Source organism: Notolepis coatsorum (assembly GCF_963971535.1).
Source record: "Notolepis coatsorum genome assembly, chromosome: 1".
Lineage (NCBI taxonomy): Eukaryota > Metazoa > Chordata > Actinopteri > Aulopiformes > Paralepididae > Notolepis > Notolepis coatsorum.
In genome coordinates this window covers 249,821,767-249,965,945 of record NC_140165.1, presented here as the reverse complement: position 1 = coordinate 249,965,945, position 144,179 = coordinate 249,821,767, and the positions used below count along the sequence as shown (strand labels likewise).

Sequence of the window (144,179 nt, the reverse complement as noted above, 5' to 3'; positions counted from 1 at the left end):
CCTGGTCTGACTGGTCTGACTGGCCCCCACTCTGACTGGCCCCTGGTCTGACTGGCTCCTGGTCTGACAGGCCCCCGGAACAGTCAGTTTGGCTAAATTGGCGTGTGGTGACCTACGTTGTCTGAGCAGGATCTGGACATTCTTAAGCCTCTAGTGATTATGTTGGACTTACTGAAACTAAATACACTTTGCTAAACAGGATTAGCCCTAGAAGATCGTTTGACTTGCTGGAACTTCAATGTTAGTGAACATTCTACCAGGGAGCACTGGGGGGGAATGGTTGGAGCCTTGACTATTTCCTCTCAAAACAGGAAGAAGACAACCCACAAGGTTTCGGGGAATGCAGTGACAGGAAACCTAAGCTTTCTCTTTAATCGGTGCCCTAAATCAGCAAGTATTTAGGTACAAGATAATGGAGAAAATAAATTAGAGCACTGAACAAGTCCCCACAGGGAAACCAAACTTAAATGTGCTGTAAGTGGTGTTTTTTTTGTTAAAGTAAGTATTAAATAGCTCTACATTCCAACAGTCATCACTGATAGAGTGTTTTGTCAGTAACACATGTCTCCCAGTCCCTCCGCTCTGCAGTAAACCACATTATCCAATCAGGAGAGAGAACGATAGGTTATGTATATAACCTAGTTATATGAGTACTGGCTGAGCGTCCCGCTCTTAAAGCCTATCGAGATACCCCTTATCTCCTGTACCTATTGTACTCCATCACGAAAACAACTTGTACACCCACATCTGACCGGGTCCCGCCTCTATGGAGGCGTAGCCTATAAGACCATGACCATGGTCACCAACACACCCTTCCTCGCCAAAATCCCGTTCCAGTAAAAGATCCCTCAAAGGGGAACTCAGGGCTGCTTAAGAGCCAGTACTCATATAACTAGGTTATATACATAACCTATCGTTATATATTCATATCTGGCTTATCGCGTCCCGCTCTTAAAGCCAATCGAGATATGGGTTAGAGCGGACGCGAGGCCCGACAGATGTACCCCCTGAGGACCCGTAAGCCCACATCAAGGGGTTCGGGGAGCCCTGTCACCCCATCTTTCCTAATGAAGGGGGGGCGCAGTCAACTCCACCTGAGTGCGAGCAAGAGGGAACTAGAACCCCTTGAACACACAGCACAGGCGGAACCACGTGTGACCTAACACACTGTGGCCCATACCCACACACTCCTGCTACCCTACCAAAGGACGGGAAGCAGGAAAGGCCACAGACCCCAGAACCGCCTGGGAGACAGAACCCCCGGTCATGTCCATGAGGTAAAACCTTACACAGGGGCCCGGGGAGGACCATGAAGCTGCAGCACAGATGGCCTCCACCGAGGCCCCACCCAGGAGAGCGGCAGAGGCACCACCCCACGAGTGGAGTGCGCCCTGACGCCCCCAACGGGGATCCTGCCCAACCAACGTGTAGCAGAGGGCAATGCCCTCGCACAACCAATGGGACAGGCGCTGTTTCGACAGTGCCTTACCGGTACGAGAACCACCGTGACAGACAAAAGCTGAACGGTGACCCTGAGGTCCTGAGTACGGCTGAGGTAAATTGCACCGGCTTAACGCGTCGAGCGCCAAGCAGGAAACGCTTCACAAGAGGGTGGCTGAACAAGACATCCCCTCAAATCCCTCATGATAGGAGGATATAGCTGCTGCATATACCCTCACCGTCGAAACCGACAGTCTATCAAGGAGAGACTGGAGGTAACTAAGGACAGCATCCAGGGGGCAGGAGACTGGGTCCCGGCCCCCCGCCTTACACCACACTTGGAACATACGTCATCTGCCCGCGTAAAGCGCGACAGTGGAGGGAGCATGCGCATCCCGGATGGTATTTTGGAAACGTATGTTATGTCAGTCTTTTCATACGGAGCAGAAGCATGGATGCTGAATGAAGAGGCAAAGAGGATGATAGACTCTTTTGAAATGTGGACACTGAGGAAGATGCTGAAGATAACATGGAAGGATAAGATCAAGAATGAGGAGGTACTGAGAAGAGCGGATATGCAAGGGGGACAGCTGCTGGAGAGGTTGAAAAAGAGAAAGATGGAGTTGTGCGGGCATGTTCTGAGAGGATCCAGCGGGGAGATGTTCAAGAAGGTGGTGATGGGGAAGGTGGATGGAAAGAGAGGAAGTGGAAGACCAAGAAGAGGCTGGGTAGACGATGTCTGTGATTGGAGTGGAGTGAGAGGCGGAGTCACGGAGTTGGAGAGAAGAAGTGGGGACAGAATGGGTTGGAGAGTGATAGGCAACCTTCGGAACGAAGAAGCCACCTAATGATGATGATGATGATCAAGAACCTGCGGCCCTCAACGTACCCGTCCCAACAACTGACCTAACAGATGTATGGGGAAGAATCCCAGGCGGCACGGCATTGGTCCCAGACCTGCCTGGCTATGTCCGGAAGTAATCCCCACCCGTCAGGATGAGGACCGCCCTGCGACAGTACACCTGTACCCACAGTCACCCTGCCGGGGATGTGGGGAGCCCTCAGGCCGCGCAGATGGAGGACGCCCATAGCCAGCCGCCCGCCGCCTGGTGCAGACAGGGGGAGCGTACTCCTCCCTGTCTGTCGATATACGACACTGACGTCGTAATGTCCGTCCTGATCAACACCGTGTGAGGACCAGAAGGACTGCTTTCAACACCAACACATTGAACGTAGCGCAGACCGGGCAGCATGGTTTGCCAGCTGCCCCCTACTGCCTTGGCCCGACGCGTCACCAGCGAGGGAGGCGTCGGTGAAAAACGTGACGTGAGACAGTCGTAACGGTCCTAGGACGGAACCTCCCGAGCGTGACAACACACTCTGAGAGGGATGCCCATAGCCCTCCAACCGTTGACTGGGAAGAGGAGTACTCTACTTCCAGTCTACAGCAAACCCCAGGCTGGTAGGGACCTGCCTGGTACAAGACCTGCCGATCCACCTTGACCGCGAAGGACCAGAACGTCGTCAGGGCAGAATACCCTCCGTAACCCCTGACGACGCAGAGGCCCCATTGCGGCCTCCACGCACTTGGTGAAGATGCGGGGAGCCAGAGAAAAACCGAACGGCAGCCTCTGGTACTCATACGCTAACCCTGCAAAGGAAGCGTAGGTAAGCCCTAGGATGGAAGATCGGAAATGCGCATACGCATCCTACAGGTCTATGGAGGAGAACCAGACCCAGTTCAACAGGTAGGAGACGATCCAAAAAATGCTGAACCTTCCCATGGGACAGGTCCAGCCTGGGTCTGACACCCCCCCTCCCGATTTCTCAGGCACCAGAGAACACCGGGAGGAGAACGCCACGACGATGGCTTGCTTCGTCCACAGAGATTGGATCTCGTTGATCAGAGCTGTCACTGCTGGAGACCCTGACAATAGGGTCTGTACCAAACCCGAAAACGGGTGGGGTTGTGTAAACACCATTCCCCGCCTCAGCGTTCTCTCCATCCACCTCGACATATGGTACTGCCGTAGACATATGTGATGACACTCCCAACGCACCCGCCGCCATGTGGCGCAGGTCCGCCAGGAACTGTAGATAGTTGGCCCGGTCCCACCCGTTGTGCGTAGCCAACCCTGGACCCGCGCGAGCAGAGCGTTCCGTGTCGGGACATCTGACCCTGACACTACCCACGAGGCAATCGCACCCAAGGGGGGACCCCGACAGAAAGGGCCGGTTTGATACGGGGGGCTTTCTAAGTGAAAAAAGCCCCCCCACTGAACACCCCTCCAGAACATGCTGAGGAGTTGTTCTGCAGCCGGACATGCAAGGTGTGAGGACCCCATGGGTTCCTACACACCGTAGCCCTGCAGTGATATTACTACCACCCAAATCACGCGTGCCTGCGAGACCACTGCCAATCTTTCAGGAGTGGGAGGCACCAACATGATACCTGGCCTGGCGAAGGCGAGGCCGGGGAAGCCCGCACTGTGTGCCTCAAAAGGTTTCGAGCCCCCCTGCTGACAATACTTATAGTTGACAGACGTAACACCAGGCTCAACCAACACAGCTTATGGTGTGGGAGCCGCTTGACAGCACAACATTCTCACGGACAGACCCAGGCTCAGCCATCAACTGGGTGTCAGCCCCTGTCCCCATGAGAAGCGAAAAGTGGGGCCGCCCGCGCTTCAACGAAGGCACGCGGCCCACAGCCAAAGGAAACAATCAGAGCCCACTTTTTCCGCTGGTGTTGGGGGAGGGAGTGATCGGAGAGCGGGCTGCTCGCGGCAGGACGGTGACGGCTTGTTGTTCAAGCCGAACCCATCCAACATGGCCGATCCCTCGGCCGCCAAGGCTGTCGGCCTTGTGGACACCTGTCGATTCAACGCCCAGGATACCTCTGGCGGGGGAAAAACATGGCCGCCTGTCGAGGGCCTCGTCATCGCCGCTGACGAGGCCGTGCTCTCTCTTCTTCTGGCTGCGCGGTGTGAGGCGGTGTGGGGCCTAGGACAATACCGCCCGCGCTCCAGCAGAAGACCAAAATCCCCTGCGGAGAGGGGATCCCTGAGCTTGCGGCTAGGTCAAAGCTAATAACGTCAACAACCTCGCGCGATGTGTCGACGTCGGCTGGCCCTCAAGGCCCCGCCACCAGACACCATTTTTTTGATAGAAAAAACAGCAATTCTAACACAGTTCTAATCGCTGCCAATTCCATACCATGGCGGTACAGGCTGTAGCAGCCCACCAGCCACCCACCCATGACGTCGGCCGGGCGGGGCACTGTTTCCATATGTCAAAAGCAAAGGACTGATGTTAACACGGAGCACCATTGGTGGTTGCAACCTCCACTGTGGTGTGCACCATGAAGGGGTTAAATGAATAAAATAACTAAACCACAAAATACTGTAGAATGAGCAAGCCCATATACACAACGTTAAGGGGAGGCGGACCAGAGCGAACTAGTCCTGCATTCATTCAAATATTCACAACAGCACACCAGCCCTAGCTTAGCCCATTTACCAAAAAAGGTAAACAAAGCCCCCCCCCGCATACTCCCCCAATAGACACCGATTGACCGTCAGCATGAAATGGTTGAGAGGAGAGAAAGCTGTAGCATAGACAGACCTTCTCATAGCAGAGTGACAGAACAAAACAGTAGCCCACTACACTACTATAGCCTAGCGTGAGGCGATGTGGGACCCAGATCAACAACCGCCTGCGCACAAACACGCACCATGTTTACAATGTCGGCTGGACCCATAGCCCCACTATCCGACGCCAATGTGGATAGGAACTAGCCAGCTGAGCTATAACCCGCCGTTAAGTCCCATCCTGCAGTAGTATAGCTCTACTGCTACACCGCCGAGCTCACGCATCGGCTCCCAGATGGGGACACCGTTCAACAGACCCCGCCGGAACACAAAGGCAACGTACCTGGCTAGGCTACCTAGCCACGGCCTACCCTGTTGTCAACCCATTTACCCGTAAAAAGGTAAATAGGACTCAGCAAAACCCCCACAACAGCTACCGACTGACCTTCATTGATGAACCGGGCAAGAGGAGGGAGAAGTGACAACATCTCACGGCGGAGACATTAGAACAGCGTAGCAGTAGTGTTTAGCATGTAGCATTAGTATTAGCATGTAGCTAGCATTAGTTGTTTAACAGCACGCTTGCAGGACCGTTTAGAACCCGTTCACCGCAGTGAACGTTCACCAAACCATCCTCCCCTGGCGCCGATACACAACATGGTTGTGTAACAACAACCCAGCATTACTAACACTAATACCCGTGCCTGATGACACAGGGCTCACCGTTGTACAAGCTGGCCCGATAGCCAAACCATGTACGCTGCCCCTCGATCTGCTGTCGTCAGATGAGGAAACATCAACATAGGCCCGTCGTGTCGCTGAAACCTGCTTCGAAGATGCCAGGGGCACGCAACCCTCCGGTAAGCTTTCAACATTACGCAATTCCTCCAATCTTTTTCATACTACTATAGTTACATAAGGTGCACTGCATCCAATATGATGGAACGAAAATAGAGGAAGGGTGTGTTGGTGACCATGGTCATGGTCTTATAGGCTACGCCTCCATAGAGGCGGGACCCGGTCAGGTGTGGGTGTACAAGTTGTTTTCGTGATGGAGTACAATAGGTACAGGAGATAAGGGGTATCTCGATAGGCTTTAAGAGCGGGACGCGATAAGCCAGATACGAATATATAACCCTAGATATTTACTCGAGAAATATAGACTGAGTCTGTAACCAGTGTAGACAGGGGGCATTAAATCACCACTACGCACCGACGATGCACGCACGGAACATGATTCATATGCCAAAGGTGCCTGGTGCTATTTTTCTAAAAACTGTAGCCAGTCTGCCAGTGAACGAGTACGTCTCCTTCCAGACATCCGCCACCTCCCCTGTGTCCTTTTACCAATAATGTACACGTTCGGAGCAGGCGACAGATGACACCTGTACAGTAAAGACGTATGTGAATAAATAAATAAATAAATGTACAGTTGGATCCGAGCTGTGGTACCGACGCCCCCTTTGATCCACGGAAAGGCGGATTAGGGCCGGGGACGAGGGGACGCGAGGAAGGAGAGTGTTGTTCCGGAAGGGAACGCGGCCCACATCTTTGGGCGTCGGGGCTCTTGGATCAGCTGACAGCGGGCTGTGATCAAGGAACTATAAAAGAAGGAAGGGCCACTTATTTTAAATGTAATTATAACAATATGCACAATTGTTAAAGGTGCTGTAAGTGGTATTTGTTTTGGTTAAAGAAAGTGTGGATGGATAAAGTGGGAAGGGATACTATAAAATATTTGTTTGTGTTTACTGCAGAGTGGAGGGACTGGGAGACCCATGTTACTGACCAGACACTATATACTGTAAGTGATGGCTGTCGGAATGTAGAGCTATTTCATATAAATAACACTTATTTATACAAAAGAAATGTATACAAAAAATACCACTTACAGCACCTTTAGCCTAAATGTATTTTTTTTATTTGCTAAATGTCATAAGCTACATTTCTTTCTTCAACTCCATTTTTAAAGTTGTTTCTAATTGAAATGTTGTTATTTTGAGTCTCTTAAATGTGTAACAAACAAGAAATGCACGTCAGTAGTTAAATGTATTCAGAATTGTTTGTCTGAAGAAGTCTATCATCAAAACAACATTGTTTTTTGTTTGTTTGCTTGTTTCTTGTTATAGATAGTTTGTATTTTTTTAATAAAAAAGAAAAAGAAGGAAGGGTCATGACGTCCGAATACCAGCGTTCTATGCTCTGCTTGGTGTCAGACTTTGGTGTCAGTTCTATTGATTGATTGATTGATTGATTGATTGAACATTTTATTAACAGATTGCAGAATGGGTACAATACAGTACGGCTCAATACACACAATTGTTAAGGGGATGCAGACCAGAGAAAGACTTTCGTCTTGTTTACATCAGGGTCCCCCATTTTCAATTCATAATGACATTTATGACATACACAACATACAGATATATATCATGACATTTACAACATACATGACATACAGATATACAGTACTGTTACATTTATGACATACAAGATATACAAATATACAGTACTATTTACTAGAGATCCTAACAGAAACTATATACATTTGAGGGGGAAGAAACTGTACATTAGGAGGGGGTTGGGTGGGTGGGTAAAAACGAAGGTTCGAACGTCCGTTCGAAAAACCCTGACGAAGTTTGAATCACTTTATTCAAATTGAGGATTTAGTTTGAGGATATATAAAAATAAATGTATAATTTTTTTATTTTTTATTTTACGTTTTTAATTAAAAACGAAGGTTCGAACGTCCTTTCGAAGAACCCTGACGAAGTTTGAATCCCAAAAACAGGCTTCGGGGACAGCCATACCAAGTTCAAGTTCAAGTTCTTTAATAGTTGTCATACAGAAGTACAGAATACTTTCATACAAAATGCTTCTTACTGTTACGCTCCAGAGACTGTGCTAGACAAGATAGTATCAAATAACATAATAACATAATATAGCATGAATTTAGAAGAAGAAAATGAGGTCACAGTGTTCGGTATAGACATATGTACAATGTTCTGAGTTACCATATAATATACAATACACAATACTATGCAGTGTACTAATGTACAGTACTATCTAGTGCAAAGCAGAAATGGGATGAGGTACAATTTTAGGTACAATTTACAGTAAGGTGTACGAGTTGTAGTGCAATCCTTCATCCATAAATATAAAGTGTGGGGAGTGGGTGCTACAGTGTGTTTGTTTAAAGTGGGTGTGTGCTATAAGTGTGTGGAGTGGGTGCTACAGTGTGTTTGTTTAAAGTGAGTGTGTGCGTGTGGATGTGTGTGCTATGTGCGTTTGGTGGTTGTTGTTGTGTAGTGTTCATTCATTGTTCGTTTAGCAGCCTGATGGCCTGGGGATAGAAGCTTCTTCTGAGTCTTTCTGTGCTCGCCTTGAGACTCCTGTATCGCTTGCCTGACCGCAGCAGTTCAAAGAGGCAGTTGTTCGGGTGACTGGAGTCTTTAATGATTCTCTTAGCCTTGCCCTTGCAACGCTTGTAGTAAATGTTCTGGAGGGTGGGGAGCCCCCCTCCAATTGTGCGTTCGGCTGAACGTGTCACTCTTTGTAGTGTGCTTTGGTCTTGTGCAGTGCTATTCCCAAACCAGGAGGTGATGTTGCCGGTCAAGATGCTCTCTATTGTACATGAGTAGAAGTTCTTAAGGATCTTCTGGCTGACTTGGAAAACCAAACATTACCAAACATTATTTATATTATTCATTAATCTAAGGGTCAGTCCCCGACCAGGTGAGATCAGGGTAGGTTGAAGGAGAGCGCCCCTGACGAGGGCAGGTAATTTGTTCCACAGGTAGGGAGCGCGGTAGACAAAGGCTCTGTGGCCGGCGGATTTCTTTTTAACCCTATAGGAATCGATAGAAGCCCCGCATTTTGTGAGCGCAGAGCACGAGCGGGCGAGTATCGAGAGATGAGATCGGATAGATAGAGCGGTGCAAGCCCATTTAAAATTTTGTAGGTGAGGAGTAGCACTTTAAAGTGAGATCGGGCTTGAATAGGAAGCCAGTGTAGGGTGGACAAACCGATAGGTTATGACAATAACCAAGTTCTGTTAATTAGGGGTGACGCTCGGCATCACTCATGCACTCCCTCGCGTACGTGCACGCGTACTGAATAAATTCCACAAATGTACCTTTAATACCAGTATTAGTCTGACCACACCCCTCATCAGCTTACCTTCATAAGCAGGTGTGTGGTCACCTGCTCTCCTTCTTCCCAAGCATTCATCACAAGGTGAGGTCAAGGGCTGCAGCGGCGTCGGATGCCGAGCGTCACCCCTAATTAACAGAACTTGGTTATAGTCATAACCTATCGTTCTGTTTCATTAGGGGATCCGCTCGGCATCACTCATGCACATAGGGAGGCCGAGCGGAGCCACCGGCCGACAAATACACCCCGCTGAAGGCCCCCCACAACCAACAGAACAGGGAGGGCCGAGCCCCCCCGACCCCCCCTAATGGAGGGCACCCCCCCTATTAGAGGTTTCCCGGGAGGGCGACGGACCCGACCGTGCGAAGAGGCACTCAAGCAACTCAACGCACAGGGTGAGCAGACCGTGGCTTGACCCCACGACTACACACACGCACAACCCGCATGCCACCCGGGAACGAACGGAGGGAACAACCTCGTTACTGCCCCCAGAATCACGGGGTCAAGGGCAAACCTAACCCCATGGCAAGGCCGTAGCAGCGGAGCGCGAAGGAAGACCCAGACCCACCAAAGGGACTGGACCCCCTGGAACGGGGGCCCGGAGAAGTCCATGATGCCAGCATCAAGACCCCACCAGGTGGGCACTTAGTGACCCCGCCCCCCACATCGCCAGCGTATTCGGACAAAGGCCCCTCAGCCGAGCGGGCCCTGTCCTCCCCAACAGTACACCGCCTGGCACACTGACCCTGCAGAACAGGCAGTCAGCATGGCCGTAAGCACACAAAAAAGGTTAACCAACGGAAGCAGGCAGCGCACCGGGGAAAACCAGGCAACAGGCTGTTAACCCTAGCCTGGAGACTGCGGACGAGACAGGCGCCAGAAAGGACAGCTGAACACAGCCGCCCCGGCGGAAGGGGCGTATGCTGGCGTTGTTGCATGACCAAGCCTCCATTTAAAAACCCCCACCCAGAGGGGTCGAGGCAGAGAAGGCTGACACGATTGGCAGACGTCATGAACGTGCAGGGGCACCCTCAACCGGTTAACCCGGGAGTTGACACTGCAGCAACACACCAGAGAACCAACCACCCAGGTGTTACCTTATGCGGTGGTTGGTCCCATAACCCCTCAGGAAAAAACCCCAAAACACACCTGCGGCACTGCCGCAGCCCGTGTTCCAGTTTCCAACAGGGTTATCCCGGGCCTACGGGTCAACGAAAACATTACTTCGGACCGGGCCTGGTGATACGGGGAGCACAGGGTCCCCCGAGGAGGTCAAGACCACCCCAACAGGCCCCTCTTCGCCATGCGTAAGAGAAGAGCGTAAGAATGGAAAACCAGCCCCAGCACCCCGTACTTGGTATTCCCAGGAGGTCACCCAACCAAGTACTAACCAAGACCAACCTGCGTGGCGGCCGAGATCAGACGAGATCGGGCGCGTACAGGTTGGCACGGCCGTAAGCCATTATGACAGTGTAGAATACAATGTACCCAACAAGGGTTCCATAGCGCTTAACCCTGTGACACCCGGACCGACCTAGCATTTTTCCCCCTGAAAAAAGCCCAAGTCCCTCAGGGTACCAGAACAGCAGATCTACATCCCCGGCGGACAACGGGTTTAACTGATCCGGACCAGCACGACCAGAACCAGTCCCGTGCCCTAACCACGCCGACATGCCAACTCCAGGAGAAGGGACAGATATGCGTGTTGATCTTAAACATAAAAAGAAGGCGCCACTCAGACGTTTCGGTGCGAACCGCGCCCGGCGGCCCACCCCCAGGGCGTGAGACCCTTCCACACATGTTCAGATCCATTCCGTTATCATCCCCTGATATGAACGAGAACCCGTCGACAACCACACAGGTCGTCGGAAGAGGAAAACCCCCATCCCAATTGCTTTATAAAAACGCTGTTTTAACCCCAAGCAACCAAGGCGCGCCAGTCAGTTACCTAATGTCCAACAGAACATCCTGAGCTAGCACTATGTGTGCGTTGGGCATATCCACATCAATAATAGGCTATTTAGACCATCTTATTGAATCCCCAAGACGCCCAGGGGAACGACAAGAGGGGCGGGATGCAACCAACTCCATGAATGAATGAATGAAAACTTTAACCAACAGATTGCAGAAAGGGTACAACACAGTACGGCTCAATACACACAATCGGTAAGGGGAGGCAGACCTGAGAAAGACGTTAGTCTTGTTTCCATCAGGGACCCCCATTTCCAATTCATATAGACACATCCAACTCTTTATAATAATAAAGAAGAAGCATCACCCGTATGAACCCAACTGCACAGCTGGGAGTAAAAAACCCGTTTTCACATGATTTTACATCCAGTCACTCTTTTTAATCAGAGAGTAAAGACTAGACCCTCCCAGAAACCTTCCCACACGAGTTGTAGTCATGAGAAACACATGCCAACTGTGAGTCACGTGACCAACTGACTCAAGTTACACATAAATCGAGCGTAGCAGACCCGTGAGCCCTACGCTCTAACTCGACACCTTAACACTCTGTAACTCATGGAAGGCGTCGCCATAGCAACACCGCTACGACGGGGGGAAACCCTGCACACGGCTCCTGTTTGTAATAGGAGTCGGCAGGATAACCCTCCCCCCCCCCCCCCCCCCCCCTGCCAAGACGTCCTAACGGCTCGGCCCTGACTGGCTCAGCAGAAGAGATAAAATCTCCTAAACCAATCAAGTGGGAAGGAGGGGTTTATTCGACACTCCCTCACAAAAAACCCTTCTTTCCCTACACACAAAAAACAACTGTAGCCATTTTGAAAACCTCTGGTAGAAATGCTAATGTATAGCGTAAGCTAATACAATGCCCGCTACCCACAAAATGTGAACAGGATTTACAACAAAAACAAGTCGTATGTGTGTGAATCCTACACCCGTTGACTATGTCGTACATAGCAAAAACGCTGACCGAGAGTAACGGCTAGGCCGTGGAACGTGTGTGTACGAGTATTACTGCAACTAACACAACAGCATTGTGAGACACATATACTTAGTTTAAGCAACGGAATAACACCAGTTTCTACCTGCATGTGGAGCGTCAGGCTAATAGAACCCCCTATGACTGAGTGTATGTTGCAGACCTTGCTTAATCTCGTAACACAACACGACTCATCTCACAACGTAAAAGTGCAGATTCATATTTACACAACCCCACCATATGATTTGTTGAAGAAACACACAGTTCGTTTGGCCAAAAAACATAGTCCCCCTTATGTCGGGGAACTTTTTATTGTCATAAGTTTTAAGTTGGCACAAAAACACAATCATAAAGGGGCCGGGGAGGGTGTAAAGGAGAGGGGACACAGAGGGGAAAAGTCACTCTCAGCGGCGTCTGCCACCTCGCGCCGCTCGAGTCTTGCCACCCCGAGGAGCCCCGGAGGGACGGTAGGTTACTGTCTGCTGGTCTCGACGTTACCTACCGTCTCCTCCAGTCGTGGATGGGCCGGCGGCAGCAGAAACGCCGTCTCTTCTCCTGGCCCTCTTGGAAGGGCCAGCAGCGGCGGTAGAGGCAGTGGTAGGGACGACGGAGACAGCTCGACGTCGTGGAAGCCTTCTGACTCCACCGGCAAGGACGGGAGGCGGAAAATGGGGTTGAAGGATGGATCTCTCCTCTTCCATCTCTCTGCATGTTGAGGTCATCAACCGCAGGGCCTTCCCGAACAGACCAGCGTCGGAGAGGGCGGCCGTCAGAAGAGGGGCTCTCTTCCGTTCCGGCACACGGGCCTGCTCCAGCCAAAGATGACGCTGGCCCAGGGTGGCCAGGGCGCGCACTTTCCCCATGGCTATGGCCAGCACCTGGGTAAGGTGCAGGACAGCTCCTGACGCCTGGGTGATCTGATCGCATTTTACCTCGGTCAGATCCGTGCCGCCCGTCATAATCCCTGATACAAATCTAGCTAGGTGGGCGATGTTAGACGCCGCAGCCAGCGATTGTGTACCAGCGATGAATGACTGGTCACCCCAATATGCCAATCGCCTAGCCGATCTACCCTGGAGGACCGGCTTGCATAAGGGTTCCCACACCATATCCGGACAGAGGAGAGCGGCCATCGGACTATCAAGCCGAGGCACGCCCTGCCTCATACCTTTGACTAACCCCGACACCCGCGTAACTGGTACGTAGGTGGGGGTAAGTCCCATGATGTGAGACACCGCCTGACCCTGACGAACATAGGTCCCCATTGAGGGGAAAAATGGGTAGACAACGTCCACCCCTCTCACCGGGCGACGCTGCCAGAGATGACCTATGAGATCATCAGGGACAGGAGCAGGCAATGGCAGCGGCAGCGGCACGCCGTTTGCGGCGGCGGTTACCACCATGAGCTCAAGAAACAAAGCCTGCAGTTCCCCCTGCGGACCTTCCTCCACTGAACCCGCATCCCTCACATGCAGCAGGCTGCAACTGGTCAAGGAGCCACAGTCTGATGTGGCCGATAGTAGGGCATCCTGCTGAAGAGGCCAAGGTGGTTCCTCGACATCTTCGAACAAGGCGTCCCACGGAGCCATTTCTCCCCCCTCCGGTGTTTCCTGGATAGGAGGGATACTCTCCTCCACGGGACCATCAAACAAGAATCCGTCCGACTCTTCCATGAAGTCCTCAGTTTCCATCGGAAATCCAGAGCCGGACGCATCCTCGCTGGTCTCCAGCAGTTCCCCAAAACCAGGCCGTTCGCGCCTGCATGCCACCATCTTGCGACGTGAACGGGCAGACGCGAAAAGTTTGCGTCGCAAATCCTCCGGCTCCAAGACAACCCCCCGTTCACCAACGGACGATTCCCTGGAACCAGAGGAACCAGAGTCGAGATCAGGCCACCGCCGGAGCGACGGCACCGACTCCTCGGCTCTTCGGAGAGGCAAACTATCCATCGGCTGCCTCCTGGGCTGGGTCGGCAACCACGAAAGTGGCAGCAGCCCAGCACCAAAACGCACGACGGAGGCGGGAATGGAGAACCGCTGGTGAAGAGTAGGTCTAGCGGGTCTACTCTCCGAAGAATACATTATGACCCAAACTTTTTCTTTACAACAGATATGAGAGAAGAAAAAATTAAGCACAATGTAGACACGTCACAACTCTTTTCAACTAACAACACGTCAAGTGGGGTACTACCGAGGCACTTCCTTGTGGTGAAAGCGAGAAGGAGGAGAGCAGGTGACCACACACCTGCTTATGAAGGTAAGCTGATGAGGGGTGTGGTCAGACTAATACTGGTATTAAAGGTACATTTGTGGAATTTATTCAGTGCGCGTGCACGTACGCGAGGGAGTGCATGAGTGATGCTGAGCGGATCCCCTAATGAAACAGAACTGGTGTGATGTGATCAAATGTTCTAGTTTTAGTTAGTATCCGTGCAGCCGCATTTTGCACGAGTTGAAGATTTTTGATGCTTGAATTAGGTAGGCCTGAAAAAAGTGCATTACAGTAGTCTAGAATAGACGTGATGAGACAAAAGCATGAATTAGGGTTTCAGCATCAGCCAGAGTTAAAATGGGGCGAATTTTTGCGATATTACGAATATAAAAGAAGGCAATTTTGGTGAAATTTTTAATATGTGCATTAAATGAGAGGGAGGAATAAAAAATTACTCAGAGATTTTTTATGGTGGAGCTCTGGGATACATGACAAGTATCAAAGTTGAGGGAGATGTCCTGAAACAGGCCTCTGTGGTTTGGGGGGCCAACAATTAACATCTCAGTTTTATCTGCATTAACACTTTCAGTGCCCAGCAGGGGGCGCACGATTTAGTGCTTGAATGCCCATGCATCCACTTCAATGTTAGCGTTAATATCGCTTAATCTATGTTTTAAATTATGCCTATGTGTCTAATCTGCCTGTCGCTTATCAATGACTCATTTTCCAGTCAACATTGTCGAAGCGGATTGTTTTTTTATCGGTTCATTTCCGTTTTATAGCATCTTGAAAAGCCCTCGTTTTCAAGGAAAATATAAATATTCCATAATAAACGGAATATTCTATCTAGAATACACAAAAAACGTTCAAATTTTTCGGCCTATTTATGAATAGTTTTCAAATAAACGCTAGATTATCGATAGTATATGTGTACGTATGCACGCTGGGGCCGCAATCTGATATCTGATCTGATATATTTCCTGATCGCTCGCACAGCCAAAGAGCCATATCAAACATAGGGGAAAAGCTTATATCTCCGTGAAAACAGGTCTGATTATCCTAAGACTGGTCAAATAGATTCCTTACCTGAGATCAGATGGTATCCAAAAAGATTATTCCAATTCCTGATCGCCATTCCAAAAATCGATCCTTTTATTGATCCAACGCTGTATACTGTAAAGACATATTACACGCTGTTCTGAGGTTCCACAATGACTGGGATCATCTCCGGTTACATGCGTGAGAAGTAAAAATGTGGATTCCGGATTTTTGTTTTCTCATCCATTTTCATTGAGTCCATTCCAAAAGGGTGCATTACCATCTGGGAGACGATAGGGGGCGCTTTTTTCACATCTGAGCTCCTGGTGGGGCTGGTTTCCCAACAGTAGACTCGGTTGATGAAATATGAATTCAGATCGCTAATAAAAAAAAAATCACGCTAATTATCGTGCTCATCATTATAGACCACGCAGTGTGTTCTATCAGTTAAAAGTAGTGGTTTAATAATAATAAAATAATAATAATAGAACATTCTAGAACATTTGTGATGTCACAGTATGATGTCATAATACAACATTCTAGAACACTAAATGTTCTAGAATTGTTGAATATATATAGAACACAAATGTTGTGTTCTATATATATTCAACAATTCTCTCAAGATTTTGAGAGGTGCGCAGAGTGGCGGCGTCTGCGTCCGCCGGAACGGTGCAACGAAGACATGTGCAGGGGTAGTGGTCGGTGGTGGGAGGCGAGCGGAGTAGATATGGAGGATCGGAAACAGGGAAGACCTCGCGATTGGTGGCCCCGGCCTGTGAGCGGCTGTCCAGGGTATTGGGAGGATGGTGATGGAAGTAAATGGTGTGATGGAAGTAAATGGTGTGAGAAGGGCGAGGAAGATAGCGATGACGGAATGGAGATGGAGAAGGAGGTGTGGGAAACGGTGGGGAAGAAGAGGAAGAAGCAGACGGAGAGGGACGACAGTGATGGGGATAGCCAGGGCAAGGGTAAGGGGTCGGGTGAGAGTAGGGGGGAGGAGAGTGGGGGAGAAGGGGGGAAGAGGAAGAAAGTGGGGGACGATAGCTCAAGTGGGCCGGGAGACGAGGGTGCTGGAAAAGATGTGGCAAAAGCGGAAGTGATCCATATAGTGGTCAGGCTTGAGGGGGAGAGGGGTGAGAGGAAAGTAGGTAGGCTCGAGTGGCCCAAACTCATTGCCGAGCAATTAGGGGAGGTAAAGTACGCGAGAGTTTTGTGGGATGGGAATCTGGCCGTAGGGTGTGGTAGTGAGGGGCAGGTGGAGGTGGCTAGGAAGATGCGGAGCATTGGGGGGGTGTGTATAAGTAAGGTGGCGAGAGTAGGGGAGAAGAGGGGGGGGGGATGTAAGGGGGTGATAGTTGGGGTACCGGTCGAGGTTACAGTAGAGCAGCTGGTGGAAGAGCTAAAGGAGGACAGGCGTAATGGCATAGTTAAGAGTGCAGCAAGGATGAAGAGGGGAGCGGAGAGGGCAGTGACGGGGACGGTAGTGATTACGTTTGAGGGTGGGGTTGTTCCTAGGGAGGTATTAGTAGGGCGTAGGATGTATAGGGTTAGGGAATTTGTTCATAATCCTCTTAGGTGCTATAGGTGCCAGGGGTTTGGCCATATAGCTACCACGTGTATGAAGGGGATGAGGTGCGCTAGGTGTGGCGGGGAACATGAATATGGGAAATGTGGAGAGGGAGTGAAGCCGAGGTGCTGTAGTTGTGGTGGGGAGCATAGTGTAGCGTTTCGGGGGTGCGAGGTGATGATGAAGCAGGTCGCGGATCGGAGAGAGAGAAGGGAGGGTAAGTTGACGTATGCTGGGGCGGTTAGCAGGGCAGGACAGGGGAGCCAAGAAAGGGTGCAGGGGGTTGAAGGAGGGCATTTGGCAGTGAGGGTAGAGCAGGTGGAAAGAGACAGGGGAAGGGAGGAGAAATTAGGTATTGTGGCCTTCGTGGCAGGGGTAGTTACTGGTATGGCAGAGGTTACGGGTAGAACAGAGATGGTGAAGATGATTGTTAGGATAGCGGTTCAACATCTGGGATTGGAAGGTCTGGACTGGAGGGAGGTGTGTGAAGAGTTGGCTGAGGGGGCTGCGAGGGACAGGGCTGCGAGGGACAAAGCGGCCCAGGATAAGATAGCAGGGGGCAAGGAGGGTCCCGCGGAGGGGGGCTCAGACAGGAAGTAGCAGCAGTAGCTGCACTCCAATGGACAATGTAGTTGATGACGGGGTCCAGTAGAAGAAGAAAAAGAAGGTGAAGAAGGAGAAGAAGGAGAAGAAGAAGAGCCCATAAAAAGAATTGCGGAGGGCAGTAATACGCCTCGATGCGTCTACTCTGCCGGAAATTCAAATAAGAAGAAGAAGAAGATATGAAGGATGGAGGGAGAGTATAGGCCTACGGAGAGGACGAGGTCTCCCCTGGGAGAGTATAGGCCTACGGAGAGGACGAGGTCTCCCCTGGGAGAGTACGTTTGCTGTGGAACGGTGGCCAAGCCTTGCCCACCGTCTTGCTGTGGCAAAGGGAAGGAGTCGGATGGTGTAAAGAAGAAGAATAAGGAAGAGGAAGAACGGCAAATGGAGCTACGAATTTCCAGAACGACCGATATTCGCGATCAGTGGAAGGGCGAGGGGTCGGAGTACAGTGGGGAGGAGAGTGAGAAAGAAGAGAGGATGGAGGAGGGGTGGGAAACGGTGGGGAAGAAGAGGAAGAAGCGGACGGAGAGGAACGACAGCGATGGGGATAGCCAGGGCAAGGGTGAGAGTAGGGGGGAGGAGAGGGGGGGAGAAGGGGGGAAGAGGAAGAAAGTGGGGGACGATAGCTCAAGTGGGCCGGGAGACGAGGGTGCTGGAAAAGATGTGGCAAAAGAGGAAGTGATCCATATAGTGGTCAGGCTTGAGGGGGAGAGGGGTGAGGGGAAGGTAGGTAGGCTCGAGTGGCCCAAACTCATTGCCGCGCGACTAGGAGAGGTAAAGTACGTGAACGTTTTGTGGGATGGGAATCTGGCCGTAGGGTGTGGTAGTGAGGGGCAGGTGGAGGTGGCTAGGACGATGCGGGGCATTGGGGGGGTGGGTATAAGTAAGGTGGCGAGAGTAGGGGAGAAGAGGGGGGGGGATGTAAGGGGGTGATAGCTGGGGTACCGGTCGAGGTTACAGTAGAGCAGCTGGTGGAAGAGCTAATGGAGGACGGGCGTAATGGCATAGTTAAGAGTGCAGAAAGGATGAAGAGGGGAGCGGAGAGGGCAGTGACGGGGACGGTAGTGATTACGTTTGAGGGTGGGGTTGTTCCTAGGGAGGTGTTTGTGGGGCATAGGATGTATAGGGTTAGGGAATTTGTTCATGATCCTCTTAGGTGCTATAGGTGCCAGGAGTTTGGCCATATAGCTACCACGTGTAGGAAGGGGCTGAGGTGCGCTAGGTGTGGCGGGGAACATGAATATGGGGAGTGTGGAGAGGGAGTGAAGCCGAAGTGCTGTAGTTGTGGTGGGGAGCATAGTGTAGCGTTTAGGGGGTGCGAGGTGATGATGAAGGAGGTCGCGGATCGGAGAGAGAGAAGGGAGGGTAAGTTGACGTATGCTGGGGCGGTTAGCAGGGCAGGACAGGGTAGCCGAGAAAGGGTGCAGGGGGTTGAAGGAGGGCAATTGGCAGTGAGGGTAGAGCAGGTGGAAAGAGAGAGGGGAAGGGAGGAGAAATTAGGTATTGTGGCCTTTGTGGCAGGGGTAGTTACTGGTATGGCAGAGGCTAAGGGTAAAACAGAGATGGTGAAGATGATTGTTAGGATAGCGGTTCAACATCTGGGATTGGAAGGTCTGAACTGGGAGCAGGTGGTTAGGGAATTGGCTGAGGGGGCTGCGAGGGACAAGGCTGCGAGGGACAAAGCAGCCCAGGATAAGATAGCAGGGGGCAAGGTGGGTCCCGCGGAGGGGGGCTCAGACAGGAAGTAGCAGCAGTAGCTGCACTCCAATGGTCAATGTAGTTGATGACGGGGTCCAGTAGAAGAAGAAAAGGAAGGTGAAGAAGGAGAAGAAGAAGAGCCCATAAAAAGAATTGAGGAGGGCAGTAATACGCCACGATGTGTCTACTCTGCCGGAAATTCAAATAAGAAGAAGAAGAAGAAGAAGAAGATCGAAAGCTGGATATGCTTCAGAGCAAGGCTCTGAGAATCTGCTGTGGAGCTTTTAAGACCACCCCAGCTTCAGCACTATTGGTGGAAATGGGGGAGTTGCCCCTAAACCTGAGGAGAGTAAAGTTAGGGCTACAGTACTGGGCAAAATTTAGTGGGACAAGTCTGTCCTTCCCAGCTAGGTGTTTACTTTCAGGAGATGGGGATAAGTATAAGCCTTTTTTGGCCAGTATTGATCAGTGGGCCAGGAAGTTGAGCTTGCATCAGGGGGGGGTGGCGGAGCACACTCGGTGGCTATCAGTGCCATTTTGGCTAGTGCCTGATCGAGTCATTGAACTTAGGTTCTTGAAGGAGGATGATAAGGGCGAGATTGTGGAAGAAATAGAGATGTTCCTTCTGGACTCAGGGTCTCTGGAGGTGTACACTGATGGCTCTGTGGATCCTGAAAGTGGGAGGGCAGGCTTTGGGTGGTGGGTGCCTCGGTTAGGGATCGGTAAGGGACAAAGAATATCCGATGGCAGCTCTGTATTTGTGACAGAGTTGCTTGCCATCCTCTGGGCATTGTGGTGGGTGGAGGAAGTGGGACCAAGCCAGGTGATTATATGCTCTGACTCGGCTGCTGCACTGATGGCTCTGAGTGCAGGTGGGTCTAAAGCTCGCCCTGATCTCATTCAGGAAATAATGTTGGTTTTATATAGGATTGCGAAGGCAGGCTGGTCAGTGGAGTTTTGTTGGGTCCCGGGGCACGCTGGGATTGCGGGAAATGAGATGGCTGACTCCCTTGCCAAACAGAGCCTGGGAAGGGAGGAAGAGATAGGCATTTCAATGGGAAGAGTAGAACTCAGAGAGAAGATAAAGAAAGGAGTTGAGGCTGAGTGGCAGGCTGAGTGGGAAAGGGGGACCAAGGGAAGGCACTATTTCTCTCTGCAGCCTCGGGTCAAAATCAAGGTGGATGGATATGGGTCAAGGAGTGATAGGGTGAAGATGTGTAGACTGAGGCTGGGACACTGTGGGTTGAACAGTACCTTGTGCATTGTGGGCAAACATCCAGATGGGGGGTGTGAATGTGGAGAGACTGAAACTGTCGGGCATGTCTTCCTAAAATGTGAAAGGTATAGGAAAGAGAGGGAAATCTTTTATAAAAGTCTGGTAGAGTTGGGAGTCTCTTCCTTCTCTCTTAAATCTTTCTTTGGCATGGATAATGAGAACCATCAGCTGATCACAGAGGCAGTGCTGACATTTCTGCATGCTTCAGAGTTGTACCAGAGGATATAGCGTTAGTGTATTTATTAGTATTGGACAGGCAAGAGGAGCAGAGAAGAAGGAGAAAGTGTGTGTTGAAGATGAGAAGAAGAAGAGGGTAAACAATCAAAAGATGGTTTACCAGAGGCCTAAATATGGCACACCACTAGTGTAGTATAAGAACTGAGGAGGGAAGTAATACGCCTGCGGGAGATTCAAAAGAAGAATCATCAAAAGAATTGCGGAGGGCAGTAATCAGGGGTGCAGTGCTGGGCAAACGCGGTCAAACGGCGTTTGGCCTTCGTCACTGAGGCCGAAGTGTGCGCATCCTATTATTATGCAAAGTCTAGGTGATAAAATGACTCGTCACGCCACTTATCACCCAGACTTTGCATAATAATAGGATACCGACAACCAAATACAAGCCCTGTAGGTGTGGTGGGGGGTTGCTTGATCTCCCGACTTCACTGGAAGGATGAGACAAGGTGTATCATCTGTTTTGTGCGCAACAGAGGGAACATGTATGCGGGAGCGCGCTTGCGCGGGCATTTGGCCTTCGCCCATATTCCGACTGCACCCCTGGCAGTAATACGCCACGATTCGTCTACACTGCCGGAAATTCTAAAGAAGAAGAAGAAGAAGAAGAAGATCTCATTGTGCATCTTGAGACAGGATAGATAGACTGTCTATCCTACAACACATAGACTGAAACCTGCATTTCTCAACCAAGGTGCCTTGCCTACCGTTTTGCTGTGGAAAGACCATATTGAATACTGAATGTTAATTCAGGTTGACAGTTGACATCATTTGACAGTTGACAGGGGGCTGGAAAGTTGATTTAAAGGGTACATGCATTATAAATGCCTTTTTTCTGTGTTTAGCAGTTTTATAGTAATACAGGTTAGTATCAATGGGTCTGTGTCTCTAATTACCATATTGACTCATCAGTCTAGTCTCGAGTTCACGAGATCTTCCCTCACTCAACTAAACTGTTCTGATTTGACGGTTTCTGTGACGTCGACATAGCATTTATCTACAGTAACGCCCCCTCTATGGTTGTAGTGCAGTGTAACCCGACACTTCCTCAAACGGGTTTTCACAGGCAGAGAACGAGCGAGAGGGAGAGAGAGAGATAGAGAGGTTTTCACAGGCAGAGAACGAGCGAGAGGGAGAGAGAGAGATAGAGAGAGATAGAGAGAGAGAGGGACGGCGGGAGGGACTGCAGAAGTGTGTGTAATGTGTGTGCGCCATCTCTCTCCCTCGTCGGGGACACACACATACACAAACTTGACTGCGTGTGTGTCGGGGACGTAGGCATAGTGTAACCCGACACTTCCTCAAACGGGGTTTGACAGGCAGAGAACTAGCGAGGAGAGGGAGGGAGAGGGAGAGAGATAGATAGAGAGAGAGGGACGGCGGGAGGGACTGCAGAAGTGTGTAATGTCACGCAAATGTGAGTCTCTCTCTCCCTCTCTATCTCTCTCTCTCTCCCTCTCTTTCTCTCCCTCTCTCTCTCTCTCGAACGCAGTGAGCGCTCCGTAATATGATCATGATCATTATGATCGACTGGAATAAAAAAAATAAAAATAGGTTTACTACTTACATACTGTAGTTGTCTCCTTAATACTATAGTTGTTCATTAATGTTACCTAAATGTCATAAGTGAATTATATAGAAAAACTCACCAAAATTGATTGAACTGATTTGACAACAAAAAAAAACCCGCCCCTGCACCCTCCCTTGCCTGACCATGGCATTTAGTGAAATTATGCTACTGCTCTAGGGGCTGAGCCCCCATAAAGGTCTGATGCTAGAACCGCCCCTGCGTTCCACATTGTTTTGGCATAATTGCAAAACGTGTTTAGTCCCTTGTTTGTGCCGAATCTGGGTTGAACATGATTTGTGGAACTCCCTCTGGTGTTGTGGTCGTGGAATTCACTGACCTTTGGGAAGTATTTCGACATGTACATGGGTATCTTAGTGGTGTAGTGTATCTTGTAGACCAGGCCCATTGCAAGCTGCTGTACTCTGTCGTCTACTCTAAGCCATCCTAGGATGTCAAAGTGGGCAGGGGTGAGGTGGGTTCTAGGAGTAAGGTCAAGCAGTAGTCTGACCAGTTTGTTTTGTGATGTTTGTGGTGCAAGCATAGTCGTAGTACCCTTGAATGAGTGCTCCTGCCAGAGTCTTCAGGGTATTCTTGTTTACCAGAGAGGAGATCCGGTACAAGAATCTTGTTCGTTGGTTGACTTTTTTTATTACATTGGTTGCCATTTTGTCACATGAAAGATTTGCCTCTATGGAGCCTATGTAATTTCATCTTTCCTTGTGACAATATTGTCACCCATCACTGTAACAGAGAAGCTGTTGGCCTTGCTGAGTTTGTCATTTGAAGCAAAGAGAATGGACTCTGTTTTACTCAGGTAGTGATATTTTGTTATCAGTGAGCCAGGTGCAGATTCTGCCGAGTTCTGAGCTGAGGGTTTGTTCAACCTGTAACTTCTTCTTGTCAGAGACCAGCAGGGCTGAGTCATCCGCAAACAGGAACAAGTTGCAGTCACAAGCTGATGACATGTCATTTGCATAAATTAGGAACAGTATACGGTCCTAGTATGCTTCCTTGTGGAACACTGCAGCTCACTGAGAGGGGGGGGGGGGGAGATAGTGTACCGTTTACCTCCACCATCTGTTCTCTCCCCTCCAGGTATAGGATTGCATCCAGCTCACTGATGAACTATCAAAACCAATTGCTTTTAGCTTGTCAATCAGAATGGAGTGATTGACAGTGTCGAAAGCCTTTTGGAGGTCCAGCATGACCATGCCTTGTTTGATGTGGTCGTTCAAATGGCATGTGTCAGTGGAGTGGGATGTTCTGAAGCCAGATTGGAATTCGTAGATAACCTTTTTTTTCTCCGCGAGGTGCTTTTCGACCTGTTCGTAGACAATTTGTTCCATGACTTTCGAGATGGAGGTAAGAATATAATTGAATTTACATTGTATTGAATATACCAGCTATCTAGCTATCTGAGGAAATATACATCAACCATTATATCAAACGTTAGCTAGTTAACAACACAACACATTGCAGATGATTCTGACACCTGAGGTAATAATAACCTGTTTAAATTACAGGTCATACATGATCCCATTCAATTCAACTGAACGTTTTCCATACTTGGCGCCGATGTGCGTTATATATCATCTGGCTTCGTGTCTTGCTCTGCCTACTGAGATATATCATTATCTCCAGCACCTAGTGTGCCCGGGGAAACAAAACAAATGCACCCACTTGCATGTGACCACGCCACTCCCATGCGTGCCTCTATATTAGGCAGGAAGTGGTCACGCCTCACCCTTCCTCATTCTTTTCCAAACGCGGATGCAGCTCACATGCACTTTCAAACAGGAACTTTATTATGAAACATAGGGAGAAATTACGCAATGTTGGGCTTTTGCCAGAAGTACGTCAGCCCCCGGATTTTCTGTCAAAGATGGTGTCGGTGGTGGGGCCTTAGGGCCAGCCGACGTCAAAACCATCGCGCAAGGTTTTGAGGTTATTCAGCTTTTGACCCAGCCGCAAGCTATAACCGCAGGGAGGGCTAGGATGCTGTCAACGGTTGTTCACAGGCATCTTGGTTGGAGCAATCTCCCCTTGAGGAGGGGAAGGGTCTCCTCCTCAGGGCTCCCCTCTCTCCTTGGTCTGTCCACGGAGGCGTGGGCGGTATTTGACCTGGGCTCCACGCCGCCCCACACGCGCAGCCAGAGATGAGAGCACGGCCTCGCCAGCGTCTGCGGCGAGGCCCCCGGCCATGTTTCCCCCGCCTGAGATACCTTGGACACAAAGAAAACAGGTGATCACAAGGCCGACAGCCTCTGCGGTCCGAGGGATCGGCTATATTAGATGGGCACGCCCTAAAAAAACGTTGCCATCTAGCTGTGTCTAGCACGCTCTCCGGTTACTCCCCCCCCACTATGCTACGGGACTCAGGGCTCTGATTTGTCCCCTTTGGCTGCGTGCCGCGTTCTTCCATCGAAGCGCAAGCGGCCCCACATTTCGCTTCTCATGGAGACAGGGGCTGACACCCAGTTGCTAGCTAGGCCTGGGTCTGTCTATGAGAATGCTGTGCTGAGAGGGCGGCTAGGTGGCGCAGTGGGCAAGGCGCTCGCCAGCAACGCAGGAGACGCTGGGTTCGAGCCCAGCTCTCCGCGTTGCTACCAGCTTGGCTGGTCGTTCATACTAATACAATTGGCAGTATTAGGGGGTGGGAAGCTGGTGGGTGGGGATCGGATGTTGTGGACAGCGACTCCTACAGGTCGGTTGGTGCGCCTGCGCAGTAGAATCAGGAAGCGACGAGGGCGCCGTGTCCCTCCCACGCAGACCCTCGCCGCTGAGAGATTGCGCTGTGCAGGTGAAAAGATGCGACAGCTGCCTCCTCGAGTACTGGAGGGGGCACGTGATGCAAGGCTTCGTCCACATTGCAGCCGGCTTGTGGGAGGCATGGCCAACAGCGTTCGAGACAGGGGAGGGTAGAATTGAACAATACGAAATTGGGGAAGGGAGAAAAAATTGAAAAATGGGGAGAAAAAGTAGATAAAAAAAAGAATGCTGTGCTGTCAAGCGGCTCCCACACCACACGTCCTGCGTCTGTGTTTGGTGAGCCTGGTGTTGTATCTGTCGACGGAGCAGGGTTCCCTGTATCTAAAAATGTTTGTCAGAGGGGGAACTCTAGGCCCAGGAGGTTGCAGCATGGGTTCCCCCCAGTCCCGCCCTCGCCAGGCCGGGTATAACGTTAGTGCACAGGAAAAACTGGGGAGTCATTTTCCCAGAGTAATTATTACGGAGTTATTATTTTCCTCTCAAGTAGTCATATTTACTCCATTTGGGGCATAATCATTGCCTGTGGCCAATAGAGTGAGAGTAAAGTTCCAGAAGAGTTTCTATTGGAGTAATACAGCATTGGTCACGCCTACTATCCATATAATTCCCAAAGGTGCCGACGCCATCTTTCTCTCTCGCCAAGTCCTCGCTTCAAGCTCAGGTGCAGCAAGAGCGCAATACAGCGATATTTTCCTTCTCTTGGATGCCAAATACAAGGTAAGATTATTATTATTATTTGTTAATTTATTAAACAGCAATGTGTGTAACTAATTTGCAACATTACAGCTAAGCCACAGAGCCATCTATCACGATGTTCGCATGTTAGCTGCTATACGTTTGCACGCACGCTATTAAATAAACGTTTTACAGTTGTATGGACAAGTATTCAATTATCAACAGTATTGCTATCAGGGACAGTGCACATTAATCAACATGTCGGTTTTCATGTAAAATGTATATGAGCTAGTGTATAGCCAGAAGCTAATTTCCACCTGTATAGGCCTGAGACCATACCTGTAGACCATGCCTGTAGGCTGTTGTTAAAAGTAGTGATATAACTATATCCATACAAAAACTGACTTATTAAGAACATACAAGACAAGTAGACATAGTACAGGAGATGGAACAATTATATGTTACATGTTGGCGGTTTTTGCTGAAACGGTGGCAGAGACAACGTGTGTTTTACTCTAAATAGAGTCACCGTACATTACAGCTAAGCCACAGAGCCATCTATCACGATGTTAGCATGTTAGCTGCTAGCACGCACGCTATTAAATAAACGTTTTACAGTTTTATGGACAATAACTTAAGAACAGGTACGTCGGTGCAACACGAGTATTCAATTATCAACAGTATTGCTATCAGGGACAGTGCACATTAATCAACATGTCGGTTTTCATGTAAAATGTATATGAGCTAGTGTTAGCCAGAAGCTAATTTTCACCTGCATGCGGCTATACCTGTATAGGCCTGAGACCATACCTGTAGACCATGCCTGTAGGCTGTTGTTAAAAGTAGTGATATAACTATATCCATACAAAAACTGACGTATTAAGAACATACAAGACAAGTAGACATAGTACAGGAGATGGAACAATTATATGTTACATGTTGGCGGATTTTGCTGAAGAGACAACGTGTGTTTTACTCTAAATAGAGTCACGTAAATTTGCCGCAATGTGCTGTAGGTTGACTGTTTTACTAGTGGTAAATGGACATAACAAGTTAATTTGACGCACTGTTCGGTTCAACAAGTGTTTATTTGAACCATTGTACTGGGTTGACTAATTTGTGTGTTCTGCCTCCATGTATAATATAATGGAAACTTGTGGAACTATCCTCACAGTAAATTTCACAGAGTAAATTTTACTCAAACTGAGTCAATTTGAGCCCAAGACGTGAGTAAAGTTTTACTCAGTTTGAGTAAAATGTACTCAGCGAAATTTACTGTATGGTGCTTTTGTAATATTTTCTAATTGTAACACTCCTCATAATGCATGAGTTGTTGTGCCCTATATGTATCATCTTAGTAACTGTTATTATTTATTTGCCATCAGATGCAGGCTGTACGTGTTAAACACGTTGACCGGCAGAAATTCATCTGTTTTGAGGGCCAATTGACCTTCACAACTTTTTTGGAGTGTGGTGAGTGAAACATTTTGCACAGCGTGCCGTTGGTTCTCAAAATGGCGTCCGCCTTGATAGTTAGGAACCAAATGGACCCTTATTGGTCTGTAACTCTGACTGTGTACAAATGGACCCCAACGTCCATTGTACACCGTCAAGAGTTAAATTAACATTGATTTTACAATATAAATTGGGGTCCCAAAGATACAAATGCCATTAAATGGGTGCCCTTGGAATTAAAATGGTTGAGAATCACTGCTAGAGCCGTACAAATATTGTCTTATGGGGGTCCATGGCACATCTTTTCAAATGGGGGGTCTGTGGGCTAATTGTCAATTTGGGGGGTCCTTGACATGAAATGTTTGAGAACCACTGCCCTATGCAACAACATACTGGGTATCAGTTTAGGCTTTCCCTGCATGTTAATTTAAGCTGTAGGCCTACAGTACAAAGCACAATCCATTTTATTTAGGATAGAGTGAACCAATCAATGTCTTACACCCCTTCCTGACAGGCAGTGACGCGAGCGAGCGTGATTGCGAAAATGATTAAAATGTATTCGTTTCAATCAGACTATCCTGACCTGCCGCGAGCGACAGCAAACTGAGCGGCGATGTCGTTCCCCCCTCAAATATTCGCTCGCTGTGTCTCTAGTTGAGCGATTACGCGGCCGAGTCACGCCCCTAAACACTTTTTATTGGTCAAGAATCGCAGGCTGCTTTGCCCCTGTGTGCTTCCAGGTAACACACACACAGACACACCCGGACACGCGCCGCCTCATATCAGGACAGTGTCGCGCACGATTTCGTCTCCAGTTCGCACGCTCGCTGCCTGTCAGGAACCGGTGTTAAGTATGTCAATTAAGGCTGTCAATCTTCCTCATATGATCACATTTTCAGTGGCTATTTTAATATCCCATTTTATGACATTTTAATTAATACAAATTAAATAAATTGCACAACAGATTTATCAATAAGCTTGTGCAATCTTGTTTTGTCTATAGTTGCCAAGAAATTTGAAATTCCTAGTACCTTGGACTTAAAGGTCTATGATGACTCAAACACTGAAGTCGACGACGAGGCGTTTCAATTTCTTCTAAAAAAACCAGACCTGGGTGTGTTGGAGATTTGTTCACCCCAAGACTCAAATCCTGAAGGTGAGTTGCTAACATGGAGCCTTATAGCCTCATCCATACAGTCCTGGCTGCTTGAAGCCTTTTTACAACATTTCCGGGTTCCCGTTTTTTTCGCTCTGATTGGCCAGGTTATGTGACATGAGCGGCAATCGTGGGACGGCAAGTTTCTACACTGGTTAAGGGCACTCTTCGAAGTTGGTTAAGGTTAGAGTTTGTCTTAGAGCATGGCGATAGAACGCCAGGTAGTTTGCAGGCTGTTCGACGCGGAAATGGGCAAACACGCTATTGGGCGCACATGTCACATGACCTGGCCAATCAGAGCGCCGGAAACGCGGATGCGTTGTAAAAAGGCTACACGTGTCCTGGCTAACCTAAAATGTCACACAGGTACTGTGTATTTTTGTACTTTGAAATGATCTTTGTATATATGCCCAATGTAACGTGTGGATCCTTCCTAATCTAATGTGGTCTTTTTACATTACACTTGTCACAAACATTCCTATCTAATCACACTTATATGTCTACATGATTGTTAGATTCAGTGAGGACCTCTGCAAGCAACTCCAGCAGCCAAAGCTCCGTTCTCAGCTCTGGTGCAGACAATGAGGGGGAGTCTGATGACACCATCATTTTGCAGTCTAGTCCTGCTCCAAGAAACGGTGCTGACCTGACTCGTATCACTCTGGTAAGCTTTGCATATGACTGTTTGAAATGGAGATGGTGACTCTGATAAAGGGGTAGCATGGGCATTGGGGATGGCCAAGTACAATTGGGGAGAAAATGGGGGTGGGGGGGGGGTCATGGTTTACATTTGTCACCTTAACCCTTTCACTGCCGCACAACAGCAGGTTAACCCTTTCACTGCCGCACTACAGAAGGTTAACCCTTTCACTGCCGCACTACAGAAGGTTAACCCTTTACTATCACATACTGTACCACATACTGTATACCACATACTGTATACCACATACTGGTACTAGTGTGGCAGTGAAAGGGTTAAATATACTTGGCCACCAAATGACTGTCTATCCATGTGTGTCCTCCCCCCCCCCCCCTTTTTACTCCCGCTTAGATGACTGAAAAGATTCTGAGGGACACAGCTGGAGGAGAGAGGATCATTGCCGATTATGCTCGGACGAAAACCCTAACGGATACCAGAAGACGCGACATGGTGAAGATATTGGTTGCGCACATGGCAAAAGAGCATGGGTAATTATGTTATCTAAACATTACGCACCCAATACACATTTTTGGTTTTTACTAAGATCCTCCTTTTTGCAGAATTGGTAAATGATAAATGGTTATCCAAAGCGCTTTACATAGATTGTGCAGAAGGCATTGGCACAGCAATACTTTTGTTTGGATCTCATACTTGTGTATGTGTGCACTGTAGGACGAGTCCTTCAAGGCGTGTTAAAGAAGACTACGCAAAGGGCATCACTGCCTTATTCCCATACCTGGCCGATCCCCAGGGCAATTTGGGATATGTAAGTACATCAGGGAAAAGTGCAGAGAGACATTTCATCGGCGACTCAGTGCATGTGTGTTCCTGTGGGTCGCCCATCTTGCGTGTGTGTTAAAACTGCATGACAAATAAAGACTTCTAGTCTAACAATTATTATGTTTATAGGTCATTCTTGTTATATAATTTCTAGGGATGTTCGATATTGGCTTTTTTTTACCGATATCCGATATACCGATATTGTCCAACTCTTTAATTTCCAATACCGATATCAACCGATACCGATATATGCAGGGTTTCTCCCCCCCCCCCCCCAAAAGGAATAATTTCAGGTAATTAACATTAGGCTACATATCTCTTGTCGTGGAATTAACACAACATTATGCATAACATTATCCAATCACATGCATGGTACATAAAACACCAACCCCATTACTCCTCACTTCTCTGGAATTGCTTAAAAGGGCTGTGCGGAGTACGATTTCAACTAAATATTTGTTAACATTTCTGTATGCTGACCATTTCTCCTAACCTCAACAATTTAAGAACCACAGATGTCCTACCTGTTGACCTTGATTTTAGCAATTCTTCAGAGAAGGGCATGTGTTAAGTTTTAAGGAGAGAAATAAACACATTTACACATGCCCATTTAAACCAAATAACTTTTTTTTTTTCCTCTTTACTTCTTGTGTTTTAGGAGCAGTATTACAATCCAGTAGATGGGAGTGGGTTTCTGGCATGGAGGGTGAAATCACTTCAAAAGATAGCATCAGAGGGACAAAAGAAGAGCCGTAATGTTCAGCCACTGATCGGTATGTAATTTTGATTGTCCCAGTCCACTGTTTATCTAGCAACTGTGAAGATGGATCATTATAGTAAATGCATATCACTGGAAAGTATTGCAGCAGTATGTGTGGTTTCTACACTGTTACAGGTGGTCCAAGTTCTGGCGACAGAGCCCCCTTCTCTGAGGAAAACCAGCTAACCACAGACACCCAGTTTCGTGAGGCCAGTGCACTGATGAAGCATACAACTGATGAAGCAATCATCAAGGAGAAGATGAAACAGACCTTCACCCATCGCCAAGAAATGATGCATGACCCAATCAAGTCCTCTGAAATATTCACCACCTTTCCACGATTCCTAGACATCACAGGAATGGTATGTGGCTTGCATTAAAGTCTAACTGAAATAAAAAATGACCTTTTTAAACAATTTAGATCACATCCCTGGTCATAGGGTGAACCTATTTAATAGGGCTGTCCCTGACTAAGGATTTGGATGGTCGACTAGGATTGTTAAAAAAAAAAAAAAAACGTTTTTTTTTTTTTTTTTTTATCATTCCATTTGGGCTGTGGGGGGTGCTTAATGTCTGAAGGAGTCAACTGAAGGCTTCTTGTCCTCTGCAAAAGCATACAATTGGTCCACTGATGAAATCCTCTTTCAGTGCCTCTGTGCCTGTTTTCGTAGGCAGTTAGCCTCTGGTATGCCTGCCATTAGCGTTAGCCACGCTTCTATGCCTCTTTTCTTTTGAAAAAAATTATAATATATATATATATATATATATATTTTTTTTTTATAATATTATATTCGACTAAGAGGTTGGCCAGTCGACTACGGCCCCTTTCGACCGATTAGTCGACTAATCGATTAATAGGGGTCAGCCCTACTATTTAACAATGTATGACAAAAAAATTTCAACCATGTTTTATTCCATCTTGTCTGCAGATTGAGCAGGATTTCAGTCTGATGTTTGGTGATGACATCTCTGCAAAGTTCCTGGAGAAGTGGCCTACTTTCTGCAGGCAGAAAGTCCTTGAACAAAGCCGTGGCCTCACCCAGACCGGCGACCTTCAAGACCTGCTTCAGAATGCTGAATCCACAACAGACACAATAGAACTGAACAATGGTATGCTTGAATTAAAGGAATATAATAATGGAAGGGTGAATTGTTTTTTAAACAAATGGAAACACAGCTTTTAGTCAAATGTATTTCTGATTTTTTTTATTTAATTTTTTGTATTTTTAGCATGGGACAGTGAAATGTCCTCCCTCTTGCTTCTTGTCCACCTCCTGCCACCATCACCTCAGGGACGCAACAAGAGACAGGGAAAGCTCTCAGCCAGAGAAGCCATTGACTCCCTTGTGAAGTTCATAAAGGTAAGGTTACAGTTGCCTATATTATCGGCCGATATTGGCATTCAAATGTGATATAGGAAAATATCGGTAAAAAAAAAATGAATTATTCTTTTTACATTTCTATAACCAACTTTTATTTACCCAGGCAAGTAAGAACAAATTCTGATTTTATTTATTGTCAAAAGTATGCATAATGTTATGTTAATTCCACAACAAGACATATGTAATGTTAATTACCTGAAATTATTCAGTTTTTTGGGGGGGAAACCCTGCATATATCGGTATCGGTTGATATTGGTATTGGAAATTAAGAGTTGGACAATATCGGTATATCGGTAAAAAAGCCAATATCAAGCATCCCTAGTTACAGTTGAATTAAAGTATAAGAAGGATCACTGTTCTGTCTAGGGGTGCACGATATTGATTTGTTGACCCCGATATCGATACCAATAACTTTCTGCTCCTCAAGGTCGATACCGATAACCGATATATATATTTATTGTACTATAATTATAAATTTTTTTATGTATATTCCTGTAGTTTTGACCTAACCAGATTTATCATGACATGAGCGTTACTATATGAACAAAACAAAGCCAAGAGAACAGTTTTGACTCTTCAAATAAAGTGACTATTTATTTTTCCAAATAAATATAATTTGAGTCGATCACAAAATTCACAATCCGTCAATGTCATTAACAATGTGTTTCCCTGAACAACTAAAAACCAACAGGTATTGTGCTTTGTCAGTAGGGATGCTGTTCACATTTGAACCGATACGGTACCGGTACCTGTGAATCGATACCGGTACCCAACGGTACCTTTTTCGGTACTTTAGTCTCTAAAAATGTAATCTACCTACCTCAGTTGTGAGAAGAAAAAAATCCAAACTTCAAATAACCACATTTTCGACCGTTTTTGGCTTGCCTTTGCCCCGACTGCTTTGTTGTTGAATCAAGTCAAATCCTAAATAAGCATATATAGTGCGTGTGAATGTTGACATGAAAAGAAAAAAGTAAAAAAAATATATATATTTTTTTTATTATCAGAGCTGTCAATACTTTTATCGGGATGACGTTATAATTGCTGATATCGGCCTGATAATTATCGTGCATCCCTGATATTGACCTGCATGATTGAAATCATGCAAAGACCACGGTTTGCAAACCGTGACTAATTTTAATAGCAAGACTAATGAAGTTCTCTTGTCACAGACTGGGACCAGTATCCAGGGGCATTTGGACAGCATCACGGAGAGCCTTCAACCCTATCTGCTTGCTGTGGGGACCCAGAGGAGTGTGATTCACAAGTACTTCATTGTGATTGACAAACATGCAATCCCTTGTAAGTCACCAGACTCTCTTGCCTCTTTTGATGAGCTTTTCAAAGCTCATTTTGTCTTTGGTACCTCATACAACCGGGATCTGGCCAATATGTACAACTTCTTGCAAACCGCCATTTACAAGATCGATGCTGCTACAACTAATGTCAACCCCAGGGTTAAAGAGATGAGGGCTCGGATGCTGCACTGATTTCTTTTTTATACTGAGAGGATATTTTATCTCGGGCCTCTGATGCTGCACAGACTTTTGATACTGAGAAGATATTTTATCTTGAGGCCTCTGATGCTGCACAGACTTTTGATACTGAGAAGATATTTTATCTTGAGGCCTCTGATGCTCCAGTGTTTTTTGATAAGATGTTGTGTTTCATTTGCAAAAACTCTCAGGCAAATGCCAATTCACTGATGAGGCACTTAAGGATGATCCACGGACTTTGTTCAGGAAGGACACTTCGTCTTAAATGTGGTCAGCCTGGTTGTTTACATGTCTTTTGCACTTTTTCTGGGTTTCGAAAGCATCTTAAAGCACGTCATCAACCATGTGATGATCCTGGTGAAGGCCGCTCTACAGCTGAACATTTAGCTGAAAGTTATGTTGATGACTTTCCATCAGGCAGTGCCCCTTCTGACCCAGTCCTTCCAGTCCTTCTTAATAATAGTCTTGTAGACAGCTGTGCTGCAACAGTAGCTGAACTTAAAGTGGCAGGTGTAGGTGAAACAATAATCAACTCTTTGGTAACTTCAATGGAAGTGATTGTTGATGATATCCATAATCAAGCAAAACAATATGTGAAGCAGTGTCTATCTTTACAGGAACCTATCAAAAGTGAGGTTGAGTGTAAAATTGATCAGTGTTATGAAGAAATTGAAAATCCCTTTTGTATCTTAAATTCTGAAACTAAGAGAAGGCAATATTTTACAGAGAAGTGGGGAAGGGTAGACCCAGTTGAATATGTCCTTGGTACAAGATTTGATACCCTGCGCAATCGGACTACTGGAACTTATGATCAGGCTGTTGTTACTGATAAATGTGTTTATATCCCAATTTTGAAAACATTAGACTTTATTTACAAACACCCTAATATAAAAGAGATGATGCAGAGTGATTCCAGTTTAAGAGAAGATCTTCTTAATGACTTGTGTGATGGAGAGTATTTCAAGAGTCATCCTCTATTTTCAAAACAGAAGCATGCAATTCAGGTGCAGCTTTTCTATGATGATTTTGAATGCGCGAATCCGTTGGGGAGTAAAAAGGGAATACATAAATTAGGAGCAATCTATTTCACCTTGCGTAATTTTTCTCCAAAGTACAACTCAATTCTGCTTAATATTCATTTGGTCGCTTTATTCCATGCCCAAGACATTAAAACACATGGCTTTTCTAAAATACTTGCTCCACTTGTGGAAGATATTAAAATACTGGAGAAGGATGGAATTAAGGTCCCATTGTATGATCAGCCAGTGTATGGAACTATTGTCCAAGTTACAGGTGACAACCTTGGTATTCACGGTTTGTTTGGTTTCGTAGAATCATTCAGTGCCAGATATTGTTGCCGCTTTTGTCTTGCTGAGAAAGAGGACTTTCAGACGGAATTCAAAGAAGATTCACCCAAGATAGTTATGCGAACTCGAGCACTTCATGCAGAACACTGCCACACAATGGAGACTACTATTGGTCTTCCCTATGTGATGGGAGTTAAACGTTCTTGCATTCTAAATTCCTTGCAGTACTTCAATACATGTGACAATTTCTCTGTCGATATTATGCATGATATCTTGGAGGGCGTGGCACAATATGAAATGAAACTGCTAATACTACACTTGATTAAAAACTACACAACATCAAAGGAAATAGACTTGAGAATTAAGAGCTTTAACTATGGTTACCTGGAACAAAACAACAAGCCACCTGCATTGAAGTTAGTAGAGACCTCAAATGACTTGGGGTTAAATGCAATCCAATCTTGGTGTTTACTTCGCAATCTACCACTTATCTTTGGAGACTTGGTTTGTCCAAATGATCAACACTGGTATTTGCTTCTGCTGTTGCTTCAAATAGCAGATATTGTATTTTCTCCCAGGTTATCAACTGGCATTACTATTTATTTAAAACACTTGATTGCAGAGCACCACGGGTTATTCAAGCATTTGTTTCCCAACAGGAGGCTACTACCAAAGCATCATTTTATGGTGCACTATCCTACATGTATTCGTAAAATTGGACCACTTTTGCATGTCTGGTGCATGCGCTATGAAGCGAAGCATAATTTCTTTAAAAAACAACTAAAAAGCTTCAAAAATATAACTAAAACGTTGGCAAAGAAACACCAAAGTCAAGTAGCATACAATTGGCAGACATTTGATCCCAACAGACTGGTGCTTGGTCCAAGTAAAATGGTAGCATTAAATGTGATGGACAGAGGCTGTGAGATAGCGGAGACTCTTCAGGTACCAAGTGACACCAAGGTGTTAAATGTTAGATGGGCCAAACACCATGGAAATATGTATCGTCCAGGTTTAGTTGTTTGCCTTAAAGTTCTTAGTGAGGTTCCAGTTTTTCACAAAATCCACCGTGTTGTTCTTAAAGATGAGAGGTTACTGTTGTTTACATTTGCACTACAAACCGTGTCTCTGGATGACCATTTTTATGCATTTAAAGTTGTGTGTACTACAGATGGACCTCATGTAGTTGATGTCAAAGAGCTTTTGTTTTACAAAGCATTCGATATACAGATGTCATACAGTGATGACGATTCAAGCTCATTTATTGTTCCATACTGTTTCCTGTGATTTAAAAAAGGAAAAGAGAAAATCACTAAGCTCTTGAACTATTGCACTGGGGATGAACACTATTAGTTTTCTTTTATTTCTTTGGGGTGAACAGATGCTGCTGTCACTTTATATAGAGGCCAAAATGTAATTGATCGATTACTCTCCCCATGAAGCCTTAATTGAAGTCATGGTGATTTCTTTTTGTTGCATTCCTGAGCCAATAATTTGATGACTGGCTTGAATTATTGGCTCAGGAATGCGACAAACAAACAAATCTCCATGAATTCAAGGATTCATGGGGTGTGTAATTGGTAGATTTCTTTTTTTGGGTGAGCTATCCCTTTTTAAAAGGGTGTACAGATGCTGCTGTCACTTTACAGAGGCCAAAATGTAATTGATCGATTACTCTCCCCATGAAGCCTTAATTGAAGTCATGGTGATTTCTTTTTGTTGCATTCCTGAGCCAATAATTTGATGACTGGCTTGAATTATTGGCTCAGGAATGCGACAAACAAACAAATCTCCATGAATTCAAGGATTCATGGGGTGTGTAATTGGTAGATTTCTTTTTTTGGGTGAGCTATCCCTTTTTAAAAGGGTGTACAGATGCTGCTGTCACTTTACAGAGGCCAAAATGTAATTGATCGATTACTCTCCCCATGAAGCCTTAATTGAAGTCATGGTGATTTCTTTTTGTTGCATTCCTGAGCCAATAATTTGATGACTGGCTTGAATTATTGGCTCAGGAATGCGACAAACAAACAAATCTCCATGAATTCAAGGATTCATGGGGTGTGTAATTGGTAGATTTCTTTTTTTGGGTGAGCTATCCCTTTTTAAAAGGGTGCAGATGCTGCTGTCACTTTACAGAGGCCAAAATGTAATTGTCTTTTATTTATGACCTTTTTTCTATCGATTACTCTCCCCATGAAGCCTTGAAGTCATGGTGATTTTTGTATATAATGGAGTTGTTTGCAGAGGGGCTCACTGAATCTAACAATCACGTAGACATATACCAAGTGTGATTAGCAAGAGAGGAATGTTTGACAAGTGTAATGTAAAAAGATTAGGAAGGATCCACACCAAGCAAGTTCTTCCTCAGACGTGTTTTTTTTTTTTTTTTACTATGTTACATTACATTGGGCGTATAGAAACAAAGATCATTTCAAAGTACAAACATATACAGTACCTGTGTGACATTTTGGATGAGGCTAGGCTCCATGTTAATAAGCAACTTGGGGTGAACAAATCTCCAACACACCCATGTCTGGTTTCTTTAACTGAAACGCCTCCTTGTCGACTTCAGTGTTTTAAGTCATCATAGACCTTTAAGTCCAAGGTACTAGGAATTTCAAATTTCTTGGCAACTGAAAACAAAGATTGCACAAGCTTATTGATGAATCTTATTTTATTAATGACCTTTTTTTCTTTCTATCGATCGCCCCTTGAAGTCATGATTCTCACACGCTGTTGTAAAACTGTTTGCATCCCAACTGAAACGCCTCCTTGTCGACTTCAGTGTTTTAAGTCATCATAGACCTTTAAGTCCAAGGTACTAGGAATTTCAAATTTCTTGGCAACTGAAAACAAAGATTGCACAAGCTTATTGATGAATCTTATTTTATTAATTTTTTTTTCTATCGATTGCCCCTTGAAGTCATGATTCTCACACGCTGTTGTAAAACTGTTTGCATCCCAAAGGATATGCCTGCATGTTGCAAATAAAAGTGCATTGTTAAATACTGATTTCTGCTTTGCCCCCGTTTATTTTAAATGTATTATTCCAGAGTAAATTATTATTTAATTCTATATTGAGTGAAATATGATATTCTATATCGAGTGAAATCTATTCTATATTGAGTGAACTACAACTCCATATTGAGGGAATTACAACTCTATATTGATTAAAATACCACTCTATATTGAGTGAAATATGATATTCTATATCGAGTGAAATCTATTCTATATTGAGTGAACTACAACTCCATATTGAGGGAATTACAACTCTATATTGATTAAAATACCACTCTATATTGAGTGAAATATAACTTTAAGTATCTCTATATTGAGTGAAATATAACTTAAAATATCTCTATATTGAGTGAAATATAACTCTATTGAGTGAAAATATAACTCTATATTGATTAAAATACCACTCTATATTGAGTGAAATATAACTTAAAATATCTCTATATTGAGTGAAAAATAACTCTATAGATGTTAGAGTTGTTTTTACTTTATGCTAAATGGAGTAAGTTGGTATTTTGTAGAGTTAAATGTTAACACTAAATGGAGTAGAAATAACTCTGAAGATTTAACTCTGTGACAAGAGTCATTTTCACTCTATCTGGAGTCGGAGCCAATACTGTCTTTTTGGGAGTAAAATTTTACTCAATTTGAGTAAATTTGACTCTGCGAATTTTCCTGTGTACCTCCCCCGTCTGGACTTCCGATCCCGCGGTGGTCAGCAGGCACGCGTAATTTGGGTGGTAGTAATATCACTACAGGGCTACGGTGTGTAGAGACCCAGCCTATCGGGCAGTGTGAAGACCACACACCATGCATGTCCAGCTGCAGAGCAGGCTGTCCTCAGCAAGCTAAGCCGGGAAGATGCTCAGCGGGGGAGCCTATGTCACCAGGGGTGATGGCCGCTCCCCCGTATCGGACTGCCCCTTCTGTCGGGGTCCCCCCCTTGGGTGCGATTGCCTCGTTGGTAGAATCAGGGTGCGATATCCCGGCTCCGCGGGACACCCTGCTCGCGCGGTTGGCGAGACCAGGGTTGACAACGCACAGCGGGAGGGACCGGGCCACCTATCTATCTATCAGTAGTAGCCATATGTCGGTGTGGATGGAGAGAACTCTGAGGGCGGCGCTTGTGTTTCAGTTTACACAACCCCGCCCTCCGTTTTTGGGTTTGGTACAGACTCTATTATCAGAGTCCACGGCAGTGACAGCCCTGGCCGAGGAGATTCGTTCTCTGGCGGCGAAGCAGGCCGTCGTCGTGGTCCCATGGGAGGACGCGATGAGCGGCGTTTCCTCCCGATATTCTCTGGTGCCCAAGAAATCGGGGGGGGGGGGGGGGGGGGGGGTCCAGATGGAAGGTTCAGAATGTTGACCGCCACCCACCTGTTAAGCGCTGTCAGGTGGGGGACTGATTCACCTCCATAGACCTGAAGGATGCGTATTCCTGATCTTCCCTCCTAGGACATACCTACGCTTCCTTTTTCAGAGCTTAGCGTACGAGTACCAGAGGCTGCCGTTCGGCTACTCTCTGGCTCCTCGCATCTTCACGGTCAGAGAAGATCGCCAGGTCTCATACCAGGCAGGTGGTGGAAATCCTCACTAGCCTGGGTTTTGCTGTAGACTGGAACAAGAGTGCTCCTCTTCCCAGTCAATGGGTGGAGTACTTGGGCTTATTTCTAAGCTCAAGGTCTATGTGGGCATCCCTCTCAGAGTGGCGGCGAGAGGATATTCTCGGCGCGCTCGGGAGGTTCCGTCCTAGGACGGTTACGGCGCTGACCATGATACACCTGCGCGGTATTATGGCATCTGCTCAAGCTGTGGTCCCTCTTGGCCTCCTCTTCATGAGAAAATAGACCCTGTGAGAGTCAAGTGGAAGCTGCTGAAGGTTCCCATGTCAGTACTGGGGGACCTCGCCTTTTTGGGGGGGGGGGCCTGGGGCCCTCACCAGCGGGGTCCCCATGGGCAGCAGGCTGTCACACATCACGGTCTTCACCAATGCCTCCCTCACGGGATGGGGGGGACGTGTCGGACCGACGCAGTAGGGGGCAGCTGGCAAGGACCATGCTGCCCGGTCTGCACTACATATCAATGTGTTGGAATTGAAGGCAGTGATTCTAGTCCTCGGACGGCTCGGCCATCATGTGATGGGCGAGCATGTTCTGATCAGGACGGACAGCACGACGTCGGCGTCGTATGTCATCAGACAGGGAGGAGTATGCTCCCCCCGTCTCCACCGGGCGGCGGCCGATTCGGTCCGTGGCCACCCGGGATTCTGTACGCATTCCCCCCCATACACCTGATAGCTCAGCTGTTGGGGAGGGTCAGGTCGCGCCAGGCTGTGTGGTTCCCGGCCCTGATTCAGCTCTTGGTGGCCCCGCCCTCTCTCAGGCACGAGGAACTCTGTTCTGCCTCCTGTTCTGGGGCATCCCCTGATGGCTTGGCTGCTGAAAGGGTGAATCTGGTGGGGATGCGTCTTAACTCTTCTGTGGTTAACGGCATCCGGAACGCTCGCGCTCCGTCCACTACCGCGGCTTACGCAGGGAAGTGGCGTATGGTTCGAGAGTAGTGTGAGGTTGGGGGCTTGGACCCGGTGTCATGCCCCCTGGACTCGGTTCTGTCCTTCTCCAGTCTATCCTGGATGGGCGGTCGGCCTCGACAGTGAAGGTATATGCCGCAGCTATATCTTCTTGTCATGTGGGCTTTGAGGGCAGAACACTGTTCAGCCACCCTCTCGTTGGACGTTCTTGCTTGGCACACGGCGTCTCAAGCCTGTGGAACGTTCTCTGTCTCCGAGTCGGGACCTCCAACTGTTCTGGAAAGGCTGTTGGGGGCCCCGTTTGAGCGTCTGTCTTACGACCACGTTCCTTTTTTGGGCCATAACCTCCGCTAAATGCGTGGGTGATCCATGTGCTCTCTCGGTGCGGTCGGAGTACCTGTCTATTCGGGCCGATAGCAGGCGACTCTGTGGCCTGATCTGGCCTTCGTGCCAATGAATATCCGGAGCTCTTGTCGCTCCTGGGATATTGTGCTTCAGGCGTTTCGCCCTCCTCCTCACGCTAGTGGGTTGGAGATGAGCCTTCACCTGTCGTGTCCTGTCCGTGCACTGAAGGTTTACCTTAGTCGCACGCGGGATCTCAGGGCTTCCGATCAACTGTTTGTTTGTTACGGTGGCCCTCGCATGGGTAAGGCGCTGTCCAAGCAGCGCCTGTCACATTGGTTGTGCGAGGGCATTGCCCTTTGCTACACGTTGGCTGGACAGGTTCCCCCCGGGGGCGTCAGGGCGCACTCCACTCGTGGTGTGGCGGCCTCTGCTGCCCTGTTGGGGGGGGGGGGCCTCGTGGAGGACGTCTGTGCTGCGGCCTCCTGGTCCTTTCATTAGGTTTTGCCTAATGGACATGACTGGGGGTTCTGTATCCCAGGCAGTCCTGGGGTCCTGGACCTCTCCTGCATCCCGCCATCAGGTGGGCTAGCAGGAGTGTGTGGGTGTGGACCGCGGAGTGCTGTGTCACACGTGGTCCCGCTTGCGCTGTGCGTTCGGGGGTGCCTGGTTCCCCTTTTTTCGCACTTGGTTGTAGTTGACTGCCTCCCCCCCTTCGTTAGGACGGGCGGGTGGACGGGACTCCCCTTCTCCCTGGCAGGGGCTTACGGGCCCTCAGGGGGTGCATTTGACGTGGCCACGCGTCCGCTCTTCCCTTTATCTCAGTAGGCAGAGCGAGACGCGAAGCCAGATGATATATAACGTAAGGTTATCCTATAACCCTAGTTATATGAATACTGGCTGAGCGTCTCGCTCTTCAGCGCCCTGAGGTCCCTTGGATGTTTTCTGCGTATGGAATTCGAACTTGGAAGGGTGAGGCGTGACCACTTCCTGCCTAATATAGAGGCATGCATGGGAGTGGCATGGTCACGTGCAAGTGGGTGCATTTGTTTTGTTTCCCCGGGCACACTAGGTGCTGCTGGAGATAATGATAATATCTCAGTAGGCAGAGCGAGACGCTCAGCCAGTTTTCATATAACTAGGGTTATAGGATAACCTTAGGTACGCGGGCTGCTTCTATACTTTAGGCAAGTGGCTTGTCCTTCCGCGTTCCCGTTTTGCGCTCTGATTGGCCACGCGTGTTTCTGGTCATGTGACATGTGCGCCAATCGTGGGACGGCAAGTTTTTGCACGGTTAAGCTTAGGCACTCTTTCGAAGTTGGTTAAGGTTAGAGTTTGTCTTAGAACGCCAGGTAGTTTGCAGGCTGTTCGACGCGGAAATGGGCAAAGACACAGCTCGTCACGCTATTGGGCGCACATGTTTTGTACCTTCATAAAAGTCAGACAAAGCTTTCCAAAAGCTCAAACAGTGAACTCCAAGCCCACGTGGTTGAACTAAAAATTCAAAGAAACAGACTAAGAAATGACGTAAACACCATGATCAAAACCGCAAAAAGAAATTTCATCAACGACAAAACTGAGGAAAACAAAAACAACCCCTGCGAACTTTGGAAATTACTCAATAATCAACTAGGCTGCAGTAAAAAACTTAAAACCAGATTCTCAAACATAAACATAAAGACGGACAACACGCTCATCACAGACAAGCTGGATGTAGCCAACTACTTAAACATCTTTGTAACTGTGGCCATTATATGGTTTCATCATTTATGTTATTTCAGTTTGTAAGTGTAATATTTGAGAATGTATTTATGTTTCATTTCTTATTTTCTTTATTATTTAATTTGCTACAATTTATAATATATTCATTTTGACGTCTGGTCATATGTGGTGTCCCGTTAGGCTGCTGTTGTGTTGTTACATTTGGGTCTGATTAAGACACCTGCGAGCAAGCGGCAGGGATGTTGGGAGACTGGGACTCATTAAGACACCTGCAGCGGCAGGAATGGTGAGACGAGTTGTACAGGCTCTCTAGATTCGAAGAGTGTACGACTATGTGTAGTGTACCACTAAGACTGTTACCAAGAACAGAAGAACAAGACCCCTTTTTTATGTAGCATGCAGCCAACGAGGTAATTAATGTTTATTTGTATTTTGCTTTTCTGATGTATTGTTTTCATATCGTGTATATTATTGTTTGTGTTGACCTGACGCAACGTATATGTTTCTGTTTAAGTTTTCACGGTGGAGTGGAGGACCAAGCCTTTAATAAACCCGTCGAAAGGAAACCACTTGTGTCTGCAGTGCTTGAAGGAGTTACAGTGAAAACTCGACTGTTCATCGATGCAAGTGGGCGATGAAGCAAGTCCAAGTTTAAGGCCGGCGTCCAGCGGATCTTCCCCGACAATTGTTTGCTGCGCTGCCGGCGCGCCGACATCAAAGGACAGATGAGTCACAAACAATACGCACTACACGCATAACCGCAAAGAAGTAAGAAGATGCACACAGTATAATGAGCAGCGTTTCAAGATAAAGCCATAAAGGACTTGGACATTATAAGTTAAGAGTGGTCAGGTCAAGAAGAGTGCTTTGTAAACGTTTCTATAATATATTTTACTGTGAATTCTAATTACTGTGGTGTGCGTGCTAAAAACGTTTTGACTTATTTGCCTATATAATTTAACTGAAGCTAACCATTTGTACACATTAAGGTGTCAACGTTAAAGTATAAATATTTTCTGATTGAATTAATTTCTAATTTAAAGTGTGTTTTGGAAATTATAACCTATAAAAGGCACGTATAATTTATAGGTGAAGGCTATTATTGGCATCTAATATTTATGTTCCTAAGCGTTCTGAAGCGCTTAATATATATGTGGAGGTTATTTTGAAAGCCAATTGAATTAAGCAATTTGATTTGCTCGGAGAGTACTGCATTTAATTCAAATTTGAGTACAAAACAGGCTAAAGGTTTAAAGGTGTATTTACTATTTTTTCTTTACAAATTTTGGTAAATTTAAAGTAGTGATTTACAATGACAGAGCCAATTAGGCCTGCAATTGAAGTAGGGGACAGTGTTAGGGATAGTGCAAATTCCCAAGACCGACCTGAAGAAGGTCAGGAAGAAGGTGCTGAAGCTCAGCAAGAGGTACCAAAACGATCTCAAAGAACCAGAACTCTAACAGAGAAGGGTAAAGCAATGCAGGAGGATAAGATCAAAGCGCTTCAACAAAGATTTAATTACATTTACAATAAATGGAGGACACAAGTTAAATCTTCTAAAGGTCCGTTATCACAATCAACAGAACATTTGTCTAATGAGCTGCTTACTGATATCATTACAGATGTCACAGGTCTTTCTAATGATGTGCAGCATATTTATGATCAACTACGTGACATCTCAACTCCAGACCAGGACACGCGTCTAAGAGTGGATCTGTGTGCAGGGATTTCTGAGATAATTGTGTCCAGAGCCACATTTAGACTGGGGGGAAGTGTGTTAGAAGAAGGAGAGAAAGAGTGGCCAGAAGCAGGCTCTCTCTTTGACTCAAGCACCTATAAATCTGGTTCTGCCACTTCTTCCAGGAAAAGTGCTTATAAATCTGGTTCTGCCACTTCTTCCAGAAAAGGCACCTCAGTGCATTCAAGCAGTTCTTCTGTAAAGCGACGAGATGCTGTCGCTGATGCTGCTGCAAGCCAAGCTGTTCTGGAAGTGTTAAAAGAACAAGAAAAAGAACAATTGGAAATGCAGTGCCTAGAAGCAGAAGCTAAAAAGAAGATAGCTGAGCAAGAGGCAGCAGGCATAAAGCGTCGTTTAGAACGAGAAGCAGAACGTTTAGAAAGAGAAACAGAAGAGGTTGAACGAAGAATAAAGAGAGAGGAAGAGGAAGCTAAAATTAAAGCTCAACTGGAAGAAGAACATGGAGCTATACAAAGGACTCTGGAGGAAAAGCGGAGAAAGATACAGCATTTGGAGGCAGTGAAAGGTCTTAATGCAGCACGAGCAAGAATTCTTGTGTACGATCAAGTGGAGGCCACAGAAGAGCGGAAAGACGTACTAGAACATGAGAGGGTAGCAGACAACAAAGTGCCTGCTCCCACAAGTCCTCTGTCCCTGTATACGTCTCCCGTACCACAAGTTGTGACCACCTCCTCAAATGACAGTACAGCAGAGCTTGTTAAGATGCTGGCAGGTGCTTTGAGTGTCAACAGAATTCCAATTCCTGAACCTTCATCATTCAGTGGGGACCCATTGAAATACAATGACTGGAAACTTTCCTTTGAAATACTGATTGATCAGAAGAGCATTGAAGACAAGGAGAAGATATACTACCTCCGTAGGTATGTAAGTGGACAAGCTAAGAAAGCACTTGATGGCTATTTCTTACTCGGAACCAAATCTGCCTATGTTGCAGCATGGAAGACTTTGGAGGAGAGATATGGTAATCCATTTACAATAGCAAAAGCATACAGAGACAAGCTCCAAGCATGGCCCAAGATGGGATCTAAGGACAGCTTTGAGCTCAGAGAGTTTGCAGACTTTCTCAGGAGTTGTGAGGCTGCCATGGTCAACATCAAGGCATTGGACATTTTAAATGACTGTAATGAAAACAGGAAAATTCTTTTAAAGTTGCCTGATTGGCTAACAGCGAGATGGAACAGGATGGTTATCCAAGAAGAAGAAGAGCGTAACCAATTCCCCTCCTTCAGCCAATTTGTAAAGTTTCTGACAAGAGAAGCGAAAATTGCCTGCAACCCTGTTACATCACTACAGTCACTAAAACAAGGTGAGACTGAAAAACCAAAATGCCCAAGATATCAAAGCTTTGAAGCAAAGGCACTGACCACATGTTCCAATGAAAAGACTGTCATAACATGTATTTTCTGTGAGAAGTCAGGGCATACTTTGCATAAATGCAGGACGTTCATGGAGAAAACTGTTTCAGACAGAGTCAAGTTTGTTCAAGCTGGAAAGCTATGCTTTGGTTGTCTCAAGTCTGGTCACTACTCAAAGAGCTGCAACAGTAGGAATGTGTGCGACGTGTGCCACAAGCAACATCCTACATGTCTGCATGAGGAGCGAGCCAAAGAAGGACAAAGACCACCACAAGCCAAGCTAAAGCTAAATGAAGAAAAGCCAAGTACAAGTCAACAATGGTACAAAGAAAGACCTCAATCGACACAATGCAAAGAAACAACCACAAACTCTACTTCACATAGAGTAATACTTCATGAAGCTAACACACAAACGACTGCAATAATTCCTGTCTGGCTTTCATCCACAGATCAACCAACACAAGAAGTCCTTGTTTACGCTCTGTTGGATTCTCAAAGCGACACAACCTTTGTTATAAGGGAAGTAGCAGAAGCGTTGGAAGCAACCAAAGTCAAGGTCAAAGTCAAGCTCTCTACTATGACCTCAAGAACGACAGTAGTAAGCTCTGAAAGAATAGACAACTTACAAATCCGTGGCTTTTACTCTGGTAAGAAGATATTGTTACCACCAGTCTATACTCGGGATTTCATTCCAGCCAACAGAACACACATATCAACAGATGGAACTGCAAAAGCGTGGTCCCATCTAGAGCACCTCCAAGGAAAGATTGCACCTATGCAGGACTGTAAAGTAGGTCTGCTCATTGGGTACGACTGCTCACAAGCCCTGCTTCCAAGGGAAGTTGTGTCTGGCGAAGAAAGTCAGCCTTATGCACAGCGTACAGACCTTGGATGGAGTATTGTTGGCCATGGGAATCCCTGTGTAGACATCGGAATCAGCCATCGCATAGTATTGAGACGAGTAACAGCAGGTGTGAAACGTTCTGTTAATCTCAAAACTGAAGTACACTGTGTGAGCCGAACCCAAGTAAAAGAAATGACTCCCTCAGACATAAGAGTTCTTGAACCAGACTTCTCAGAAAGAACTGGAGAACATGACCCTGTGTCTCAAGAACATATCAAGTGCCTGTCGAAGTTGAGAGAGACCATCACGCAAAAGAACAATGGTCACTACGACATGCCGTTACCATTCAAAGAAAAGGAAAAGAAAAGAAAAGGAAAAAGAAAAAAGAAGAAAAAACGACCTGTCAGAGAACTCAAGGTGGGAGAAATTAAGGAAGATGATCCTGAACTCCACAAGGCTTTTGTGTGCAACACTAAAGCAAAGGAAAACAGATCATCATTGGATCGCCTACAGAGATTCTCGGAATGTGTCAAGTGTAGAAAGTACAGAAGATGTACTGAAGGACAAAGAGGGGGTGACTTACCACAAGATCGGAAGCAACTCCACCCTTCACTTACGCTGGCATAGACTGCTTGGCATAGACTGCTTTGATCCGATCTATGTGGAAGGAAGGAAGGATCTCAAAATATATGATCTCTTACTTACCTGGCTATGTTTAAGGGCCATACACGGGGTCAGATGGTAGGGTGAGAAAATTGAAATTGCGGGTGAGTGACACCACCTTAAAAGGTAAACCTATAACTAAAAGTGTTCCTTGATACCTGTACAGAAGGTTATAACGCTACTCGAAGCAGACTAATTTAATGTTTTGCCTAAAACTTATGTTAATGATGATATTTACATTTAGTCATTTAGCTGACTCTTTTATACAGGGCGACTTACAAGTTCTGTACAGGTCCCCAGGAGGGGCACAACTAGCGGCTGAATGACCACAAGAAATATTTAATTTAGAAGATAACCAAATTATGTTCAGAGAAATCCCACGTGTGTGCGATTTGGTGGGAGTGTAACTGTGGCCATTATATGGTTTCATCATTTATGTTATTTCAGTTTGTAAGTGTAATATTTGAGAATGTATTTATGTTTCATTTCTTATTTTCTTTATTATTTAATTTGCTACAATTTATAATATATTCATTTTGACGTCTGGTCATATGTGGTGTCCCGTTAGGCTGCTGTTGTGTTGTTACATTTGGGTCTGATTAAGACACCTGCGAGCAAGCGGCAGGGATGTTGGGAGACTGGGACTCATTAAGACACCTGCAGCGGCAGGAATGGTGAGACGAGTTGTACAGGCTCTCTAGATTCGAAGAGTGTACGACTATGTGTAGTGTACCACTAAGACTGTTACCAAGAACAGAAGAACAAGACCCCTTTTTTATGTAGCATGCAGCCAACGAGGTAATTAATGTTTATTTGTATTTTGCTTTTCTGATGTATTGTTTTCATATCGTGTATATTATTGTTTGTGTTGACCTGACGCAACGTATATGTTTCTGTTTAAGTTTTCACGGTGGATTGGAGGACCAAGCCTTTAATAAACCCGTCGAAAGGAAACCACTTGTGTCTGCAGTGCTTGAAGGAGTTACAATCTTCTTCACAAACATAGCCACAACACTGGTAAACAAACTACCCTCCCACTCAGGGCATTATGGGGTAGAACACATAGTAGCATACTACAAAAACCTAGGGGTCCACAAAGACGACTTCAAACTAACAACCGATGAGGTACTCAAAAAATTGAGCGCCCTCCAACCTAACAAGGCCACTGGCCATGACAACATCCCCTCCAAATTCCTCAGAGACGCAGCAGCCGCCATCACCCCAGTCATCACTCACATAATAAACCTCTCTATAAAACAGGGACACGTCCCCAAGGACTTCAAAATTGCGAGAGTGACCCCTCTGCACAAAAAGGGCAGCAAATTAGACCCAGGCAACTACCGCCCTGTTTCTATTCTTACCTCCATCTCGAAAGTCATGGAGAAAATAGTCTTCGAACAGGTCGAAAAGTACCTGGCGGAAAAAAATCTAATCTACGAATTCCAATCTGGCTTCAGAACGTCCCACTCCACTGACACATGCCTCCTCTATTTGAACGACCACATCAAACAAAAGGTGGACGCGGGCAAATACTGCGGCATGGTCATGCTGGACCTACAAAAGGCCTTCGACACTGTCAATCACTCCATTCTGATTGACAAGCTAAAAGCAATTGGTTTTGATAGCTTATCAGTGAGCTGGATGCAATCCTACCTGGAGGGGAGAGAACAGATGGTAGAGGTAAACGGTACTCTATCCCCCCCCCCTCACAGTGAGCTGTGGTGTTCCACAAGGAAGCATACTAGGACCGCTACTCTTCCTAATTTATGCAAATGACATGTCGTCAGCCTGTGACTGCAACTTGTTCCTGTTTGCGGACGCCTCAGCCCTGCTGGTCTCTGACAAGAACAAGTTGCAGGTTGAAAAAACCCTCAGCTCGGAACTAGGCAAAATCTGCATATGGCTCGCTGATAACAAACTATCATTACACATGGGCAAAACAGAGTCCATTCTCTTCGGTTCAAATAACAAACTCAGCAAGACCGACGGCTTCTCAGTTGCAGTGGGTGACAATATTGTCACAAGGAAAGACGAAATTACCTACCTGGGTTCCATCCTAGAGGCAAATCTTTCCTGTGACAAAATGGCATCCAATGTAATAAAAAAAAGTCAACCAACGAACTAGATTCTTGTCCCGGATCTCCTCTCTGGTAAACAAGAATACCCTGAAGACTCTGGCAGGAGCACTCATTCAAGGGTACTACGACTATGCGTGCACCTCATGGTACCAAATCACCTCAAAGGCGCTTAAAACAAAATTACAAACATCACAAAACAAACTGGTCAGACTACTACTTGACCTTACCCCCAGAACCCACCTCACCCCTGCCCACTTTGACAACCTAGGATGGCTTAGAGTAGACGACAGAGTACAGCAACTTGCAATGGGCCTGGTCTACAAGATACACTATACGACTAAGGTACCCATGTACATGTCAAAATACTTCCCAAAGGTCAGTGAATACCACAACCACTACACCAGAGGAAGCTCAACAAATCATGTTAAACCCAGATTCGGCTCAAACAAGGGACTAAATACGTTTCGCAATTATGCCACATCAATGTGGAACGCCCTACCTAAAGCTGTAAAAGAATGTGAATCCCTACCCACATTCAAAACCGCTCTTAAAGAGCACCTACGGGAGGCTGCAATTCGAAACTGGCCACCGTTAAAATGCCCAAAACCCCCACCACCTCCTAATAGACAGTCTCCTCCCCACCGCATGTATATATTCCCTCCCCGCCGTATGTATATCTCTCTCCCACCCACCCACCCCCTCCTAATGTACAGTCCCTTCCCCATCATATGTATATACTCTGTCAGGATCTAGGGGTAACAGTACTGTATATTTGAATACCGTTTATGTCACAAATGTATCAGTACTAAATACCTATATGTCCCTATGCCATAAATGTCATGTATGTTGTGTATGTCATAAATGTCTATATGAATTGAAAATGGGGGACCCTGATGGAAACAAGACAAACGTCTTTCTCAGGTCTGCATCCCCTTAACAATTGTGTGTATTGAGCCGTACTGTATTGTACCCATTCTGCAATCTGTTAAATAAAGTTTTCATTCATTCATTCATTCATTCATTCATTCATTCATTCATTCATTCACATGTCACATGACCAGAAACGTGCGTGGCCAATCAGAGCGCAAAACGGGAACGCGGAAGGACAAGCTACTTGCCTAAAGCATAGACGCCGCTCACGCGCTACACGGTGACGTGACGACCCTTCCTTCTCTTATAGTCTCCCAGACAGACAGCAGGCTGAGCTCGAGCCGCCGTCGACATCTTGGTTAGTTAGGAGCCTGGAGGAGGAACACGAAGAAAGTGAGTGTCGTCGTGTTTTTCACGTTTCAAAACGTTCCTTTCTCTTTACACGTCGAGTGTCCGTGTGGATCTGTTCACAACACGGCGGGCAAGGAGGGATAGTTTATCTCGCTGACAGACAGAGGAGGGTGTTGTTTTATCGGTGAGACGAGAGGAAACAACAACAACAGTCTGCAATGCAGTAAAGTGGGATCTGACCGCGACAGACAGAACGTCCCTCTTCTTTTTGACAGTTGGTAACTAGCTAGCGATTTGAATGTAGTCGTTTTCTCACGTTTTATTTATTTGACAACGCGGACGTATTACTAGTACAACGTTAGCATTTCCCGTTTTTGAAAATCTATTTTTATAATTCCTGTCAGAGGAACCGAGCAAACGTGTCGTGTAGTTATTAGTCACACACTGACACATCAAGCGACTATAATAATTGGCTAATCACCAGCTAGCACCGTTAGCTAAGCTACACAGCTAGCTAGCCCCCTGTAGATTAGATCAATGCAAATGAATGGGCACGGTTTCCTGTCAGCCCCGTGGCTACACTCGGGTCAACCTTTTGCATTTGTTCATTTTGATACTAGCTATTATTACGTTAGCTACGTTATAAAAATGTGACATGTGTTTCTGATTGACTGATTACCAGAGAGGGAGAGAGTTAAACACCACAACATGGATAGATGGATACTGCTGACTCACGCAATCAGGACCCCCCCCCCCCCAAGTGTTCAAATGTTTTGACTGACATTTTGTCAGACCACTGGATTTGATTGATTGAAAATGTTATTAACAGATTGCAGAATGGGTACAATACAGTACAGCTCAATACATACAATTGTTAAGGGGATGCAGACCAGATAAAGACGTTTGTCTTGTTTACATCAGGGTCCCCCATGAAGGATGACCTCATTGGTCATTATTGACAGTTGGTGTTTGTATACACACTAACATTAGTGTTGAGTGGACTAGGAATTAATTTGGGTTCTTCAAGGTGTTTGTCATTCTTATTTCCCCCCAGGATTTGTATTTGTTGGACCTCCACTTCTCATTCCATTCTGATGCAGACCCCCCCCCCCCCCCCCATAGTGTAATTGTGTTCAGATCATCGTGTTCATTTGTTATATTTGGAATGGACTACATATTCTCCCTGTCCATGTTGTTGTTGTTTGTTTTGCTACACACAAGCAGCACCCTGCACCCATTATTGTCTTGTGTTTTTTGGACATTTGTGATGAAGGACTGGGAAGCGTGTTTTCTCCCCTTCACAACCCCGTCGCCAGTGTTTTCTAAATGTACTTCTCATTATTAGCCTGTATCTCTGCTTGATCTTCCACCTTGGCCTGTTTCACATTCTCCTTTCCCTTGCAGGCAGGTCTTTTATAATGGGCAGGGCTGACTGAGAGGTGTCCATCATGATTGGAGGACTGTTCATCTACAACCACAAGGGGGAGGTGTTGATCTCCAGGGTGTACCGCGATGACATAGGGTGAGTTCCCCTGAAGAAGTGATGGCTTCAGTGGCCTGTTCGCGTGGAACCTTTTTCCAACGTTTCCGGGTTCCCGTTTTGCGCTCCGATTGGCCGCTGACCTACGCTAGTATGCCCCCCTCGCTATGAGCGTAGCAGGACCGACGCTGAAATCGAACAGCTGTTTCCGCGAGTACGCCCCCCTCGCTATGAGTGTAGCAGGACGCTCCGTGTTCATAGCCATTCATTCATCTCTAAAGTTAAACCACTATTTGTAAAAGCCACAACCACGTTACCATATTTGTAATAATGTAAATCATTGTGTCGTTGTACATATTGTGTATACAACGTGAGTAGCTAACGTAGCTTAACTTAGGTTTCGAGAACGGCGGCTATCAAGCTAACAATGCCCGATCTAAAATGGTTCTCTCCTCTTTGTATACCTTTGTCCTCACAAGTATTCTGCCAGGGAACTTATGGACTCCTCTTCTCAGACCTGTGGGGCAAAGCACTGCACACGCATCATGTTGATACGATAGCCCCTTTAGCTGCACTAACGCTGTTGTTGTTAGCTTACATGCTAACGTGAATGGGATTGACCATAGCATTGCGGCTAGGCTAGCTACCTAGTACTGCTAGTTGAATGGATAAACGTTATTTAACATTGCAGAATGTTATTACTTATTACTATTGTCGTTGTGTCCATAAGTTCCCTGGCAGAATACTTGTGAGGACAAAGGTATACAAAGAGGAGAGAACCATTTTAGATCGGGCATTGTTAGGTTTCGAGAACGGCGGCTATCAAGCTAAGCTACGTTAGCTACTCACGTTGTATACACAATATGTACAACAACACAATGATTTACATTATTACAAATATGGTAACGTGGTTGTGGCTTTTACAAATAGTGGTTTAACTTTAGAGATGAATGGCTATGAACACGGAGCGTCCTGCTACACTCATAGCGAGGGGGGCGTACTCGCGGAAACAGCTGTTCGATTTCAGCGTCCGTCCTGCTACGCTCATAGCGAGGGGGGCGTACTAGCGTAGGTCAGCGGCCAATCGGAGCGCAAAACGGGAACCCGGAAACGCGGACGCGTTGGAAAAAGGCTACACGCGGCCTGTTCAGTTCCATTCCATTCATGGTGTCTGTAGTGGCTTCGTTTTTGTCAAGGGAATTTCCACTTTCAATTGCCATATTAAACCGGCAAATTATAGTTCCATATGTGCTTTCCTTACCAGGCAAGCATAAAGAGCCTCAAGATACCTTGTTAAAGAGCAGAGGCATACCTCATTAAAGAGCCTCATGATACCTTGTTAAAGAGCAGAGGCATACCTCATTAAAGAGCCTCAAGATACCTTGTTAAAGAGCAGAGGCATATCTCCTTAACTCATTCCCCGCCAATAACGAGTATACTCGCTATTTGATAGTTTTTCCTTTTTATTTTTTTGTTGATATTTCTATTCATTATTCATCCAGGGACCTTAGGGAATGAGTCTGAGATCGCCAAAGTGCAATACCGGCCGCATCCAGCTAGACAGCGGTATCGAGCACCCTTTGAAACCTTGTATCTTGGCCTGTGCAACGGTCAAATGTCACCGGGCTCACTTTTCTTTGTCGGGCGAATGGCGCGGTTATAACGATCTGATTGAGAAGCGTCGAATGCTCCTGATGGGTTGTGGATTATGTTGGCGACACGATCGACACCAATACTGGGACTCGCGATCAGGTAATTGGAATATTCTTTTTGGGGTACACCCTAGTGAAGGTAAGGGCTATATGATATCAATCCTGCGTTGATCCAACCATGTCTTCACCCCGATCGCAACATGTCTGTGTAACGTTACTCTACAACGTATGCCGTTGGTGACGATCAAAGCATCAAAAAACTACCCTCCCCCCTTTCATGCATTCATGATAAACATAATTGATTGAAAACTTTATTAACAGATTGCAGAATGGGTACAATACAGTACGGCATTTTCAATTCATCATAACATATGACATACAGATAGACTACTGCTACATCTATATATTTCACATCTATCTATACACTTCACAACATACTTCGGGTTTTTTCTTTCACTGCCCAACCCAGTCCAACCCAGCATCTTTCACTGCCCAGTTCAGCCCAACCCAGTCCAGAATAGATACCTCTTTCATGTTAATATGTTTTATGCTAATATTGTGAAGAGTAGAGATTAATGTTTTATGCTAATACATATTTTAAAGAGTAGAGACACGGTGTGATTATTTTACTATGATTGAAAATCTATTTAGACGAAGACATACAAAGAAGTAATTATCACAATTAGCGATTTTTTTTGTCTGGTAAAAAATCTGTTTGGCTGGTAAAAAAAATCAGATACTCGCCAGTTGGCTGGTAAGCCAAAAAGTTAGTTTCCTCCCCTGAATACAGTACAGCTCAATACACACAATTGATAAAGGATAACTCCACTATTTTGGGAAATTAGCTTATTTAACATCTTCCCTGGAGTTAGACAAGAAGATGCATACCTTTTTTGTCTCTGTGCGTGCATTTTAGCTTTGGGAATAGATGCTCCGTTAGCATAGCTTAGCTTCATCACTGGAAGTGAGGCAGGACAGTAGCCTTACAGTGCCTTACAGTGTATTGCAAGGTCTGACATTGACCAAACTTGATATGCATGACCTTGGTGGGCTCTAGGTCAACTCCTGAAAAGGGGGTCAATGTCAGACTTTGCAATCAAAAGTTAGGGGGCTAATAACCCTTGCCATAATTTCAGTGCGCCCCTAACTTTTGATTGCAAGGTCTGACATTGACCCCCTTTTCAGGAGTTGACCTAGAGCCCACCAAGGTCATGCATATCAAGTTTGGTCAATGTCAGACCTTGCAATACACTGTAAGGCACTGTAAGGCTACTGTCCTGCCTCACTTCCAGTGATGAAGCTAAGCTATGCTAACGGAGCATCTATTCCCAAAGCTAAAATGCACGCACAGAGACAAAAAAGGTATGCATCTTCTTGTCTAACTCCAGGGAAGATGTTAAATAAGCTAATTTCCCAAAATAGTGGAGTTAACCTTTAAGGGGATGCAGACCAGAGAGACTTTCGTCTTGTTCACATTAGGGTCCCCCATTTTCAATTCATCATTACATATATGACATACTGTACATGACATACAGATAGACAGTACTGTTCCATCCAGACATTTATGACATACCAGATCTACAGAAATACAGCACTGTTTAAGAGTACAACGCCTGTCACATAAACCCTGGTGTTGGAAACTCTGTTTAAGTGACAGAGTTTCTAAAAAAGAGTATATACATTTCGCAATCTGGATCTGTACAAGAATAATCTGGGGAAAAAAGAAGAAAAAAAATACTATAACCGTCTGGACCGTCTGGTGACAGCTGTGGCCAGACTGGAAGTCTCCCATATGGAACTTGTAAAAAGACTCGCTGTCCATCAATCTGACGAACAATCGAGAACTCAAGTCATGCTGGGGGTCGCGCAGGACATTAAAAGCACGACAAATCGAATTTAAATCAAATTGGAGCATTCAGGAATCATTGTCTGCCCTGATGCCCCCCCCCCACTCTCAAGTCTGCTGGAGCATGTGGAATACACAAGGTCACGTCGGGGAGTCAAGATAAGAACAGGAGACACGGCGTTCCTTTACCCAGCACCTCACCTCCCCCACCAGGACTGGCTTGTGCACTCCCCCATCCCCCCCCCCCCCCCCGGTCCCATCCCCTGGCGCTGCTTGACGGCTGCCTCGGGTGAGGGATCACTCTCACCCCCCTTCAACCCTGTAACAACCCCAACCCACCCCCCCTCCTCCCGTAAATGGCGCTGCCTAGGCCGGCTGCCAGTCTGTTTGCGGTGGTGAATAGTATACGCATATGTTTGTCTCAAGGCTAGCCCTATATGCATCATCAAAGCGCATGTAGGTGTTTTTATGCTCTGTACCATTATTACTATCTAAACTGTAATAATTGTGGAATATTACTGTAATGAGCTGTATGTGTATGAGCATAACAGAAAAAAGCATTCCATGTGAAGGTATTCTGTATTTTTGCATGTCAAATAATAAAGAACCTTGAAACTACATTTGTTTTAAATTATGGCTATGTGTCTAATCTGCCCGTCGCTTATCAAAGACTCATTTTCCAGTCAACATTGTCGTAGCAGATTGTTTTTTTTATCGGTTCATTTCCGTTTTCTAGCATTTTGAAAAGCAATCGTTTTCATGGAAAAAAGAAGACATTCCATGATAATCGCCCTTTACTGGAATATTCTCTGCCTATTTATGAATCGTTTTCAAATAAACGCTAGATTATCGATAGTATATGTGTATGCATGCACGCTCGTGCCGCGAGCTGAAAATCGATTCTCCTAGTTCCTGACCGCTTGCACAGTCAAACAGCCTGGGGGACACATATGGGAAACGCTTATATCTCTGTGAAAACGGGTCTGATTATCCTAATACTGGTAACATAGATTCCTTACCTGAGATCAGATGGTATCCAAATGGATTATTCCAATTCCTGATCGCCATTCGAAAAAATTATCATTTTATTGATCCACCGCGTATACTGTAAAAACACATAATCCCCGATGCTCTGAGGCTCCAGAGTGAAGCTGATCGACGCCGGTTGCATGAGTGAGAAGTAAAATGTGGAGTCTGGGTTTTTTTTCTCATTCATTTTCATTGAGTTCAATCCAAAAGGGTGAATTACCATCTGGGAGATGATAGGGGGCGCTTTTTTTCCACATTTGAGCACCTGGGGTGGCTGAATTTCCAACGGTAGACTCGGATTCAGATTACTTTATTCGCCATTTTATACAGGTACAAAAGTGATTTTACATTACAGTGCATACTTTTTTCACAATTAAGAACAATACAACAGTAAATAAATAATTTTAAGTAAAGTGCAAGACAGGACAGAACAGTGAGACAACAATAAGACTGTGAAAGTGCAGTGGTTGCAGACACTCGGTTGATGAAATATGAAGAAAAAAAAAACGAATATTCTCGGGGTGGGCATTCAACCCGCGGCGGGTAAACCCGAGAACTTGGGTTGGGCAATCAAAGTGTTAAGAGGTTAAGTTAAATGGCTTTGGACATCCACCTTCTTCTAACTTAAATTACAGCAATGGCTATATCTCAACATCGCCACTAGATGGCTCCAAAATCAAATCAAATCTGTAATCACACCGCAAGTCCCAACAATGACATCAGCAGCGCGAGCTACTGCAACTGAGGCTAAACTTCAAGGTTGATGGGGAGGGGTAAATGTTTGAATACAATTAACCAGGAGTGTTCTCTTGACTCTTATAACGAATCCCAGTGGTTGGAGCTTAAAATAAATTAATTTGAAAATGTACCCCTCACGAAGGACCACCCTAATAGTTTCAAGTTCAAGTTTCTTTTATTAGTTCACATGCAAAAATACAGAATACCTTCACATGGAATGCCATATCTTTTTCCTTTATGGAATTGGGCATTACCATAAATGGAACAATTAAAAAATTAAATGAAATATGATATATCATGTATGTAGATGCCATTAATATCATGGTATATAGATGTAATATGTATGTAGATGTCATTTCATGGTACAGTTATACTAATGGAAGATGTCATGGTACAGTTATACTAATGATAGATGTCATGTCATGGTACAGTTATACAAGCTCCGAACCTGGGGCGACAGGGCCTTCGCTGCTGCTGCCCCCTCCCTCTGGAATGCCCTCAGCCATATCCGTGATGCAAACACCCTGACATCTTTTAAATCAGCCCTCAAAACTCACCTTTTCAATCTTGCTTTTGACCTCTAATTCTGTCGGTTTTATTTTATTTTGTCATGTATTTTTGTTCTGTTTTTAGTTTTGCCATAGTTTTGTTTCTCCTACCCATGTAAAGTGTCTTTGAGCACCTGGAAAAGCGCTATATAAGATGGATGTATTATTATTAATGAATGATGGATGTTATATCATGGTACAGTTATACTAATGATAGATGTCATATGGTACAGGTAGACTAATGATAGATGTTATGTCATGGTACAGTTATACTAATGATAGATGTCATGGTACAGTTATACTAATGATAGATGTCATCATGGTACAGTTATACTAATGATAGATGTCATGTCATGGTACAGTACAGTTATACTAATGATGGATGTCATATGGTACAGGTAGACTAATGATAGATGTTGTATGGTACAGTTATACTAATGATTGATGTTGGCAGGAGCAGTTCAAAGCTAAACACCGGATCACGCTGCTGGTTAACTCCTCCCTCTGAGACACAATTTACTGTCCTGTGTAACCCTAACCCTGCCCACCCTTTCTGTTTGTATGTCATCTTAAACATGATATCTGAGGTGTAACACGAGATGCAGTATAAAATGCTTAATGTAGAGCTGGTGTTCCTAGGCAACGTGTTTGTTGCATGGTACACAAGCTCCTATGCAGAGCTGTCTCGGCCTGTCCGCCACAGCCGGCTCAACACCTCTCCCCAAGAGAGACCATCTACCAAATATATGTTGGCCTATCAGACATATTGGTATTTGTGTATATGTTGGCCTGTCATACATATTGGTATTTGTGTATATGTTGGCCTTATACATATTGGTATTTGTGTATATGTTGGGTATTTGTGTATATGTTGGCCTGTCATACATATCTGTTAGGGATGCACCGAATATTCGGCCACCGAAAATTATCGTAAAAAAAATAAAAAGGCAGTTTCGGCTTTCTGCCGAAAGGGTTTTAGCACCAAAAAAATATCACAGAATGTCAAAGAACAGGGTTACGTTCGTAACCTAACGTGTTGTTGTGATGACATAATCAAAACGCGGCTTCAGTCATGATTACATGCGCAACGTGTAACGTGAGCTCTTCAGTCCTGCGTTCTACAGCCTGTGATAACTCCTATTGGGAGTCGCGCTGTTTCTATGTAAACTCCGCGAGCAACGCGTCCAATAAATGCGTCTTTAACATGCTTTATATCCTCGCCATTACTATATGCCTGTCGCGGTTAAAACAAATTTTAACTAACGTTAGCCTTAAGCTAGCAAACAACGCTTCCTTTACTCACTTTCACTAGTCTCTCTTAACACATTGGTCACCAAGAACGAGTTATGCCATTTTTGCCCGCCATGCGTTAAACGCCAAGAATGACTTACGCCGTTTTTGGGATCAATATTAAATTTTTTCGCCATGGCATTTATAATTCATCCAGCCAACCTCCGGACTGCAGCGGGACCCTGTATGAGATTGCAACGCCTCAATACCGCTGCCTGGTGGATGGTCGGGCGAGTTACACTCTCGCCAAAACCGGAATTGGTGATCGGTGCGTCGAGGAAATCCCTCCGGCAGTCATATCTTGTTACGTGGCTCCAGACAAACACTATAGTGCATTTGGATCACTTTCTAAACTTAATAATCAATATGATTTCGGCGTTTATTGCGCCATACAAACCGGAAATGGATCTAGGCGATCCGCGTCAAATAATTGGGATATTTTTCCTCCAGTCTCATCGGCGAATGGTAAGAGGACAGTAACGTTATTTTCAGCCCGATTGTTTATTCATTTCACTGCAAACCATCTGATCAATATCAACCCATACTAAATAAAGCCGTTACTGACGATCAGGAAATTATAAACGACCCCCCCCCCCCTTTCCTTCACACATGATGATGCATAATGTATACCAATCGTATACATTTGAATTTTTTAATATAGCGTGTATAGGAAAGAAACGCCATCGATGTTTTTGGAATTACAGCAGAAAACCTTAAAAACATATATTCTAGACGGTATTAACACAACAATGTATGAATGAAAAAATATAACGTTCCCACATCCTGAACGATAGATAATCTATGTTGAATGGGCCATAGTAATGTCAATATAACAATAACATTTTAAAAGTTATAGCCCTGCAAAAAAGGTAAACATCTTTCTCCATAGGCTTTCAACGGTGGCAAACTGGGTACAATGATGGGCACAACCCCCGGCGCCCAATGTGTTAAGCTACGTCATCCCCCACTAAGAGTCACGGGAGATGTAGTCAATACAACAGTCCTTCCATGTAGGCTAGAACGCCGTGAATTATGACAGTAGCCACTACAGTAACATTAAGTCTGCTATAAGCTATTCTCCCTCTCGTGTGTGTCTTTATGCAGATCTTTATGCAGTTTTAAAGCACCTTGGCTTTGTTCTGAATGCACTTTCTTGTAGTTATCCTACAGAGAAAAGAAAATGCACTTGACTGCACATTTTGTTGTATGCAAAGAGAAAATGTTTAATTTGTACAATCTTTCAGCAGTCAGTCTGGAATTAATGTATGCATTCAAAAGTGCTGAATAAATAATCATGTCTTTAAGTTTGGCCATAATCAGGTAGCTGAACAAAAAAAAAACATTATATATATATATATATATATTAGTGCTGTCAAACGATTAAAATATTTAACTCGATTAATCGCATGATTGTCCATAGTTAACTCGCGATTAATCGCAAATTAATCGCATTTTTTTATTTTTATTTTTATTTACCTTAAACAGATCTTTTTCAAGTTCCAAGTTTTAATACTCTTATCAACATGCGAGTCAACAAATGCTTGCTTTGTGCAGCCATTTAACACAAAAGGATGACCCTCATGCATTGCAAATTTGCATCAAATTCAAAACAGAGTGATGCACAAAATAACTTAAAAGAAAATAATAATTTAAAACAATGAATAAAGTGTGCATGAAATAATAGGGGAAAGAAAACGTTAGGAACTTGTTACATTCACACACACAAGGGCTGATTAATCACACACCCCCCTCTCTCCCTCACACACACACTCTCCCAGCTCTTTTTCTCTTTTGCCCCTTCCTCATCTCTCTCACCCCCCTCTCTCTCTATATCACACACACACACACACACACACACACACACACACACACACACACACACTTCAGAAACAAACATAGTATCAATGAGAGCATCAATAATACACCTGAGTGAAGTCTAGTAAAAAATGTTTTTTTTTTTTTTTTAGTTAATCTTGAGTTAAAAAAATTAGTGGCATTAATAGAATCGGGAGTTAACGCGATATTAACGCGATATATTTGACAGCCTTAATATATATATATATATATATGTAAGGGATAATGTATAGCTACGAGGTCATTGTCGCAAAATAATTGACCGACACAGAGTTTAAAATACCGAGCCGCCTCGGCGAGGTGTTTTAAACGTCAGTGAAGGTCAATTATTTTGCGACTGATCGAGTATAGCTATACATTATCCCGCTTATTACATGGCTAACTTACTAACAATATACCTAATTCATTTTACATCGACTCGCAACACTGGTTCTGGCTCCGCTGAGTGCTCGTCGCTCCGCCCCCCAGCAGCTTCCCCGGCAGCCGGCAGTGTCTGATTGCACTGATGTCAGTGGGCTTGATTGCGAACAGCTGCGCACAGCGGTCATTATTGTCCCACAGCGGTCATTATTGTGTAATATCGGACCTCTGACGCACGCTATTGACCAATCACAAGCAAGCATTTCGGCGAATGTGAAAACGCCATGTAATAAATATAAATAATTTTTGGTTTTCGGCCAACTATTTCCTATATTCGGTTTCGGCCAAGAATTTCCTATCGGTGCATCCCTAATATCGGTATTTGTGTATATGTTGGCCTATCAGACATATTGGTGTGTCTTGGTGTATATGTTTATGGTGTATATGTTGGCCTATCATACATATCGGTATCGGCATATATGGCAGCTGTGGTGTCTGTTGAGTCATTATTGTTCCTCCATGCTGCTGCTGCTGCTGCTGAGTGAGCCTGTCTGTTGGGGAAGAGTCATTATAGAGCTGAGGGGAGGAATGGAGAGGAATAATCACACCTGCATCGTGACGATCAGGCCTCACTCGTGACATCAGGCCTGCATCGTGACATCAGACCTGCATCGTGACATCAGGCCTGCATCGTGACATCAGACCTGCATCGACTCGTGACCATCAGACCTGCATCGTGACATCAGACCTGCATCGACTCGTGACATCAGGCCTGCATCGTGACATCAGACCTGCATCGTGACATCAGACCTGCATCGTGACATCAGACCTGCATCGTGACATCAGACCTGCATCGTGACATCAGGCCTGCATCGTGACATCAGGCCTGCATCGTGACATCAGGCCTGCATCGTGACGATCAGGCCTCACTCGTGACATCAGGCCTCACTCGTGACATCAGGCCTGCATCGTGACATCAGACCTGCATCGTGACATCAGGCCTCACTCGTGACATCAGGCCTGCATCGTGACATCAGACCTGCATCGTGACATCAGACCTGCATCGACTCGTGACCATCAGACCTGCATCGTGACATCAGACCTGCATCGTGACATCAGACCTGCATCGTGACATCAGACCTGCATCGACTCGTGACCATCAGACCTGCATCGTGACATCAGACCGGCATCGTGACATCAGACCTGCATCGACTCGTGACCATCAGACCGGCATCGTGACATCAGACCGGCATCGTGAGTCTTCGTGACATCAGACCGGCATCGTGACATCAGACCGGCATCGTGACATCAGACCGGCATCGTGAGTCTTCGTGACATCAGACCGGCATCGTGACATCAGACCTCCATCGTGAGTCTTCGTGACATCAGACCGGCATCGTGACATCAGACCTCCATCGTGACATCAGACCTCCATCGTGACATCAGACCTGCATCGTGACATCAGACCTGCATCGTGACATCAGACCTGCATCGTGACATCAGACCTGCATCGTGACATCAGACCTGCATCATGACGACATACCTGCATCAGAATATCCAGGTTGCGAAATGGGGAAATATCCTGTAGCTGAATGATGAAACACCACAGGGAAGACTGAAGGAGCCTGAGAACGGATCAAATGTAACTTTTCACAATGGTGAAAGTTTTGCCCATCCCTAATATTTTCTTAGTGTCAAACCTGCTAATTAATATTTACCTAGTATAATAGTAGGTTCTTCTAGCGATGACTCCTCCCTTATTGACCCAAATCGTCTCCCCCAGGCGTAATGCGGTGGACGCGTTCCGCGTCAATGTGATCCACGCGCGGCAGCAGGTGCGCTCGCCGGTCAACAACATCGCCCGGACCAGCTTCTTCCACGTCAAGCGCTCCAACATCTGGCTGGCGGCCGTCACCAAGCAGAATGTCAACGCTGCCATGGTGTTCGAGTTCCTCTACAAGATGTGCGACGTCATGACCGCCTACTTTGGCAAGATCAGCGAGGAGAACATCAAGAACAACTTCGTGCTGATTTATGAACTGCTGGACGGTAAATATATAGAAAATATGTTTTTTTTGTTATGTTGGTGTAAACAAATGATTGAGATTGTATCGCAAGAATGACGTTGAGTTAATGTGAGAACAACTACAAGCTATACGCTGTTTGAAACCCTTAGCAGACTTCCAGTATGTTCTATACCCCGTTTGAAACCCTTAGCAGACCTCCAGTATGTTCTATACCCCGTTTGAAACCCTTAGCAGACCTCCAGTATGTTCTATACCCCGTTTGAAACCCTTAGCAGACCTCCAGTATGTTCTATACCCCGTTTGAAACCCTTAGCAGACCTCCAGTATGTTCTATACCCTGTTTGTCTTTCAGTCTGAAACCTCCAGGTCTCCATTGCTCTCCGTCCTGAAACGGCGTCTCTCTCAACAGTTCTGCTGTGCTGTTGTTTTTTTAGGTTTTGATTTTTGTAAATGTCCGATGAGAAAATCGAAACCTAAAGAAAATACAGCGCAGAAAGAGTTCCTCCGGCTGTCTGGACTACATCCAGTCTGTTGACCTACTTCAGCCTTTTAAAAAGATAATTTTAATGTGTTTGCATTATGATACTATACAGTGTTGTGGTACAGAAATGCTATTATTTCTTTATTCCGCTGGGCAGTTAGCAGTATCTCTTACCATTAATGTTCCAATGTTTATCCAAAGCAGAGCCATAGATACAATGAGTTTGTGCGTTGTGGTTTTCACCCGCAGCCATGCTAGCTCCATGATCGTTGCTAAGTAACGTTAAGGCCTAACAAAATTAATATTTGGTTTCAGGTTGGTTGTCAGTTTGGCCATGGGTAGGTAGGGAATTTATTTAATTTAATTTTTTTATTTTATTCTTTCCCACGGCGTCTATGGATAGGGAATTTCTTTATTTAATTAAAATGTTCACAACAACATGGATGCATGTACTCTGCCAGCATGTTTAATATCCATAATACTAAATGTTTGACTAAGATTTCTATGAAACTTTATTCTTAAAAAAAAAAAAATCGTTTTTTTCTTTTTTTTTTATAATTTTTTTTTTAAAACTCATAAAATATATTGGGTCGCACCTAAATCGGCAGGGTCGGTCGGCAACCTGAAACCAACTATTAATTTTGTTAGGCCTAAAGGCATAGTTTGGATTTGTGGACATTAAAAGGTATGAAATACGTGCTAGTAGTATAGTTGATTCAGTGCCATTATCTTACGCATTACGTCCCGTGGTCTTGAGTTCTGGCTCGGTTCTGAGCGAACCAGGAAGCTTCAGACAGGCAGCAAATGGGGTCACAACTCACAAGACGAATAAATTGTAATCCACACCTTAACATGCCGGTAAAAGCTTTAATCCTCACAATAACATGCAGGTAAAAGTCTTGATCCACACCATAACATGCAGGTAAAAGCTTTAATCCACATCACATGCAGGTAAAAGCTTTAATCCACATCACATGCAGGTAAAAGCTTTAATCCACATCATAACATGCAGGTAAAAGCTTTAATCCACATAACATGCAGGTAAAAGCTTTAATCTACATCATAACATGCAGGTAAAAGCTTACTGCGTCACACAGACTAGTTCCAACACATTGCGTTGCTCTGAAGCGTAGTCGATGCTCGAGGCACACAGTGGACTTTTGTCTTGTGATCCCGTTTGCTGCCTGTCTGAAGATGGGACACAACTCTGACCACAGGACTTCTAACTGATGTTTGTTCCTCTAGCTGAAGTTAGGTGTTTGTTCTTCTAGCTGAAGTTAGGTGTTTGTTCTTCTAGCTGAAGTTAGGTGTTTGTTCTTCTAGCTGAAGTTAGGTGTTTGTTCTTCTAGCTGAAGTTAGGTGTTTGTTCCTCTAGCTGAAGTTAGGTGTTTGTTCTTCTAGCTGAAGTTAGGTGTTTGTTCTTCTAGCTGAAGTTAGGTGTTTGTTCTTCTTAGCTGAAGTTAGGTGTTTGTTCTTCTAGCTGAAGTTAGGTGTTTGTTCTATCTGAAGTTAGGTGTCTGTTCCTCTAGCTGAAGTTTGGTGTTTGTTCCTCTAGCTGATGTTTGGTGTTTGCTCCTCTAGCTCAGGGCTGTACAGTGCGATATATATATTGCACGTGCTACAGCAACATCCGTCTGTGCGATGAATGGATTTATTTCAGTAGCACTGGTGCGATAGGCATTCGGTTCATATAGATACTCTTATTTTGAAAATCCTGTCGGGGGTCTCATTTCCGCCCCAAGTGCAGCTCCAGCCATAATATCTATGGCTCCGGCAGCTAGCAACGCTCAGTTCGTTTCGATACTCTTATTTTGAAAATCCTGTGTCGTGACTCATATCCGCTCGGCTCACAGCACATACCAGCAGTAGCGTCTGGAACACGCACATTGCAACAGAGCAAGGATAGTGTTTTCGCGACCCAAAACAAATCCCTGCTGTTTTATTCCGCAACGGGTCAAATGCATATAACATGCTTTGCAATCCTCGCCATTCCTTTTTATGACCACGTTGCGTTAAAGTCCGAAAATAGCGTTGCGTTAGCATAAGCTATAGGGCTGCAACTAATGACTATTTTGGTAGTCTACTAATCTGTCTTTTATTTTTTCGATTAGTCAACTAATCGATATTTTTTTTTTGCACTACCTATCTTTGTGAAAGTGGCTTCTCAGCTCTGGTCCAGCTGAAGACAGAGCAGAGGAACATATTGGACATTGAGCATGACCTCAGAGTTGCTTTGAGACTTGTCAGGACCAAACAACATCCCCAGTTATCCCATTAGTTCCCCCAAACTTACTGTCGGTCTGTTATGTTAAGCTAAGAAGTCTTCAGCTGGCTGGACCAGAGCTGAGAAGCCACTTTCACAAAGATAGGGTAGTGCAAAAAAAAGAAATAATTTTTATTTAATTTTTTTTATTTAATGACTCAACAATTCCTCGTCAACGATTTTTTTATAATCGACGTTGTCGATTATGTCGACTAATCGTTGCAGCCCTAATAAGCTAACAACAAGCTAAAACCCTGTTCAGAGCAACAGAGAGAGACAGCAGAGGGGGGGGGGGGGATTCTCTCTTCTGTGTGATTGATTGATTGAAAACGTTATTAACAGATTGCAGAATGGGTACAATACAGTACAGCTCAATACACACAATTGTTAAGGGGATGCAAACCAGAGAAAGACTTTCGTCTTGTTTACATCAGGGTCCCCCATTTTCAATTCATCAGGAGTGTGTTTGTGTTTGAAAAGATCAGATGAAGTCCGACGAGTATATTATATTGATAGTAAATGTACTGAGGGTGGACAGATAATGTTGATATTTAAACATAAAAAATACAATACATAATAAATTTATTCATGATCATCATGCAACATAAAACAATTGCAGAAACGGTTTGGGAGAGGAAGGGGTTTTAGGTTGCGTGTTCCAAATTGTTTTTACTTAAAGTTTAAAGCTCAATATATCAAAACGTGGCACTTTATAGTGAACAGGAGGTCTATTTGTATTAAAAACAATAAATAGTTTTTAATTAAAATGTCAGGAAGAGCTCAAATATTTTTTCAAATGATATTTTCGTTACCTTTTTTGAGTTGATCTAAATGTTACTGATTGTGTTAAATGGGCTTATGATATCATCTCATATCGATTGCAGGCACCTGCATTGTATCGTATCGTGGCAGATATCGGCAAATATTGTATCGTTGTCCAAAGAATCAATATCGTATCGTGATGAAACTGGTGATTCCCACCCCTAGTAGAGTCCATACACCCAACACCAAATCCCATAATTCCTTACACGTAACGTGTCTGGCTGTGTGACGTCAACTTGTCAGCATGAAAATGACAGCCAAACATGGCACTGCAACTAAATAACACAAATACAATAGGCACATTTGTGGCTGTTACAAATATAACACGTTTTATACTTGTGCTACAAGATTTTGGCCTGTGCCACATAGCACTGTAGCACCAGTGCTATGTGCAAAAAAAAGTTAACGTACAGCCCTGCTCTAGCTGATGTTTGGTGTTTGCTCCTCTAGCTGATGTTTGGTGTTTGCTCCTCTAGCTGATGTTTGGTGTTTGCTCCTCTAGCTGATGTTTGGTGTTTGCTCCTCTAGCTGATGTTTGGTGTTTGCTCCTCTAGCTGATGTTTGGTGTTTGCTCCTCTAGCTGATGTTAGGTGTTTGCTCCTCTAGCTGATGTTTGGTGTTTGCTCCTCTAGCTGATGTTTGGTGTTTGCTCCTCTAGCTGATGTTTGGTGTTTGCTCCTCTAGCTGATGTTTGGTGTTTGCTCCTCTAGCTGATGTTTGTTCCTCTAGCTCAGTGTTTCTCAAAGTGGGGGGCGCAGAGGCATGACAGGGGGGGCCTTGAGATTTTTTTTTTTTTTTTTTTTTGGATTACAGAAAATTATCACTAAAGTGCTATCTGTTGCAGCTGCACTGTTCTCCATGAAAATACCATTTCTCAAAATCTGAAAATCATTATTTAATAAAACACAGAAAAGGATCACCAAGTTACTCTGGATAAAAAAAAAAAAACTTTACAGACAACATTGAGACAAAGCTTCCTGACACATCTCCATCCAAACTCTTGGAAGAACTCTTTGAAATCTCATCTGATACCACCTAGAGAACTAGTTTCAGAGTGTGGTGCTGAGTACCAAGTATCTCATCTCATGGCCCACCAAGTATCTCATGATGCAGCAGTTAAGGTGTTGATACCATTCAGCACCACATACAGTATCTGTGTGAAGCTGGCTTTTCATCCATGACAGCTCTAAAAACTAAATATAGGGCCAATTTGAAAGGTCACGATATTGGTGTTATTTCAATAAATTTAAACATGGCCCATTTCATGACTATTTTGTTGGGGCGAGGGGGGGGGGGGGGGCCAAAATATTTTCGTCCGCCAAAGGGGGGCCTGACAGAAAAAGTTTGAGAAGCACTGCTCTAGCTGATGTTTGGTGTTTGCTCCTCTAGCTGATGTTAGGTGTTTGCTCCTCTAGCTGATGTTAGGTGTTTGCTCCTCTAGCTGATGTTGGGTGTTTGCTCCTCTAGCTGATGTTAGGTGTTTGCTCCTCTAGCTGATGTTAGGTGTTTGCTCCTCTAGCTGATGTTGGGTGTTTGCTCCTCTAGCTGATGTTAGGTGTTTGCTCCTCTAGCTGATGTTAGGTGTTTGCTCCTCTAGCTGATGTTAGGTGTTTGCTCCTCTAGCTGATGTTAGGTGTTTGCTCCTCTAGCTGATGTTTGCTCCTCTAGCTGATTTTTGGTGTTTGCTCCTCTAGCTGATGTTTGGTGTTTGCTCCTCTAGCTGATGTTAGGTGTTTGCTTCTCTAGCTGATGTTAGGTGTTTGCTCCTCTAGCTGATGTTAGGTGTTTGCTCCTAGCTGATGTTTGCTCCTCTAGCTGATGTTTGGTGTTTGCTCCTCTAGCTGATGTTAGGTGTTTGCTCCTCTAGCTGATGTTTGGTGTTTGCTCCTCTAGCTGATGTTTGGTGTTTGCTCCTCTAGCTGATGTTTGGTGTTTGCTCCTCTAGCTGATGTTTGGTGTTTGCTCCTCTAGCTGATGTTTGTTCCTCTAGCTCAGTGTTTCTCAAAGTGGGGGGCGCAGAGGCATGACAGGGGGGGCCTTGAGATTTTTTTTTTTTTTTTTTTTGGATTACAGAAAATTATCACTAAAGTGCTATCTGTTGCAGCTGCACTGTTCTCCATGAAAATACCATTTCTCAAAATCTGAAAATCATTATTTAATAAAACACAGAAAAGGATCACCAAGTTACTCTGGATAAAAAAAAAAAACCTTTACAGACAACATTGAGACAAAGCTTCCTGACACATCTCCATCCAAACTCTTGGAAGAACTCTTTGAAATCTCATCTGATACCACCTAGAGAACTAGTTTCAGAGTGTGGTGCTGAGTACCAAGTATCTCATCTCATGGCCCACCAAGTATCTCATGATGCAGCAGTTAAGGTGTTGATACCATTCAGCACCACATACAGTATCTGTGTGAAGCTGGCTTTTCATCCATGACAGCTCTAAAAACTAAATATAGGGCCAATTTGAAAGGTCACGATATTGGTGTTATTTCAATAAATTTAAACATGGCCCATTTCATGACTATTTTGTTGGGGCGAGGGGGGGGGGGGCCAAAATATTTTCGTCCGCCAAAGGGGGGCCTGACAGAAAAAGTTTGAGAAGCACTGCTCTAGCTGATGTTTGGTGTTTGCTCCTCTAGCTGATGTTAGGTGTTTGCTCCTCTAGCTGATGTTAGGTGTTTGCTCCTCTAGCTGATGTTGGGTGTTTGCTCCTCTAGCTGATGTTAGGTGTTTGCTCCTCTAGCTGATGTTAGGTGTTTGCTCCTCTAGCTGATGTTGGGTGTTTGCTCCTCTAGCTGATGTTAGGTGTTTGCTCCTCTAGCTGATGTTAGGTGTTTGCTCCTCTAGCTGATGTTAGGTGTTTGCTCCTCTAGCTGATGTTAGGTGTTTGCTCCTCTAGCTGATGTTTGCTCCTCTAGCTGATTTTTGGTGTTTGCTCCTCTAGCTGATGTTTGGTGTTTGCTCCTCTAGCTGATGTTAGGTGTTTGCTTCTCTAGCTGATGTTAGGTGTTTGCTCCTCTAGCTGATGTTAGGTGTTTGCTCCTAGCTGATGTTTGCTCCTCTAGCTGATGTTTGGTGTTTGCTCCTCTAGCTGATGTTAGGTGTTTGCTCCTCTAGCTGATGTTAGGTGTTTGCTCCTCTAGCTGATGTTAGGTGTTTGCTCCTAGCTGATGTTTGCTCCTCTAGCTGATGTTAGGTGTTTGCTCCTCTAGCAGTCTAGCTGATGTTAGGTGTTTGCTCCTCTAGCAGTCTAGCTGATGTTAGGTGTTTGCTCCTCTAGCTGATGTTTGGTGTTTGCTCCTCTAGCTGATGTTTGGTGTTTGCTCCTCTAGCTGATGTTTGGTGTTTGCTCCTCTAGCTGATGTTGGGTGTTTGCTCCTCTAGCTGATGTTAGGTGTTTGCTCCTCTAGCTGATGTTAGGTGTTTGCTCCTCTAGCTGATGTTGGGTGTTTGCTCCTCTAGCTGATGTTAGGTGTTTGCTCCTCTAGCTGATGTTTGGTGTTTGCTCCTCTAGCTGATGTTTGGTGTTTGCTCCTCTAGCTGATGTTTGGTGTTTGCTCCTCTAGCTGATGTTAGGTGTTTGCTCCTCTAGCTGATGTTAGGTGTTTGCTCCTCTAGCAGTCTAGCTGATGTTAGGTGTTTGCTCCTCTAGCTGATGTTTGGTGTTTGCTCCTCTAGCTGATGTTTGGTGTTTGCTCCTCTAGCTGATGTTTGGTGTTTGCTCCTCTAGCTGATGTTTGGTGTTTGCTCCTCTAGCTGATGTTAGGTGTTTGCTCCTCTAGCTGATGTTTGGTGTTTGCTCCTCTAGCTGATGTTTGGTGTTTGCTCCTCTAGCTGATGTTAGGTGTTTGCTCCTCTAGCTGAAGTTAGGTGTTTGTTCCTCTAGCTGATGTTAGGTGTTTGCTCCTCTAGCTGATGTTTGGTGTTTGCTCCTCTAGCTGATGTTTGTTCCTCTAGCTGATGTCTGTCTGGTGTTCTGTCTGTTCTGCAGAGATCCTGGACTTCGGCTACCCCCAGAACTCAGAGCCTGGAGCTCTGAAGACCTTCATCACACAGCAGGGCGTCAGGGGCCAGGTGGGCAGGCCGGCCAGCACTGATCCACTGATTGATCGATTGACTGACTGATTAACATTTTTATCAAAAATAAGACTAAAGATCAAATACAATACCTTAACGAAGCATGTTTTTCTTTTCTGTTCTCATGTGTCATCTGGGTTCCATGGGCGGATGCTGCTGCTTGTCTGAATCTACAGCACAATGTGAGCTCTCAACACTTTTTATTTACACGAATTAAAACAAAGTGAAAAACCTTTTTTATTTTACTGTAGCTTCTGGTTGGTTCATAGTTTTAATGCTTATAACTGTACTGGACAGGTTAAGATGGAGTTTAAATGGCTAAAGAATCTTATATCAACATCTAACTCCCTACTTCTCGTCTCTCGTAGACAAAGGAGGAGCAGTCTCAGATCACCAGCCAGGTGACTGGGCAGATCGGCTGGAGGAGAGAAGGCATTAAGTACCGACGCAACGAGCTCTTCCTGGACGTACTGGAGAGCGTCAACCTGCTCATGTCCCCGCAAGGTACGTAGGGGAGGAGGTGTTACCTTGTGACCTGTGACCCTTTCAGTTGTACCGTCCTGCACGTGGGGTCATCATTATCAAGTTAAAGGTGCTAGATAACATTCAGCCACTAGATGTCGCACTAGACCACCAGCTTGTTATTTATCCAATCGGGTGCATTATTCCACGTGGGGAGATGGGAAGTAGGGAGGGGATACATGCAGCAACATGTAAACACGCTAGGTTCACGCTAAAACAAAGTTCTGCTCCGACTTACTGGCTTTCTCTCCTCCCTTTCTCTCTCTAACCCTTTTCCCTCTATCTCTCCTCTCGTTCCTCTTCTCTCTTTCCATCCTCACTCCTCCCCTCTTCCTCCCTTCACTCCTTCTCTTCCTCCTTCACCTCTCTCTCAGGCCAGGTGCTGAGTGCTCATGTCTCGGGGCGTGTGGTGATGAAGAGTTACCTCAGCGGGATGCCGGAGTGCAAGTTTGGGATGAACGACAAGATCATCATCGACAAGCAGGGAAAAGTAGCCATCACAGATGAAACGGTGAAGAGGTGGGTAGAAGCAGAGGTGTTGTTATAATGACAACTAGAGAACGAAGCAGGTAGAAGCAGAGGTGTTATGACGGCTAGAGAACGAAGCAGGGGTGTTATTATAATGACAAACTAGAGAATGAAGCAGGTAGAAGCAGTGGTATTGTTATATTTTTCCTGCCCATATAAATCCAGTCTGTAAATTTGTTGTACAACTTTACTCGCCCATTCTTTGTTCATTGAATTAATGTAATCAAGTCAGAATGCAACAAAGCTTCATCTTGCGGCGCACGGTTCTTCTATGCATAATGTATGTGTTCTTTCTTGTACCTAATATGACGTTTTTAGGTATATTATGTTGGCGTTTAGTAAATTGCTTAGACTTGTTGTTTACTTGTTACTGACTGTTGTTGTTCATGTGTTATCTGTGTGTTTTGTTTCCTCCTCTGTGCTGCCCGTCAGTGAGTTGGGAGGAAGGTAGCGTACCTCTCGTCTCACTGTTCACACCCTGCAGACCTCAAACACCTAACCTCCACTTAGAAACACACACTTTATTTTAGATAATTTATTCCTGCAATTTACCATTTGCTAAATAACGATTGACTTAGTAAGATAAGATATAAGATGGACATAGTCACCAAGCTAGTTTTTTAAGGAGGATTTTGGCTTCATATCTCATTGTCAATTCGATGTCCATACCTTGGCAGGATTACTGCCGTTATATTCGCATCGTGTCGACCGGGTCGGATCACGGGAGTTCTTTCTGCTGAAGGCACAAAGGAAGCCTTTCCACACAATTGTATCAACCAAAATAACTCCACGTTCACGGTTAGCCCCGGCTGTTCACCCTCTCCTTCTCGTCATCAATACAAATCCCACGCCGGGAAGCGATGGGGTTTGTGGCAAATGTTTGTTTACTGTAATTATACAAAGGTATCTCTGCCAAATGATTTGTTTTGTTGAAAATCCTCCTTGTAGTACGTTTTTAACTTTAACAAATTATTACTATTTGGACGTAAAAGGATTCTGCAGGACACAATGTCTGTATCTTGTCTTTATGTTCACATTTTTTGTAATTTCTTTTTATCAACCTTTTTAAAACGTTGTCAATCAATCAGGACTCATATTCACAAAGCTCGTCAGAATGAGAGAAGTGATCTAGGGTCACCAGGCTGGTGGTTTTCAAATAAGGGTGGGGCGCCGATCACAAGTTTGAAAACCACTGTTTATAGTCCATGTACTGTAGATCTCAGCTGCTCTGAGATCAGCTCTTCTATTCTGAGGCGCTTTTTTGAATTCCATGCCTCCAAATAGTTTCAGTAGTTACCAGACCAGGGCTGAATTCGATCAGCCACTAGGGGCCTGTCAAAGTCACAGGGACCATGAGATGTCCTGACCAAGACGTACTGCAGCTTCATACTGTAGCAGCAGGCATGATGGGTTTCTTTGAGATCATACTATTATTAATTAACTGACAGAGGTGCCAAGTCCCAGAGCAGATTTTCTACAAAAATATACCCTTCTAGTGAGCAGCACAGCCTAATTCTGACTCTACCAACACGCCATTGAATGATCCCGTTATTCACAAAGGTGCTATTTCTCTGTTAATATGGCTTATTTTTTTTATTGATGCCTGATGATTGCCTTGGGCGTTCTGAGCAGGCCCACACGCAGACGATCAGGAACCTGATCTAGATGAACACCAGGCTTTCCTTCTGGTGGCCCGGTGAACTACAGCACAGTGTTACCTCTACAGGCTGTAGGGCCTCTAGGGCTGCACATTGGAATTCAGCCTCTGTGTTTGTGGCAATGGGATGAGCAGAGGTTTACTTTAGAGCCGGTTTCTAGTCCCGGCTCGCTGTATATCTGGGCCACAGGTCGTTCATAGGATCTCTACGCACTCGTGAGTTTGCTCGTATTTACTCAAACTGACGACATGCTCTCACACAAGCACAGTGACATGAATGTTGTAATGTTATATATATACTCTGGTAAGAAATGTGAAAAATTTAAACTCAAGTAATTCATGCGAGTACTCTGTAGTTAAACTGTTTACTCCTCTGTTCTTCTTGTCTACTTTTTACCGACGAAGCTGTGGAGAATTGGATGGCTGTTGCCATGGTAATGAATTGTATGAAAATGAATCGGAAGATGATGATTGTGGAAGTAAACATTTTGATTACAGATGGAGTTGGTAAATAGTCTTACGAAGCTGCGGTTCGTTTTCTTACCAGACTACCGTGTGTATATCATCGATCAAGTCGCCGTGCTTGTCGTCTGAGTGCATGTTGCCAGTTTGAGCCAATAGGAGCAAGCTCGTTAGTGCGTAGGGAAATTGTATGACATTTTCTGCGGCCCAGATATGCCCATCGAGCCAGGACGGTGTTGCGGATGATTTCTAGTACATACTAGTTCTGTCACTGTTCCCTCGTTCTGTCACTGTTCCCTTGTTCTGTTACTGTTCCCTTGTTCTGTTACTGTTCCCTTGTTCTGTTACTGTTCCCTTGTTCTGTTACTGTTCCCTTGTTCTGTTACTGTTCCCTTGTTCTGTTACTGTTCCCTTGTTCTGTTACTGTTCCCTTGTTCTGTTACTGTTCCCTTGTTCTGTTACTGTTCCCTTGTTCTGTTACTGTTCCCTTGTTCTGTTACTGTTCCCTTGTTCTGTTACTGTTCCCTCGTTCTGTCACTGTTCCCTCGTTCTGTCACTGTTCCCTTGTTCTGTCACTGTTCCCTCGTTCTGTCACTGTTCCCTTGTTCTGTCACTGTTCCCTTGTTCTGTTACTGTTCCCTTGTTCTGTTACTGTTCCATCGTTCTGTTACTGTTCCCTTGTTCTGTTCCCTTGTTCTGTTACTGTTCCCTTGTTCTGTTCCCTTGTTCTGTCACTGTTCCCTCGTTCTGTCACTGTTCCCTTGTTCTGTTACTGTTCCCTTGTTCTGTTACTGTTCCATCGTTCTGTTACTGTTCCATCGTTCTGTTACTGTTCCCTTGTTCTGTTCCCTTGTTCTGTTACTGTTCCCTTGTTCTGTTCCCTTGTTCTGTTACTGTTCCCTTGTTCTGTTCCCTTGTTCTGTTACTGTTCCCTTGTTCTGTTCCCTTGTTCTGTCACTGTTCCCTCGTTCTGTCACTGTTCCCTTGTTCTGTTACTGTTCCCTTGTTCTGTCACTGTTCCCTCGTTCTGTCACTGTTCCCTCGTTCTGTTACTGTTCCCTTGTTCTGTTACTGTTCCCTTGTTCTGTTCCCTTGTTCTGTCACTGTTCCCTTGTTCTGTCACTGTTCCCTTGTTCTGTTCCCTTGTTCTGTTCCCTTGTTCTGTCACTGTTCCCTTGTTCTGTCACTGTTCCCTTGTTCTGTCACTGTTCCCTCGTTCTGTCACTGTTCCCTTGTTCTGTTACTGTTCCCTTGTTCTGTTACTGTTCCCTTGTTCTGTTACTGTTCCCTCGTTCTGTCACTGTTCCCTTGTTCTGTTCCCTTGTTCTGTTCCCTTGTTCTGTCACTGTTCCCTTGTTCTGTCACTGTTCCCTTGTTCTGTCACTGTTCCCTTGTTCTGTCACTGTTCCCTCGTTCTGTTACTGTTCCCTTGTTCTGTTACTGTTCCCTTGTTCTGTTACTGTTCCCTTGTTCTGTTACTGTTCCCTTGTTCTGTTACTGTTCCCTCGTTCTGTCACTGTTCCCTTGTTCTGTTCCCTTGTTCTGTTCCCTTGTTCTGTTCCCTTGTTCTGTCACTGTTCCCTTGTTCTGTCACTGTTCCCTTGTTCTGTCACTGTTCCCTCGTTCTGTTACTGTTCCCTTGTTCTGTTACTGTTCCCTTGTTCTGTTACTGTTCCCTTGTTCTGTTACTGTTCCCTCGTTCTGTCACTGTTCCCTTGTTCTGTTACTGTTCCCTTGTTCTGTTACTGTTCCCTTGTTCTGTTACTGTTCCCTTCTTCTGTTACTGTTCCCTTGTTCTGTTACTGTTCCCTTGTTCTGTTACTGTTCCCTTGTTCTGTTACTGTTCCCTCGTTCTGTCACTGTTCCCTCGTTCTGTCACTGTTCCCTCGTTCTGTCACTGTTCCCTTGTTCTGTTACTGTTCCCTTGTTCTGTTACTGTTCCCTCGTTCTGTCACTGTTCCCTCGTTCTGTCACTGTTCCCTTGTTCTGTCACTGTTCCCTCGTTCTGTCACTGTTCCCTTGTTCTGTCACTGTTCCCTTGTTCTGTTACTGTTCCATCGTTCTGTTACTGTTCCATCGTTCTGTTACTGTTCCCTTGTTCTGTTCCCTTGTTCTGTTACTGTTCCCTTGTTCTGTTCCCTTGTTCTGTCACTGTTCCCTCGTTCTGTCACTGTTCCCTTGTTCTGTTACTGTTCCCTTGTTCTGTTACTGTTCCCTTGTTCTGTTACTGTTCCATCGTTCTGTTACTGTTCCATCGTTCTGTTACTGTTCCCTTGTTCTGTTACTGTTCCCTTGTTCTGTTCCCTTGTTCTGTTCCTGTTCCCTTGTTCTGTTCCCTTGTTCTGTTACTGTTCCCTTGTTCTGTTCCCTTGTTCTGTTACTGTTCTCTTGTTCTGTTCCCTTGTTCTGTTCCCTTGTTCTGTTACTGTTCCATCGTTCTGTTACTGTTCCATCGTTCTGTCACTGTTCCCTTGTTCTGTTCCCTTGTTCTGTTACTGTTCCCTTGTTCTGTTCCCTTGTTCTGTTACTGTTCCCTTGTTCTGTTCCCTTGTTCTGTTACTGTTTCCTTGTTCTGTTCCCTTGTTCTGTTACTGTTCCCTTGTTCTGTTCCCTTGTTCTGTTCCCTTGTTCTGTTCCCTTGTTCTGTTCCCTTGTTCTGTTACTGTTCCCTTGTTCTGTCACTGTTCCCTCATTCTGTCACTGTTCCCTCGTTCTGTTACTGTTCCCTCGTTCTGTTACTGTTCCCTTGTTCTGTCACTGTTCCCTCGTTCTGTCACTGTTCCCTCGTTCTGTTACTGTTCCCTTGTTCTGTTACTGTTCCCTTGTTCTGTTACTGTTCCATCGTTCTGTTACTGTTCCCTTGTTCTGTTACTGTTCCCTTGTTCTGTCACTGTTCCCTCGTTCTGTCACTGTTCCCTCGTTCTGTTACTGTTCCCTTGTTCTGTTACTGTTCCCTTGTTCTGTTCCCTTGTTCTGTCACTGTTCCCTTGTTCTGTCACTGTTCCCTTGTTCTGTCACTGTTCCCTTGTTCTGTTCCCTTGTTCTGTTACTGTTCCCTTGTTCTGTTACTGTTCCCTTGTTCTGTTACTGTTCCCTTGTTCTGTTACTGTTCCCTCGTTCTGTCACTGTTCCCTTGTTCTGTTACTGTTCCCTTGTTCTGTTACTGTTCCCTTGTTCTGTTACTGTTCCCTTGTTCTGTTACTGTTCCCTCGTTCTGTCACTGTTCCCTCGTTCTGTCACTGTTCCCTTGTTCTGTTACTGTTCCCTTGTTCTGTTCCCTTGTTCTGTCACTGTTCCCTTGTTCTGTCACTGTTCCCTTGTTCTGTTCCCTTGTTCTGTTACTGTTCCCTTGTTCTGTTACTGTTCCCTTGTTCTGTTACTGTTCCCTTGTTCTGTTACTGTTCCCTTGTTCTGTTCCCTTGTTCTGTTACTGTTCCCTTGTTCTGTTCCCTTGTTCTGTTACTGTTCCCTTGTTCTGTTCCCTTGTTCTGTTCCCTTGTTCTGTCACTGTTCCCTTGTTCTGTTCCCTTGTTCTGTTACTGTTCCCTTGTTCTGTTACTGTTCCCTTGTTCTGTTACTGTTCCCTCGTTCTGTTACTGTTCCCTTGTTCTGTTACTGTTCCCTTGTTCTGTTCCCTTGTTCTGTCACTGTTCCCTTGTTCTGTCACTGTTCCCTTGTTCTGTCACTGTTCCCTTGTTCTGTTCCCTTGTTCTGTCACTGTTCCCTTGTTCTGTTACTGTTCCCTTGTTCTGTTACTGTTCCCTTGTTCTGTTCCCTTGTTCTGTTACTGTTCCCTTGTTCTGTTACTGTTCCCTTGTTCTGTTACTGTTCCCTTGTTCTGTCACTGTTCCCTCGTTCTGTCACTGTTCCCTTGTTCTGTCACTGTTCCCTTGTTCTGTCACTGTTCCCTTGTTCTGTTCCCTTGTTCTGTCACTGTTCCCTTGTTCTGTTACTGTTCCCTCGTTCTGTCACTGTTCCCTTGTTCTGTTACTGTTCCCTTGTTCTGTCACTGTTCCCTTGTTCTGTTACTGTTCCCTCGTTCTGTCACTGTTCCCTTGTTCTGTTACTGTTCCCTTGTTCTGTCACTGTTCCCTTGTTCTGTTACTGTTCCCTCGTTCTGTTACTGTTCCCTCGTTCTGTCACTGTTCCCTCGTTCTGTTACTGTTCCCTCGTTCTGTTACTGTTCCCTCGTTCTGTCACTGTTCCATCGTTCTGTTACTGTTCCCTCGTTCTGTCACTGTTCCATCACTCATACGTTGTCTGTTCTCACACCCTCACCTCTACTGCGTTGGTCTGTCATGTTGTGTTTCACTTAAATAGTTCCTCTTTCTTTACATTAAATTAAAGGTTTCTTTCCCTCTCTCTTCTCCCTTCTTCCTCTCTCCTTTCCCTTCTTCCTCTCTCTCCCCCTCCCGTCTTCCTTCTCTCTCTTCCTCTCCTCTCTCCCCTCCCTTCCTCCTCTCTCCCCCTCCCTTCCCCTCCTCCTCCTCTCCCTTCCTCCTCTCTCTCCTTTCCCTTCTTCCTCTCTTCCCCTCCTCCTCCTCTCCCTTCTTCCTCTCCTCCTCTCCCTCCCTCCTCTGCTCCCCTCTCTCCTCTCTCTAGCAACAGCAGTGGGAAGCAGGCTATAGCTATAGATGACTGTACGTTCCACCAGTGCGTCCGACTCAGCAAGTTTGACTCTGAACGCAGCATCAGCTTCATCCCTCCTGATGGAGAGTATGAACTCATGAGGTCAGAGCCCACCAATACATTATAATATGTATATATATAATAGAACTCATGAGGTCGGAGCCCACCAATACATTATAATATGTATATATATATATAATAGAACTCATGAGGTCAGAGCCCACCAATACATTATAATATGTATATATATATATAATGGAACTCATGAGGTCAGAGCCCACCAATACATTATAATATGTATATATATATAATAGAACTCATGAGGTCAGAGCCCACCAATACATTATAATATGTATATATATATAATAGAACTCATGAGGTCAGAGCCCGCCAATACATTATAATATGTATATATATATATATATATATATATATATAATATAACTCATGAGGTCAGAGCCCACCAATACATTATAATATGTATATATATAATAGAACTCATGAGGTCAGAGCCCACCAATACACTATAATATGTTTATATATAATAGAACTCATGAGGTCAGAGCCCACCAATACACTATAATATGTTTATATATAATAGAACTCATGAGGTCAGAGCCCACCAATACATTATAATATGTATATATATAATAGAACTCATGAGGTCAGAGCCCACCAATACATTATAATATATATATAATAGAACTCATGAGGTCAGAGCCCACCAATACATTACAATATATATATATATATATAATAGAACTCATGAGGTCAGAGCCCACCAATACACTATAATATGTTTATATATAATAGAACTCATGAGGTCAGAGCCCACCAATACATTATAATATGTATATATATAATAGAACTCATGAGGTCAGAGCCCACCAATACATTATAATATATATATAATAGAACTCATGAGGTCAGAGCCCACCAACAATACATTATAATTAGTGGTGGGACTCTATTAAAAACTTTAATCGAATTAATTTGAGACTTTATAGTTAATTAATCTAAATTAATGTAATTTTAAACTCGTATCAATATTTGATGCGGAATGCAATATTTTTCAATTCAAATGTATTTTGGTATATGAGTGAATCAATGAATATATATAAGTTTAAGCAATAATCTTGTTTATTACCTACTACACAGACCAACAGATAAATGCAATTCTTTTTTTAAACAAAGTGCAGCACTTTTAGGAATAATATATAGCGCAAAAAAGGACCTTTTGTAAACTCAAGCCGTTTCGAGGTCAAAGTAAAACAGTACATTCCAGAACAGTTGACCATTGGGGGGGGGGGGAAACATCTTGATTGATCTGAATTTCTCTTGTGTGTCCCCAGGTACCGAACCACTAAGGACATTATCCTTCCATTCCGGGTCATTCCACTAGTCAGGGAGGTCGGTCGCACCAAACTGGAGGTCAAAGTCGTCATCAAGTCCAACTTCAAACCCTCGCTGCTCGCCCAGAAAATAGAGGTAGGACAAGCCATTCAGTAGGTGGGATTCATTAGCTGCATGTAGCTCCACTAAAGTGTCCCCACCCTCTCGCGGCCACAGTTTTCACCCTAGGAGGCTGACATTCAGCATGGAGGTCAAGTGTTTGTGTGAGGGTGTGTGATTTTGTGTATTCTTTTGCAGATTAAGTAGAAAACACTGCTATTCTTCAGCTTAAGAATTCTTCCATTAAGTCAACAACAGCTTTAATAATTCCTATTGCACCTGGACCAAAGTGTTATAACTGGGTTTCTCCACAGATCTGGAAATGGTTGAAATGTGGGGTTTTGACCATTTCCATGTCTTCTAAAAGTGTATGTGCTGCTAGTCACTGAGAGACTGTGTACAATGTTGGTAACATTATTAGTCTGTAAACATCTCTGAATGATAAATCCCTGTTTAAAAAGTAACTAAACAACTTAGTAGTTGATATTGTCACCCTGCAGCACACACTGCCACACCCCAATCTGTGATGTCATACTGCCTCATATTAGGCTTGTTCGAGATGGGATAGGCGGACGCAGATCTGCGCAGGTTTCACTACTGCCTCGCCAAGCGCGTTGCATGACGGTTAGAATGTTGTCCGACTTGCTCTGAAAATCTGACGAGGCGAGGCGTGGAACTCCCACGGGAGCGAGCCACAAGCAGCCTTCAGAGCGAGGCGCCACAGTACCTCTCACTCGGCTGCTCCCGGCTGGGAAGCGACTTGCTATGGTCGGGCAAAGCGCCTATTGGCTCAGAAAAGTTGTCAGTCACCAGCCACGTGACAGCCAGGGAGTTATGAGACGTTTGATTGATTGATTGATTGAAAACTTTATTATGTTATGCGTTATCATCATATCATCATGATAAACTTCAAGCTGTCAGACACACACACACACACATACACACACACATGTGTCGTCTGTTTTGCCTCAATACTGTATATATAATTCTGTTTTGCCTCAATATACACAGTATACATATATATATTGATGCAAAACAGAATTATTCAGCAGTGTGTTGTGTGTGCGTGCGGCCAGGAGCGCGCAACAAGATGGTATACATTATGGTATATGAATAGTATATTCCACTATAGCAGTATATGGTGTGTTCTGTACATTTGAATCTGATCTAATTTTGCACACGGCCATCGCATTATAATGAGCTGGACAGGTGTGTAATGTGTGTGTGGTGACGTGAAAGCGTATCTGCAATGCGAGACTAGGCGAGAGGCTCTTGTGAAATCGGCAGTGTCCGCCCTTTTAACTCCTCCCCCGGCTTCACTCGGCTACTCTCGTCTACTAGTCGAGGCGAACCGAAATCCATCTCGAACAAGCCTACCCTGCAGCACACTCTGCCACGCCCCAATCTGTGATGTCATATTGCCTCATATTCAGGGCTGTACGTTAACTTTTTTTGCACATAGCACTGGTGCTACAGAGGTTGATAGTTTTGTAGCACTGGCCAAAATCTTGTAGCACAAGTATAAAACGTGTTATATTTGTAACAGTCACATGTGCCTATTGTATTTGTGTTATTTAGTTGCAGTCAGGGAACAAACTTAACTTTTTGACTTACCAGCCATTTGGCTGGTAGATTTAAAAAAAGGTAGATTTTTTACCAGCCAAAAATTATAAATTGCTTTTTAGTATATCGCCATGTGTTATTATTACTATAATACTCTCATATGCTATTTTCAATTAATATCATAAACAACATAAGGAATATTAGCATAATTTTGAGTGGACTGAAGGAATGAGTCAGCGTTAATGGTTTTAAATGCAAATAATTTATTGAAACATAGAAGTGGGGTCGGTTGGGACACACACACACAATGGGGGACCCTGATGTAAACAAGACTAAAGTCTTTCTCTGGTCTGCATCCCCTTAACAATTGTGTGTATTGAGCCGTACTGTATTGTACCCATTCTGCAATCTGTTAAATAAAGTTTTCATTCATTCACACTGTTTCAACTCACCACCCCCGCATCATATTGTAGTCTAGTCTGTCTTCAAACTTCCACTCCTCTCGACACACACACACACACACCCTTTCCCCAGTCCACACTGTCTCTAATTCTCTATGGCTCTGCCTCTGATCAGGATTAGCTTGTTAGCTTATGCTAATGTAACGTTCATTTCGGGCGATGTGGGCATAAAGGAATGGCAACGATGCATTTGACCCGTTGTGAGAAAAAAAAACACCACAGACTTATTTCGGATCGCAAAATAGCCGCAGTCTGCTGTGCAGCTCCGCTCCGCTCGGCTGAGAGCAGAAGGCAGAAGCACGGTCTGGGGCGGATATGACATCACGGAGTTGCTATGGGTTTTTTCAAAATAAGAGTATCATATGAACCTGACTGTTGCTAACTGCCGGAGCCCAGATATATCATGACTGGAACTGCGCTTAGGCGGAAATGAGACCTGTGACAGGATTTTCAAAATAAGAGTATCAATATGAACCGAATGCCTATCGCACCAGTGCTACTGAAGTAAATCCATTCATCGCACAGACCGTTGTTGCTGTAGCACGTGCGATATATATGTCGCACTGTACAGCCCTGCTCATATTGTCACCCTGCCACGCCCCAATCTGTGATGTCATACTGCTTCATACTGTCACCCTGCAGCACACACTGCCCCGCCCCAATCTGTGATGTCATACTGCCTCATACCGTCACCCTGCTGCACACTCTGCCACGCCCCAATCTGTGATGTCATACTGGCTCTTTTTGTCCTGGATTGAACCTCCAGGGACTAAACGGCTCTGTCCTGCCTGCTTCCTCTGTCCCTGCAGGTCCGTATCCCCACCCCTCTAAACACCAGTGGAGTCCAGGTGATCTGCATGAAGGGAAAAGCCAAGTACAAGGCCAGCGACAATGCCATCGTCTGGAAGTAAGAGCTCCTTTTCCCCCTCGTTTTTAATTGTAAAGATTATAATATTATACTATGTCTCGGGTTACTCAGTTGAACCATAGACTGTTGGTCAATAAGCTAATGTGAAAAGAAAACGAAGCCTACATTATACAAGCTGTGTGTCCGGCTAGTTAGCGGCTAGTTAACTTAACGGCTTGTCTGCCACGCAGTTTGCCCATCTTATACCACTCTCTGCCAGTGCTGCCTGTAACCCTATGGAGTGGCTCACCTTCTTTGCAGGGCTATAACTTTTTAAATATTATAGCTATATCGACATTACTATGGCCCATTCAACATCGGGTATCTATCGTTCCGGATGTGGGAACGTTATATTTGTCCATTCATACATTGTCGTATTAGTACCGTCAAGAATATAAGTGTGTTTTTAGAGTGTAGAGCAGTAATTCCTAGAACACGTGTTATAGGCCGCGTCGCTTATTATACATTATCGATTGCTGTGTCGTCCCTATACACGCTATATAAAAGAATTCAAATGCATATGATCGCTATACATTATGCTCCATCATGCGTGAAGGAAAGGGAGGGGGGGGGGTGTTTATGATTCCTTGATTGTCAGTAATGGCTTTCTTTAGTAAGACACCATACGTTGATCAGATGGATTGCAATGAAATAAATGGACAATCGAGCTGGAAATAACGTTAGATTCCTCTTACCTCTGGCCGATGCGTCTGGGGAATTTTTTTCTCCAATTATTTGATGTTGATCTGCTAGATCCATTTTCCGTTTGTATGACGCAATAAACGCCGAAAGCATATTGATTCTTGCGTCTCGAAAGCGATCCCATGCACTCGAGGTGTGTATATTGATCCACGTTACAAGATATCTCTGGCGGAGCTTTTTCCCCGATGCACAGAGCGCCACTTCCGGTTTAGAGTGGAGTGTAACTCGCCTGAAATCCACCAGGCGGCGGTATTGAGGCGTGGCAATATCAGACAGGGTCCAGCTGGCTCCCGGAGGCTTCCTGGATGAATTATGAATGCCAATGGTGAATAAAAGAAATAACGATCTTAAAAACAAGTTTACTCGTTGTTGGCACTCAACGCATGGCAGCCAATAACGAGTAAACTTGTGATTGGCAATTAATGTGTTAAAAGAACAAGCAGAGGGTTAAAAGAGGACATTTAGAAGAACAAGTAGAGGGTTAAAAGAGGACATTTAAAAGAGCAAGCAGATGGGGTTAAAAGAGGACATTTAAAAGAACACGTCAACATTCTGGGAAATACGCTCAGAGGACTGGGTAACCGTTTAAGAGATAATTAATATAGCAGACTCTCTTCTTCGTTGGGGTATTTTGTCCTCGATGGCTTATAGAGTATAGATGTATCGGTTCTAAGCCGAATAGACAAACGGCAGACTTTTTCCCCCCAGGCTATCTTGACTGAAATTGGCTGTTATTTACAGCAGTTGTCTTGATTGATTGAAAACATTATGAACAGATTGCAGAATTGGTACAGTACAGCTCAATACTAACAACTGCTAAGAGGATGAAGACCAGAAAAATACTTTCATCTTGTTTACATAATAATAATAATAATAATAATAATAATAAACTTTATTTGTATAGCACTTTTCATACAGAGGTTGCAGTTCAAAGTGCTTCACAACAGTAAAAAATACAGGCATGAGCGAGCATAGCAAGCACTGGTAAATCAGTGTTTCACATTAGGATCTATCATCCTAATAGGCTCTCTATTTACAGTTTCATTCAGTAATACAAATAATAAAATAGTTTAAAATGAGTACATTTAAAAATAGTCTAAAAATTATAAAAGAACGGACATACAACAGTAAAAAATACAGGCATAAGCGAGCATAAAAATTAAAAATGTAAATGCAAAGAGATAGAGGTAGCAAGGTTAGGCAAATCACAGTTCTTCAGCAATACAAATAATAAAATAGAATAGATTAGATAGAGTAAAAAAGTGCGGTTTGATTCAGTTTAAAATAGGCTAAAAATAATAAGATAGAACGGACAGTAAAACGTGTGATAAGATTGTTCAATAACGAAAAATATATAACAACAGAGCAGTGTATCGCTCTTAGTACTTTGAGTTTCCATCGCTCTTAACATAATACATCAGATATGATGATGAAAATGGCCCAGTTAGGAGAATCAACCTTGGCTAGGCGGTGATGTTCACGATGTACCTAACTGGAATGTTAAACAACTTTGCTAGCAGAGGAAAAGATTTAGGTCAGAAGTCATCCTCTCCTCACAACAGAGCATCACTCTAACATCATAGAACCGACATATGAATTTCATTGGAAGTGTATATACACATAAGGGTCCTACATTTTCAATTCATCAAGACATTTATGACATACATACAAGACATACAAATATACGGTACTGTGTAAGAAAAAGAGATCATAAAAAAATATACATCCGTAGGGGAAGAAACTGTACATTGGAGGGGGGGGGGGCTGGTGGTGTTTGGACATTGACCGGGCCAGTTTCTAATTGCAGCCACCCGTAGGTGCTCTTTGAGAGCGGTCTTGAAGGAAGGTAGTGATTCACATTCCTTTATGGCTGTGGGTAGGGCGTTCCACATTATTGTGGCATAATTGCGAAACGTGTTTACTAGTCCCTTGTTTGTGCCGAATCTGGGTTGGAACATGATTTGTGGAACTCCCTCTGGTGTTGTGGTCGTGGATTTCACTAACCTTTTAGTAGGAAGTATTTCGACAGGTACATGGGTATCTTAGTGGTGTAATGTAACTTGTAGACCAGGCCCATTGCAAGTTGCTGTACTCTGCCGTCTACTCTAACTAAGCCATCCTAGATTGTCAAAATGGGCAGGGGTGAGGTGGGCTTTAGGAGTAAGGTCAAGCAGTAGTCTGACAGTTTGTTTTGTGATGTTTGTAGCCTTGTTTTTAGGGCCTTTGAGGTGCTTTGGTACCTCATGTACCTGATGTCATTGAGGATGTTGACATTGAGGTTTGTCATCGCGTCACATTGTGGCAGGATTGGTTTGCATCATGAAGACTGACGCGGTCGATGTCTGAATCACTGAGCAGAGCAATAAAACTGTCTCTGCTGACAAAGGATTCCCAGTGTTGCACACTGACGTTCTGAGCAGAGAGGTTAAACGTTCAGCCTCTGAGTGTCTAACTTTGTTTTAACCTTATTGCAGGACATTTTGACACCACATTAGGTTTTACTGCATGTTACTGAAGTATCATGTAATAATCTGACATCCTGCATTTGTACTACAGTGGTAGCCATGGTAACATTAGTACTACAGTGGTAGCCATGGTAACATTAGTACTACAGTGGTAGCCATGGTAACATTAGTACTACAGTGGTAGCCATGGTAACATTAGTACTACAGTGGTAGCCATGGTAACATTAGTACTACAGTGGTAGCCATGGTAACATTAGTACTACAGTGGTAGCCATGGTAACATTGGTACTACAGTGGTAGCCATGGTAACATTAGTACTACAGTGGTAGCCATGGTAACATTAGTACTACAGTGGTAGCCATGGTAACATCAGCACTACAGCGGTAGCCATGGTAACATTAGTACTACAGTGGTAGCCATGGTAACATCAGTACTAGTGGTAGCCAATGACTAAGACTTGTGATTAGTTTCTTAAAATTTTATATATTTGTATCCATGCTAAATGAATTTCCTGAATCAGCACATCTCTGGTCAGCTCTAGATTTAAAATGATCAGCACATCTCTGGTCAGCTCTAGATTTAAAATGATCAGCACATCTCTGGTCAGCACTAGATTTAAAATGATCAGCACATCTCTGGTCAGCACTAGATTTAAAATGATCATCACATCTCTGGTCAGCACTAGATTTAAAATGATCAGCACATCTCTGGTCAGCTCTAGATTTAAAATGATCAGCACATCTCTGGTCAGCTCTAGATTTAAAATGATCAGCACATCTCTGGTCAGCTCTAGATTTAAAATGATCAGCACATCTCTGGTCAGCACATCTCTGGTCAGCTCTAGATTTCGAGAGGTCCGTCTGCATAATGGGAAATGATTGTAAAGGTTTTTCCTGAAAAGTCCTATGACTGTTGGTCGAGTGTGAATTTCTTCAGTCAAGTCCAGCCCTCATTAGGACTGCCTTGTTCTAAAAGAAACCCCTGCATCTCTACATGGCTGTTGTTGCCTGGGGAACAACTGGGACTAGCTGTAACTGACCAGTGGGCCAACAGGGGGAGCCAGAGTTCACTTCTAGTTTGGTTTCTTTCCCACAGTGATTCTCAACCTGTTTGATGCGTGACCCCTCAAAACACACACAGCTGGTCAGACTCTGAATTCTGATCAAACAATCAGGCTGTTTCATTTGATTCATGATTGGAGATGCTTTATACTTAAAGTTTTCATTAAGATAAGATATTCCTTTATTGATCCCTTGGGGAAATTTGGGCGTCATAGCAGGAGGGGGGAGGGGAGAGGGGAGGTACAGGTATGGGCATGGGCAGGGTAATAGTAGAAAGACATAAATATAGGCAATACAATTTAAATCTGAATATGAGAAAAGGAAACGGTGTAGACAATATAAATAACTCTAAACAAAGGTGCAGATGAGGCTGGTCCGTTTGCCCTATCGGTCATAATATACATGACAATAACTACGGGCAATAAAGGATCAAGTGCATGGCAGAGATGAAGGTGTCTCAGATCAGCGCTGAGGTAGAACTGACCTGTGTGTCTCTGCAGGATCAAGCGCATGGCAGGGATGAAGGAGTCTCAGATCAGCGCTGAGGTAGAACTGCTGTCGACCAATGACAAGAAGAAGTGGGCCAGGCCTCCCATCTCCATGAATTTTGAGGTTGGTTTCCATTCTTTCTCTCTTGTTCCATCGGTCATTCTCTCTCTCTCTCCAATGACTCTGTTCTTTATTTCTGTCTACAGTCTCTCTTTCTCTACATTCACTCACAATTCTCTCTCTCTGTCTTCGTATCTCTGTTCTCCATATCCACTCCACTTTGCATTCACTCTTTCTCTCTCTTCATCTCTATTATATCTTGCTCCATCTTCATCTTTCTCTTCATCTCTCTTTATATCTCTTCATCTCTATCTCTTTCTTCACACCTCTCTCCCCCTTAATCTCTCTCTGTTCCACCCTTCTCTCTCTTCCCTCTGAATTCAAGCTATGATTGATTTTCACAATTGAATGTTGTAAAAGTTAAGCTGTTTGTATTTTATTTATTTATTTGCTTTTGATTTCCAAAATGTTAATGAAGGCTGTTTTTGTTATGACCTGAGAGATCAGTTCCACCACTCTCTCTCCTGAAGCTAGAAATCTGAATTGAGAAAAACCTCAAATTCGATATTCTATAACACAAGATACTTGTTCCCTAATGATGAGGATAAGCACTCAATGAAGAAACACAATCCTATTACCAAAAGACCAACATGTCTAAGTACTACACACTATGAATGTATTACATGGCCCATAACGGCCCCCAAACAGTATTGTCAACTTCAACAGACCCTGAATGTATAATCTGGGACTTGGCCATAGACGATGAATGTTGTACTATTGCGTCATCTCGACAGCACTGAAAGCTGAGCACTAAAAGTTAAAAACATTTAAACTATTGGCGCCATGCTTCTAATGGGTTTTCAATAGTCTCCTAGCAACAACAGCAGCTGTGACCAGTGCTTGTGCATCTGTTTAGCACTGCTAAACATAATATTAACCTCTGACTGACAGCCTTTAGAATATTAACCTCTGACTGACACAGCCTTTAGAATATTAATCTCTGACTGACACAGCCTTTAGAATATTAACCTCACTCAGACTGACGCAGCCTTTAGAATATTAACCTCAGACTGACACAGCCTTTAGAATATTAACCTCACTCAGACTGACACAGCCTTTAGAATATTAACCTCAGACTGACACAGCCTTTAGAATATTAACCTCACTCAGACTGACACAGCCTTTAGAATATTAACCTCAGACTGACACAGCCTTTAGAATATTAACCTCAGACTGACACAGCCTTTAGAATATTAACCTCTGACAGCCTTTAGAATATTAACCTCTGACTGACACAGCCTTTAGAATATTAACCTCTGACTGACAGCCTTTAGAATATTAACCTCTGACTGACGCAGCCTTTAGAATATTAACCTCTGACTGACACAGCCTTTAGAATATTAAACTCTGACGCATCCTTTAGAATATTAACCTCTGACTGACGGCCTTTAGAATATTAACCTCTGACTGACGCAGCCTTTAGAATATTAACCTCTGACTGACACAGCCTTTAGAATATTAAACTCTGACGCATCCTTTAGAATATTAACCTCTGACGGCCTTTAGAATATTAACCTCCGACTGACGCAGCCTTTAGAATATTAACCTCAGACTGACGGCCTTTAGAATATTAACCTCTGACTGACGCAGCCTTTAGAATATTAACCTCTGACTGACACAGCCTTTAGAATATTAACCTCTGACTGACACAGCCTTTAGAATATTAACCTCTGACTGACGCATCCTTTAGAATATTAACCTCTGACTGACGCAGCCTTTAGCATATTAACCTCTGACTGACGCAGCCTTTAGAATATTAACCTCTGACTGACACAGCCTTTAGAATATTAACCTCTGACTGACACAGCCTTTAGAATATTAACCTCTGACTGACGCAGCCTTTATAATATTAACCTCTGACTGACACAGCCTTTAGAATATTAAACTCTGACTGACAGCCTTTAGAATATTAACCTCTGACTGACGCAGCCTTTAGAATATTAAACTCTGACTGACACAGCCTTTAGAATATTAACCTCTGACTGACGCAGCCTTTAGAATATTAAACTCTGACTGACAGCCTTTAGAATATTAACCTCTGACTGACACAGCCTTTAGAATATTAACCTCTGACTGACACAGCCTTTAGAATATTAACCTCTGACTGACGCAGCCTTTAGAATATTAACCTCTGACTGACACAGCCTTTAGAATATTAACCTCTGACTGACGCAGCCTTTAGAATATTAACCTCTGACTGACACAGCCTTTAGAATATTAACCTCTGACACATCCTTTAGTTTAGAATATTGACCTCTGTCCTCTTTTCTCCAGGTGCCGTTCGCGCCGTCTGGTCTCAAGGTTCGCTACCTGAAAGTCTTTGAGCCCAAACTGAACTACAGCGACCACGACGTCATCAAATGGGTCCGTTACATCGGCCGCAGCGGCATCTACGAGACGCGCTGCTAACGGCCCTCATAGCCCGACCGGAGACCAGGGCCTGATGGGAAGGCCGGGGCGAGGGAAGGGGTTAAAAAAAGAAGCCTTTCAATTAAACCCCCTCTTCATGTTTCTACTGTTTACACCATCATCTCACGACTGGGAGAAGAAACGTGTCGGAACGTGTCCCGAACACACGACCTTCTGAAACGTGTCCCGAACACACGACCATCTGAAACGTGTTTAAACACATGACCATCTGCAACGTGTTTAAACACACAACCATCTGAAACATGTTTAAACACACGACCATCTGAAACGTGTTTAAACACATGACCATCTGCAACGTGTTTAAACACATGACCATCTGAAACGTGTTTAAACACACGACCATCTGAAACGTGTTTAAACACATGACCATCTGCAACGTGTTTAAACGCATGACCATCTGCAACGTGTTTAAACACATGACCATCTGCAACGTGTTTAAACACATGACCATCTGCAACGTGTCCCGAACACACGACCATCTGAAACGTGTTTAAACACATGACCATCTGCAACGTGTTCCAAACACACAGAGATTGGAAACATGTTTAAACACAGATCTGAAACACGTTTAAACACAGATCTGAAACACGTTTAAACACAGATCTGAAACACGTTTAAACACAGATCTGAAACACGTTTAAACACAGATCTGAAACACGTTTAAACACGGATCTGAAACATGTTTAAACACGGATCTGAAACACGTTTAAACACGGATCTGAAACACGTTTAAACAGTGTCTGGTGTCTCATGCCAACCCTCCCAGTTGCCCCTAACAACCTGCTGCTGTACAAGCTGGCATCAAGAGTGTCCCCTGCTTATTACACTCACTGCCTCCTCCCCTTAGAAGGATACTCTGGACGTCATATTGTCAATATTCTTTGAAATGCCCTCTTTGCAAATGTCTTCTTGGTGATAAGTTTCCACTATCATGGTTTGTGTCCATGGTGGTGTCACTCAGACCCATCTAGCCACCTGAAGCTTAACCCTTTCACTACCACACTACAGAAGGTTAACCTTTCACTACCACAGCCCTTAGTCGTGTGGCAGTCATAGGCGGCGTGTGAACCGGACATTAGGGCAGGATATATAGCGTGGAGCGCGCAACATTTTTCCTTTTTTGTCAATACACAGTGCAAATTAAGTGTTCAAATGAAGGCATCCAATAATAGATTAACCATTGTCTTACCTTAATGCAGCAAAATGCGACGTTTTGTCTTTCTTGGCATCAATGATCTTTTCTGCTTTAATTTTGTCTGGGAGATCACTTTCAATGTGAAGCAGACTGGCGCATTGTTGTTCTTTTGGATGTGATGTGCCTCATTGCTGAGAAAGACCGTTCACGACTTGAATCACAAGTTGCAGTGCTGACAGCAATGAAGGGAACGTCTTTCGTAATTTAGATCTCATCATGCTTTGAAAGCGATGTACATACAGTAGCTCTAAAAAGTTTTCACGATTTGATGAACTCGGACTCATCATGTCCTCTTACTAGAGCATGCCCTTGTTTGCCAAGATAAAACAACATACAGCCTCAGGTGATCCGTGTATTTATGCCCAGGGCCAGCCCGGTGCAGCTTCTAAATTACTTTGTTTATATGCCTTGGGAAAATACCGTATATCCATTTTGCTTTTAGAAATTCGACTCAAAATAGCGCGCTGGTGTTCGCTACAAAGCGATCGGCGGGCGGAGATTCAGAATGCAGATGTTTGCTTTACTGCGGGATCAGGATGATCATATGCATGATGTGATTGGCTACATTATTTAACCTGAGCCTATGCGTGATTGGTTACTGCCTGTACCTGGAATGTTAAACACTGTCACCTAGCCGACTGACACCTTCGTCGTTGACACCTCGGCCAGCGGGCTGCAGCACAAGACACACAATAGCCAGCAGCCTGCGCACATATATTATATATACATTTAAAAATTCCCAGCATAATATTCTGGGTAGGCATAGCCCCCCCTGGCCTTATAGACCCGCTGCCTATGGTGGCAGTGAAAGGGTTAACCTTCTGTATTGTCGCAGTGAAATGGTTAACCATTTGATAGTGTGGTAGTGAAAGGGTTAAGATGGCCAGTATTGCTTTAGCAGCTACTTGGGAATGACCTCATCGCTATGGATAACAGAGGTTGGTGATGATGATGGAGGGAGGGATCTGGTTGCTGCAGTTGCTGGCAACATTGCCCATCTGTCTACATTGCCTCAAATGACTGTTGCTCATCTGCTGTATCATGGCTAGGGATCCCCCATTACCAGGCTAAGATATGGTATTGATGATCGGAAAGGTCACCCCATACCAAACCCGATACCAAGAGCCATATGTAACATGTCAGAAATCACTCTCTGTGAAAAATAGATTAGTATATCCCTGTCATTTTTGTCTATACTGTTGAGTAAAAGTAATGGACTGGATCGGGGATGGCTCTCTGAGGTCAGGGGTAGCTCTCTGAGGTCAGGGGTAGCTCTCTGCGGTCAGGGGTAGTTCTGAGATCAGGGGTAGCTCTCTGCGGTCAGGGGTAGCTCTGAGACCAGGGGTAGCTCTCTGCGGTCAGGGGTAGTTCTGAGACCAGGGGTATCTCTGCGTTCAGGGGTAGTTCTGAGACCAGGGGTAGCTCTCTGCAGTCGGGGGTAGTTCTGAGACCAGGGGTAGCTCTCTGCAGTCAGGGGTAGCTCTGAGACCAGGGGTAGCTCTGAGACCAGGGGTAGCTCTCTGCGGTCAGGGGTAGTTCTGAGACCAGCGGTAGCTCTCTGCAGTCAGGGGTAGTTCTGAGACCAGGGGTAGCTCTCTGCGGTCAGGGGTAGTTCTAAGACCAGTGGTAGCTCTCTGCAGTCAGGGGTAGTTCTGAGACCAGGGGTAGCTCTCTGCGGTCAGGGGTAGTTCTGAGACCAGGGGTAGCTCTCTGCGGTCAGGGGTAGTTCTAAGACCAGTGGTAGCTCTCTGCAGTCAGGGGTAGTTCTGAGACCAGGGGTAGCTCTCTGCGGTCAGGGGTAGTTCTGAGACCAGGGGTAGCTCTGCGGTCAGGGGTAGTTCTGAGACCAGGGGTAGCTCTCTGCGGTCAGGGGTAGTTCTGAGACCAGGGGTAGCTCTCTGCGGTCAGGGGTAGTTCTGAGACCAGGGGTAGCTCTCTGCGGTCAGGGGTAGCTCTGAGACCAGGGGTAGCTCTCTGCGGTCAGGGGTAGTTCTGAGACCAGGGGTAGCTCTCTGCGGTCAGGGGTAGCTCTGAGACCAGGGGTAGCTCTCTGCGGTCAGGGGTAGCTCTGAGACCAGGGGTAGCTCTCTGCGGTCAGGGGTAGTTCTGAGACCAGGGGTAGCTCTCTGCGGTCAGGGGTAGTTCTGAGACCAGGGGTAGCTCTCTGCGGTCAGGGGTAGCTCTGAGACCAGGGGTAGCTCTCTGCGGTCAGGGGTAGTTCTGAGACCAGGGGTAGCTCTCTGCGGTCAGGGGTAGTTCTGAGACCAGGGGTAGCTCTGAAGGCCCTGTTGGCAGCTGATCTGTCCCCTGTAGCACTCGAGTTGTGTCACGCTAGTCCCATGTCAAACCCTCTGCTCCCTTGTAACCTCATAGCTCTAAGCTCCTTTAGAATTGTGTATGTTGTTGATTTTGGCTTCAGGAAGCATCTCCGAAGTAATATAATTTCTCCATACATTTATTCTTTAACAGAATAGCGTTTCCTCTCCTCGTTGAGTTAATGGTCTGTGTTTTGCACGTAGTCCTTCGCTCAGACATCATTCCATTAGTGTGTGACCATAACTACTGCCATAACTACTTTCCCTCTCGCCGTCATGATTATAATTCCTTCAGTTTATGGGAGCAGAGGTGAAGATACAGGGTTTCATGTGTGCTGTATTTCTTTCAGTGTGACCAAAATGGAATCGATATAAATATTAACACATTTCTATATTGTTAAGATAAATATATGCTACTACCAATCGGTAGCTGTAGCTCAGAGTGCACTAGTGTTGTGTGTGTCTGTGTGTCAGTTGAGCTGCACTCTGTTTACAAAGCACGGGTGGTTTTAAACGCGTCTGTTGTTTAGCGTGGGTCATCGCATCGTATACTTTTAACACGAACGTTAATAGCGACACACGTTAAATGGAGTGTTAACATCAAAGGTTTGTGAATGTTTACTCTCCTCTCTTCCTAGCGTGATGTGTTGTCCCGAACCAAACGCACAGTCGTGTTGGGAAAGTACACTTTTTAAGTGTGTGTGTATTGCTGTTGGCCATATCTTCATCTCTGAGGAGTTTCTCTGTTCTCACTCTTCATCTCCTTAGTTGACCCAGTGTTTCCACAGGCAGGGTGAGGAGAATACCTCCCAGGCCACATTTACACCATTTGACACTAAAATCCCACCATTGAAACCAATACTTAATAAATTCCTTCAGGGGGGGTTAGTGCCCTGTGTTTATTCAATGGTAAAAACTGGCACACTTCCAAGTAATTCAGCGCCAATGTGTCCTGAGGAGAACTCATGCCATAGATGTTTTGTCATTGTGTTTTTAAGTGAACATGTATAGACTCTTGTCATTTTGTTTTCAATCTGGGGGTCTTGCTGATGGCTGGTGGAAATCCTGTGTGGCTAACCTAGCCCTCCTCACGCCTCAGGTGCAGGTTTACAACTCGGTCCTCGTCCACTCGGAAAGTCGTAAAGTGGTGTATATACTAGGTGATTGTGTCTGGGTAGTGGCGTATTATGCTAGGTGATGGCGTCCGGGTGCACTGGTTCTGTGGGTTTGTGCATAATAACAATGTATGGTTGCTCTAAACTCAAACTGTTGTCTTGAAACTTGCTGGTATTTACCAACCTGGTGGTAAACTATTTCCCACTTTACGAGTTGACAGAAAAACAAAACTCGCCTGATCCTGGACCAGAATTGTCTCTCGTGCATTTCAAACATTCCACATGTAAAATGAGTCTTTGTCTTTATTTACTTGTCAAATCAAGGGTTTGTTATCCACCCAGCTGTATATTTTCCAGCGTATGTGTCTCTTAACCCTGTTAATGCTGTGTCCTGTGTATCCAGATAGCTGTATTAATGCTGTGTATCCAGATAGGAGCTTGTATTAATGCTGTGTATCCAGGTAGGAGCTGTATTAATGCTGTGTATCCAGATAGGAGCTTGTATTAAAACACTAAACTATAGTATTGGATGAACCTCAAGAGGTTTACAGGAAGGCGTTCCTACTCATGCTTTCGTGCTCTTTTCTTTTTAGTATTTTCAAGTCTCGTTGGCTGCAGAGATCATTTGGTAGCTTCCTCGTACGGCCAACTTGGCGCTTGACCTGGAACCTGACGGAACCGGTCCTAGGCGGCAGAGGAGCGCGGCACATACTGGTACAGGCGGTACAGTACCGGCTTGCTTGTCCGTCACGCCAGTTTCTGTCTTAAAACTTGAACATGTGTGATTTATCCCCAGCAAGACTAACTGGGCTGCCTTTGGAAATGTAGACTAGTCTCTCGGACCACAGATCTGTCCTTGAAGACGGTTGCGTCAGGTTTTACAGAAGAAAATTATCCAATGGGCTGACCTAGGACCAGCAGTTCGCAACACAAGGGTCACGCTAGGACAGTGTTTTCTAGGGGAGAATAGAACGAGCCCCCAAATGATCAGATAAAAAAACCACTGTAGACTAGTAGTTTAATGGTCTGAAAAAATACATTTAGTCTTATCTGTTTAGATAATAACCTGCCAAAGCAGTTTTTTGGTTGTAGGGATATTTTGTCTGGAAATGTGGTTCCTGGAAAAACAGTTTGAAAAGCAGGGAAGTAGGAGTCGCTCCAGGCTACTTCCGTTCTGCTCAGTTTTCTTCATGTTAAAAAAACAAAAAGAACCCGGCTTTGAAAGACGTCTAGCTCCCCGCGCCGGTCCCCTTGAACTTTGACCTTTGCTATCATGTGATGATGACCCTATTGTCTAGTCCTTTATTTTCATTGGTTCTGGACCTGAGAGATGGAGAGGGGGTGGCCCAGAGGCTACGCCCACTCGGCATCAGTGTTTGATGGACTTGTTAATTTTTTTGTAACTGTGACTCGTCAAAGATAATCTGAATAATAATAAAAAAAGGAAGATATAACCAATGAAACTTGCTTGTCTCGTCCTTTTTTGTGACAAATGGTTAGTCTCTGGTATTTATTATTTAATAGTATTTTTGAAAAGGCTTGATGTGTATTAAAAAAAAACTCTGCTGTGGTTAAAGGAACCTAGCGTCAGGATACCAAGTAGTTGTTTGTTTAGAGAGTGCATGTGTATGTGTGCACGTACGTGCGCGACTGTTTGCAGAAGTCGTGGCGCTGTACAGATGAATGGGATAGAGGTGTAATTAAATCCTCATCTCTCAGGAGCCCAGTGAAAGCGGATCTGTCCGGCTTTCTCTCTCCCTCTTCCTCTCCCCCTCCCTCTTCCTCCTCGGCCTGTTTTCTCTCCGTCCCAGTGTGAGTGACACGGCCGGGCTAGGGCAGCTCCGCAGTCACCTGGAGACCGGCCAGGCAGAGGCCCGGGCTCGGGGCCAGAACTACTGAAGGGCGCTGGGATCATTAGCCTGCGCTGGGACTCACCGGCTGTAGTACTGTCTGTGGTGCCTGCCCCCCCCCCCCCCCCCCCCAGGCAAGGCTGCATTTACACACAACTTAGAGATGTCCACTTATGATTATTGATAATAATAAACTTTATTTGTATAGCACCTACTAGAATTGCAGCTCAAAGTGCTTCACAGCAATAAAAAAAGGCGGGCATAATTTGCATAAAATTAGCACAAAATGTACAAGTGCAGACATCAAATAAGTATGAAATAGAGGGCAGCAGAATACACAAAGGTAAGGCATAGAACATTTAATCACTAGTTTTTCATATTAGGATCTAGCATCTTAATAGGCCTCTTTGTTTACGGTTTGATTATCACTCATGCACATCCTTTCGACTTTAGCTTTTGTGATTTATTATCACAGGGACTCTAACCCACAATGGTTTAGTAATCTTTACCCAAAAATGGCTTATTCTCAAAAAGAAAAAGAAAAAAAACGATGGATCACCCAAGTTAATGCCAGGTGTAAACTGGGCCCAACACACGATACTTGAAAGGATAGTTGTGATATTTGAAACCTGAATCCTGTTCCCTTCTTGGCGATGACGTCGATCGATTCCCGTCTTGGCACAATCCATGCTGCTCCTCCTGTGTGGTCCACACAAGCTCCGGCTAACAGGAGTTGATGTGGAGTTGACCACACAGAGTCGATGGGGTCGAGCTCCCGTCTGTACAAGCTCACTGACCTCTACTTTGTGATTGATTGATTGAAATGAACAGATTGCAGAATGGGTACAATACAGTACGGCTCAATACACACAATTGTTAAGGGGATGCAGACCTGAGAAAGACTTTCGTCTTGTTTACATCAGTGTCCCCCATTTTCAATTCATAACACTGCACTGTGGAGTCGGTCTGTTCTGTACGCACAGACTGAACTATCGTTTTCAGGTTAAGAGGCACAATGACGAGTAGACTTTGAGAAGAAGAAGAAGAAGTCTGTCATGCAGCAACACACATGCAAGATGGCTGACACACAGCACAGGAACACACACACATGCATTGGGTCGACGATGAAATGTCCCCCCCCCCCCCAAGGGCAGCCGGGAACAGATAAGGGCTGCGGCGTAGGGCCGCACCCGGGGACCAATCCAAGTGCTCCTGTCCGTCTTCGTCAGGAACGTGACAGTGATCTGTTCTGCATGTTTTTCCATTGGGTTTATCTTATTTGGAGGGGAAACCCTTACGAGCACGGGGAGAACATGCAAACTCCACACAGAAAGGCCCGGGAGATACCCCCCACCTGGTCACCAAGCGAGAATCGAACCCAGGACCTTCTAGCTGTGAGGCGACAGTGTTAACCGCTACACCACCATGCCGCCAACTTGTGCTTTGTCTATCTTGTAGCAATATGCTGACTTTAGGTTGTTTAAATGCAGAGCTACACCTCAAGCTGCTCAGAGATCCAAACCATATCTTGGTACCTTGGACTTTTAGAAGGCAACACTAATTACTAAGTACCTTCACTCAAAAAACTGGGATTGGGGTTCATTAATATTTATTAAATAATTATTAATAACCTATACATAATAGACTGTGCCGTATGAAATCGAATTGAGCTGAATTCAACGAATTTGAACCATTTATTAATTGCATTTACACAGTTTTGGTTGAATAAAATTAGCTGCGATACATTGAGTCGAATTTAATTACATTTGATCAGGAATGTCGGATGCAGAAAATGTATAGACATTTGACTCATTAGAGGAGGTCTCTGGTTTGGTTCACCAACTAACAGGTAGGGGTGGGACTTTATTTTGACACCATGCGGATGATGCGGCCAATCACATGTGAGGATCATACCATTATATCCTAAGACAGCGAGTGCTGCAGGCTACACGACTACAACACACGGAGTCACGGACCTAGCTCAGGTGAGTAATAATAATTACGAGTACATTTAATCTGTTGCCTGTTCTCAAGCCAATGCAGTACCACTTATGTTTTTATTCATGTAACATGCTGCTAAAAGTAGCCTATTAAGTATTAAGTTTTACATTTCAGGAGAAAAATGTGTTTCCGACTGTTGTAGGAGTGCATGTAATTCCGACTCTCCCCTACTATCTTTGTTGGCTAAATTATAGCCTAGCTAGCTAGCATGCGAGCCACCACGTGCCAACAGATTGCAGAATGGGTACAGTACAGTACGGCTCAATACACACGTTAAGGGGATGCAGACCAGAGAAAGACTTTCGTCTTGTTTACATCAGCGTCCCCCATTTTCAATTCATCATAACATATATGACACGACATACAGATAGACAGTAGCCTACTGCTGCTACATCTATACATTAATTATGACATACCAGATTTGCAAATTCAGTACTGTTTGTGATACAAAAAGAGTCCAGAAAAGAGAGTATATACATTTGACGTAGAAACTGTACATTGGAGGAGGTTGGGTGGTTGGGGGGGGGACTGTACATTGGAGGGGGGGGGGGGGGGGGGGGCACTGTACAACTGTACAAGCAAAACTACATTGGAACAGTCGGAAACACATTTTAAGGCGTGCATCAGCAGTCATGAAAGGGGCTAATGACATACAGATAGACAGTAGTGTTACATCTCTGTTACACTTACTGCATATAGCTCCAACGCCACACACTTACTGCATATAGCTCCAACACCACACACTTACTGCATATAGCTCCAACACCACACACTTACTGCATATAGCTCCAACACCAAACACTTACTGCATATAGCTCCAACACCACACACTTACTGCATATAGCTCCAACACCAAACACTTACTGCATATAGCTCCAACACCACACACTTACTGCATATAGCTCCAACACCACACACTTACTGCATATAGCTCCAACACCAAACACTTACTGCATATAGCTCCAACACCAAACACTTACTGCATATAGCTCCAACACCACACACTTACTGCATATAGCTCCAACACCACACACTTACTGCATATAGCTCCAACACCACACACTACTTCCTATATTGTATATTGCATACTGTCTTTTCTCGTTATTTGCTCGTGTGTTGTAAATGTTTGTGTTCGATCATTTATCGGCCCCCCTCCCCTCAAATGGTGTTCTGCTCATGACACATAGGACCTGTAAATATTACTCAACATGATCGAATGCAATATATATATATATATATATATATATAGGCCTATAACGTAATCAATCAAGATATCCCTACCTGATCGATATAATAAGTTCACTGCATTTCAAGTGTGTTATCTGGCATAGTGGAATACAGAAGAATATGTAATGCAATGATTTTGTCTGATTCTAGACATTTACCAGTCTAAATGAGTTATAAACATGTTCTATCATTTATCGCCCCCCCTCCCCTCAAATGGCGTTTTGACAAATGGTACTATATAGTTCTGCTCATGACACCTAGGACCTGTAAATATTACTCAACATGATCGAATGCAATATATATATATATAGGCCTATAACGTAATCAATCAAAATATCCCTATATAATAGCTTTACTGTATTTCAAATGATAAACACTAGGTGGTGTGTTTTACCCTATGAACTTGAATAATGTGTCTCAGGCGAGCAAAGAACATGATTTGCGCATACTGCACAAAAGGTTTCATAACTCCGTTTCCAGGAAATTACCCTCGATTTCAGTCAATGTTTACAATATTTAGCTTGGAATTGTGAACGAACGAAGGCATGTAGAAACAAACGTTTCTTTTCATATTGTACAGCAAATAGTGTTTGTCAAATGAGCCGAACCATTTCCACATAGCTATAATATATAATATAGAAATAGCTCCGCGAAAATCATGAAATATCGGAAATCAGTCCCAAAAGGCTGGCATCCAAGCGATAAATCGCGCACTCCCTGCTGGCACCCAATGTGTTAAGGGGATGCAGACCCAGGGGAGGAAATTAGGCCACTTTACTCGCCAAATGCGAGTATTTTTTACGTTTGGCGAGTGATTCATGAAGACCACTCGCCAGTCTGGCGAGTTGACAGTGCCACGAGAGCACTGCACAAGACCCGCGGACATATAATGTTTAATAAAAGTTCCCGCAGTACTGGCCAACCCGCGGACATATATAATGTTTAATAAAAGTTCCCGCAGTACTGGCCAACCCGCGGACATATATAATGTTTAATAAAAGTTCCCGCAGTACTGGCCAACCCGCGGACATATATAATGTTTAATAAAAGTTCCTGCAGTACTGGCCAACAGTCAAGGAAGCACTCGCAAACAGATAACGTTAAACACAGAAGATGGAAAACAGACAGACTGAGCAACGGGGAACTGCATCCAACCCTAGTACAACTCTCGAGTCCAAGGCAAGGACACATTTAAATTACAGAGGTGTATGTTAGTCTATTGCGCACCGGACTACGACGTAAGGTTAGACATTTTATTTCATGCTCAAAAGCCCCTGGCTTGCACATCGCAGTCACGAAAGGGGCTAGCTCAACCAGTGCACAACAGCAGACCAACCCAACTGACGTTACCACAACACTTGACGCCGGTACTTCACAGCACTGTCGTAAGGCCACCGTGCCGTCTTAAAGGCACAGTGAACACTCGGATGCATACACAACATTGACGTGGCTTGACAACCGAGGTTCAAAGTTAACTTGATTGACTGATTGAAAACTTTAACAGATTGCAGAATGGGTACAATACAGTACGGCTCAATACACACAATTGTTAAGGGGATGCAGACCAGAGAAAGACTTTCGTCTTGTTTACATCAGGGTCCCCCATTTTCAATTCATCATAACATATGACATACACGACATACAGATAGACAGTACTGCTACATCTATACATTTCACATCTATCTATCTATACACTTCACAACATACTTCGGTTTTTTTCTTTCACTGCCCAACCCAGTCCAACCCAGCATCTTTCACTGCCCAGTTCAGCCCAACCCAGTCCAGAATAGATCCCTCTTTCATGTTAATATGTGTTATGCTAATATTGTGAAGAGTAGAGACTGTTATTAATGTTTTATGCTAATAAATATTTTAAAGAGTAGAGACACGGTGTGATTATTACTATGATTGAAAATCAATTTAGACGAAGACATACAAAGAAGTAATTATCACAATTAGCGATTTTTTTTGGCTGGTAAAAAATCAGTTTGTCTGGTAAAAAAAATCAGATACTTGCCAGTTGGCTGGTAAGCCAAAAAGTTAGTTTCCTCCCCTGTGCAGACCAGAGAAAGACTTTCGTCTTGTTTACATCAGGGTCCCCCATTTTCAATTCATCATAACATATATGACATACTAGCCCCTTTCGTGACTGCTGATGCACGCCTTGCTTTGACACTGCTATTCAGCCATGTAGACAGCAGCTGCCTGGCTGTTGGCACATGGTGGCTCGCATGCTAGCTAGCTAGTGCATTAGCCAACAAAGATAGTACGGGGGAGTCGGAATTATATGCACTCCTACAACAGTCGGAAACACATTTTTAAGGCGTGCATCAGCAGTCACGAAAGGGGCTAGTGTTACATCTAGACATTTATGACATACTAGACAAATATACAGTACTGGTACACGAAGGGACATAACAAATTGTTTTTTCTTAGAAACGGCTTATTTTTATAACGTGATTTTCTTTCTTCTGTGGTTTATCTAAATACTAATTTGATGATATGACTATGTTTATATCGCTATGCAACATCTCCCCTTTTAAATAACAAACAGCATTGTTTGTTGTAGTTAACAAAGAGAGGCAGAGTTGATTTTGCAAAAAAATATAGATTTCTGTTGTGATGTCACAGTATGATGTCATAATCAAACAGACATGTCTGTTTGTTGTGACATCACAACAGAACATGTTTAATAGATAACACGGATGCACAGCAATAACAAACAGCATTGTAGTTAACACTTTAACTGCCGAAAACGCCGGAACTCGTCATTCCCCGCCATGCTCAAGTTGCAGAGGACGCCGGAACTCGTCTTTGATATCAATATTTCAAAAATCTGTGATCGGAATCATATTTCCCCTCTGCAGCCTTGACACACAGTTCTGATCTCCTCTCAATCCTCTAGCGGTTCAAGAGCGCCATCTGGTGGCAGATCGGCAGATCGAAACTGGATGTCAACCTTTAACCCGGCAGGACTCTCTCCATATGTGGTCCGGGCACTCGCTAATGTTAGAGAGACTCAGTCTTCACACAGTGAACATCGATCGGTGGAAATAACTCGAAAAAACAACATGATTTGGACGTATATACTATTATACAACCTGGAAATGGATCGGGCATTTCTACATCCCATAATAGAAAAAAATCTGTTCCACGCTCATCTGCCAGCGGCGCGAGGAAGCCACGGTAAGATTCAGCGTTATATTCTAACGTGTTCTTTACTAACTGCTCTGATGAACATATGACCCACTCTGGATGAATCATCTAACGCTGCCCACGGAATTATAAACGATCCCCCGCCCATCCGGTCATCATCAGATGATACGTAGAAACTTCTAGAAGTACGTCCAATTGAAATTTTTGATCTCGCACAGATTCCTACCAAACTGTATTTCATCATCAATATAATGCATTTGGGGCTATAAATCACGTTCTGGAGAAAGCTGCAGAAAGAGATGAAAACATACTTATACTTTAGACCATATTTTAGTATGAATATGTGAATGAAAAAGTTTAACGTTGCTACACCATGAACAATACATATAGGACCTTGAATGGGCCCTAATAATGTCAATCTAGCAATAGAATTTAAAAAGTTATAGCCCTGCAAAGAAGGGGAACTTCTCCATGTTAAATAGAGCTGGCAACGGATGGTATCATGAATTTAACCTTAGGCAATCAAAGTGTTAACAAAGAGAGGCAGTTGATTTTGCACAAAAAAATATTTTTTTTAATCGAATTTTATTTTCATATTCGATGCCCATCGAACAAAGCTTCGAAATAGTGCTCTGGGTTTGTGTTCGTGTATTAGTAGTAATGTGGTGATATGCTGGTGAGTGGGGTCAGTAAATATATCCCAGATAAATCCCCATGGCTACTGTTGTAGTGTCCCAGGTGTTCTTCCTTTATGTCTCTATGGAGCAGCAGCTCCAGGATAAGTCTCTTGATGACATCACAAGAGTTCTGTCTCTTTTGTTCAGATTAGGGAGAGACTTTTTCATATTCACACATTAAAACTGAGCTGTAAAATATTATAGAAAGCACATATCGCTACTGGCGGGACAAAACCTCATAACTCCAAAAACCCAACTTTTCAGCAGATGAAAAAAACGAACGCAGATTTGAGGGCGAATAGAGTTAGGAGGTTTAGACAGATGATCGGTTTAATGCTTTCCCATTGTTTAAACTTTGTAAAACCCACACACACGTATGGAGGATGATCTACAGAGTTGATTTATATATAAAAAAAAAAATGGAGTTATGAGGTTTTGTCCCGCCAGCAGCGATATGTGAATTCTACCTTAGGGTGATTGTTTTGGGAATACTAGCGTGTACAGGCAAGAAACGCCAGCGCAAATAGTAGAATTGACCTATATGGCTATAACTCAGCATTTCAGGAATTACCCCATACCACTCTGAAATTATACTTATATTCACCACGGTATAACACAGGAATGCATGGAAAAAATGATCTCTTTTTTGCATGTTGACAGGAAGAAACAGTGTCTAATAAAGCATTACATCACGCGCAGGAGTGGGTTGTGAGAATTAGACCATGCCTAGGGGTGGTCGTTAGACCCCCCTAGGCATGGTCTAATTCTCACAGGCATTAAAGCGTTCCGTCTCCAGACGGATTTCCGTCAATTTGATTGGGAGATCCGTCAATTTGATTCCCAGTCTGACGGAATTGGCTACCTGGTATAATATGATTTGTAGATGCATACAGATTGAAACAAAATTGAGACAATCAGAGGCGCCAAATATCATGAAAAAGGGATTTTTTTTCCTATCGCGGCGCGTCCGCGCCAAGCAGTCATTGTCACTCAGCGACTCGAGAGACAGGATTACGCTGCTCTCTCCGCGGTTGCAGCTGGAGGCTATTGGGCGAGTGACATTTGCAAGGTCTGAGAGGTCTGTCCGCCACATGGCAGGGTAACAAAATAGTAATGTAAAATAATTAAAAACTGTGTGTGTTTTGGTTTTACGACAGTCGCCTTTTTTGCAGCCTCGCGCATCAACTCTCCTTGTTTACCGACGTCACATCCACCACCTGCTTAGTAGCTGCTTGCACTTAGGGCTGGGCGATATGACTATATTATATAAATATCGGGTACAGTTCATTAACGATACACTTTTTAAACGTATCGTGGATATCGTGATGTTTTGCCCTCGCGTTAGAGGCCGCCGCGGCTGAGATGAGACTTACAAGCGCAGTGCTAAATGCTTTCCTCTCCCTCTCGCAGAAAAAAAAAGTCAGTCACACACACACTTGCCCAAATTACGTCATCTACACGCACATACACGCACGCAAGCGCACACACCTAGCCAGAGACAGAGAGGCGGTGGCTCGGTGCTAGGGATGCCCCCTGAAACCCAGGAGTAAGCTCCGACGTTAACGGTACTGCTATCGGTAAGTTAGTCTATGAGCGGATTAGCTACGGAGCTAACAGAGTGTACCATCCATCTGCGACGCAACAGTGGCAGCAACAGTGGATACGGAGTAATGTTAACGTTATGTCGAGTTCATACTACACTACACGTATGAACTCGACATAACGTTAACCCGTTTCCATGAAGTGTTTAATTAGCAGCAATCTGTTGTTGAAAATGTAACGTTAACCGGAAAACCGGAAATGGAATGCGAGGACAGGAAGCTGTCATGAAGTCGGCTTCTGGCCCTTGTAGTCATATATATTGTAGTCTTTTAGTCTTATTAACTAAAAGATTTTAACAAAATAAAAAGCAGCAGCACTATTGGATAACTGAGTCATGTTTGCTATGTATTTCTTTCTTTAGGGGAGTAGGACATTTGTTTCACAGTTTTAGCATGATGTTTTATAGATGGCTAGGTTAAACACAGGTTTGTTTTTAAGAGGAGTTTGATTTGATTGAAGTTTATTTCAAGTATGCAACACAACAAACAAACATCAAGTACAGATATAGCCTTAAGCCGTTCAAATAATAAATGTATACATACATGTAAATAAATAAATAGTTACAATATGTAATCTAATCATCTAAATCTAATCTAATATATAATATAAAAAAACAAAAGGCTAAAATGCTAAATATATAATCTAAGAATCCAATCATCTAAATCTAATATATAATATAAAAATGCTAAATGCATGAGTCTTTTGTCTTTAATGTTCGCTTGCAAACTCAAATACTGTCTTGGTAAGCCTCATAATGAATTGTTTGGGGAAAAAAGGAAAAACATCGTGATGTGTATCGTGTATCGCCGAAAGGTCAGAAAATATCGTGATATCATATTTAGGCCATATCGCCCAGCCCTACTTGCACTGTAACGCTGCTTTACCGATTAGCTAACGTTAGCTTAATAGCGTTGGTTAAATGGAAGGAGTAAGCCGGCCACTAAAAAGAAAAACCACAGCGGTTTTCTCAGACGAAAAGGATGAGCGTGGCCACCCAACAAAAGAAAGTTTCGAGAGGAATGGAAGTTTGAAGATAGCGGTGTTTCAAGAGACTGGCTAGGCTACTGGTGGCTGTAGTGGTGAGTTAACGTTAGGTTATGGCTATAACCAAGTTCTGTTAGTTAGGGGCAACGCTTGGCATCACCTACTGCACTCCCTCGCGTACGTGCACGCGTACTGAATAACATTCCACAAATATACCTTTAATACCAGTATTAGTCTGACCACACCCCTCATCAGCTTACCTTCATAAGCAGGTGTGTGGTCACCTGCTCTCCTCCATCCCAAGCTTTCACCACAAGGTGAGGTCAAGGGCTGCAGCGGCCGTCTGATGCCAAGCGTCGCCCCTAACTAACAGAACTTGGTTATAGCCATAACCTAACGTTCTGTTTCGTTAAGGGGCTCTGCTTGGCATCACCTACTGCACAAGGGAGGCCAAGCGGAGCCGCTGGCTGACAAATACACCCCGCTGACAGCCCCCCACAACCATCAGAACAGGGAGGGCCGAGCCCCCCCGACCCCCCCTAATGGAGGGCATCCCCCCTATTAGGGGCCTCACGGGAGGGCGACGGACCCGACCATGCGAAGAGGCACTCAAGCAACCCAACGCACAGGGTGAGCAGACCGTGGCTTGACCCCACGACTACACCCACGCACAACCCGCATGCCACCCGGGAACGAACGTAGGAACAACCTCGTCACTGCCCCCAGAATCACGGGGTCAAGGGCAAACCCAACCCCGTGGCAAGGCCGTAGCAGCGGAGCGCGAAGGAAGACCCAGACCCACCAAAAGGACTGGACTCCCTGGAATGGGGGCCCGGAGAAGTCCATGATGCCAGCATCAAGACCCCACCAGGGGGGCACCTAGTGACCCCGCCCCCCACATCGCCAGCGTATTCGGACAAAAGGCCCCCAGCCGAGCGGGCCCTGTCCTCCCCAACAGCACACCGCCTGGAACACAAGCCCTGCAACAGACAGACAGCATGGTCATAACACACAAGAGTTAACCAACGGAAGCAGGCAGTGCACCGGGGAAAAAGACCAGGCAACAGGCTGTCAACCCAAGCCTGGAAACTGTGGACGAGGCAGGCGCCAGAAAGGACAGCTGAAACAGCCGCCCCGGCGGAAGGGGCGTAAGCTGGCGTTGTCGCATAACCAAGCTTTCAAACAGCACGTCAGAAGTGGGATCCGTAGACCACTCGGCCCCTGACAGCTGCCCACAGAAAAAGCCCATACGATCGGCAGACGTCATGAACGTGCAGGGGCACCCTCAACCGGAGAACCGGGAGTTGACACTGCAGCAACACACCAGAGAACCAACCACCCAGGCATCACCCCATGCAATGGTTGGTCCCATAACCCCTCAGGAAAGAAACCCCGAAACACACCTGCGGCACTGCCGCAGCCCGCGTTCCGGTTCCCAACAGGGCTATCCCGGGCCTACGGGTCAACGAGCATCACCCCGGACCGGGCCCGGTGATACGGGGAGCACAGGGTCCCCGAGGAGGTTAAAACCACCCAACAGGCTCCTCAGCGCCAAAACGCAAGAGAAGAGCGTAAAAATGGAAGACCAGCCCCAGCACCCCGCACTCGGTATTCCCAGGAGGTCACCCAACCAAGTACCAACCAAGACCAACCCGTACAGCGGCCGAGATCCGACGAGATCGGACGCGTACAGGTCGGCACGGCCGTAAGCCATTACGACAGTGCAGAATACAACGCACCCAACAAGGGTCCCATAACGCTCAACCCTGTGACACCCGGATCGACCTAGCATTTTTCCCCCTGAAAAAACCCCAAGTCCCTCAGGGTACCAGAACAGCAGATCTGCATCCCCAGTGGACAACGGGTGCAACTGATCTGGACCAGCGCGACCAGAACCAGTCCCGTGCCCTAATCACGCCGACCTGCCAACCCCAGGAGAAGGGGCAGATATGCGCGTTTGATCCCAACACAAAAAAGAAGGCGCCACCCAGACGTGTCGGTATGAACCGCGTCCGGTGGCCCACCCCTAGGGCGTGAGACCCTTCCCCATATGTCCAGACCCATTCCGTCATCATCCCCTGACATGAACGGGAACCCATCGACAACACACAGGATGTCGGAAGAGGAAAAACCCCCATCCCAATTGCTCCATAAAAACGCTGTTTCACCCAAGCAAACAAGGCGCGCCAGTCAGCAAATGGCCCAAAAGCACATCCTGAGCCAGCACTATGTGTGCGTTTGGACATACCCACATCAACAATAGGCCGTTTAGACCACCATATTGAATCCCCAAGACGCCCAGGGAAACGACAAGAGGGGCGAGATGCAATCAACTCCATGAATGAATGAATGAATGAAAAAATGTACCCAACAGACTGCAGTACAGGAATACACACAAAGATAAGGGGAGGCAGACCTGAGAAAGATGTTAGTCTTGTTTCCATCAGGGACCCTCATTTCCAATCCATCAAGACACATTCAACTCTTTATAAAAATAAAGAAAAGGCATCACCCGTATGACCCAACTGCACAGCTGGGAGTAAAAACCCTGTTTTTCACATGATTTTAATCCAGTCACTCCTTTTAATCAGAGTGTAAGACCAGACTCTCCCAGAAACACCTTCCCACATGAGACTACGGTCAAGAAAAAAAGATATGTAAACTGTGAGACACGTGACCAATAGACTCAAGTTTGACACATAAACCGGGCGCAGCAGGCCTGTAAGCCCTGCGCCCAACCTCGACATCTTTAAGACACCAGCTCATGGAAGGCGTCGCCATAGCAACAACGCTACAACGGGCGGGGAAAAAACCCACCGGATCCTGTCATAACAGGAGTCGGTAGAATACCCCTTCCCCCCCGTCAAGCACTGGCTTGGCCCTGACTGGCTCAGCAGAAAAGATCAAAAATCCTCTAAACCAATCAAGTGGGAAAAAGGAGGGGTTTATTCGACACCCCCTCCCGAAAACACACCCTTTATCCCTACACACAGAAACACAACCGTAGCCATCTTGAAAAACCTCCGGTAGAAAGCAATGCATAGCATAAGCTAATACAATGCCTGCTACCCACAAAGTGTAAAAGGGTTTACAACAAAACACAAGTCGCCTGTGCGTGAATCCCATACCCGTTGCCTATGTCATACATAGGAAAGAACGCCGAACGAGAGTAACGGCTAGGCCGTGAAAAGTGTGCGTACGAGCATTACTGCAACTAACAACACAGCATTGTGAAAACACATATACTTAGTTAAAGCAATGGAATAACACCAGTTCTAATTGCATGTGGAGCATCAAGCTAAATAGAACCTATTACCGAGTGTAAGTTGCAGACCTTGCTTAACCTCGTAACGCAACACAACTCACCCCCCAACGTAAACAGGGTAGATTCATATATACACAACCCCACCATATGATTTGTATGAAGAAACACACAGTTTGTTCGGCCAAACACAGTCCCCCTTATGTCGGGGAACTTTTTTTATTAAAACTAATAAGTGTAAGGCACAATATCACAGAGGGGCCGGGAAGGGTGTAGGGGAGGGGACACAGAGGGGAAAAAATCACTCCTAACGGCGTCTGCCACCTCGCGCCGCTCGAGTCTTGCCACCCCGGGGAGCCCCGGAGGGACGGTAGGTTACAGTCTGCTGGACACGACGTTCCCTACCGTCTCCTCCGGTCTGGGATGGGCCGGCGGTGGCCGAAGCGCCGTTTCGTCCCCTGGCCCTCTTGGCAGGGCCAGCGGCGGCGGCGGAGGCAGTGGTAGCGGCGACGGAGACAGCTCGACGTCGCGGAAGCCTTCTGCCCCCACCGGCAAGGACGGGAGGCGGAAAATGGGGTTGAAGGACGGATCTCTCCTCTGCCATTTCTCTGCATGTTGAGGTCATCAATTGCAGGGCCTTCCCGAACAGGCCAGCGTCGGAGAGGGCGGCCGTCAGAAGAGGGGCTCTCTTCTTCTCTGGCACACGGGCCTGCTCCAGCCAAAGGTGACGCTGGCCCAGGGTGGCCAGGGCGCGCACTTTCCCCATGGCTATGGCCAGCACCTGGGAAAGGTGCAGGACAGCTCCCGCAGCCTGGGTGATCTGATCGCATTTCACCTCGTTCAGATCCGTGCCGCCCGTCATTATCCCCGATACAAATCTAGCCAGGTGGGCGATGTTAGACGCCGCAGCCAGCGATTGTGTACCAGCGATGAATGACTGGTCACCCCAATAAGCCAATCGCCTAGCCGACTTCCCCTGGAGGACCGGCTTGCATAGGGGTTCCCACACCATATCCGGACAGAGGAGCGCGGCCATCGGATTGTCAAGCCGAGGCACGCCCTCCCCCATACCTTTGACTAACCCCGACACCCGCGTAACTGGTACGTAGGCGGGAGTTAGTCCCATGATGTTGGACACCGCCTGACCCCGACGAACATAGGCCCCCATCGATGGGAAAAATGGGTAGACAACGTCCACCCCTCTCACTGGGGGACGCTGCCAGGGATGGCCTATGAGGTCATCAGGGACAGGTGCAGGCAATGGCAGCGGCAGCGGCACACCGTTTGCGGTGGCGGCTACCGCCATGAGCTCGGGAAACAAGGCCCGCAGTTCCCCCTGCGAACCTTCCTCCACCGACCCCGCATCCCTCGCATACAGCAGGCTGCGACTGGTCAAGGAGCCACAATCCGATGCGGCCGACAGTAGGGCATCCTGCTGATGAGGCCAAGGTGGTTCCTCGACATCCTCGAACAAGGCGCCCCATGGAGCCATTTCTCCCCCCTCCGGGGTCTCCGGAGGAGGGATACTCTCCTCCACGGGACCATCATACAAGAATCCGTCCGCCTCCTCCATGAAGTCCTCAGTTTCCATCAGAAATCCAGAGTCAGACGCATCCTCGCTGGTCTCCAGCAATTCCCCAAACCCAGGCCGTTCGCGTCTGCACGCCACCATCTTGCGACGCGAGCGAGCAGACGCAAAAAGTTTTCGTCGCAAATCCTCCGGCTCCAAAACAATCCCCCGTTCATCAACGGGCGATTCCCCAGAACCAGAGGAACCAGAGTCGAGATCAGGCCATCGCCGGAGCGACGGCACCGAACCCTCGGCTCGTCGGTGAGGAAAACTATCCACCGGCAGTCTCCCGGGCTGGGTCGGCAACCACGAGAGTGGCAACAGCCCAGCACCGAAGCGCACGACGGAGGCGGGAATGGAGAACCGGTGGTGAAGAGTAGGTCTAGCGGGTCTACTCTCCGCGGAATACATTATGACTCAAACCTTTTCTTATACAACAAAGTGAGAGAAGAAAAGATTAAGCACAATGTAAACCAGTCACAACTCTTTTCAACTAACAAACACGTCAAGTGGGGTACTACCGAAGGCACTTCCTTGTGGTGAAAGCGAGAAGGAGGAGAGCAGGTGACCACACACCTGCTTATGAAGGTAAGCTGATGAGGGGTGTGGTCAGACTAATACTGGTATTAAAGGTATATTTGTGGAATGTTATTCAGTACGTGTGCACGTACGCGAGGGAGTGCAGTAGGTGATGCCAAGCAGAGCCCCTTAACGAAACAGAACTTGTTCCGTGTTCTGCAACTATGTCAAAAAGAAAAACAGAAACAACACATTTGTCATTGTCGTGTTACTTCACAATCACAGTACAAATACGTGAGTCCCCTGTTGTGGTTGTGAGTATCCTTTATTAGCTTAACTCCGTAGCAACATCACACAGGTGTATCTGTGTAGACAGTCTCCTCCCCACCGTATATTCTCTCCCCACCGTATGTATCTTTTTTCTACCCCCCCCCCCCCCTCCTAATGTACAGTCTCCTCCCCATCATATGTATACTCTGTCAGGATCTATGGGTAACATTACTGTATATTTGCTGTATATGTCACAAATTTAACATTACTATATACCTGTAGTATGTCATGTATGTCCCTATGCCATAAATGTCATGATGTCAATGTTGTGTATGTCATAAATGTCACTATGAATTGAAAATGGGGGACCCTGATGATGTAAACAAGACAAACGGCTTTCTCTGGTCTGCATCCCCTTAACACTTTCCCGGCCACTTGGATGCGTCTAATATCACTCTAGACGGCCAGCATATCAAAACAGACTTGCAAGTTCGTGAGGCTGTTTGTAGAGCTAAATCTATACTTTATAGTATTGCTATCTGTCCATTCTCATTGTCAATTGAGACCATAAACCGTCCCTTCAAAATGGCTTTTTTCATCAATACGTTCTCATTTTATAGCGTCTTGAATATAAGCGTTATAAGGGATTTGGTCTAGTATATTTCCTGGAAGGCTGGATAAAGGGCTAATAGCTACTAACGTTATATCCAATGGCATTTCGGTTATACAGAAGCTACAGTTAAAACTCAAAGTGCATATTATCCGTACGATCCTCAACCATGAATGCATGAAAGGGGGGGGGGGGGCGGGGGACGTCGTTTCTGATTATTGATTACCAATAACCGTGTTCGCCTCAGTAGCCACATTAATTGATCGGCTGGTAGAGTATCATAACAAGGCCTGATCAGCGTGTAATTTACGTGAAAAAGATCTTACCGTGAGCCGGTTGGATCCCCCAGACCATTTCCCAGTTATCGATCGCCATCTGGTAGATCGATATGTCCATTGGCTGATGATAAATTCCTTTACTGCACACTGAAATCCGCGATCCAAAACGTATTCCAACCTACAGGCTGCACACATCCAGAATCCAGCTAACTGGAAACTCCATTGAAAGTAAAAAAAAAATAATGTACCGTTCTGCCACAGGGCACACTGCATTATCGAGACAGTGCCCCTAAGACGATCTGGCCGGTAATGCACTTTTCCGAATTCAAAGAGTAGGGTACATCTGCAGTGCCGCTCGGCGACCTTGAATAGGTTATTAAAATGGAATAAAAGCCAAAACAACCTTCCCACGGACATGTCCGTGGATGGCCCTCTAGCGGTGGATTCGAAACACGGATATATACGTCCTTGGCCGCCATTGTGTTAACAATTGTGTGTATTGAGCTGTACTGTATTGTACCCATTCTGCAATCTGTTAAATATTGATTGATTGATTGAACATTTTATTAACAGATTGCAGAATGGGTACAATACAGCAGGGGTTCCCAAACTTTTCAGGCCGGGGCCCAGAAAATAAGGCGTCAGAGAGCCGCGGCCCAATGCACATCGTCAGGCTTTTTTTTTCTTTTTTTTTACCAGACGACCGATTTTTTAAGCCAAATATCACTTCAATCCTATTAAGTTAGTTCAAGTTAGTTATTCATTTATATGTGCTATTTATGAGAGGGCTAACTTGTTGCAAAATAATAATGATAATAATAATAGCCTCATTAAAATACTATTGTTGCTTCGGTTGTTTTCAGCGTTTTATGTGCATAATCTGTTATTTAGTTTGAAATGTTCGTAGAAATAAGTAGATTTTTCGTTTTTGTTTATTTATTAAGTTAATATAAAACCATATAGTCACATTTTAGAATACAATAGAATAGAATTTTAAAATACAACTAGAAACACTGTCCTGGCCTGCTTCTAAGTTCAGTGGCCTGAAAAAAAAAAAAAAAAAAAACGTTTTTTTTTCCCTTCTTTTTTGGAAATCATCTCGCGGCCCTCCCGTGGCTGCTCGCGGCCCACCTTTGGGTCGCGACCCCGACTTTGGGAACCACTGCAATACAGTACAGCTCAATACACACAATTGTTAAGGGGATGCAGACCAGAGAAAGACGTTTGTCTTGTTTACATCATCAGGGTCCCCCATTTTCAATTCATCATAACGTATGGCACACATGACATACAGTCAGATAGACGATACTGCTACATCTATACATTTATGACATACCAGATTTACAAATACAGTATTGTTTGTGATACAAAAATAGTCTAAAAAAGAGTATATACATTTGACGAAGAAACTGTACATTGGAGGAGGTTGGGTAGGTGGGGTGAGGGACTGTACATTGGAGGTGGTTGGGTAGGTGGGGTGGGGGGGGGGTAACTGTACATTGGATTATCGACGAAACCTTACTTTGTCCCAAGAAGAGGGTCTCGTGTATTAAATAAAGTTTTCATTCATTCATTCACTCTGGATCTGGTAAATCCAGTAGCAATACACACAATTGTTAACACTTTCAGTGCCAGCAGGGGGCGCACGATTTAGTGCTTGAGTGCCACCACCCACTTCAATGATAGCGTTAAAACGCCTAATCTATGTTTTAAAGTATGGCTATGTGTCTAATCTGCCCGTCGCTTATCAATGACTTGTTTGCAGTCAACATTGTCGAAACTAGAGATGTTCCGATACCATTTTTTCCTTTCCGATCCGATTCCGATACCTATGCTTTGGGTATCGGCCGATACCGATACTTATCCGATACCAGTGCATACATAAATTATATAAATTATAATTATTATAATTTTTTCCAGATACTGTTTTATATATACTGTTTTTTAGTAATAACTAGAAAGTAATGGTATTTATTCAACAACAGGTGATTGTATAGATTTGTATTAGTATCATTAATCAATGAGTATGGGGCTGCAGCACTGCAGATATACCCTACTCCAATGATCCACACGGACATTAGACGGTGTTGCACTCGCTACCCAGTGGCTCTGCAGATATACCCTACTCAGTCTGTAAGCTAGTAGCAGATAGAACGTTCATGTTGTGATTTTCGATGCAAAATAAATATTCAACATTCTCTTTTGAGACTCCGCCTCAGACTCTTATCCTTTGGCACTTGGAACTTGCTGTACTTTGCTTGCAGGTCTGCAGCCATTATTGCTGGATTATGAATAGCACCAACTTTAGACACGGTATCGTTATCAAGCTAAGCTAGCTGACCTAGCTCGTCTTCCCGCATTGACATTTGATAACGTTAGTCAGCTAACGCTAGTCAGTAGCTACTTAACTTAAATACGATTCACCGTGGGTGCATTATTGTTGATAGACGGACAGTGTCAGGTCCTGGAGAAAGGACAGGCGATCATCTGATTTGATGTAACGGGCGGATGTTGTTCCAACTAGCTAGCTTTTCAGCTAATGCTATCATAACACCAGCAAAACACATCCCGTCCGAGCTCCCCGTCACACGCTCTGTCGGGGACAATGGAATTTAAGAAAGTGTATCTGCTGGGGAGCTCCCGTAGCTCACCGCATATCTCGGCGTTATTTCTGCGTCGGGGAAAACCGTGCTCGTCACGGATCTGGGGGACACAAGTTTGATTCCCGGACCCGCCGTCATTTCTCAGAATGTCTTCCCCTGCTCTACATCCCATTTCAACCTGTTTCTGTCGGTCATGCTTGACCAGAAAAGCGATAAACGCAAAAAAAAAAAAAAAAAGTTTAAAAAAAAATAAAGTGTATCTGCTGTTAACACTTTGACTGCCGGGACACGTCTTTAGACGTCTTTGCTGGCCATGCTAAAGTTGCCGGGGGACGCTGTACGTCGTCCTTATATCAATATTTCAAAAATCTGCGATCGGATTCATATTCCCCCTCCGCTGGCCTGAGATCCACCAGCAGGACCCACTGAGCTCTCTGGCGGTTCAGGAGCGCCATCTGGTGGCCGATCGGCGCAACCGCTTAACAGGAAGCGCAGTAGAGGTTTTGCTGGTCGGCCATATTACTTCCGGGCACTCGGTATAGGTTCCGGCACTCTAGCTCGTCACACTACATAGCGATCGATTGCCAATAACTCGATAAACAACATGATTTGGACGTATATACCATTATACAAGCTGGAGATGGACCGGGTAATAATATATCCCATAATGATAAAATTTCTACTCGACGATGATCGCCCAACGGCGCGCGGAGACTGGGGTGAGTTTCAGCGTGTAACGTTACCATCTTCGATACTAACTGCTTTTATCAACATTTGACCCACATTAGATGATTGGTATAACGCTGCCCACGGAATTATAAACGCCCCCTCGCCCATCCGGTCAACATCAGATGACGTGTAGTAACTTCTAGAAGTACGTCTAGTTGGAATTTTTTATATCGCGCTGATTGCCATCAAACTGTATTTCATCATCAATATAATGCATTTGGGGCTATATATCACGTTCTGGAGAAAGCTGCAGAAAGAGATGAAAACATACTTATACATTAGACCATACTTTACTATGAATATGTGAATGAAAAAGTTTAACGTTGCTACACAATGAACAATACATATAGGACTTTGAATGGGCCCTAATAATGGCAATGTAGCAATAGAATTTAAAAAGTTATAGCCCTGCAAAGAAGGGGACTTTCTCCATAGACAAATAGCGCTGGCAATCTATGGTATATCATTAATTTAACCCAAGGCAACCAAAGTGTTAAAATGACAAACAGCATCACACTTTAAAACACGTTCATTTTATAATCCTCACTCTCTGCAGGACTCGGCAGGAGATAAATTACGTCATGGGATCGGAGGCTACAATTTATCGGCCGATACCGATACCAGCATTTTGGGCAGTATCGGCGGCATTTCCGATACTGGTATCGGTATCGGAACAACTCTAGTCGAAACGGATAGTTTTTTTATCGGTTCATTTTCGCTTTATAGCATTTTGAAAAGCCCTCGTTTTCAAGGAAAATATAAAGATTCCGTGATAATCGCCCTTTACTGGAATATTCTAGAATACACATTCATTCATTTTTCGGCCTATTTATGAATAGTTTTCAAATAAACGCTAGATTATCCATAGTAGTGTACGTATGCACGCTATATAGGCGATCTGAAAAATCGATTCTCTTATTTCCTGATCACTCGCACAGCCACACAGCCACACACACATAGGGAAAAAGCGTATATCTCTGTGAAAACGGGTCTGATTATCCTAAGACTGGTCAAATAGATTCCTTACCTGAGATCAGATGTTCTCCAAAAAGATTATTCCAATTCCTGATCGCCATTCCAAATATCGATCACGCTTATTGATTGATTATTGGCTGCTGTAAATACATATTCCAGGCTGATTTTCGTCCCGCGATCACTGCCATGTCCATCAGGCGGCTTGCCAGCTCAAGGCTCCACCTCTAGAGATCTACAGATCCTAACTGATCCCAGTCTAAGCAACTGACCTGCAGTTACACAGGGATAGACGATAGGGGGCGCTTTTTCCAAATCTGAGCTCCTGATGGGGCTGCTGTACCAACGGGAGACTCGGTTGATGAAATATGAATTCAGATCGCTAATAAAAAAATAAAACTATATTTCCGTCGTGGGCATTCAGGCATTGGGCTGATAAAACTAGTATGTCGTGGCTGGCATTCAAAGTGTTAAGGGGATGCAGACCAGTCACCAGAGAAAGATGTTTGTCTTGTTTACATCATCAGGGTCCCCCATTTTCAATTCATAGTGATATTTATGACATACACGACATACATGACATCATGACATTTATGACATAGGGACATACATGACTTACAGGTATATAGTACTGTTACATTTGTCACATATACGATATGCAAATATACAGTACTGTTACCCAGCGATCCTAACAGTAAATATGATGAGGAGGAGACTGTACATTAGGAGGGGGTGGGTGGGTGGGTGGTACAAAATATATACAAACGGTGGGGAGGAGACTGTCCATTGTTGTTGTGGCATAATTGCGAAACGTGTTTAGTCCCTTGTTTGTATGATAACAAGCCGTTTAGGTCGTCAAGTCAAGAGTTTTAATTGTCACGGGATACAGGTATACAATGAAATGCGGGTGGTCTCGCCCGCAACGATGTGCAATACAGTGGTACAACATATAATAGAATAAAAAAATAAAAAAACAACATTGTGCAGTGAACAGGTAACAGGTAACATGGAGTGACATCTCGGTATCTGTACATAGTTATTTACAGAGCATATGGGACATGCTAGTTAGCTTTGGTAGTGCAATACACTGTTCCTGTTATTCTAATTTAAAGTGTCCTTTCCTTTTGGCCATAAGTGTGCGTGTGTGCGACATGAGTGTGTGCCCGCTCATGTTAAAGTGTTAAGTGGCTGCTTGTGTGTGAGCGTGCACAGCGTGCGTGTCGTGTGTGTGTTCATGTGTGCTTGTGTGTGGATAGTTCAATGTTCTGAGCACTCAATGCTCATTGTTCAGGGCTCTGATGGCCTGGGGGAAGAAGCTGAGCCTAAGCCGCTCTGTCCTAGTAGCTGGGGTTCGCAGGCGTCTGCCTGACCTCAGCAGCTGGAACAGGCTGTTATTGGGGTGGTGAGGGTCTTTCATTATCCTGCAGGCTCTGGATTTGCACCTCTTGTTGTATAGAACCTGCAGGGGGGGTAGTGCAATACCCGTGGTACGCTCGGCTGAGCGCACCACTCTCTGTAGGGCCTTCTTGTCCTGTGCCGTGCTGTTTCCATACCAGGCAGTGATGTTTCCGGTCAGGATGCTCTCTACAGCTCCTGAGTAGAAGGACTGGAGTATCTTCCCCGATACTCTGAACTTCCTTAACTGTCTCAGGTGGTAGAGGCGCTGTTTCGCCTTCTTTACTACTGTGTCTATGTGTGTTGACCATGTCAGGTCCTCTGAGATGTGGACCCCCAGGTACTTAAAGTAATGGGAAAAGGGTGCTAGCTCGCCATCAATCAGAAGCTAGCCACAAGACTTTCATTCACGCTCTCCAGCACACAGCCTCCCTGCCTGGCATAACAACCACAACAGTAGGGTCTATAGTCACAGTCAGGACAGTAGGCTCTACAAGTAGGCTCCCTTAAAACGCTAACGCTATTTAAAAAAAAAAATAAAAAAAATTACGGACTCTTATCTTTCTAAAAAATATGTGTGGTATTGTAGATTTTTTTGTGTAATACATTCTTTTTCATTAGTATAATGTGCTAGTGAGTACAATGGTGGTGTGACATGAAGGTTATTCTGTACAAAATTGAAAAGGGGTGTATTTTAATTATGCATGTCTATTTATCAGCATTCCTCATCACTACTATACACATTTCTAGCATTTCCTTGTGCAAATTAGTTACATTTTGCATAATTTTTCTTAATCAAAACTCATGGTAAGTAGGGATGGGAATTGATAAGATTTTATCGATACGATTCCATTATCGATTCTGCTATCGATCCGATTAAATTAATTGGAAATGCAACAGAACTAAGCTGACATTTCTGATTCTCATTTATTGTTGAGCCCCCATGTCAGAAAATTACAAAAAATAAAAAATGAACTATAGCCTACACTTAAATAAAATAATGTATTTGAGATTCTCTTAAAATGTATTTATTTTTTTATTCTTAAACTAATTTAATCTATTGAATAACAACCTGTTGAATGTAACTACAGTTCAATATCTTAAACTAATTTAATCTATTGAACCGTAGTTGCATTCAACAGGTTGTTATTCCTCTGACTTCTCTGTCTCTGGTCTTTCAGAGACACACACACACCACACACACACACACACACACACACACACACACAGAGCTCCCTCCCCGGGCCCCAGTCCTGTAAGGTATTGGCTTGTGTTGCTACACGGACATGTTTGTATGTTGCACGGTACTTCCTGGCTTACCGACTAGTAAACAACAGTCAACGTGATCATCACACGCTCTACGTCTCTTATTATATGTGAACTAAAGAGTACAAGGTTTACACAACAGCCCCCACCCCCTTTTTTATTGTATTTGTACCTGCACTACCTGCTGTCAGCTGTTTATCTCTCTCTGTGAGCTTGATTAGCTAGCGTTAGCTAGCGCTAGCTCCGCGGCTAATCTTAGCTTACCCTGAACTAAATCAATGACTAGGTTCTAAAACATTGGAGTAGTTTTCACTGCACATAGAAGCAGCCAAACAGAGGGAGCATTTTCGGGAGCATATGACCAAAACCCAGGCAATTTCGAGCCCTCAAGGAATCAAATAGTCTGCCATGGCTACATGCGTGGCGCTAACGTTATTGTTTTGAAATGTGCAACTGTAGGAAAAACCTGGCAGCGATAAGGGAATCGATAGTCACGGAGGCATGCAATTCCAGGAATCGGATAATTAGGAACCGGCTCCCAACAGGAACCGGTTTTCGATTCCCATCCCTAATGGTAAGACGATTGCACTAAATTTGACTATGTATTTCTAATTCATTTTGGCAAACCTTCTTATAAAAACACCAAAATGCTAGAAATATTTGGTGACACTGTTATTTATCTGTGCCATTGATGATTTTAACATTTCTTACCAAAAAGCCTTCATAATTTCATAATTCTCAAGTCAAGTCAAGAAAGTCACACCAAATTATATGCGGTCACGCCATATGATGAATCACACCACACAACAACCCGTAATTAGGGCTGTCTTAAATACTTCGAAGCTTCGTTCGATGGCACAAGCTTCCAACATAAAAAAAAAATCGAAGTTAAAAAAAAAAAATTCAAAAAAATTCTTTTTAAATTTTTTTTTTACTTCGATTTGTGTGTGTGTGTGTGAGAACTACCCATCCCAGTTAGGACAGCCGAATCCCGTCCAATCTTTCGCCGTCGACTAAAGACTCACTTCTTCAACCATTATCTGAAATGATAAAAAAAATAAAAATCTAACCGTGACTAACCTTACTGTCATGCACTTTTCCTAATAAACTAACCTACACTGTAACACGCAACACTTTGATAAATATTGTTACTCAGCTGATAGAGTTGTACCCTTCTTGCTGTCTTGTCGTACAGAACTTGTAAGTCGCTTTGGATAAAAGCGTCAGCTAAATGACTAAATGTAAGTGTGTGTGTGTGTGTGTGTGTGCGCATGGGTCATTGGGTGGGGCCGGGGGACAAATACACTGGAGGAAAGTAACCCAGCTCAGCACTGCCCAAATTATATCATCACTATTGCCTGTTTGAAGGATATCATCCTCAAATACATATACACCTACATGCCTTGTAGAATTCCACACATAAGAAAGAAAGATACTGGGATGAATAAACAAAATAGGAAATCAAATTTAGATAAGGTGCTACTGAGATGTTTTGGTGAGTTCTTTGTTTTTTTGTGGAAGTTGCCCTTCTTAAAAATGCATGAACATTCACTGATAATTGGTCTGTAGTGGAGTCTACAAGGTCTACATTGCCGGACCATGTAGAATCCGGACCTTGTAGACTGACATAATTCTGTGCATAGTTTAGTCTACACAGGCCATATTTCAAATAATCAAAATCTTACTTCATTCATCTTAAACATTCTTGATTTGGGGGATTGGTAGTTCCCATGAAATCTGAAGTTGTTCAAACGACAACAGCGATCCACCTTGAATTAAATCACACAGCTAGAGCTGCCGCGGTATCGGTATTACCGCGGTATCGCTGTTGCATCATGCCCACCGCAGCGTTGGGCTGAATACCGGCATCACAGCTGTTTTTTATTATATTATTATTATTATTACGCTCTCGTTGGGCTTGCGGCTCTGCAGATATACCCTACTTCTCTGTCGAGATTCCAAGCGACCCTATTGGGTACCAGAAAAGTCACATGAAACACTGCAGACCACTGATTGGTCAGAAGAGATACGCGTCACATGCTGGAGCATCTTGCAGTGCTTTTACTTCCTGAATCTCAGCCATGAGCCATTGATCAGAGCTCACAGTCACAACACGGCTAATAGTACGTTAGCTCCCACCGGAGACCGGAGTGGATTACCGACGCCGTCGCTCCTCAGGGAACGAGGCAGGGTTCGAAATTAACGGGGGCTCGGGGCAAAATGCCCTTGAAAATGGACAAAATGCCCCCGAATATCAGTTAAGGGGGGCAGAAAATGCCCCCGACAGTTTACTAATTATATATATAATTATATATATGATCTACAGTGCGAGCATTTCCCTTGTATTTGGCCCTAATAATGTGTGTGTGCGCCACCCGGAAAAATCATTTACTCGAGACGAGTGACGATTACAAAACAGCTCCGCTGTTATAATAGTCCCACATTACACAAGGCGCATAAACGTCCAATCACAGTAGCGCCCGAAAACAAAGTCACGGTACCGGCTTAGGCAAGTTATACATTCAGAATCAGACAACGCAAAAAAATCAGCCAGCCATGAAGCCCATTCATTTTTATTTTGAGCAAAAGATAGACGAGGAGAAAGAGAGGAATCCGGCTGACATGGCTTTTGAAGTGATATTCGCACGTGTTTTTGCGGGTCCAGTCCCCACGGTATGTTGACAGAATTCGCAAAACACCTTATCGACTGAAGCATAAAAGTCATTAGGATACTGCTCTGCTCTGAATTTAGGGCTTAGTGGGGAATTTCTTCCGACGTTAACGTTAACGACGCACCGAAGCAGCTAGACCATTTCTCCGTGTTGTGTGTAACACGCAGCGGTCCCCGCCTCCTCCCTCCTTGCAACAAACGTTCCACCCAAAAACGGAATTTCTATTTCATGAATTAAATAATTGTATAAAGAATTTTCAATGTTCTGTCATCTAATAATATATTCCATTACCTTTCCTATCTGTATCAAAGTCAAAATGTTGGTATCATAACAACACTACAACATACAAAAGCAGCTTGACAACCGATATCCTTTGCGTTTGATTGATTGAAAACTTTATTAACAGATTGCAGAATTGGTACAATACAGTACAGCTCAATACACACAAGTTAAGGGGATGCAGACCAGAGAAAGACTTTCGTCTTGTTTACATCAGGGTCCCCCATTTTCAATTCATAGTGTGCACACGCACAGTATAATAATGCATGAGATAAATAGTTAATAAACTCTGTGTTACTTGAACAATTTTCACTGTGCTCCTAAATTTCTTTGTGTGCTCCTAAATTTTTATTTAGATTTTATTTATTAACATTTTATTTAGGAGCACATGTGCTCCTTGGGAAAAAGGTTAGCGTAGAGCCCTATATATGGAGACATTAACATTACATTATCAAACATAGGGACGAAGACTGTAAAAAAAAGTGTCAACAATGTTTTATAATCCTTATGTTAATTTTCATCATAAAAATTCAGTGCCCCCGAAATACAAAAAAAAGCCCCCGAAAAGCAATTAAGGGGGGCAAAAAAAGCCCTTGAAAAAAAAAGTTAATTTCTAACCCTGGAACGAGGCATAATGATTTTACTGCAACGAAATGTTATAATAAAAGCCCTTCGTTCTATACACTTGTCTGATTGAAAACTTTATTAACAGACCGCAGAATGGGTACAACTCGGCACGCTCTGAGCAAAGAAAGGAACTTGGATATTAATTGAGTAACGCTTGCCTTGCTATGGTCCGGTAAATACGAACGTGTAACTATACTAACGTTAATGCCACAAATCGAATGCCTTTGTAATCATAAGTAGTAACGTTATAATAAGAAGAAGAAAGGCTCGGGGGGTAACCGGCGGGCGCGCCGCTACCACCCCTGCTCGCGACACCGAGGGGAGACTTCGAATCCGTGTTTCACTTTTAATAACGAATGCGTGCATGCCGAATCCCAAACAATATTCATGCTGCAAAGTCATCCTCTAAAGATAGACATTTAGACTAGAGGCAGGCTATATGCTATAAAGAGTAGACTACAAAAAAAATTCATTCAAACATTTTTTTTGTGTGTGTGTGTGCGGTAATAACCGCAGCGGTAGGAAATATTTTGCAAATTTGTGCGGTAAGGAAAACATCAATACCGCGGCAGCTCTACACACAGCCGAGTGAAACCTTGTTGGCTCAGTCACGAAAGGGGCTACTTAATTAATTAATCCAACCCACTTTATTTATAGAGCACATTTAAAAACAACAAAGTTTATGAAAGTGCTGTACAAGTCCCACAACATAAGAAAAAAAAAAAATCTTTTCGAAGCTTCGAATTAAAATCGAAGCTCGGCCCCGAAGCTTCGATTGCCAAAAAAGCTTTGAAGGTCAGCCCTACCCGTAATGCAAAAACATGTATTTAATAAATTTAACAAACAACCAAAAACATATGAATTATATCATGGGTTCAAATTAAGAAAAACTGTTATAAAATATAAACAGTGTCACAAAATACATCATATAGCACTTGGGTTCTGAACAACTGAAGAAACTTATGAATTCATTGTCCAACCGTTACAATCAATTGTAATAATCATTGAAATTTCTTTTTAATAAATTTTTTTATTCAATACGTACATTAACACATTGACCGCCAAAAACGGCTTACGACGTGTTTGCTGGCCATGCAAATTCTGCCAGACCACGCTGTACGACGTTATTGAGATCATATTTAATTTTTTCAACATGGCATTCATAATTCCGCCACCCAGCCTCTGGTGATACAGTGGGACCCTGCACAACAGTGCAACACCTCAATACCGCCGCCTGGTGGATGATCGGGCGAGTTACAACCGGAAGTGGATCTGGTGATCTCGGTGCATCTGGAAAATCCGTTCGGCAGTTACATATCGTTGCGGGACTACAGACACACACTGGCGTGCATATGGATCGCTGCCATAACTCAATAATCGATATGATTTGGGTGTTTATTGCGCCATACAAACCGGAAATGGATCTAGTCGATCGACGTCAAATAAGTGGGATCTTTTTCCTCCAGTCTCATCGGCGAACGGTAAGAAGACAGTAATGTTATTTTCAAGCCGATTGTACATTTCTTTATTTACAAACCATCTGATCAATAAATCAACCCATACTACATAAAGCATTTACTGACGATCACGGAATTATAAACGACACCCCCCCCCCCGTTCATCCGTGCATGATGAGGCATAACGTATAGGATCATATACAGTTGAACTTTTTAATATAGCGTGTCTAGGGAATAGACGGCAATCGATAATCTATATATGCGTTTAGGCCTATAACTAGCGTTCTAGGAATTACTGCAGAAAACGATAACACTTATATTCTAGAGGGTATTTTCGTATGAATGTTTGAATGAAAAAGTATAACGTTCCTACATCCTGAACGATAGATAATTGATGTTGAATGGGCCATAGTAATGTCAATTTAGCAATACAATTAAAAAAGTTATAGCCCTGCAAAGAAGGTGAACATCTCCATAGGCTTAGAGTGGTGGCAGAGAGGGGCATGAGAGGGCCAAACTGCGTGGCAGACAATGTGTTAAATGTAGTCGAACATAACAGTAGAATAATTTTGAAAAACTTTTAAAATAGTGTCTCACAAAAGACATTAATAGCACTTGGGTTCTGAACAACTGAAGAACCTGAAGAAACATCGTCCAACTGTATTAACCCTTTAATCGCCAAGGACGCCGTAACACGTCATTCTCCGCCATGCGTAATCTGCCAATGACGCCGTAACACGTCATTGACATCAATATTTCAAAAATCTGTGATGGCAATCATATTTCACCCGCGGAGTCTTGAGATCCCCTGTTGATCTCCTCAACTCTCCAACGGTTCAAGAGCGCCATCTGGTGGCCGATCGGCGGATCGCCCAAACAGGAAATGAGCGGCAGGAACTGGTGCTCATCCATATTCGGTCCGGCCACTCGCTATCGCTCGCGGGACTCGAGCTTGACACAATGGATAGCGATCCGTTGCCAATAACTCGATAAACAACATGATTTGGACGTATATACTATTATACAACCTGGAAATGGATCGCATATTTCAACATCCCATAATAGCAATCTTTTTGCTCCACGCTCATCGCCCAACGGCCCGAGGAGACTGGGGTAAGTTTCAGCGTTTATTATTACCGTGTTCGATACAAACTGCTCTGATGATCATATCACCCACACTACATGAATCATCTAATGTTTAGGGTTGGGCATCGTTTGGATTTGAACGATTCCGGTTCCGATTCCGATTCTCCATATCGATTCCTGTTCTAAACGATTCTCGATTCCGATTCTTTGAGGTGCAGGTCAAAACAGGTCACAGCTTATTTCGAAGGAGATTATTTTTTTTATTTTTTTTCAAAAAGAAAATCATACTATTCACATTTTCAGTTGACTTGATACAGTTTAATTTGGTTGCTGTACTGTAACTAGGGTATTAATTAACAAAGTAAAAAAAATGAAAAAAAAAAAAAATTTAGAATCGAAATTCAAATATGTTACTTCCGGTTCCAGAACCGGAAGTTAGGAACCGGTTCCTATTAGAACCGGTTTTCGGTGCCCAACCCTACTAATGTTGGCCACGGAATTATAAACTACCCCCCCCCAATCCGGTCAACATCAGATGATGAGTAGTAACTTCTAGAAGCTCGTACATTTGAAATTCTTTATCTGGCGGCGATCGCTATCAAACTGTATTTGATCATCAATATAATGCATTTAGGGCTATAAATTAGGGATGCCCCGATCGATCGGCCACCAATCGGTATCGGCCGATAATCAGTATAAATATGCGATCGGGGAATTCCGATAATTAGTCATATTCGCCGATCGCGGAAACTGATCAAGTGGATATCTCACTCGCTTGTCTCAGACGCACAGGACCTGCAAACTGCTCCTCCTCCCTAGCCCCGCCCGTACCCGTGTAGAGTTTGTAAACACAGAGGAGGCGGACCTCCTCTGCTGAGTCTAGATAGTGCATTCGACCTGAGCTAACGTTAGCTACCTAGCTATCGTTACTGTTTAAACAAAATTACCCAGTCAACTATTCACTTTTAGTAGGCATTGTCTAACGGTATTTAGCCGGCTAGCTACTGATAGCTCCGGATATCAACAAATGCCCCAGAAGTCTAGTGGTCCATGTTGATATCTCCGTTAGCTTGCGTTAGCTGACGTTAGTTCACCGTTCAAAACGAAATGTCCGATTGAACTAAATAGTTGTCTTAACGTCATCTAGCCGGCTAGCAGTAGCTACAGATAGCTCCTGATATCAATGTCTTATATCAATGTCTTATCAATGTCTTATAACATCTAGTCGGCCAGCTACCGATAGCTCCTGACATCAACAAACGCTCCACAAAGTCTAGTAGAGACGTGTATGCTACCTGTTAGCTCACGTTAGCGCAAGTTAGTTCACCGTTCAAAACGAAATGTCCCATTGAACTAAATAATTCACTGAGGCGTTGTATTAACGTTATATATCCGGCTAGCAGTAGCTACAGATAGCTCCTGATATCAATGTCTTATAAAACACTGATTCGATGCGTATTCGAGCTGAGGGCTTGCTGAGCACAGTTAAGTAACGTTATGCCAATAGGGTCCAGGTGCAGCGCCGGAGAATCCTGGCCGTAGCTCTGCTCGAGGCTACTCGAGTATAGGTCCAGGTGCAGCTCCGGAGAATCCTGGCCGTAGCTGGAGGCTACTAGAGTACACACAGACAGTGGAGCTTGTTGCGTGGTGGCGATGTCTCGCAGATAATACAAGTACAAGTCTAATTATATAATATATATATTTTATAAAAAAAAAAAAAAAAAAACCTTTTATATAAAATAAAATTTAATTTCTTTTTAATCAAAAACGATCGGTATCGGATCGGTATCGGCCGATATGGCTCACGACGATCGGTGATCGGTATCGGTGGCAAAAAACGTGATCGGGGCATCCCTACTATAAATCATGTTCTGCAGAAAACGATAAAAACATATTTATACTTTAGACCGTATTTTAGTATGAATATGTGAATGAAAAAGTAGAACGTTGCTACATCCTAAACGATAGATAATTGACGTTGAATGGGCCATAGTAATGTCAATTTAGCAATACAATTTAAAAAGTTATAGCCCTCAGCGTTTCCGTTAGCCGGTAATTACCGGTATTTGTCCGGCAAAATCTCCTGAAGTCCGACATATTTAATTTCTCCGGTCTTAATGTCCGGTGAAAATAATTCCCTGAGTCTAAGCACAATTTGATTATTTGAATTGTATTAAAATAGGCTAAAATTAAATAGCCTATGCGATGAACGAAACGATCATTACATTTGTTTCCTCGTTGCTTCTAATAATGACAACGACGTTGTCAGCGAGAGCTTTAAAAACGTAGGTCTCGGTTCGCTTCATCGGACCAAACGCGAACCAAATATAGGAAGTGATTATTATTATTACTGCTCGCAGCACTCACTGCAAAACAAGCACACTGCATCTAATCTCTCTATCTATCTCTCTCTCTCTCTCTCTCTCTATCTATCTATCTATGTCTGTGCATCTTGGGAAGAAGGAAGAAAAAACGCGGCTTATTATTATTACCGAGGCGCGCGGCTTATTATATTATTAAAACGGCTACTTGTGGGCACTCATAAAAACACCGTGGTCTACAAGTTGTTTAGCGAGAGGATGGTGGTAGGTAATGTGCTTCAATAGAACAATGGATCAATGCCATGTCAAAACTCGGCTCCGCTGATCTGGGCTCCGCAGTACACACACAGACACACACACACACGCGCGCGCGCACACACAGGATCGCAGCCACACACACATTTCCACTGTCCAATAGACAAGCGCCCTTTTCGACCGCGTGACATTGAGGTGGAGAGAGTAGTCACGCAAACCACGATAATGTTGCAGTCTCTCTGCTTTCTCAGTTCTTCGCTTGATATAATTAATACAAATGTCCAATATAACGGAATTCGTTAGCTCATAAAAATGTGATTATAACAGACTGTTTAGTGTCGGACCGACTGCCACATACGCGGTCTATTTTATTTCAAGTCAGCAGCAGCACGGAGACGGAGTATCGAGGGACTTATTTTATTTGGAATATATTAATGACTGTATACGCAAAAGTAGCCTAGTTTTAAGTAATAATATTATAAATCTACATGCCTTGAGGATGACATGAGCCTGCCTATCAATTGTTTTAAAGCTCAATAAACTATGACCGGAATTAATCTCATTTGTCCGGTAGTTGAAATCTTGCAGGTCACGGAGACCGGCAACAATTTTTTCTAACGGAAACCCTGATAGCCCTGCAAAGAAGGGGAACTTCTCCATAGACAAATAGAGCTGGCGAGGGATGGTAAATTATGAATTTAACCCATGGCGATTAAAGTGTTAAACATTCTTGATTTGGGGGATTGGTAGTTCCCATGAAATCTGAAGTTGTTCAAACGACAACAGCGATCCACCTTGAATTAAATCACACAGCCGAGTGAAACCTTGTTGGCTGCGTCACAGTCACGAAAGGGGCAACTTAATTAATCCAATCCACTTTATTTATAGAGCACATTTAAAAACAACAAAGTTTACCAAAGTGCTGTACAAGTCCCACAACATAAGATACATTTTTATTTTATTATTTTTTTAAGCTTCGAATTAAAATCGAAGCTCGGCCCTGAAGCTTCGATTGCCAAAAAAAAGCTTCGAAGGTCAGCCCTAATGACGGGACCTTTGCTCGATGGGTGATGTGGCACCTCAGCAGGAGAGCTACTTGACTCTGCACGGGGCACATCCGATGTGTTGTGGTCAAACTCAATTTGAGTTGGCTGGTAGCAATCTGTTTTCTCAGATCCCATGTCAAAACTTCACCCGGGGGTTGGTGCGTCTGGTGAGTTATTTTTTTCTTCGTATAAAGTTCAATAATAGATGTTTCCAAAGTCGATCGTGTCAAATAATCTCAATATTGACAAATAATCACGATTGATATTTTGCCATAATTGAGCAGCCCTCGAACAATGTGATCGACTATATTCAATTACAAATGTACATGCATCCGCTTTTGATCATATTGAAATGCGAACGGCCAAATGCCCCGCAGTCAGGAAAGTCTTGGGAAATATATGGAATTTTTAAGTTTTCCAGGCATGGAAAGGATTTGGAAAATTATGAAATGCACATGAACTTTTGGAAAAGTTGTGGAAATCTAAAACAATGGTCATAATTGTATGATTTTTGTACATTTGAAATGATAAATGACAGTCTTTAAACACCCCGCCTCTCAGACTCCCTTTTTCTCCTCTGCTAGCTAGTAGCTACGATAACATTTCATTGACTATTAGCTGGCGGGCTACCATAGTTCAAACGTGCGTTGTGTTGTACAAATGGCTAACGTTATGGCAAGATGTGTGTAGGCCTATGTAATGTTAATAGCTATGTTTTTAAAGTCGTAATGAAGATTGATTTATATTGCGCTTGCCATTTACACAAACTGACTAGCACCTGCAGTGCTGCTGCTGCAGCCAGCGCTCACCTCTCCCGGCTCCGTGCCAAACAAAGTTTTTTTCCATCCCCTGAACCGTACAATACACAGAAGCCCCCGAACCGTGGAGGTCGTACCGAACGGTGTACGGTTCGAATGCGTATCGTTCCACCCCTAATATATATATATATACAGCATTATAGTACATGCTATCATACAGAGCTAAGGGTTTTGTGCAGGTGTACAAGCAAGTATATGAGGGGGTAAAATGCAGTTTTATTCAGACAAATTGAGATTCAATTGTATTGTATCTCTTTGTGGACAGGACACTCATCCCTTGTTTTGTGGTTTCAGGAATTGCTGAAATATTTATCACCCCGGTGAAGGCAAGGCGGAGGAAATTGGCCGTGCACACCGTCCCCAAGACACCCCAGAGAGCTGCGTCTACATCTGAAGCATCAGTGATGAGCACACCTGAGGAGACTGGTAGGTCTTATTGGCAGCATTAACAGACAATTAAAGTAGAATAAAATGGAATATGTAAAGTGAATTACAATGGGACAGGGTAGGGCTGGGCGATATGGAAAAAAATCATATCGCGATAACGATACGATAATTGTATTTTATTTCTCGATATCGATAATTATCGAATTGTTATAAGTATAATTTTTTTTTTTTTTTTTTTTTTTTTTTTATAACAACAGATGTATGTTTATTTTGCAGCAATTCTTTGTCATTGCCGCCATCTTTAGTGTTACATCCCCTCACACTCCAGTTCTCAGGCTGCAGCTGGTTTAAAAGCTAAAGTAAACCGGCTTCTCTGCTGGCTGTGGCTCCAGAGGAGTTGAACAGTTCTGGCTCTGCTAGTTTATTTTCGATCTTTTGGCGCTTTTTTGGTGGACAAACCACCGCACATGTGCACTGTGACTCGTGACTGGAGTCTAGTTCTGCTAGCACACATAGCCTACTGTGTACAGACGGTTTCAAAATGTATTTTAAATTAGAAAGCAAACAAAATAAATGGACAAGAGAAAAAGAAATCTGAATTTGGTCAGTATTGTCATTTGGACAAGCAAAGCCATTACTTTAAGTTGCAGGCAAGAAAGACAAGTCTGTCCACGGTCTCTGGTTTTAAAACTGCCCTGTTGCAGGTAAAAAAAAAAAAAAAACGATTTTTCGATTTTTTTTTTAAATTTCGATATTCGATATCGATTATTAAAATATATCGCGATATTTATCGTTATCGTTATATCGCCCAGCCCTAGAACAGGGGTTCCCAAAGTTTTCAGGCCGCGACCCCCGAAATAATGTTTTATATATAAATGGAAATGTATGGTTGAAACATGCAAACGTTCAAACGCACACACTAATAAGCATTGGAGGCTTTTAACCAGGGCCGGACTGGGGAAATCCTTCAGGCCAGGAAATATAGCCCCAGTCAGACCACTTTTTAAGCAGGGGGTCTGGGGGTCCCCCACCAGGAACTTTTTTGTTACAAAGACTTCATTTCCTGCATTCTGGTGCAGGAATTTTTTTATTTGTACCCTTTAAATGCCAGTGTTTGTGATGGCGTCACAAATTATTGTTAAAAAACAGGCTAGCATCTGTATGATTAGCAACAACACTGATTTTGATGGATTTTCTGTTTTTTTGTAATGTCAGATTGAAAAAAATACAATCTTTTATTCAACTTCAGCCCTGATCATAACACCACATATTCTAACCCTTTAAATGCCAGTGTGTGTGATGGCATATATTTGCAATATATCAAATGCAAAGTAGACCCCACTTTGGGAACCACTGCAATAGGACATGGCTGTACAATTGTGCAAAAAAGTGTCATGTTCAGTTTTGAGTATATGTGCAAATATATAGTCCAGGAATGGTGTGTTAATATAATGCACTGACAGATGCTTATGTAGCATACTGTCTATTAATTTAGTTGACAGTTAATGAGTTTTAATCTCTTCCTGTGATGTCATCAGAGGACACTGAATCCTTGGGTTGTGTTGATTACAACTGGATGAAACTGTAGATTAATAAATTGCAATAGGGATTGCTATTTTTTCATCTACATTTCATTGAGCTGTAAATATCAATTCGGACTGCCAAACCCATACAAAAACTAGACCAAGCCCATTTTCTATTATGTCCCCTTTTTCATTATAGGTGAGATGGTTGTATCTCCCATGACTGTTGCAAAGGGCGGAAGATGCAACAAGGAGGCAATCGACCGCCTCCTCGAGAGCGACAAAGAAACGAGCTTAGTCAGCGAGATCCCCGCCACGTCCGATTCCACGGAGCAGCAGTCTCCAGATTTGGAGACCGTCGTGGCAACTCCCGAGCAGAAGCCCACTCAGCCCGACTGTCTCACCGGAGTGAAGAGGATCATGAGAACTCCCAGACAGAAGCCAGAACCTGTGGAGGACCTCCGAGGGAGACTCCTGAAGACCCCCAGACAGAAGCAGCCGGAGCAGCCAGAGTGTCTCACCGGAGTGAAGAGGATCATGAGGACTCCCAGACAGAAGGCCCCGGCGCCGGTGGAGGACCTCCGGGGGAAACTCCTGAGGACGCCCAGAGCGACTAAGGCCGCTGAAGAAGTGGGCTTCGACGGCGTCAAGGAGTTGTTGGAGACGCCCAAGCGTGGCGAACGCGTGACAAAAGGTGAGTTGTTTTACTCTTTTTACCCGTCTGGCTGCGCGCCTCTCTGGCTTTCTGGAAATAACACTGGTTTCTCCCCCAATAGAAACGGTGGTCATCTGTGATGCACAGCCAGAGGGCGCCACTCAGGTTGAAGAGCTATTCAATACATGTTCTTGGCCTTCTGTTGCCACGGAGGAGGAGGAGGATGAGCTATTCAATACATGTTCTTGGCCTTCTGATGCCACAGAGGAGGAGGAGGAGGAGGTGCAGCTGTGTGAAGATGGCCCCTCTACCACAGAGGAGGAGGAGGAGCAGTGTGAAGATGGCCCCTCTACCACAGAGGAGGTGAAGCTCTGTGAAGATGGCCCCTCTACCACAGAGGAGGAGGAGCAGTGTGAAGATGGCCCCTCTACCACAGAGGAGGAGGAGGAGCAGTGTGAAGATGGCCCCTCTACCACAGAGGAGGAGGAGGAGCAGTGTGAAGATGGCCCCTCTACCACAGAGGAGGTGAAGCTCTGTGAAGATGGCCCCTCTACCACAGAGGAGGAGAAGCTCTGTGAAGATGGCCCCTCTACCACAGAGGAGGTGAAGCTCTGTGAAGATGGCCCCTCTACCACAGAGGAGGAGGAGCAGTGTGAAGATGGCCCCTCTACCACAGAGGAGGAGGAGCAGTGTGAAGATGGCCCCTCCTCTACCACAGAGGAGGAGGTGGTGCAGCTCTGTGAACATGGCCCCTCTACCACAGAGGAGGAGGAGGAGCAGTGTGAAGATGGCCCCTCTACCACAGAGGAGGAGGAGCAGTGTGAAGATGGCCCCTCTACCACAGAGGAGGAGGAGGAGCAGTGTGAAGATGGCCCCTCTACCACAGAGGAGGTGAAGCTCTGTGAAGATGGCCCCTCTACCACAGAGGAGGTGCAGCTCTGTGAAGATGGCCCCTCTACCACAGAGGAGGAGGTGGTGCAGCTCTGTGAACATGGCCCCTCTACCACAGAGGAGGAGGAAGAGATGGCTCAAGGTACCGTAAATCCTCAAATAGAGCAGGGACCTTCGATAAAGGAGGGGCCTCTTATAATGGGGGGGGGGGGGGGGGGTGATGCATTTAGACAAACACAGGCCTGTCTAATATAGTCACAAAAAAAGTATTTTTTAAAATGTTCGTGCCGTGATATAGAATGAGATAAACTCTTGCCAATGGAAATCAAGTGCTGCCTCCCGCTACACTGACTACTGTGTACATTAACGTGTCCCTCTGGTTAGCTTTAGCGCTAGCCGCTAGCTAACGCTGTCATAATAAATAGATCTGTGGTGTCAGCTGGATGACGTTGACTTTGTTTGCAAACGTTAACGTTCGCTATCTATATGGCGTTGGCAGACGAGGCTGGCGTTGTCCAGTTGACACATTACAGACCATGATGCTATGATAACGTTAGTAGCTAAAGCTACTGCATGTAAACAACTCTATTCAACTGAGGAAGTCGAGAAGGTACCGCACGCTAAACCGTCCCCGGACCCCACAACCTAGTATAGACAGTTCCAACCTCAGTGTGTGACTTACGTTAATCCCACAATTACTCAACTGCACTCAATATTTAAATACCAATGCTAGTCTAAATAAATGTAGACAGACAATGTACGTATTAAAAATAATAATAATGCAATAAAAGTCTGAAAATGAAGGGATTATGTCCATGAGTGTCATTTTTTTAAATGAAGGCCTGCCTCTTATATAAGCCTCTCTAAAAAAGGCCTGGTGCTCTTTGCAGCTGAGGTAAATAGAAGACCCGTCTTATATTTGAGGATTTACGGTATGTGTTACATATTGATTGGTTGATTTTTGTATGTTGGTGTTTTTGAATGTTCCAATAATACCGTAAAACTTAATTAATTAATAGTCCAGGCTTTTATTTGTTTCAATCATTGACCACAACTGGCTTATATTTGGGACAGTCTATAGAGAATCCCATAATTAACTCAAGAACTGGTCCTCCTCGAAACGCTCGTTGTACAAGTATCGCAGAGACATTTCAAAGGTACTCACAGACGGTTGCACAAGGTTTTCTGACCGAAAGACGCAATGGTTTGAAAGCTTGGTGTTGCTAATAAACGTATTTTTTTATTATAAACTGGTCAACACCGCTTTATTTTCGGCATCAGGCAGCTAAAGCCGTTTTGAGCAGTGTTGACCAGTTTATATATATTTTTTAAATGGTTATTAGCAACGCCAAGCTTTCAAACCATTGTGTTTCTCTGTCCGAAACCCTCGTGCAACTGTGAGTACCTTTGAAATGTCTCTGCGCTACTTGTACAACAAATGTTTCACGGGGGACCAGTTTTTCAGAGTTAATTATGGGATTTTCCAATGGAGGATAAAGGGACTGTGGATTCACTCGGTGCATCACAGTCACGAAAGGGGCTATGACTAGCTCGGCTGAGAAAGTGCCGATCGACTTGGGATTGGTCGGTTGCGCTGTGTTCAGGAGTATCAGGCGTACAATACACAGAAGCCCCGAACCGTGGAGGTCGTACCGAATGGTGTACGGTTCGAATGCGTATCGTTCCACCCCTAATATATATATACAGCGTTATAGTACATGCTATCATACAGAGCTAAGGGTTTTGTGCAGGTGTACAAGCAAGTATATGAGGGGTTATATGCAGTTTTATTCAGACAAATTGAGATTCAATTGTATTGTATCTATTTGTGGATCCCTTGTTTTGTGGTTTCAGGAATTGCTGAAATATTTATCACCCCGGTGAAGGCAAGGCGGAGGAAATCGGCTGTGTACGCCGTCCCCAAGACGCCCCAGAGAGCTGCGTCTACATCTGAAGCATCGGTGATGAGCACACCTGAGGAGACTGGTAGGTCTTATTGGCAGCATTAACAGACAATTAAAGTAGAATAAAATGGATTATGTAAAGTGAATTACAATGGGACAGGGGTTCCCAAAGTTTTCAGGCCGCGACCCCCGAAATAACGGTGTCAGAGGGCCGCGACCCCCACTATTCTAGGAGGTTAATATATTTAAAAAAGAATTATATATAAATGGAAATGTATGGTTGAAACATGCAAACGTTCAAACGCACACACACTAATAAGCATTGAAGGCTTTTAACCAGGGCCGGACTGGGGAAATCCTTCAGGCCTGGAAATATAGCCCCAGTCAGGCCACTTTTTAAGCAGGGGGTCTGGGGGTCCCCCACCAGGAATTTTTTTTGTTACAAAGACTTCATTTCCTGCATTCTGGTGCAGGAATTTTTTCATTTGTACCCTTTAAACGCCAGTGTTTGTGATGGCATCACAAATGATTGTTAAAAAACAGGCTAGCATCTGTATGATTAGCAACAACACTGATTTTGATGGATTTTCAGTTTTTTTGTAATGTCAGATTGAACAATCTTTTATTCAACTTCAGCCCTGATCATAACACCACATATTCATTTTATAATTCTAACCCTTTAAATGCCAGTGTGTGTGATGGCATATATTTGCAATATATCAAATGCAAAGTAGACCCCACTTTGGGAACCACTGCAATAGGACATGGCTGTACAATTGTGCAAAAAAGTGTCATGTTCAGTTTTGAGTATATGTGCAAATGTATAGTCCAGGAATGGTGTGTTAACACTTTGATTGCCTAAGGCTAAATTCATTATATACCATAGGTTGCCAGCTCTATTTGTCTATGGAGAAGTTCCCCTTCTTTGCAGGGCTATAACTTTTTAAATTCTATTGCTAAATTGCCATTATTAGGGCCCATTCAATGTCCTATATGTATTGTTCAGGGTGTATGAACGTTAAACTTTTTCATTCACATATTCATACTAAAATATGATCTAAAGTATAAGTGTTTTCATCTCTTTCTGCAGCTTTCTCCAGAATGTGATTTATAGCCCCAAATGCATTATATTGATGATCAAATACAGTTTGATAGCAATCGGCGCGATATAAAAAAATCCAACTGGACGGACTTCTGGAAGTTACTACACGTCATCTGATGTTGACCGGATGGGCGAGGGGGCGTTTATAATTCCGTGGGCAGCGTTATACCATTCATCTAATGTGGGTCAAATGTTCATCATAGCAGTTAGTGTCGAACACGGAAATATTACACGCTAAAACTCACCCCAGTCTCCGCGGGCCGTTGGGCGATCAGCGTGGGGTAGACAGTTTTCCATTATGGGATGTAAAAATATCCGGTCCATTTCCAGCTTGTATAATAGTATATACGTCCAAATCATGTTGTTTATCGAGTTATTGGCAACGGATCGATATGTATTGTGACGAGCTAGAGTGCCGGAACCTATACCGAGTGCCCGGAAGTAATATGGGTGAACAGCACATCGTCCAAGTAACTTCCTGTTTGGCGATTGCGCCGATCGGCCACCAGATGGCGCTCTTGAACCGCTAGAGGGTTCAGTGGGGCTTTTTGGTGGGTCTCAGGCCAGCGGATGGGAAATATGAATCCGATCACAGATTTTTGAAATATTGATATCAAAGACGAGTTACGGCGTCTTCGGCAACTTGAGCATGGCGGGGAAGGACGCCTAAACTCGTCTTCTGGCAGTTAAAGTGTTAATATAATGCACTGACGGATGCTTATGTAGCATACTGTCTATTAATTTAGTTGACCGTTAATGCGTTTTAATTAGGGATGTCCCGATCACGTTTTTTTGCTCCCGATCCGATCCCGATCATGTGATTTTGAGTATCTACCGATACCGATATTTCCCGATCCGATCAAATTTTTTTTTTTTTTTTTTTTTTATTCAACAAACATGACCATGTTCACGTCTTAAACTCATACTGAGGCCTTAGTTTTGGTTTTAAATTGCATATCATCATTCATTTATTTATTGTCACACAGAGCAGAAGAATTTTGCCAAAACAAACCAATAGTATCCAGCTGCAGAACAGCAGACCAGCCACACTCTCAGACCCAAACGCATTTCCTTTGATTTAATTATACATCAAATGATTTATGAAGTTAACTTTTCACCTGGATAACGTCAACATTCAGGGTGAATGTAATGTGAGAAATTGGGATAAAAAAAATTTAAATAAAAATTATTTGGGTCTGAGATTGTGGCTGGTCTGCCGTTCTGCAGCTGGATACTATTGGTTTGTTTTGGCAAAATTCTTCTGCTCTGTGACAATAAATAAATGAATGATGATATGCAATTTAAAACCAAAACTAAGGCCTCAGTATGAGTTTAAGACGTGAACATGGTCATGTTTGTTGAATAAAAAAAAAAAAAGTTTAAAAAAAAAAAAAAAAAAAAAATCATTTTTTTTTTTATTTTTTTTGCCGATCCCGATCTTCGGAAAATCACGTGATCGGCCCCGATCCCGATCACGTGATCGGATCGGGACATCCCTAGTTTTAATCTCTTCCTGTGATGTCATCAGAGGACACTGAATCCTTGGGGTGTGTTGATTACAACTGGATGAAACTGTAGATTAACAAATTGCAATTGGGGGTTGCTATTTTTCCATCTACATTTCATTGAGCTGTAAATATCAATTCGGACTGCCAAACCCATTGTTAGATTCTGATCAATCTGGCCAGTATCACGTCTTCTTGTGTTATCCTCTCTCCATCCAATTCCTCTGCGTTGTGTAATTTTAATGATCCTGACGTCTCATATACTGGTTGATACAATCCTTATCTCTCCCCGTTAGTGCGACCCGCAAACCATAATAATCCTCCACCTTCGTAAGAATTCGACACTTTGACACAGCGTAATACCTTACAAGGAAAAGCGTTGTTTATTGATATAAACAGAAGCCTCAGCCCAGATGTTATCCGATTGTATTTTCATTGCTATCGTCTCTGCTGTTATTCAGTCCAATAGTGGTCAGGCCTGGTCGTTAGCCTGAACCCTCCTCGTGTTAGCCGAAGCTAATGATGATGTGGCATTCCCCCCCCCCCCTCCGTGATGAGAGGAGAGAGTCTCTTCTGGTTTCTTCCCTCTTAGTCTCAGTCAGATCTCAGTCTGGCCCTACCCGGAACCACTGTCAGCTTTATAGGATCTTCGTCATAGCTATGATAGCCCGCCCCTCTTCTGGTTGTCATGTGCCGCGCTGTCATGACAACTGCTAATAACCTTTCACACATTTCAAGACGTTTCATTACTGTCAAAACCTCCATCGCGCTCTGCCTCTGTGCCCACACTCGCTATCAGCTTGTTCTTACAAGGAATGTCAACATTCGGCCCTGCTCAGTGTGGTGCTCACAATCACCCTGCTCTACTGAACCACCGTCTCCTGCTTCCACCGTCAGCATGCACTTCGACCTCTCTGGCACCGTTACATGCTACCATCTCCCCCCAATCTATACATCACATACATTGAATAAACCCCGTTTTCTCTCACCATACAAAAACTAGACTAAGCCCATTTTCCATTATGTCCCCTTTTTCATTATAGGTGAGATGGTTGTATCTCCCATGACTGTTGCAAAGGGCGGAAGATGCAACAAGGAGGCAATCGACCGCCTCCTCGAGAGCGACAAAGAAACGAGCTTAGTCAGCGAGATCCCCGCCACGTCCGATTCCACGGAGCAGCAGTCTCCAGATTTGGAGACCGTTGTGACAACTCCCGAGCAGAAGCCCACTCAGCCCGACTGTCTCACCGGAGTGAAGAGGATCATGAGGACTCCCAGACAGAAGCCAGAACCTGTGGAGGACCTCCGAGGGAGACTCCTGAAGACCCCCAGACAGAAGCAGCCGGAGCAGCCAGAGTGTCTCACCGGAGTGAAGAGGATCATGAGGACTCCCAGACAGAAGGCCCCGGCGCCGGTGGAGGACCTCTGGGGGAAACTCCTGAGGACGCCCAGAGCACCTAAGGCCGCTGAAGTGGGTTTCGACGGCGTCAAGGAGTTGTTGGAGACGCCCAAGCGTGGCGAACGCGTGACAAAAGGTGAGTTGTTTTACTCTTTTTACCCGTCTGGCTGCGCGCCTCTCTGGCTTTCTGGAAATAACACTGGTTTCTCCCCCAATAGAAACGGTGGTCGTCTGTGAGGCACAGCCAGAGGGTGCCGCTCAGGTTGAAGAGCTATTCAATACATGTTCTTGGCCTTCTGATGCCACGGAGGAGGAGGAGGAGGTGCAGCAGTGTGAAGATGGCCCCTCTACCACAGAGGAGGAGGAGCAGTGTGAAGATGGCCCCTCTACCACAGAGGAGGTGAAGCAGTGTGAAGATGGCCCCTCTACCACAGAGGAGGTGAAGCTCTGTGAAGATGGCCCCTCTACCACAGAGGAGGAGGAGCAGTGTGAAGATGGCCCCTCTACCACAGAGGAGGTGAAGCTCTGTGAAGATGGCCCCTCTACCACAGAGGAGGTGAAGCTCTGTGAAGATGGCCCCTCTACCACAGAGGAGGAGGAGCTCTGTGAATATGGCCCCTCTACCACAGAGGAGGTGAAGCTCTGTGAAGATGGCCCCTCTACCACAGAGGAGGTGAAGCTCTGTGAAGATGGCCCCTCTACCACAGAGGAGGTGAAGCTCTGTGAAGATGGCCCCTCTACCACAGAGGAGGTGAAGCTCTGTGAAGATGGCCCCTCTACCACAGAGGAGGTGAAGCTCTGTGAAGATGGCCCCTCTACCACAGAGGAGGAGGAGCAGTGTGAAGATGGCCCCTCTACCACAGAGGAGGTGGTGCAGCGTGAAGATGGCCCCTCTACCACAGAGGAGGAGGAGCAGTGTGAAGATGGCCCCTCTACCACAGAGGAGGAGCAGTGTGAAGATGGCCCCTCTACCACAGAGGAGGTGAAGCTCTGTGAAGATGGCCCCTCTACCACAGAGGAGGTGAAGCTCTGTGAAGATGGCCCCTCTACCACAGAGGAGGTGAAGCTCTGTGAAGATGGCCCCTCTACCACAGAGGAGGTGAAGCTCTGTGAAGATGGCCCCTCTACCACAGAGGAGGAGGAGCAGTGTGAAGATGGCCCCTTTGTTAAGAAGCAGGCTTCAGTTAAAACCAAGCCTCAGGAGAAAAGTCCTCTTGCCGAGTCTGGAGGTGTGTCTTGTGATCTTTGCACTGAGAAAAAGGTAAATGCGCTGAAGTCCTGTCTGGTGTGTCTGGCCTCTTACTGTGAGTCTCACCTGGAGCCTCATAAGATCCTGGCTTCTTTCAAGAGACACAAGCTGGTCGATCCTGTGGAGAACCTGGAAGACAGGGTATGTAAGAAGCATGAACGACCTTTAGAGATGTTCTGTAAGAAGGACAAGATGTGTCTGTGTCAATTCTGCCTTGAGGCCGACCACAAGACCCACAACACTGTGTCCATTGAGGCTGAGTGTGAAGAGAGGAAGCTAGAAGTCAGAAAGACAGAGGCACAAGTGCAAGAGATGATAAAGGAGAGCCAACTGTTTGGAGGATCAAGTTCCGTCTCAGAGACAGTGAGAAACACACCGAGAGAAAGATAGCTGATACTGTTCAGGTATTCACCTCTGTGATACGCTCTATTGAAAGAAACCAGGCTGAGATCATTGAGGAGGCTGAGAAGGAGCAGATAGCTCTAGAGAAACGGGCTGAGAAGATCATCAAAGAGCTGGAGCAGGAAAGGGATGAGTTACAGACGAGATGTTCAGAGCTGAAGATACTCTCACTCACTGAGGACCAGTTCCACCTCCTCAGAGCCTCCCCATCCCTCTGCACCCTCCCAACAACCAAGAACCTGTCTGGGATTCAGGTTCAGAGTGACACACGTGTAGAGACTCTGAGCAGAGCTGTGTCTCATGTAGAAAAGAAACTGACTCAGGAACTACAGAGAATCAAACTTCAGAGAATAAAACAACATGCAGTGGATCTGACTCTGCGCCCTGATACTGCTCATCCCACACTCATTCTGTCTGATGATGGGAAACAAGTCCGATGTGGAGACACACTACAAAATTCTGTGTGTGTTTTTGCAAAGGAGGGTTTTAACTCTGGGAGGTTTTACTATGAGGTGGGGGTAACGGGGGTAACTCGATGGACTTTAGGTGTGGCCAGGATCTCAGAAAGAGGGGACTGGTCTGTGAATTTCACTAAATTTGGGTATCTAGCTTATGATTATGATGATGATGAAGAAGTGTCCCTCTCCCTGAAAGAGGTGCTTCAGACAGTAGGGGTGTTTGTCGATTATGAAAACGGAGAGGTCTCCTTTTTCAATGCAGAAACTGGGTCCAAGATCTACAGCTTTACTAACCGCACATTCAATAACAGACTCCGTCCATTCTTTAGGACAGCTAGTGCTAAAAACCCACTGATCCTCCACTCTGTCATTAAGACGAACTGAGCAAACGGCTTGTTTTCTTTAACTGAAAGATTTGTGATGGACTCCTTTTGATTACACGCATGCAATAATCTATTGTTGCCATTATTCTGATGATCAACTTGTTTACATACATTTCTTCTCAGTTGCTCAAGTACTACTTGCTATGTTGGTGATTCCAGACGTGGAGTTTACTATAATCCTTGTAATCTGCCTTGGATAGGAGTCTGCAAAATGTCTAAAATGTAAATGATTCAATTAAAAACTGGTTAACCGACTCTAACCTTTTACGATTACTTAAAAAAAAAAAAATCTGATGGAAGCAGATCTTGTAAATATGTTGAATTTTTACATCATAAACGCAAACATTACACAATCTGAAACAATGGTCATTAATGATTGTAATTGGAGGGCGGTTAAGAAATGTATGGTTCTTTGCTAAATAATTATAAAGAAAATGTTCAAACTTGGCACGTTTATTTTTTTCTTTTTCAACTTAAACAGGGTTTGACTGAATAAAGCTACTACTACCATTGGCTTCCTAGGTTCTTGCTTTGTTACAGTGGTGCTGTGTGGGTGGGCGGGTTTCCCAGCAGAGAGGGGGGTTGGTTGTCCTGCCAGAAGCCTAGCAGGCCTAGTATCTCCCCTGGCCAAGCGCTTTGTTTGTTTCCATGCAGGAGACATGGGGTTGGAATCCAGGTCTAGATTAGTTTGATGTGTACCGTCTAAAATATATATTTCATTCATATAGCATAGTTTGTGAAATTTCTCTGGAGGATGACATCACAGCATGGATTGTTTTTGAAGGTACAATGTGAAATCCATGATACATTTTCATTTGTTGTCTGAGAAAGTTGATAATAATAAAAATATATAAAAAACAACAGTTTTCTTCAATTGCATAAACACTCAAATCAAAAGTATTACACAATTATCAAAACGTTACACTCAAGGAGCAAAACATAGGCCCAGATTTGCACCCCTATAAGCACAATGTCAGCCTCACACTTTTTGCAAAACAATACACACAGTGATTTGCAAAACACTAAACACACTTGCATTACATTAGACACAGAATGTCAAATTACCACACATATGAGCCAACACAGCCATCAGATGCACAAACACACCATTGCTTAATTGTAGATACACCAATCAGGTTTAAGTACTATAAAAATGCAGCAGGTGAGTTCACCCGTCTTCAACCAAAATGGAAGGAGTGAATTACTGTACACAACGTGAAAATATACAATACATTCACCACACTACACAAGACAACCAATGATGCAGACTGATGAAAATATACATTTCTCCCATTTTCCCAAATCAGTCAACATGGAGAATCACAACAAAAAATTCTCTTTCCAGATCCAGCTAGGCAAAGAGATAACAGTACATTTTCTGTACTCTATTTACATTTTTTCAAAAAAAAATTTGTTTTACTGTAATTTTAACCTGTACTGGATACAGTATTTTATGTTTGTCTGATATTTGCTGAGCTTAGTGTTATGCACATATAGTAGCATGAAAACTGGGACATGTTTTGTTGTGATTCTCCATGTTGAAATGTTGACTGATTTGGTTATATGGAGAGAACATTTATATTTTCATCAGTCTGCATCATTGATTTGGGTATATGGAGAGATTTTTTATTTCATCAGTCTGCATCATTGATTTGGGTATATGTAGATACATAAATTATATTTTCATCAGTCTACACTACAGCATTGGTCTTGTGTAGTGTTTGGTGAATTTATTGTATATTTGCACATTCTCTGCGTACTTCACTTACAGTATACTCTAATCACTGAGAAGTAGAATTGCTAAATGTGTTTTAGGTTAAGCACAGCAGTGTGTGTAACTGGTTCAAACAGAATTAAGTCATATGAAACGTGTGTTTCATATGGTAACAAAATGTAGTTTTTATAAA

The 144,179-nt window shown here is 44.6% G+C and overlaps 1 protein-coding gene across 1 annotated transcript; it reads left to right on the top strand.

Moving 5' to 3' along the window:
- The first annotated feature begins 50,305 nt into the window (after positions 1–50,305).
- Positions 50,306–96,339, top strand: ap2m1b (adaptor related protein complex 2 subunit mu 1b). Its single transcript, XM_084329978.1, has 11 exons — positions 50,306–50,377; positions 51,740–51,857; positions 62,916–63,181; positions 70,724–70,806; positions 71,178–71,313; positions 71,706–71,850; positions 78,581–78,709; positions 79,960–80,095; positions 82,893–82,990; positions 87,719–87,830; positions 90,102–96,339. The coding sequence occupies exons 2-11, from the start codon at positions 51,784–51,786 to the stop codon at positions 90,234–90,236; spliced, it is 1,314 nt and encodes a 437-aa protein (XP_084186104.1). The 5' UTR covers positions 50,306–50,377; positions 51,740–51,783; the 3' UTR covers positions 90,237–96,339.
- Positions 96,340–144,179: the final 47,840 nt, after the last annotated feature.

Bases quoted from the DNA above. Each gene is read 5' to 3' on its own strand.
- ap2m1b (XM_084329978.1), top strand. From the start codon at position 51,784: ATGATTGGAGGACTGTTCATCTACAACCACAAGGGGGAGGTGTTGATC. The intron at 80,096-82,892 runs GTAGGACAAGCC...CTGTCCCTGCAG, and splicing joins TGCTCGCCCAGAAAATAGAG to GTCCGTATCCCCACCCCTCT. The intron at 87,831-90,101 runs GTTGGTTTCCAT...TCTTTTCTCCAG, and splicing joins CCATCTCCATGAATTTTGAG to GTGCCGTTCGCGCCGTCTGG.